This window comes from Gymnodraco acuticeps, unplaced genomic scaffold, assembly GCF_902827175.1.
Source record: "Gymnodraco acuticeps unplaced genomic scaffold, fGymAcu1.1, whole genome shotgun sequence".
NCBI classification, from domain to species: domain Eukaryota; kingdom Metazoa; phylum Chordata; class Actinopteri; order Perciformes; family Bathydraconidae; genus Gymnodraco; species Gymnodraco acuticeps.
Genome location: NW_022990886.1, coordinates 1412 through 145590, shown reverse-complemented (window position 1 = coordinate 145590; position 144179 = coordinate 1412). Strand labels below are relative to the sequence as shown.

The window sequence follows — 144179 nt, the reverse complement described above, 5'->3', positions numbered from 1 at the left end:
TTCTGTGGAGTGACCTGCCTTGAAACCAGACTGGTGCAGATCCAGAAGGTTGTGCTGATGGAGATAACAGGAGAGTTGTTTAAAGACAGCGCGTTCAAGTGATTTAGACAGGAACGGGAGTAGAGAGACAGGCCTGTAGTTTATAACATCAGACGGGTTGAGAGTGGGTTTCTTTAGGAGAGGGTTTACTCTTGCCTCCTTGAGACTGTTTGGAAAGTGACCAGAAGTTAGAGAAGTGTTGATGAAATGGGTGAGAAACGGTAGAATATCAGGAGTGATAGTCTGAAGGAGGTTTGAAGGGATAGGGTCCAGAGGACAGGTGGTAGGGCGAGCAGAGGTAATGAGGGTAAGAACCTCACTTGGAGAGAGAGGGGAAAAGGAGGTTAGTGTGTGGGTGGAAGGAGGGTCTGGTGACCCAGTGGTGAGTAAAGGTGAGTCAGAAAAAGAAGAGCGAATATCATCAACCTTTTTTTCAAAGTGGTTAACAAAGTTGCTTGACAGAAGGGAGGAGGGGGAAGGGGCTTTGGGGGGGGTCCAGGAGGGAGGAAAATATGGGAAATAGTTTTTGGGGATTGGAATAGGAAGATTGGATCTTATCTTGAAAGAAAGTGATTTTTGCCTCAGAGATCGAAGCAGAGAAAGAGGAGAGGAGAGCCTGATAGGTTAGGAGGTCGTCATGGTGTTTGGATTTCCACCGTTTCCGCTCTGCTGCCCGAAGGACGGTTCTATTAGCACGCAGTGCGTCATTTAGCCAGGGAGCAGGAGGGGACTGACGAGCCTGCCGAGATGTGAGAGGACAGAGAGAGTCCAGAGAGGATGAGAGAGTAGAGAGGACAGAGGGGAGTTTCTGCAGCAGAGTTTGGAGGTAGGAGTTGGAACGAGTCAGAGGAAGGGAGGGCTGAGAGCACCGATGAGGCAAAGGTAGAGGGGGAGAGGGAACGAAGGTTACGGCGGACACGTGCAGGATGAGAAGAGATTAGTTCGTTATGTTTGGAAAGGGGTAGAGAGAATTAAATGAAGAAGTGATCGGATGTGTGGAGCGGGTTTACAGAGAGGTTAGAAGTAGTGCAGTGTCCAAGGACATTGCCAGCTTTATGAGTTGGTGGGGATGGAGACAGTGAGAAAGCAAAGGCGGTTAACAGAGATGTTAGTTCGTCTATCTTCCCTGTCTGGAGGTTGAAGTACAGTGGGAGGGCCAGTTTCAGGGATGTGTGAGAGGAGATTATCTAATTCCTCCAAGAAGTCCCCCAAGGCGCCTGGTGGACGGTAGAGAACAACAATGGTTAATTGTATAGGATGGGTTACTGTGACGGCATGGAATTCAAAGGTGGAAGGAGTGAAGTTAGGTAGCTTGAAGAGGGAAAAGCTCCATTTGGGAGAGAGCAGGAGACCAGTGCCACCTCCTCTGCCAGTGGGTCTGGGTGTATGGGAGAAGGAATATGCTGAGGAGAGAGCTGCTGGGGTGGATGTGTTGGATGGAGTAATCCACGTCTCAGTGAGAGCAAGGAAATCCAGAGACTGCAGGGAAGCTAGCCAGAGATTAAGTCAGCCTTAGGAAAAGCTGACTGGCAGTTCCACAGGCCGCCTGAAACTAGATGTTGGATGTCAGTGGAGCATGTGGGATAGACGAGAGCAGGCCGGTTATATCGATTATGAGATACACGGGGCCAGTGATAATTGCGAGAAGACACATAAACAGGAATGGAGAAAATACACATGATTATAGCATGAGGGGCTAAACAACCAAATAAAATCAGTTGACAAAGACAGTCCAACCTTGCAAATGTTTGATAGCTTAAATATACACTTGCATTGGGGCAACTTAGTGTGAAATAAAAAAAGTTAAAACACCAGCGATACTTAGCTCAATCAAAGTAGGATTTGCCTCCTCTTTGCCTCCCGCAGGACTGCTAATGTGTTCCACTCTCCCCCCCCCCCCGTAGTTATTCCCAGATCCGGATTATTAATGCCACATCAGTATTGTTTGAATTTTGAGTTGGAAATTAAATTATTTTTGCTTCCATACTCACGTCTCCTCCCTTCCGTGTTTGTATTGAGGGTTCAGCCTGTAAGCGCTCTTTGAGTTTAACAGTACGAACTGGTCACTATGAACCCCTCAAACACTGGATCGGATCCCTCCGCTGTTCAGCACGCTCTGACTCGTCAGGGAAATCTTCTTGGCCAACATGAACGGTTAATCCAAGTTTTGGTGGAAAGCAATCTTTCCATGACTCAAAGCATCACAAACCTTTCTGCCCAGATCTCAACCCTGACATCTTCCGCTGCAATCCCTGCCACCTCAAATCCTCCTCCTGTATCCACTCCATGCCGGGATTTCCACATCACCGACCCAGAGCCTTTTCATGGAGAGGTGGAGAAATGCAGGGGATTCATTTTTCAATGCAATAAGGTATTTCGTCAGCGTCCCTTGACCTTTCCTTCGGATGTAACGAAGATTAATTATGTTTTGAATTTGCTTCGTGGCAAAGCATTAAACTGGGCTGAAGCACTGAGTTCATCTGTGGATTATGACACCCTTTCCTTTAGAGTTTTTTCTGAACAGTTGTCCATTGTTTTTGATCACCCTGACTACTCCGCCTCTGCTGCTAATCGTCTCCTAACACTACAACAAGGGAATCGAACCGTGGCGGATTACTCTATCGAGTTCCGCACACTGGCGGCAGAGGCCCGTTGGGACGAGGTGGCTCTAAGGGCAGTTTTTGTTAAAGGGTTGAAGGATCAACTAAAGGATGAGCTGGCTGCACGAGACGAGCCTGCAGACCTCCAAGCCTTAATTACCTTGGTGTCTCGCCTCGACAGCCGGTTGCGGGAGCGCCGTGCGGAGAAGGCGCAACGTTCTCCTTTTGCTTTTCCAAGTAAACCGAGCTACTCACCCAGATTAGCTCCTTCTGTTTCCACACCCTCTGGATTCACCTCTTCACCTCGCGTGCCTCCTTTGGCTAAGGAGGAACCGATGCAGTTGGGACGTACCGGACTATCTCCTGAGGAACGCCTTCGACGTATGAGGTTGGGTGAGTGCCTGTATTGTGGCAAGCTGGTTGTCCTGTTCGCCCAAACGCAGAAGCTCGTCAGTAAGTTTGGGAGTCCTGACGAGCTCACTTTCCCCATCTATTGTTGCCCCAACCCTGCGCCGATTTCTCATTCCTGCCAGACTCTGTACAAACTCTCAGACCTTGCCCCTCTCTGCCCTCATTGACTCAGGCGCTGAAGATAGTTTTGTAGACCTAGAACTTGCCAACCAGCTGGGACTTAAGTTGGAATCCTTACAGGATCCTATGACTGCTTATGCCTTAAACGGTCAACGCATCTCTAGAGTAACTCAGCAGTCACAACCTGTTACTCTGATTATTTCAGGAAATCACAGAGAACAAATCCAATTTAAGGTTATTTCCTCTCCAACTACTCCTTTGGTACTTGGTTACCCTTGGCTTCGCACCCACAATCCTCATATTGATTGGGCTGGAGGAAGGATCATTGAATGGAATCAGAAGTGTCACCTTAACTGTCTACAGTCAGCTGTGCCTCCAGTTCCTGTTAACCCGTTACCTGCTCCATGTGTCTCTCCAGATGTAGATTTATCCGGCGTTCCTAACGTTTGCCACAACCTGGGTGAGGTCTTCTGCAAGGATAAGGCTCTCTCTCTCCCTCCTCACCGTCCATATGATTGTCCCATTGTTTTGCTTCCTGGGGCTCCGTTACCCACCAGCAAGCTCTATAATCTGTCCCGGCCTGAGAGAGAGGCCATGGAGAAATATATCAGTGATTCCCTGGCTTCTGGAATAAGTCGTCCTTCTTCCTACCCTCTGGATGCGGGGTTTTTCTTCGTGGACAAGAAGGATAAATCTCTTCGACCCTGTATTGACTTCCGTGGGTTAAATATAGTGGTGCACGATAATTATCGGCCCGATAATTATCGGTCCGATATTAGGAATTATGACGTCATCCCGATAAACCCGATAAAAGTATTAATAGCCCCGATAATATAAAATATATTTTTTGGGTAAAATAAAAGAAAAAAATACTGCAGTGTGGGTGGATTTGGATGAGGGGCGCTTGTTTTTCACTCGGCTCCTCCCGTTTTGCCAGTACTGTGGTATTAGTGGTTTAGTAGGGGAGTTTTTCACAAATCCAGCGCTCCCTAACTATTTCAGAGTTACGGTGTGTCCACACAGCAGCTTTGACCAAATCTTGAAAATCCTGGAGCTGGGCGTGTCTGACAGCTTGGGGATTTCGCGACCAACAACCAATCACATGAATATCACATGAATATCCCGCCCCCGACATACAAAGCAAAAAAACCCGGTTCTTCTACACTATTGTCAAATAGGAAGGGCTATGATGAACATTTATTTTTTTAACATTTTGAACATTTATGAGATTAATGTTTATGGTGCTATTTTATGCTACATTCCATGCTGGCTAATGATACTGTCTATGCTTGCTAGCAACGAAGTAAACTAGCAACGAAGTAAACTGGATATAAATTACCCAAACAAGCGAAAACCTACCAGTTTCACCCACTGCCTCTGCCACCTCCCCCCATGCCTGGTTCCTCCGGTTTGTATCCCGGTAAGTAAATAGGGACTGGTCATAAAGAACCGGGTGATTTGCTACCGCAATAACTAAGTTCTCCTCCATTTTTGTGGAATATAGAAATGAACTGCGGGTCTCGTTCTCCCAGCTTGCACGCGGTTTGATTGGCTAGCGCTTGAACTGTCAGATTTGCATAAACGGATCTGATTGGCTGTCGCTTCCAGCTCAGCCTCAAAAGTTGAACATTGTTCAACTTTGGAATCCTGAACATCCTGGAAATCCTGGAAATCTTCGCCTCGCCCCCCCACAATGCAATTCGGCGACAAGCGAGGGAAAGTGACGTCATCCCCATTCAAAGTCAATGGGCGGAGACGCGCTGGAAGCGGTGGACAAATCGCCAAAAGCTGCTGTGTGGACGGGCCGTTAGATAGTTCGCTTGCTATTTGTATTAACAAATGCAATGCAGAAGTTCCACGAGGAGGGAAAAAGGCAACGAGCTATAATACTTCCAACCTGATTAGTCACCTGAAACATCGCCATCGCTACGATGGTGTGTTAAAACCGTATGAAGACGCCTGCGCTGCTAAACTAGCGGCGAATCCAAAGCCAGCTGCAAAGGCACCGGGGCTTTTACCTATCTACGAGGCTTTTGAAAAGGCAAGAACTTTATTTGGAAAATAAATATGGTCAATTTGAAATCAAAACTGTTCTTGGCTTTGTTTTGTTCATAGTAGTAATGCTCATGTCATTTGCTTACTACTAGTCTTTTTTTTTACCACCAGGTGTGCAAAAATTACAGGTACATTTAATATATATTATATTATTATCGGTATCGGTTTCAAAAACCCAATATCGTGCATCCCTAGTTAAATAACATCACAGTTAAGAATAAGTACCCACTTCCCCTGATCAACTCTGCTTTTGAGCCACTCCAAGGTGCCACCATCTTCTCAAAACTCGATCTCAGAAATGCCTATCACTTGGTTCATATCTGCCAAGGTGATGAGTGGAAGACTGCCTTTAACACCCCCCTTGGCCACTTTGAGTATCTTGTCATGCCCTTTGGACTCTCAAATGCCCCAGCAGTTTTTCAGTCCCTGGTAAATTATGTCTTGCATGATTATCTCAACCAGTTTGTCTTTGTGTACATCGACGATATTCTGATCTTCTCCAAGAGCCTGGAGGAACACCAAAGACACGTCAGTCTGGTTCTTCAGAGGCTGCTTGAGAACAAGCTCTACGTCAAGGCAGAAAAGTGTGAGTTTCACCAGGAACGGGTCAATTTCCTTGGATACATCATCCGGCAAGGCAGGTTGGAGGCGGATCCAGGGAAGATTCTCGCAGTCTCAGAGTGGCCAGTCCCCACTTCTCGGAAGGAGTTGCAAAGGTTCCTGGGGTTTGCCAATTTCTATCGCCGGTTCATCAAGGATTATAGCAAGGTTGCTGCTCCACTCTCCAGTCTCACCTCTATCAAGATCAAGTTCTCCTGGACCCCTGAAGCTAACAATGCTTTTCTTAGACTTAAGTCTCTGTTCACTTCAGCCCCCATTCTCATCCAGCCTGACTCAAGCAGACAATTTGTGGTCGAAGTTGACGCCTCTGACATCGGAGTTGGCGCTGTTCTGTCTCAGACTTCCGGGCCAAACAACAAGCTTCATCCTTGTGCTTTCTTCTCTCGCCGTCTCTCCCCAGCTGAGAGAAACTATGATGTGGGCAACAGGGAGCTGCTGGCAGTTAAGATGGCATTGGATGAGTGGCGGCACTGGCTCGAGGGCAGCGAGCAGCCATTCCTGGTGTGGACCGACCATAAGAACCTTGAGTACATTCAATCAGCCAAACGGCTAAATTCTCGACAAGCCAGGTGGGCTCTCTTCTTTGGACGTTTCAACTTCACTCTCACCTATCGCCCAGGTTCCAGGAATACCAAGCCCGAGGCCCTGTCCAGATCATTCACGTCTGAGGGTCCAGTCTCTACATCGGACTCTATTCTTCCCCAGAGATGTGTTGTGGGAGTCGTCACCTGGGAGATCAGTAACGCTATCCAGGATGCACTGTTGGAACAACCAGACCCTGGTAGCGGTCCGCCTAACCGTCTATTTGTCCCAAACTCAGTCCGTTCCCAAGTCCTTCAGTGGGTTCACAGCTCCCGTTTCTCCAACCATCCCGGTGCCAACCGCACACTCTCCCTTCTCCAAAGACATTTCTGGTGGCCAACAGTCGACAAGGATACAAGGGAATTCGCCTCAGCCTGTACAGTATGTGCCAGGAGTAAGGCCTCTCATCAGAAACCTGCAGGTTTGCTCCAGCCCCTTCCAATCCCTAGTCGACCCTGGTCACATATCGCTCTGGACTTTGTCACCGGTCTGCCCCCCTCTCATGGTAATACGACAATCCTAACTGTTGTAGACCGCTTCTCTAAGTGTGCTCATTTTGTTTCTCTACCCAAGCTCCCCTCAGCCCTGGAAACCTCCCAACTTCTCACCCAGCATGTCGTCCGCCTACATGGAATCCTGGCTGACATCGTCTCCGACCGTGGACCTCAGTTCACCTCCCAAGTTTGGAAGACCTTTTGTCGTTCACTTGGTGCGTTGGTCAGTTTAACTTCCGGGTACCACCCCCAGTCTAATGGTCAAACCGAAAGGGCCAATCAGGACCTGGAATCTGCCCTCCGCTGTGTTGCAAACCGGAATCAGAAGATCTGGAGCTCCCATCTGCCTTGGGTAGAATATTCTCACAATTCCCTCACTTCATCAGCTACAGGACTCTCTCCTTTCGAAGCCTCTATAGGGTCCCAGCCAACCTTGTTTCCCGAAGAGGAGATTGAGTTGGCTGTTCCATCTGTCCAGCAACATGTTCGTCGGTGCCGTAAGATCTGGAGAGACACTCGATCTGCCCTCCTCCGGACTTCCGCCAAGAACCAGCAATCAGCCAACCGCCGCAGGCTTGTTGCTCCCCTTTACGCCCCTGGACAATCGGTTTGGTTGTCCTCCAAGAACATCCCCCTCCTTACCGAGTCAAGAAGCTGTCTCCCCGGTTTATTGGCCCCTTCCCCATTGAGCGCATAATCAACCCCTCTGCTGTCCACCTGAAGCTCCCCAGGATCATCAAAATCCATCCCACTTTTCATGTTTCACAAATCAAGCCAGTTCACACCAGTGACTTGTGCCCTCCGGCCGTTCCCCCTCCTCTCCCCTGAGTCATTGATGATCATGCTGCCTATACCGTGCATCGACTCTTGGATGTTAGACGCCGGGGCAGGGGCTTACAGTACTTGGTGGATAGGGAGGGTTACAACCTGGAGGAGCGTTGCTGAGTTCCTCGATCTCGGATAATGGACCCCGTTATGGTGAGGGATTTCCACAGGGCTCATCCCGAAAAGCCTGGTGGTCGCCAGGAGGCTCCCGTTGAGGGGGGGGGGGGGGGGGTACTGTAAGGATGTGCAGTTTTCCCTCCTTCTGCTTCTCTTTTTGTTTCATGTTTGTTTGTATCTGTCTGTCTTCCTGGCTGGGCGTGGCTGACCTACTTTCAGTTCCCGTCAATTCACCTCCGCAGCTGCTACTCATCTTCCTGATTCATCTACTCACCCACACCTGCTTATATACCCGGCTTCCTCATCCAGTATTCACCAGTTTGTCGTCAAAGATACACTGGTAACACGTATTGATTGCTAGAAAGCTAACCTAGTTTCCAAGTCAAGTTATATTCTTAAACCTGTATTTCTCTGCCCAGAATCCGTCTACTACTCTGCATGCCACGTCCAGCCAACACCACCTCGTTAGCGAACCTCGGATTATTTTCACTACCAGCTCCAGCCTGCTCACTCAATTCAACTCTGATTCCCCGGCTCATCTCACCCGTGTTCCGCTGCGAATCTCCGAACCCCGGCTTCAGCCTGCTCTCTCCGACATCCTCCGGATCTTCAACTACGGACCTCCACTCTCCCCCCCCCCCCCCCCCATAGTTATTCCCAGATCCGGATTATTAATTCCACATCAGTATTGTTTGAATTTTGAGTTGGAAATTAAATTATTTTTGCTTCCATACTCACGTCTCCTCCCTTCCATGTTTGTATTGAGGGTTCAGCCTGTAAGCGCTCTTTGAGCTTAACATTTTCAGTGGCCCAATGGTTTTAGAATTACATTAAACCCTAAATTATAAAGTTATGAGTTTAACCCTTAATACAGTTACACCTACTCAATAAAGCTCTTAGTATTCTACAAATGTTTAAATCAAAGTTAACCCTAGCAGTCAGTTAGTTCAGTTTTAAGGTTTCAGTCAAATTACTTGTCCCAAGTTTCTGCCTGACAGATACTGTAGCGGTTTTGAGATTTAAAATCACAATTTCAGTCAGATCAACTACAGAGCATTTATACAGAGTACACACACTGAAACAGAGAAGTCTAAAAACAGAATGTTACTCACACAATTCTAGAAGTCACCAGTTGTTATCCTGTCAAAATCGAGTTGCATAGATCTACATATATAATATATATTAAATAATGTATTATATTACATTATTGGCTCTGCATTGGATTATTATTAGTTATGGTTATAACTTTATAAATAATTACGTCTGAAAGCAGAAGTAGGGCAAATAATTAGAAGCAAATATTCAACAGTTAAGCCAATTGTTTTGTATACTACATTGTTTGCAAGCTCTTGTGGGCCACATAAAATGAGGTCACAGGCCGGATTTGGCCCGCAGACCTTGAGTTTGACACCCCTGATTTACATTATACTCTTTTTTTATACTTCCACCCTAGATTTGTTTAATAGCTATTTTTAGTATTATTTTGGCCATTTATAATATTAAAAAGTAAATCAAATCATAAACCCATTATATAGCATTGAGTATTTAGCCCTACCTTTGCAGCTGCAACATTAAAGAGATGAACCATTAATGCATGAATGATTATTATTATTATTACACAGTCATTCAATATAAAGTTCTGAAACTTGTGTATTACGGTTGTGAGATTTGAATGCCATACTACTGAGCTACAGATGACTTGCATGTTTGTTAGACATTCACCAGTTAAAGAAAATAAACCAGAAAACGTTCATTTATTTAGACTGCTAAGGGTTTACATTTGTGAAAAATGACTAAACTACAATGTAACGATTTGGGGTTTGAATTGAGTCATTATCACATCATCCTTTCTTTAAATACACCATGTATAAAGTTGGGGAATTATATATCAAATACATTTTAAATCAACACAAGCTAAATGTGTTTCATCGTCTGAAAGTTGGTCGATGTAAAACCTTTGTCCTTGTGTTGCCACTTCCTTGGAGCATGAAGGATACTTTTTAAATTCCTCCTGACTGTACAATCCCATGATCCCTGTGATCCCTTCTTCTAGTGGTAATGGCCCTGTCTCCAGGCAGCCCAGCCTCCATTAGTGACACTGATTAACCCCGGGGTGTCTGGCTGTTCTCCGCCTGATGGGGCCGGACAGGCGATGGTTTGAGAACAGTGCCAGTTGAGGAGAGAGGCAGCCTGAGTGGACTTGTTGAAATGTATGAGTTGTATCACATCTCATTGAGGCTACTTATTTGCTGATTGAAACAGAGATGTAGTATTGGATTTTCACAGAGAAGTTGACCGGCCTGCCAATTAGGTGTAATTTGAATGATGCAACTTGTTCCCTTTTCAGATGAAAACAGATCATCTGAAAGATGAGAGTCCTTGTGATATCTAGTTGATATTACTTCAACGAAATTGCTTCTTTAATTAACAACTGTATCAATCTTGATCATATCTGACTGCAATCATCAGATTGGGGCTTCAATTTTTCTCTAGCTCGTTAAGAATACACCAAACAATACACAGAGTGTAAAGCAATGCTAAGGTGGACACGCTTATATTGCAATGCTAATATGCTGTTTTAATGTTGTTTACCACCTTAGTTTGGCATGTTTGTATGTTAAATAACACTAAAGGCAAAGTACTTTGAGGTGATGGAAAAGTGAAATTGAACTTTTAAGCTGATGAATGCATAATTAATGATAGATTAACATTTTCAGATCCTTCTAACAAGTTCATGCTAGTTTCAAATTGCATCGCAATCCATACAACAGTTGTGAAAGCAGTTCAGTACCTCACAGTGGCGCCTAAATTCAATCCGCCATGTCTTTACGTTTCCTTTCCATGCTTTTATGATAATCCATCCAATAGTTGGTGAAATATTTCAGAGTGGATTAAAGTGAGGTATTGAAAGACTGACAGGCGTGCTACTTTCAAAAAAGTAATTACACCGAAAACATCATCTTTTAAACGCTTTCCTTGCACAAAAGGTAAAGAGATGAGAAGAGTATTTAAGTTGTTGTCCCATATCCCCAACCCAACACTGCATAAATAAAAGCAGCCACTTTACCAGCAAAGGCCTGCAGAGGAGCTGTAAATAGACAGAAAAAAACAACAGATTTGTAGCTACTCTGTATAGTGATGTAAGGAAAACAAACCACTGAAGAAATACCGTTACCATGTAACTTAAAGCGCATTCGAAAGGTAATTTCGCGAAAAAGTCTCAAATAATGAGACCATGCGAAGAATGAGTATTTTATTTGGATAGGAAATTAAACGGAAAGGAGAGCAGTATAAAGGAAAAGTTTCCCTTTATTTGACAGTTATACCTACGAGTTGAACCTGTTTTCTTTTGTTAAATGATGACGCTTGCTTCTTGTTAAATATATTTATGAAATTTTTTTTTCTTTTAAACAATATGCAATCGTTTCTTTAAAGAAATGTTGTATAATGGTTTCTCTCCAGTTTCGTTTTCGTAAGATGGTTTTAAGATAAGATAAGGTTTGCATTATTCAAAAAGGGTCACAGATGTTATGTTCATCTAGGTTTGCTCTAATGCATTTGGTCCTTTGCTGCAGTATTTTCTGAGACCACTAACAGAAATCACATGGTGGGGAATTGAGTGGTGGAAGGTGCTAGCGCTCCTTAATGCCCGGAGAGCTGGCCTGACTTCTTTTATCTCAAATAAGCAGATCAGAGAACTGCTGGTGGTGGATTGCTGACTTTTCAGCTCTGCTGGGTGTTCGCCCATGTTGGGGATTTGCACTTGCATACAAATAGGCCTGGATTTGTTTATACCAAGTTGTGAGCTTGAAAGTGTCAGAACTGAGCCTTTCAGATACACCAAGGGAATACTTTAAGAGCATTAAGTAGACATATATATTTTAATGTTGCATTCAGAATTCAATTACTGTGCCTGTCCACATTTCTCTTTTGTCAGCAACCTTGAAGTGTCTGCTTTGCCACAAAAAAAGATAACCGTTACCTATTCCTGCTAATCACTACTTTTACGAGTTTGACTGACTTCTTGTAGATGCTATGTGGAAAGTAAATCATTGCACCAATCATTTATGCTAATTTATTAATTATCTGCCAAACAGCATTTATTTCCCTTCACATAATTTTCCATAATTATTTCATGGGATGACATGACATTGGTAAATGTTTTGGTGATAGGCACTGCTCTCTGCAGCAGTGTTTATTCTAACACTGCAGCAGAAAACCTCCGAGGGGGATGAATAATTGAATACCAAGACAAAATAACAATAAATATCTAGTTGGCAGAAGCTGATTATAACTCAGATAACAGCTCCAGATAATTAGAAGTTGGAAAAAGTGACAATATTTTCAGATGAGAATTATTAACTCATAGTATTTCTTTTGAAAATATATTTTTGATTAAAGTTACTACAGATAGCATTTCACCTTCTCCCCCTCTAGCGTTTCCAAGTGGTATATTAGTTGATGCTGCTCTCTTTTACTGTGAATGGAAAATATGACCTATAAGCAGATGGAATGACACAAAGTCAAACTGAGGCTAATAGGACACAGATGGTTGCGGAACATTCGACAGACATTATATGGTGCAATAAACATTTACTACATAATGATAAGTTGAAGCAAATGTTATCGTGGGAATAAAATCCGGTATTACTCACATTTCAGTCCTTGAATGGCATCATCCCTTCCTGTTGGCAGCTCTTGTTAACACACACACTCTGATAACAACAGCTGCCACAACGACTAAGGGTCAACCTGTGATTGAAGTCTTTATGTGAGAGAAATCATCGGAGCCCGGGACGCAGTATTATCTGTTTGGTATGCAGTCGCACTGTATTCCAATTGAGGCATCACACTGTGATCCTGAGCCCCTAATCCGTGTTGTTTATGGTCACGACTGTGCAGGAATGTGCTCCTAATAGCAAGCAAGTGATTAGTTTTTTCTTCAAACGTCTCAGAATTGTATTCTGTGTCACGGACAGACAAACTCTCCATTATAATTACATTCTGACTCATTCCTTTTCTCCCACTTCAAGAATTCTTGGTATGCTATCGCTACGTTGACACAGCCACTATTGTAGTGACCATGTGTCCATTTCATTTACTGCTCATCTATCCATGTATTTCCTGCTAAATTGCTTTTCAGGCGTTTTTTTCTCTGATGACAGAAAAGCAAAATTGTGCTAGTCCATTTTGTAAAGGGATCACAGACAGATGCTCTGTGTCCCCACAGGAGACTGTGTGTATCCTCCATAAACCGTGTGTCTATTGTCTGGATACAGAGGAAAATAAACTGTTTACAACGAGACACAGTAAGTAAGCCATATTTTAGCCTTGGGATTGTCAAATGTGAGTAATTCAACAACAATGCATTATAAATAACATTGCAAATGAGATATTGTCATTTAGAGGAATGAACTAAATGATTAAGATACACTAATGATGTGTTTAAATTACGAAGCACTGTGGAAGACAAATACAGTCTTAAGGTCAGTCATATCTTAAAAGTGCTTGCGTTATATATTTGAACTATAATAATATTAACTCAATTGTGGTGAGAGAAAAAAAAAACAGGAAAACATCCTTTATTATGAGCAGCCACATAAACTACCATTTGACTACATACATAATAACTTTGAAAGCTGTAAAATATCGTTGTGAGGCTGAGGCACATCAGTCTTGTTATAGAGAGGAAATGTGGAGCCTTTCCAGTTTTATGAGCAAACCTGTGAAGTGTCACAGTGGCTGAAGGCTGGCGAAGCTCAACCTTGCCTGACCTCGCTGCGGTGTCACACCTCCGAGATTTATCAAACCTTATATTCTGTTCACAGACACAGAGCGGATCTGGGCTCTGCCTCATATACGCTCTGTATTGTGTTATTGTTTCCAGTGCTCACGCAACAATACAGCAAATACAGGATGTTTTGGGGGTTAGTTAAGGTAGTCTTGTGGTTTAGTTACACCTGTGTTCTTTCTACTGTGCCCAAGTAAAAACAATGACAAATATCAGTTTGAACCACATTTGTTGAATTGTTTTATGATTGAGTTAATGACTAAATAATTTGCAACAATGTGAGTACATTGTGTAGCTTTGATAAAAGAGAAAAACTAAACAAATTGTAATCAGAGCATCTTGGGCAGGAAATAAATTGATATAATACAACTTTAGTCTATGGATACTTTCTTATTACTCACAGTTATCAAACACAAAAAACATAGTGACACAAGTGCTTCACTTTACCTTATCTGATTATGCAGTCATCTTATACGCATTTTTATTTTGGAGTGTTGTAAGAGTCGGGAGGGCTGATAATTTATTCCGGCAAATTACTCAGACCTACTAATTAACCTAACAGAAGTTATTGAGTCTATGTAAGTTTACTGCTTGGCTCAGATCCACCAACGTCAGCAAGATCTCACCTCTATCAACTCCTGAAGAACCAGGTTCAATTAACTGCTGTTTCAATTCAGACGACCCTCTAAATCTGTTTAAGCTATCCCGAAGGATTTTGATATCAGTGGCCCTGTACTAAGTGTGAGTGTGGCAGTGTGCAATCTTACCTTTGAAGCAGGAGAGGAGAGCGCAGATGTCTTTTAAGTTGTCCCAATCCAAAAGGTGGGATCAGTTTATTTGAAGAAAAATAGGTCCAAACGTATACAAGGTTTTTACCTTCTCTCGTTACAACATTATAATCATACTAAACATATCATGCTGGGGTTATTTTCTAATCTAAAACCTTAATTCATAGTTTATACATTTAAAGTCTTCCGACAAAATCCAAAAGGAATTTCCTCACAGATCGACGGGGTTAACATCCACACTCTATGGCCCGACACATGTAAGAGGTCAGTTCCTCAAAATGTTCAGATTGAATTCCGACAGAACCCAGAGGGATTTCCTCATGGATCGAAGATTCTAACATTCACAGCCTATAGCCCGACACATTTAAGAGGTCAGCTCCTCAGAATGATCGGTTAGAAATCCTAGTTTGACAAAACTTTCATCCAACTATTCACTCAGCATTCAATCCACAGAGATTTAAGCAATAGTTACCAAGTTTGAGAGAACCTTACCGAGGAGAAAACCCAGCAGGGAGAGAGCTTTACCAGGAGAGAGTATACCAGGGGAATCTCTCTCTCTCTCTCTCTCTCTCTCTCTCTCTCTCTCTCTCTCTCTCTCTCTCTCTCTCTCTCTCTCTCTGCCAGTGTCTTTATGCTTAAATACAGGATAGAAAAACCTAAAGACACCTCCTCCATACCCATATTTGTGGAAACTGGGCATGGCCTCTGATGTACAGGACTGGACATGACCAGACATATTCTATGGATACGGCATAAGACACACCTTCCCATGTTTGTGTAAAAAGGACATGACCCCTATTCTGCAGGACTTGCAAAATATATTCTATATGCTATGACATAACTACCTTTTTGGGGCCTCAATGTATTTCTCCTTAAGTCAGGAGCCCCCATCCCTGTGTACTGCTGTGAGGGGAGAGGGAAGCAACTGCCTCCTCTCTTATCAGTGACACCCATAAACCATAATAGGCCTTACACACTCAATTTAACAAACCACTTGTGTTTTGTTTATACTGAAAATATAGAAAATCATAAAATATGAAGCATTTTCATTGTGGGTTATACAACAATATAATTGTCTACATTTGATTATAACTAACTTTCTTTTTAATTAGTCAACCTAATATGAAGATCTCAACAGTGTATAGCAAAGTTCTTTAAAAAATAAATAAAAAATGGCTAATATCCAACTCATCCATAATAAATGCCTATGTTACACTTGATTTGCATCTAAAGGTAACATTATTGTAAATAAATATTAAAGTAATAATTGTCCTTAACACATTTTTGATCATTTCAGAAGTTGTAATTGTAAGGAATAATGCAGCAACCACATGTTTTTGTTACATCTGCTTCACATGTCTCATTCTTTTCATGCTCCATCAATAATTGGACTGTCGATGAGTTGTTCACCTTTGTGGAGTCGGGCTCCATTTACATTCTCCCAGCATCTCACCGTATACCAGAGACTGCAGCTTATACGCTTCAAGCGAACACTTTCCTCAGTTGGGGATCCTACAATGAGCCTCCCAGTTTGATCAATTCCCTCTCTATTCTGTGCGTTTGTCAATGTTTTCCCTCCTGCACCATTTGTTACCATTGTCTCTGCATCTGCACTCCTCTCTCAACCTTCCTCTCCCCCCTCCAGCACCTCATCAATCTCTATTCTGCAGCACTATCTCTAAATCGGCTACAGTGCTTCCCCGCTCTTCCTCTGGTCTATCTCCTCACTCTCACCTCAGTTTTCTGGTGTTTCCCTTGAGGAAACCACTTAATGTGATGTTTTATTACAACATTTACCAGGCCCTAGCTTTCCCACAACAGCCTCACACCATCTTTCACAACAACATTCACCCAGGTAATGGCCCAAGCTTTATGTTTGTGTGGTGCCACCGTATTAGAATGATCATAATCATTTCATATAATGGCAACAGCTGTTTTGCTTCTGGTCTAGAAAGCTTTTATAATTTAGCCGGTACAGATAAGCTACAAAGTATAAAAACATTACTGTCTAGATCTATTGTTCGCTCATCTCCTTCCCTAGTTGTGCTCTCATGGCCCCCTAAATTCATCATACAAGCTTTTTTAACCACCAGGTTAGAAATCAATGATAGATACTTCAGCATTTACTGTTCATGGCACCTACTAATACCAGTATATGAAAAAGGTACCAATGTACAATAAAAGTAACACTTTTATTTCAAAAGGTCTGCAAATTCCCTTAACGTTTCTTCTTAACGTTAGGATGTTTCTTTTAAAGAATGTAATTTGTTCTTTGGTAATGTAGAGCCTATGTCTGACTGTCGGACTCACAACATTTACATATTCACAGCAGGTCAGCATGACAAATGTTCTGTTGGTTTGCATGTACAAATCAGCATTTCTGAAGAATATGGTGTCAAATAACATAAATTATTAATAAATATTCTCTTGTGTTCAATAGTTAAGCACCTCTTTTTAAAGGAGTAAAGGATAAAACAAACCTGACATTTTTTTTATTTTAATGAAAGGAATACCGAAGTCAAACATAAAAAGATTGTTTTTGGCCCCTTAATAGTTATTTAGCCTTTTACTATTAACAGTAACATCAATATGTTCCACGTGCTACTTGAACGAGACATTACCCTACAGTAGGTTTGTGTAGGTCTTCTCTGTGTCAGGGGGGGGTGTGCCCTGCCCCTACTTTGCAATGGATTAGGAGCGTTGGCAGGTCATTACGTACCTGGAAGCTGAGGCTAATCAGAATGTCAGCAGAGCAGCAGGCGCTCTGAAATGATCGCCTCTTTTTTACCTTTCAACGCTCATCTGTACTAATGGTGTTGTCACAGCGCTGGCATTTTCATCGCCACCTATAGCACATTTGCAACGCAAATACTGCGAGAGGGTGACTATAATTCAGGGGTTAGAAGATGTTTGCATAAAAAGTGCATATATTAGGCCCATGAGGACAGGACAAGCCGGAGAAAATCTTTCAAGCGAAAAGGATTGTTGCTCCAGCAGGAAAGCTGGATGTATATTGCTGAGCAGTAGCTTTATGATGGGATTATAATGTGAAGAATGTAATGCTTCTTTGCACCTCGTAAAACTGTTTACATGTGTAGACACATACAGCATTTTATGAACATGTCAACATCAATATAAAAACATATTAGCTGTATATCCTATGGATGCTACAGTATAAATGCAAATTATAACATTAATTCATTTAACAATGTTATATTATACAATTAAACCTATAGGGTTAGTCTCAGGTTTAGATCCTGCACGAGTTAATCCACACATATTTTCCTTAAAACAAAGTTTACATTATATAAAGCCTTGATGCATTAATTCTCATTTGGGGTTACTCTGTGGAAACAAATTATTTACCTGCAAATGAAAACAAAGAGAGACTGCTCTTTGTTTTCAAGTTAAGACAAATCCCAACAAAACCTTTTCCTGTATGCATAATGAGTTTCACAGCCTGCTCTCTGTTCTCCTTCTGTCTATTCCCAGCGGTTCCACTTAGCACATATTGCACCATTTATTTTCATTATATTCTGACACTGTGACTACAGCCTAAAACCAGCATCTAATCATCTCAGTGGTTTCTTAGTGTGAGCACTCTGTGGTCCACAAAACGTTGGTTATTTTATTTCATTATCCACATATTGCACCATAATATTGTACATTTTCATATTCGAAACATGGCATTTCCTTTCATTTTAAAGCTTATATAATAAACATCTTCAGAATGTCAAAGGAATAATAACAGAGTGAAAGCTTTACTTAGAGACAGCTTTATTTGTTTTAAGCTGGAGTTTTGCTGCAGGCTGCCGCAAAGGTAAACAATGGACAAGGTTTTCTTTCTTAAAGGAATTGTTGTTTTGCTAAATATCAGTTTAGAGTTTATACATCTTTTTTTATGATCAGCATCTGCATGAAATAGGCTGAATGTCCAACAAATTGTGCATCTCACAATGAATAATTCATATCTCCCCAAGGCATGTGCATGATTTCTCGCTCAGTATGAATGAAGCTTAAGCCTTTCCATCAATGCACTCTGCAGCCTGCTGCTTTCATCCTGGAGAGCACAGCCAAATCCCAAAGAACCTCTGAAGGAGCAATTACAGGATCACAGAAATGCCAACTGTCATGCTCCTCTCAGGGATGATGGCCAGATTACATTTAATTTAGTTTACGCTTTTATCCAAAGCGACTTACAATAAGTGCATTTGACCAAGAAGATACAAACTTGAAGAAAACAGAATCATCAAGTACATTAGGTTTCATAGAGCCAAACTATTTTAAGTGCTACTCAACTGGCAGATGTGGAAGAACTGCCCCATGTGTGCTAACTGTCTGCCAGCCTGACAAGATGAAACAACTGTGAGCTGGGTTTCAAGAATAGGAGAGCACATGAACATCAACACACACATACAAAAAAATCCTCATTGTGGTGAGATATAACTGAAATCAGCTCTGCTGCCCAGATGTGAAGCCAACAATTTCCATGCCCCATCACCAAAACAGTGATTGTACAAATATGTTTTAGTTTAGTTCTTTGTTTACTAAAATTAAAAGTATATGGGAAAAACAGTAAGAAATGGATTTAAGAGCGTGTTTGTCTGCTCTTATGCAATGTTAGCATGCTCGGCTAATTAGGTTACCAACTAAGACAAACATCCAAGTAGCATATCGTAAGCCAACAATGTTGGTTTTTAGAGTGATAGGTTACGCAAAAAAACTACAACCCTGATCTCTACAAGCTCAACCACTGTGTGTTTCCTTGCTGTGTGGAAACAGGTTTCAGATTTACTATTGAAACATGAACGTTGTAAGCAAGTGTGTCTCCAAGACTCCTTTAATGATATTGGCATTGGTTAAAGTTGATGGACAAAAAGAGAAGCCTTCTTATGTCTGCCTCTGTCTGAAATCAAACCCATGTTTTAAAAATGACTACGAATTGTAATGGTACATATCCCACAGTTGAAGGCATAGCACCAATAACTAAGAGGGATGAAGATTAGCAAATGGTTAATTGGTAAAACTGTGTTTGTTATTTACAGTAAATGAAGGTGAAGGTAAAGGGAACAGACACACTTAATTCCAGTCTATGAGACAGATGGGTAACATTAGGAACAGTTCAGACACTGAAGTTCTGAGTGGAAATCCATAACCATCAACATTCAGACCTGGAACAAAACAGCCTGGCTGTCAACATCCCCTGTTCTGCATTTTATCATCACTATAAAGTTGGAATTGTACTGTTTTTTTTACAACGTGACACACTACACCAGAGCCCTTGTTGTTCATTCATTCGCCGGAGGGGCTGTTTTGAGCACATGCCAGTTTTTTGGGGGAGAGATTGGCACTGCTGCACATTAAAGTGTTACAAAAACCCATCTGTTAGAAGACTGAGGCTGCAGCCTGTCCACTATGGGACTGTCCTCTAAATGAGTGTGTGTGTGTGTGTGTGTGTGTGTGTGTGTGTGTGTGTGTGTGTGTGTGTGTGTGTGTGTGTGTGTGTGTGTGTGTGTGTGTGTGTGTGTGTGTGTGTGTGTGTGTGTGTGTGTGTGTGTGTGTGCACAAATGCGTACTGTGGCTGACAATTTCAAAGAGTCCTTCTCCCTTTTTTAGGCTTTGAATGTGAATGTTATGTGTTTTAGTTGATACACATCGATACGATATACATTTCACCTGATGCCAAAAATACAGGAGAATGTTTTCATAAAGATGTTGCAATGTTTTCATGTCAGACCGAAAATGCAAGCTCCTGAACACAACGACATGTTTCACATCGTCCTCACACACTGTCAATCTTGTGTCCCCGATGCATTTCAGCAACTGTGATCGCTCAGTGTTGAACCTCTCATTTCCTTTTGAAGGCAATAGCTATGTATAATATAGTGTTGTCATGACAACAGGGTATGGTGATGGAATTAAGTAGCTGCACACACAAGCAAATGCAAAATTGATTGACTCTGCATAATGTGCCCTGAATCACGCGCTCTCTCTTTGGGAATGCTGATGAACACAGGATGAAACTCATCAGAGAACAAACATGCTGCAGGATCCCTCACTCTCTGGAAATCCTATCATCTACTGTATGTTTTCTTTTGGGATCTAGGATAGGGGTCTTAAGAGATTTGATACCTTTACTCGACAAAAGATGTTGCTACGTTACTCAAACTGATTGCTCTCAGTATTCTGACTGTATGGTCTGTCGGGGGTATACATGTAAGTGGGAGGGAGATTATATGTGGCTGATCTGCAAAAGGATACCTTCACATGATTAACACCATACTCTGAGATGTGGAGTGGGTTTCACCTCACTTTATATACAGAAAATGCATGGAGGTAGGAAGGCAGTTCGACATGTCAGTGTGGTATCGAATGTTATTAAAATTCTCACACTCAGCAGCAGGGTTTGCTTTACACCGCTTTAAGAATCATCATCCCCGAGGAAATGTTCATGTACAAGCATAATATTTGAAATCTATCGTTTATTTTTTCTTGAAATATGAAGGTACATGGTAAGTTCAAGAGACAACAGAGCTTCAAGAGTTGTTTCAAATAGGCATTCACTCCATCAAATATGTACAATGACAAAAAAGTCTTAAACTTCAAGCCCACCGGAGCGAATACTAATAATCTCTCATAAGAAATGTCCTCTTGATAACTTCCTTTATTATGTTTTATCCAAAGAAACAGACCTAAAGAACATGCTAGTCTTGCAGGTTCCTATTTTGTTAGCTATTCTCTTTACTTCCATGGTTAGAACAGACTGCAGTTATAAAGACACTACACTGGCTTTGTGCGATTCAAATTCTCAGTTCAGTTTACGTGAAGTGTGAACTACTCTCTCTTGCTTTAACATCCCAAACAATAATAACTAAGCCATTTAAAAAACATTTTTATTGATACAGAATTCATAAAGACTGTCAATAAAGTAATAAAGCAATGTGTCACACATTGCAATTCCCACAACCATTTATACTTGTTTTGATAGATTAAACACACAATGTGATATAACATAAGTATTGAGGTTTTGAGTTCCCGTTAGGACAGTTCTCTTATAATTGGGCAGAGCCAGGAGCCAGGTTGGACACATTTTGGCATATTTTTGAGCAACATTATTATCCTTATTAAATGATCTGCTAATCAATACTTTTTTTATTTTTTGTAGCCAGAGGTTGTTTCGAGGTTATTCTGTTCAGATGATGACAATTTATCTTCACGAGCCCAAATATGAGGATATTGTATGTTTTTCAGTAATTATGACATGGGCTTTGGGCTATAAGCATTTTCAGGTTTGTTTTGTAAAATGTTGAGAAAATACACTCCTAAGATCTGCTTAAAAGCTTGGTCAATTTGCCGGCCTGGAAGTGGAAGTTGAAAAAACCTGAGTCTGCCGTACTGATGACAATTGGGAGAAGATTAAAAAGCACTTGACTGCAATCTGCGCCTACTGTGGTGAAATGCCAAAGGCTGCTGTGAGTAAGAGCACAGACGATTGCATCACCTCCTGTGCAGAGAGCTCACTGTAATGAGGCCGTATTAACACTGCACTGTTTAATGGTCAGAATGGATCTTCCTTGTCCAGCTCAAAAAGACTAGCAGGCACTGTGAGGCCACAGTTGAGGCTTGTTTAGTAAGTGACCACAAAGCTATTGACTGCTGAGTCTTTCGCTCAGGGGTGTCCAAACTATGGCCCTGGGGCCAAATGCGGCCTGCGGACCATTTTGAATCGGCCCTCAGCAAATTCTAAAAGGATAATGACTTAATTATAATAAACTTCTGCTCGTCTTATATTGTACTTCTTAAATATATATGTTAAAATATGTAACACAGTATTCATGTGTTAATAAGCCCAATTTTCAGATAAATTCAGTTAATTAAAGTTGAAAACATGTTCTAACAAATATAAGTTTATAAGAAAAAAAAACAATAACAAATTCACATAACCTTGAAATATACCCTTCATATTTCCTCTTATTAAGCAATCTGAAGCTTCTGTTTTAAGGAATGAGTTGCTAACAAAATAAATGAAACCATATGGAGAGCTGTGATACTGTAGATGCTGTTTTTTCTTATAGCATTTTCAAGTATCAAGAATAATTTACCTACATTGGATTGATTTTGCTAACTTATAACTGAACTTATGAGGCAAAATACCTCTAGTGAGTGGCCCAGCACTTCGTATATTTTTCTGTATCAATCAATCAATGTTTATTTATATAGCCCAATATCACAAATGTTACATTTGTCTCAGTGGACTTTACAGTTTGTACAGAATATCAATATGACAATACGACACCCTCTGTCCTTAGACCCTCACATCGTACAAGGAAAAACTTCCGAAGAAAACCCACAGTTTAAAGGGAAAAATGGGAGAAACCTCAGGGAGAGCAACAGAGGAGGGATCCCTCTCCCAGGACGGACAGACGTGCAATAGATGCCGTGTGTAAATTGAAAAGATAATACATTTACAACATAGGTAGTCCAAATGTTTGGAAATGCATGTGTCTATAATAATAAGATGAATCCACGAGGATGTCAACAATCCTGTGGGAGCCATCAGGGAAGTAGTATGATGAGTCGGGCAGGACCACAGAGACAGGTTCAGCCACGACTCGAAGTCCAGAACTCAGATCCAGGACTCAGGATAGAGGATCCAGGACACACGACCACAGCAACAGGATTAGCCTCGACTCAGGATCCCGGCGTATATATGGACACAAAAAAGAGATTTGGGGGAAACTGGGTTAATCGGAACATGAGAGTACACAGGTAAACAGCCAGAAAGACGGAGTAAGGTTCCCCCCCAACAGTCCAAGCCTATAGCAGCTAAACTAACGTGTATACATACATGCACTCCCTTAGGATAGGTTGAGGGTAAAGGGTAGCAAGTAAGAAGTAGGAAACAGAGGTGGAGAGGCACACAGGGAGAAAGGTCCCCACTGGAACCTGAATTGGTTAGAGGTAAGGAGTAGGTCTGTGGCTACGTTCCACACTCCCGGGCCGGGCTAGGCCTTCTCTGCAACCTGTTACCCTCTAATAGAACCTCGAGAGGTCATAGAGGGGAAAGGTTTGGATAAAGTTTTAAATATAAAACGTGGCCCTCTGTGAAAAAAGTTTGGACTGCTTTAGCTTATAAAGAACATTAATCAAGTAGAAGTTGGTTCAACATTATGTTAGTATTTGACAAAAATTCTAGTTTACAAATACAAATGTCCCCTTCACATTTAGCACCATTGTATATCTATGTGAACACAACACACTCACCTTGCCCGATGTTTCTTTATGCATGTTCCTGTCAGGCTACATTAGCCTCTGGAAGAAGGCGGAAAGCAGAAAGGTGGTTAATGTGCCGCACCTGCTGCAGCCGGGATGCTGGTTGACATCTTCACCTCTCAGCGGCAGCCAGTTAAAGTTGTACCAGAAATTAACAGGAAAGATTTGCTGGAGCAAGAACCTGTATCCAGTGAACCAGGAAATGATGGCGAGGTTTTTGCCATCATGCAATTTTTCCTGAACGGTCAGTGAGATGACAGGAAGAGACAGAGGAGAGAGGCTGGCCAACGATCTGCTTGACAGGAAAGTGATGAATTCTGTGGTGTGTGAAAATACTTTTCTCCTGTTGAGAACAAGTGTCATGGTGTAATGTTCATGAAGGGTATTGCGTAGGTAAATGATATTGAATCAGTCGGTGCTACAAAAGATGAGTTTGACAGTTTCCAGTCTAGTGGTTTTGCAGCTGTAAATGAGGTATCATTTTTCAACCACACACCAAGTTCTGTGTTGCATTAAAAAAAATCATCATAAAAATGTTTTTCACTGCTGCACATCCTGCAGTTTTAGAGCCCATGCTGTTATTGTTGCATTTTAAGTGCTGTACCACATGAGAGGGATTACAAGAATGCTTTATTTATATGTCATAAAAGATGAAAGCACATCTTTTTCAAGTTGTGATGCTGTGACATACTTTCGATGCACAACAATACTAAGGCTCTGACTTGTGAGTATTTCAAGTGTATTCCCTCTGCTAAAGTCAGCTTTCTCCTCCACATGACCCCAAGAGGGTCACTTTTCTTAGAATGTAAGCCCTGCATGTCTTCACTAGGGTATGGCAACATTTTCCAGCATTTGACTCACAAAATAGCCTTTGGAGGTGATACCTACATCACTTACATGCTAAAAAGCTTGGCCATTTCAAGTAGAGTTATATGGAGAAGACGCCTTAAGGATTTTGTAAAGAATTCAAAACAGCCCGAAAAAGCAGAAATGATAGAGCCTGCAAGCAACGGCAGTCACATTTTAAGCCCTCACCTTGTGCTTTAAAGCTGTGGTTATATGGTATCCAGGGCTAGGAGCTTCTTTAAATATTTATAAATCACAGCCAGAGATCTCTGTGAACTTAAGACCCAAAATATATATTGTTATTATTTGATTTGACAAACAGAGCATTGGAAGACAACGATTTTCCACACATACTGCAATGTTCTCAACCTTGTTGAAATATATGTTTTAAAGTTAAATGTAATCTAAAGGTTGATAGGCAGAAGTCAATTTCGTTAGTAGTCGTGAGTATTGTTTCAGGCCCAACAACATCAATTGTATCTACACATTGAAGCTGCTGCAACAAATAACATTTCAAATTCCTCAAATAAATGTTCACCTGTTATTTCTGTACATCCTGTTATAACTTGAACAGCTGTGTCAATCTCATCAATCTCACCTGGTCTCACTTCTTTTCTGATGCTATTTTGAATACAACAAAATCTATTCACTTAGTTAGCCTAAAATGAACGGCCCTTTGCAAGCTACACTCTATAGCAACCAATACAAATAAACAGTTTGGTAACCAAGTTGAGCTTTATAGCAATACATTGAAAGTTTAAATGATTAAAATTGATCTTTTGGTTTGGCTTTACTCGATCAGTGTCAAGGTCATGATGAAAATGTGCCTGATGGCTATAAGGCTTAAACTGATCACAATTCAAATTCATATGAATCTTATCTAAAGTCCCAACAGCATATTACTATTTCATTTATCGTTATGTTAAGAGAAACTATTGTTTGCAACCTTCTCTGCTGATTGTATCAATTTGCTCAGAGAGAAGAGCGTGCTCCTCTGTTCTGCTATCTTGAAGCAGCAGGTAAAAGAGGAGGCTGAATATGTCAAAGAGACCTCAATAAATAGTGGATGTCATGAAGCGTCTGTGGAAGCTGTCGGCTTTGAAATCCACTCCCTGGTTGAGTCACACTCCTCATTCGCTCTTTTCATTTTACATTAAACTGACCCTGTGCTGTATAACCATCATCTCCAACTCACACATATTCATATACACCTCATCTCTGGCTGGGCCTGTCTGAGGCAGTTAGTGCTCAGAGCAACCAGGCAGGTGCTGTGTCCGTCTTAGGGGCTCACGTCTGCATACATCAACTTCAATTTAACCCTCAGTTCTCCAGGCTGGAGAGCCCGGTTGACACCCACAGGAAGGGAGCAGACAGGCACACCAGCAGAGAACAAAAATAAAAAGACTATTTTGGACCAGGCACGCAGTGAAAATGGTAGCGTTTCTCAAAGACCTCTAAGGTTAACTGGTTTTCTTTTGAAGCTGCGAATTGATTTCTGAGCTCTTCAAATGGTGCTATCTGTTCACGCTTATATGTGGAGGGAGCAGGCTTTTAGCTGTGGATGTCCCAAATATCTAAAACGCAAACTAATCATGTTCCAGTATTGCTAACACTGACAGAAGACAGCAGGTGCCGCTGAATTATATACCTCGTTAAAGTCAGAGCAAGCAAATGGATTTTATGGCCCCACATTATTCTAATCAAACTCATATAAACCTAGCTAAATTTTTTTTAAATTGTGCTCAAACTTTAATTAAATATTGTTTCCCATGAAGTCTGAAATGCATGCTGTGAGCTCCAGATGTCAAGCTCTTGCACAGATGGATTAAAGTCAGCAGGATAACTGTCTCTTTTCCCTTTGATAATAATTAATTACTCAAGCAAAAAACAAATGCCTAAGCAGGTGTGCATAGTAAATGTGAGGGGATTATACGCAGGGGCGGTTCTGGGGGGGGATACAGGGGCCAGTGCCCCCGTAACACTGACCAGGGACCCCCCTGTGGCTCCCCTCCAAAAAAAAGGTTACAATATTACGATTTATTGGAACTAAATCAAATCAGAGACCCGGATGTACAGTGGAGATTAAACCGTTCATTACCTATAAAAGCAAATACTGTTTATGTTGTTTAATTACATTATCACTTAAAGTGGACCTATTATGCTATATTGGAAAAATATATTGTAGGGCCATACCTATACAAAACATGCCCTGTTAGAGAAACGCGGATTTTGGGTCCTTAGCTTGAAAAAAAAAAAAAGAGGAGGCGGCGCTAATGCCTGATCAGAATTATACCGGAGATAAAGTAAAATGTTGCTGTGATAAAACGCCATCCTGTTTTAAACCACATCAAGGATTATGTCTGAAACAGTATGGAGCTCAAATGCTTTTTCTCTTGCGGGTTTATCACAAGGTTTTTTTATTTCCTGCTTTTTAAACACATGTGCTCTACCAACACGTTCTCACTCCCAACCCGTCACACGTTGACGGACGGTCAGTGCCCCTCCCCGTCACGGAATTACGGACAGAGTACCCCTTGAGAGTCAGTTTTCAACAGGCAGGGCGTCCCATAGACCTTCATAGACCTCCCATAGCGTTGATAATAGACGCCATGAGAACGCTCCCCGACGGTCGGTTGTTATTGTCAATATTAATATAATATTTTTTAATAGTCACACTCAATTTCACCGATTTTCTTGTTGCCCCAGCTGGTCAACACCTCTTTTAGCAGAAACAAAGGCTACATTAATGTATTAAATCGATGTTAATCCATGTGTGTGGTTGTGGAATTAATGGACGTGCCGTTGTTCGTTACAAACTCTTCAACTACAACCCTAATTATATTTAAAAACATTTTAGAAGGCCTCACGAAATACTTTAATGTAAATTTAAATTTAAATTTAAATGTGAAGGGAAGTGTGTAATATGGTGATTGACATTATTCACCCACGGATCTATGGGTGCTATATTTTTTTATTATTAGATATTAATAGGAGACACAGACAGACAAACTAATAAGGCTTTATTTAAACATTAAAGAATACTTTAGGTTAAGGTCTTATTTTGAATAAGAAAAAAGCTTTGGGGGTATAAATATTAAGCCTGACAAAGTACTAATATATTGCTTTCCTGCAATGTTAACTACTGTATGTTTAAGCACTTATGTTTAAGCACTTATTTTGTCATTACGTCATGTTTGTGCCCCTTCAAATAAAGTGGTGACCCGGTCTGTCGGTCCAAAGTATTGGTGAAATAAGGGGAAGAATAAAGATTCGAAGAACTATAGCGGAATGCTGTAGCACATTCGCACTAATTAAGATGAACAGAATAGAAAAAGGACACAAATCCCCCCCTTTGACACCGAAGCAGGTGGTTTGTCCCAATCTGTCCCAATTGGCTGCTTGCAGTATTTAGGAGTCCTCAGTGCTTAGCCAAACCTTTTGCTGAACCAGGAAGTAACCTCCCCAAACGGCCACGGTAAATCAAAGACGAAGAAAGTAAAATGTTTGAAAATAAGCTATACTGTGACCGATTACAAGCAAATGAAGAGTTAACCATTTAAATCTAATGTGTGGTGTTAAAAAATTGCATGTTGTCCTGCACCTGAACTGAAGCATACTGTAACTACTGAAGGTGACGGTGCAGTGGAATTGTTTTACCCTGTGTGGCTGTGGCCATCACAGATGTCTAACTATGGAGATGCAATTTTTCCCCACTGTGCAAAATGTATGGGTTTCTCAGGTTACCAAGGGGTAGCATGGAAATGTCTCCCTTTCACTGTGTCTAAAATATGAGATTGTTGTCTTATGTTTTCAACTATGTGAGTCCCGTGGCTGCCAAACAGCTACAGCCAACTTGTCTTTCCATGAACCCAGGCCACATTTCCATTGCCAGCAATACAGTTAAACATAGACCCATATCTATCCCCCTCTGTATCATGTGAAAGGAAATCTGAAAATACCAACACACACATACAGTTGCAAGAAACCCTTTGGATTCTCCACACATAGCGTTGTGTGTTCCTTCCAAACAACTCAACTTTGGTTTCATCTGTCCACAATATTTTGCCAGTAGTGCTGTGGAACATCCAGGTGCTCTTTTGCAAACTTCAAATGTGCAGCAATGTTTTTTCTGGACAGCAGTGGCTTCCTCCGTGGTGTCCTCCCATGAACTCCATTCTTGTTCAGTGTTTTACGTATCGTAGATTCGTCAACAGAGATGTTAACATGTGCCAGAGATTTCTTTAAGTCTCTAGCTGACACTCTAGGATTCTTCTTCACCTCATTGAGCATTCTGCGCTGTGCTCTTGCAGTCATCTTTACAGGACGGCCACTCCTAGGGAGAGTAGCAACAGTGCTGAACTTTCTCCATTTATAGACAATTTGTCTTACCGTGGACTGATGAACATCAAGGCTTTTAGAGATACTTTTGTAACCCTTTCCATCTTTATGCAAGTCAACAATTCTTAATCGTAGGTCTTCTGAGAGCTCTTTTGTGCGAGGTATGGTTCACATCTGGCAATGCTTCTTAAGAATAGCAAATTCAAAACTGGTGTGTATTTGTTATAGGGCAGGGCAGCTTTAACCAACACCTCCAATCTCGTCTCATTGATTGGACTCCAGGTTGGCTGACTCCTGACTCCAATTAGCTCTTGAAGAAGTCTTTAGCCTAGAGGTTCACATACTTTTTCCACCCTACACTGTGAATATTTACATGGTGTGTTCAATAAAAACATGAAAACATATAATTGTTTGTGTGGTATTACAGTAGTTTAAGCAGACTGTGTTTGTCTATTGTTGTGACTTAGATGAAGATCAGAACACATTTTATGACCAACTTATGCAGAAATCCAGGTAATTCCAAAGGGTTCACATACTTTTTCTTGCAACTGTATGTCATATGATTGGGAGTAAATGTTGATGACGTCACAGTTCATTCATTCTCAGCGCTCAACAAGTCCACTGTCCCACTGTGCTCCCTAAATTCAAAGTTGTGAGCTAAGTGAGGTTCTGAAGTCACAAGCTATGCTCACTTGTTTGCTTGTGAGATAAAGTATTTAAGTAAAAGTCAAATGTAAAAAATTACTGAAAAGAAAATTCAAGGAGCCAACATAAAAAAACTTCTTTTTTTTTGCCATAACGCTTTGCAGATTAAAAGAGTACACATGTGCATTTTAACATGACATCCAAGCTAGCTGTTTCCAACATCTTTCATTCTGCAAAAGCTAACCCCAATCAGGCCTATTCCTTTAGCATTCAACCTTATATAGCCAAGTGGAAATGTGTCTTGCAGGTTAGTGAAACACAGAACACACATAGCCTACTTCAATTTAAAACATAATAAAGTAAACGTATAAAGTACATTCGGTGTTTAAAACATGTGAAACCCATCAGACAAGCTGTCATAAAATAATAGTAATAAGCTGAAGAATCATCATAAAAAAAAATCTCCTGAGCCTTTTCTTAATAGCATTGAGGACATCTACAACACGGGAATTAGTAAACAAAGATTGAAATGTAGTACAGAAAATAAACAGTACCAACAGTCCCCCTGTGAGATCCCTCCGCCTAATTGACTCTCAGTGTGAGCCGCAGCACCTGTCTGCACGCTGCTTCTCCCTCCGCTGGCCGCATCATCTCCTCCCGCAGAGCTAACAGGAGCAGCAGCGTCTCTCCTCCAGCTCCAAGCTTTATGTCTGTGAGGGCTGCTCGTCGCCGGAGGGGAGATTTTGCGGATGCTCTTCACCTAATGTGACACATTTCACATTTCAAGTGGTCGAATCACCGGTTGAAGCAATGAGAGTCTTTGGAGTGATAATAGGGATTTTACAGTACGTGGGACTTTATATTCAACTTAACGCAGCTCTTAATGTCGGACACGGAGAGGTGGATAATCACATCTCTGGAAATGGTAAGTTTGTTCATGCCTCTGTTTGTGTAGCTTGACTGCAAAATAAGCTTGTATTATTATAATCATGTTTTGAGCAGAAGCGAATGGGTGTGGTTCAGTGGAGGAGATAATTAAGTGTATTTAAGTTTAATGCCGTTTTATTTTTTGTCAAGATAGATGTCTATTATTATTTCAGTTGTGCTCATGTCTGTGAGAATCTTAAAAAGGGAATCGCTATAGGTTTTAATTTAACTTATAAATATCCCACTTGTATCGTCTTTAAATGTGTCCACTTGAACATTGTTTATTGGGTTAGTTATTTGAAGTGCATTCATCTAACTGAATATGACATAACTGCAGTAACTTATGGAGAGCCATATTCATTACTTTACATTTATGAATAATTAGTTTCAACCTTTGTTGGAGAAGATCAGGTATTAGCTATAGAGTTTGTATTAAAACTGTGTGCAAGATGTTGTTTTGGAATACAATCTCAAAAGTTGCAGACCTAAATGTCTTTTTGATTTTTCTTTATATATTTCTCGGAAAATCTGATTGCAATAAAGTTAGATAACTAATGTCTGAATGTCAACAAGATATACTGGTCTCTTTGAAGTAGTGATTAAATATCAGAGGAAACAAATAACAGATCCATATTGTAACATCTGTATACCATTTGCAGCACCCACACATACTATATTGATGTTTTTCATATGGCTCATGGTTTTACAGCAATGTACATTACAATAAAAGTAAATATTTTGTCTAATACTAAATTATACAAAACTGTGTTCCAAGGCCCAGCAGTCTCTATACCAACAACACAGTTGACATGGTGAAGCCTTTGAATTGTTCCACTAATTCATTTCAAGAATATTTTTTAAGTCAACCACTTGGAGTTTGATGCCCCATCCTTCCATCTCTGAAAAAGGAGCATCGAGGGGTTGAATGCAACATAAGTCCTGGTCAAAAGCAGATTGTGAATATTGCGAATGCATTAGCTTAGACCAAAAGACTAAGCAATTAGAACAACTATAATCTATTACTTCTATTTATTTTGGCCACTCTATGTGGAATACTACATCATATATTATATGAGTTAAAGAGGGTGTTTGTCATGCAGTATACACCTCCACCAGCCACATAGTCACTTATGTTTGTCTCCTGTCCAAATCACCAGTGTTATTAGATAATATTTATCGTTCGAAACAAGGTTAAGATTGGTGGACATAAAAAGGAAATGCAAGGCTAAGGTTTTGAGCTTTCAATGTTCTTAAGACAAATTACCCGTAAGGTAGCCAAAGCAGAGAGAGGGTGTTTCTCAATGTCGAGTACGCTTGCTTGGTAGCACATGTCTTCCCAGTTACTTGCTTCAGAAGCGAGGCAAGAATACTTCCTGGCATTCGGAAAACGAAGAGTGGAACAGGCGAGCAAGTGTGCAGGTGTGCGTCATATGAGAGGCCCCGCCTTACATTTCCCGCCACAGATTTGGGGAAATTGGTCTGTGCGCAAAGCATTGTGGGGATTTTAAGACCGCGGAGTCTACACATGTGCAGCCTCGAAATTTCTCGCTACAAAGTACGCCGGGCTCGGTAGAATTCCAAGTATGCTAGACATTGGAACAGTCCTTCGGCGGCACTCGATGACGTAGTATGCTTGAAATAGTGGCTCTGGAGCAGCTTTACTCGACATTGAGGGTGTTTCTCAATGTCGAGTACGCTTGCTTGGTAGCACATGTCTCCCGATTCACTTGCTTCAGAAGTGAGGCAAGAATACTTCCTGGCATTCGGAAAACAAAGAGTGGAACAGGTTAGCAAGTGTGCAGGTGTACGTCATATGAGAGGCCCCGCCTTACATTTCCTGCCACAGATTTGGGGAAATTGGTCCGTGCGCAAAGCATTGTGGGGATTTGAAGGACTGGAAGTCTACACATGTGCAGCCTCGAAATTTCTCCAAACGAAGTACGCCGGGCTCGGTAGAATTCCAAGTATGCTGGAGATTGGAACAGTACTTTGGCGGCACTCGATGACGTAGTATGCTTGAAATAGTGGCTCTGGAGCAGCTTTACTCGAGATTGAGAAACACCCTGAGACACACAGGAACTGTGCTGCACTCTGTACTTTTTGGAGGTGCGTGAAGGCTTGACATGCTTGGCATTGTCCTGTGGCACCTTATGTTATATTCACAACTTCTTTTACTCATGGACTTGATTTCTACTGAGTGCTGACCCTGATTGGTTTGCTATGTTTATGCAGATCTTGATTTCTGATCCGTCATGTCAAATTGCTTTTTATTTTGAGTCACCACTGTAAATAAAAATAGTCTGTCAAACCAGCTGTAAGATAGTATTATAATATGCAATTATGAGTGCATAGTTTTATGTTGTAGGTGAAAGCATGTGTGTATGTCTGGTAAGATATAGCATTCAGAAAGCTGCTAAAATAACATCTTTGCTTTTATTTTCAGACAGTGCTATTTTTGTTCAAGTGCTACCTTTTCTCAGAGTCAGCTCTTTTGAACACAATTGGCATTTTTACCTCCTAGCAATCCTACCTTTCTCCAGCAGCTCCAGACATAGATTTACTGTTCTCTAATTAAATTGCGTGATAACCAATTCATCACAGTGTCTTCCTCTGAGCCCTCGCTGCTTAGCAAGTTAGCTTTAGCTCGATCGCTAAGAGTGAAAGCAGCTGGCTCCAAATGGATTGAGTGTCTAGGACAGGTCGGAAAATCAATTAATAGCATTTCTCTCAAAGGGACTTGATTACAATTTGCCAAGTCGTGTTATTTCCCACTCTGTGTCAGACTGTCTGGCCATAAAGAAGAAAATTCCTCAGGGTGTGATGCTTTAACAAAAACTAAAATGTACTCTGAAAAACAACCGTTCAGGTTTTTTAAACTTGTTCCAGAAACTAAATAAAAGCCTTCTATTTTCACTTTTCACCAAAAGTAGCTCTAGCTCTAGCAGTAGTGTTAAGTAATCCTCAGGAGATTACTCTTTTTTTTTCTTTTTTCTTTCAGTCTGGCTTTTTGATAAATTGCCCAAGCAGAGGGGAGCCGAGCCGTCATGTAGAGCAGAGAGGCTGGATATACCGTTCTGGAGAGTGCTTGTTAGATTCAACCCTGAATCATTTGTTTCAGATAAGTGCATCTGGCTGGGGCTCGGTCAGCCCCTGCACCACAGATTCCACTTCAGCTCAAGTGTAGATTGAATCACCTGCTACGCAAAATAATAGGTTATGTGTGAATTCAAATGACAGGCTTACTTGAATCTGTGTTTTTACGTCAATGAGGGCCATGCGTGTCAGAATATGACTCACCTACCTGAGGGTCGTGTCTCACCAGTGAGGACATGGGAGGCAGATAAGAATGAGCATTGTTTGTGTGAGTTATTGGTCATGTTGATGCCGTACAATACAAAGTGATAATGATCCTACACGTAGTTTCATCCTCATTCTGAACCCAGTGCGAGACAGCGTCGGTGCTATTTGGCAGCGTTCATCCTGTTAACCATCGTGAGCGGACCACTTTCACAGTATGGGGGCGTGTACCAATTCATTAGGCTTCCAAAGTGTCTGATTCTCTGCCAGACCTCTGCTTGGTGTCCTCTTAATGAGGATAGCCAGCCCAGGCAGTTTGCATTGGCTTCCAATTTAATGGATCCCTGACTTTGCGGGGGGGCAACAGATTGTACAGTCACGCTGTCATGGCGGAGGGTGCTGGCGGAGGCTCGAGCAGGAGAGGGAAAAGATGGCTGCAAGAACACTCATCTCGAGAGGATACTGGAGGTGTTTTACATTTTAACCTGTCACACTTTAAAGGGAAAGCTAAAAATGTGCCTTCTGCTTCTAGCTATTGCAACACACATATTATAATATAATTGTAAATTATGGTAATTTTCTATTTTACACTGATTTATCGTAATAAGTAGTCCGGACCAGTTCTCAAAGACGTCCTCATCGGTCATCACAGAAGAAAGCCGTGGCCCTGAGAAATGTAGTTTTGTGCGAGCTGTGTCAAGGAGGGACTCTGAGGCATGAACTCAATTGCACGACACAGATAGTGTTCTCAAAAAATAAAGACTTTACTGGAATTTAACACAGTAATCAAAACAAGGAAAACAAATATACTCTTTCGAGGAAAACTAGCAAGTGATCAATGAGGTAGATCCGTGGGAAGTCCGTGAGGTAATCAGGAACGTGGGTCACAGTAAGACAACGAACTGACAATGAACAGGAGGAAGCTACCACAATATATACACAGGTAAAGGGGACACAGGTGGAAACAATCAGGGCGGGGAAAACAATCAAGGATGCAGGAGACAGAAGGGGGCGGGGAGCGTGGAGGCCTGAAATGAGAGGGATGATTAATTAAGGGAATAAACATAAAGCACAGGGCAAAGGGACATGACAAAACTAACATAAAGAATACACTTTTACTATTAGTTTCCTAGACATGACAAGCTGTTCTTTGGCTTAGATGTCAAGCTCTGCCTCAACTCCAATTAAACTTCATGAAGACCCTATTCAATTTGTGCCATGCAAAGTTCTTAAGCACTTGTTTCACTACTGTACAGCACTGCCGCGTCTCCTGAAAGTATATACGCCATCATTTTGGCCACATACTCAAATCAAATAAATGGTTGTCTTTCATCTCCGGAGAGTCCAGATGGAGTACAGTGTGCTCCGAGCCCCGGTGTTGTCAACAACACGTGCTGCTACCACACTCTGGGAGGAAATGGGAAAATAGCCTTTGAGTCTTGTGTCCCAGGGGCTATGAAAAATTCCCTCTAGAGCACTGGCTGCAACAGGCAGACAGCTGCTTGCTTGATTACCGGCTCCATTCTTATTTAATTATTTTACCTTCCACCTTGAAGAGAGGCTGAAGGTCACGCAGCAAGCGATTATTTCCCCAAGGAGGCTCCTGTCTGTTTGCATCGCCACTTATTCTGAACCAAATACAGCATTATTGACTTTATGGTATATTCCCAGACTGCTTATTTTTGTTTGTCAGTGCTATCATATTTATTTTTCTACATTATTAGTTATCGGTTGTCAATTGAACAATTCCTGAGTTAATTACTGCAGGTAATTACAGACATATCTTTGAACAGTGAGTCAGGCTGTATTAACAATTTCCGGTATAACATTTAAGCCACCTTTGCTGTGAATGATTATTGATTTAACAAACATAAAATACCTTAATATAATTGACTTAATCTGCCTGTTCAAAAATATAGTTTTAATAAAGATATTCTCACAACCAGTAGGCTACAAATGCTGAGATCCCTGAATAATTTGCCATAATCACAAACCTAACATCATTTCTTCTTCTAGTTGGTTACCTTCATGATTAAAGCTTTTTAATATAGAGCTCTGCAGCAGGTCTCTTTATTACAGGAGCTTCTTGTTGTTTCATCCCCAGTTCTCTTAGGGCTCCCTTGATTATTAAAGCCATGCATCAAGTCAGCGAAATACCTTTTCCTACAAGGATTCTGTTCAAGGGCTATTTACATTTATCTTAGTGGAATATTTTTCTTATATGTTGGTTTTTATTCTGTTACTAATTTTTTCTGAATTAATTATTACTCATCTTCAATGCCCTACGGATGTGACTCACATAGAGGTATTGAGTTAATGACCATGATTTTAGTTGCCGTTTTTATAAACTTGCAACTTCTCAGGGGACATTTTTTTGCTCTTAACCTAGAGAAAGATATTCTGCAGTTCTTCAAACTACCAGGTTTCTTTGATTCAATTCCTCTATTTGTCTTCTCTACAGTACTTTTACATGAATGTGTGTCGCCATTTACAGATTCTCTGATTTCATGCATGGTGATACAGGCATAACTCACGTTGCCTCTATAGACTGCCTCAGCATTCAAATATACTTTGCCCTGTGGAATCTATTCTGATTGTGTTTCATTCCCTTTCAGTGCCTCCACTGTCTTACTTGACCAACAGACTCAAATTACTGTATCGCAGCAAACAGATGGATAGGGCATTTTATCAAGACCCCTGCTTGAGTACAAGGAGGAGTTTGAAATTCAGAGGATTTCATGTCAAATATTTCTTTTTAGTTTTCCAGCTTGAACTTTTGATTAAAAAGGGACAACCCTAGGATCCAAATCTATATCCTTTCCCTCTGTGCCAACAATAACTACTAAAAACACATCAATGAGCCACATTTTTGCACTCGGTATCATTTCAGTACCAAGTATTGTAGTTAATTCACTCCCAAAGCACGATGTACTGTTGCTATAGGCCCAGATACTAAACTAGCACATGTGTAGACTACGTAGCTCCTCAAGTAGTGCTCAGTAAATGCACTTTTTGCTATTATAACATTTGCTAAATTCTACCGTGCCTAGCTATAATAGGAAATTATTTTGCCCTTTTAAGAATTGACCAATCTTCCTTTGGTGTTTTCATTTTCAAAAAAGAGAAAATACCGAACAACATAAGCCTTGTCCTTTTAATGATTTGTCAAAGAAAAACAGAAGCTCACTGGTGAAAGGCTTATCCCGTAAGCTTCTCTCTCTGACTCTCTGGCTCACACACAAGCACAAACACATGGACCAGCAGAGATATGGGTGTCACACTTGCTTCTCGTCCATGCTAATAAGCCCTCTGTAATTTAGTCATCCTCAAACAGCTCAAGCTCCCTCCAAAGCAGAGAGTGAGACTGAAAGGGAGAGCGAGGATCGATGGATTGACCTCACACTGGCACTGGATTTATCCATCTCATTTCGCCTTGGACTTGAAGTGAGAAAATATTTAAGCATGGTGTTCTTCGACTGAGGCAGTGTATATGTATTTATTTATATATTTATGTCCTCCACCGCATTGCTTTCTTTCATTATTTCTCCCCTTTTAATTTTTAATGAGTCTTTGGTGAACAGCAAGCAGCCGCCTCTGTGTTCTTAAGACCGAACTTCTATTCACTATATTGCTCTCTGAGCAATATAGTGAGAAATGCCATGGAGAAACATTTTAAAAATGCATGTACTGTACTTGCATCTTCAAACAAAGCTCCCCAGCCTCTAGTAGAACTCAGTTCTGACCGCCCTCATATACTTAGAAAAGGCCAAGCCAAGCAAACTCTTTCTGTTCTGCTATGGCATTATAAATAAGACATCCCAGAGTGCTTCAGATTTGCCTGGAAGTCGTTATTCACATCCAAAGTACACATTTTCATCTTTCTTCTCTGTGAAACAGACCATCAGCTTTTGTGTTGATTTAGCGTTCTACCAAGGTTATGTGATTGATTTCTGGTGATGCATGTGATTCAAGTCAGGAAATAGTTGGATGTCTGCAGAGTATGCTTGTCAGGGCCGACGCAGCATTGCACTCACAGAGACAGTCTGTTTGTCAACAAGTTGTGTTTCACTGGCAGGATGAAGAGGGCGCCTGCATAGCAAACTGAAAGGCAATTTGAAAACTGTTAGATCAATAAAACCAGGAGGAGGAGGAGGAGGAGGAGGAGGAGGAGGAGGAGGAGGAGGAGGAGGAGGAGGAGGAGGAGGAGGAGGAGGAGGAGGAGGAGGAGGGGACAAAGGAGGCATGGTGAGGAATTAGTTTGGGCACAGCATCATTTACTGGTGCTAATGATTTCGGATGTATGCATAGAACCCTAGGAGTCTAATGGTCATAAGATGTTGGGATTTGTACATTTGAGTTATTAGGGAGCCCCCAATCAGTAGGTTAGTGGGGCAACAGTTCATGATTATAACCTTGTTGTGTTCCAAAAGCAGATTGATTTACAGAATTATCCCTCGTTTTTGTCAGTAACTGTCCCTCAGTCCCTCCTCTCCTGCAACCTTGCGTCCTCTGTCTGTTCACCCATCACCTCACTGCCCCAGCCCCCCCATCTGCCCACCTGTTTACACTGTCTCATCAGATCTGCAGTGCTTTTCCCAAGTCATCTGCCAGATTCACACTTTCATTTTTATCAATTTGTTATTTTTTATACATCTCTATACATTGTGAGACAAATGTAAAACGTATTTATAGTCATTTTGTGATACATACTATGCAACACCACTTTGCATCATATTTAAAGGGGACCTATCCTGCAAAATGCACTTTTTAACGTCTTTTATACATGAATATGTGTCCCCGGTGTTCCAGGGAACTCACCAAGTGTCAGGAAACACAACCCTCTCTCTTTTCCTCCATACCCAAATCTCTAAAAAAGGGGCTGCAACGGATCGGATACAGACTGATCCAGATTTGAACACTTTACTGACGTCAGTAAAGTGGCGCTACGGCTATTGGTCAATTGGTGCACATTATCCCGCTTATGACATGGCCACATTCTCAACAAAGTAACGACATGACTCCCAATATTAATTGAAATGCTTTTATGGATTTAGAAAATGATTTTATTGATTTAAAAAATAGTTGTATGTATTGATTTAAATTGACATGCATCCGCTAAGAAAAATTGTCCGTTGTTACTGTTTGAACTAACGTAGCAACGGCAGGAACTGTTCGATAGTGTTTTTGAGGAGCTTTTTGATTGAATGTGTCGCCGTTTGATGTCTATGTCTGGACCGCTGCGTAAAAAGGAGGGTTTCTGCCCCATTACTTCTCTTCTTACTTCTATAAGAATAAAACACGGAGGACGGAGATCTCTTTTTGTCCCCCTCTTCTCCCCGCTGCAGCCTAGCAGCTGATCTCAGAGCACGCTCCCCTCTCCTGCAGGGGGGCGTGGTCAGCTGCAGCTCACAGAATCAGCCCCCTGCAAAAACAGCGCTGGAAAGAGCAAATAGAGCAAAATGAGGCATGGCTAAAATGCAGAATCTGTTTGGTATTTTGAAAAAAAAACTATATTTATATACTTTATATAGGTAGGCCCTACAATATATTGTTCAAATATAGCATGATAGGTGTCCTTTAAGGTGAATATCAAAGGTGAACAACATTTGAGATTGAGTTTAAAACAAGTTCAATTTCACAATTCATTAAACTTGTTTGCCTTTAACTGGTAAGACATTTCCGAAAAGAAAATATCTTCATGATAAATTCAAAGCAGAGGTTGCTGAACTATTTTGTATATGCTTCAAAATACATGCAGTACACATACTGTTTTTCTGTCCTCCTACATTTAACGAAATAATTCCGAGTTTCAATCTATTTTTTGAATTGCTGTGCTTAGGATTTGTGGTTGGGAGACATTAATGTAAGTGTGTGTGTGCACGCCTGCTCTAAAGTAAGTGTGTTTTATAAATAGATTTTGATGATAATTGGAGAGGCTCCATTTCGCCTCACATCCATTACTTTCTTCTAGAGACACCCTTTTGCATTATGTCTTGCATAAAACATGCAACAGAAGCAACACCACTGGTTAATTCGTGACATTCCTTTCAAATCTGCACAGCTCGATTCATACACACACATATACACTGTATAACTACAAGCCACAGGGCATCACTCACAGTGAGAGACACACACACACACACACACACACACCCACACACACACACACACACACACACACCCACACACACACACACACACACACACACACACACACACACGCACACACACACACACAACCCTACAAATAGTTAACTTGTATGCCCTTGTAAAGACATTTAAAACTCCTCAAACACCTTTAAAGGTTGAAATACAGCATTGCAGGCAACATGTGTAGTATATGCCAAACATGTCTGAGGAGTAGTTTCACATTGTATGGAGACATACACACACACACACACACACACACACACACACACACACACACACACACACACACACACACACATACACACACACACACACACACACACACACACACACACACACACACACACACACACACACACACACACACACACACACACACACACACACACACACACACACACACACACACACACACACACACAGGGTATGTCTCCCAGGATGCTGAACACCTGCCAGAGCCAGTGGACAAAGCTCCAGGACATGTAGTGAGAGTCGGAAGCATCTCTTTATGCCACACACCAGAGAGCCAACAGACACAGATTGCCCATTCAGCAGGAGAGCCACAGAGAGGAGGAGAAAGTGAGGAGGGGAACTGAATTAAAGGAGGAAGGAAGGTGAGAGTACAGAAGAGGCCTGAGTGGTAGAAGGGACCTCTAATGGGTAGAAAGTAAGAATGAACGGCCAATAAAAAAAGGAGAAAGCAGAGCACTGTCAACAACAAAAGGGGGCGATTTGTGGTAGATGTTATAGAGCTGGAGAGAGAGAGAGCTAAGAAAGGATTTAAACAAGAGAAAGAAATAAGGGACATTGAGAAAAATCTTTCGTTTGCAGAATTGGGGTCTTATTAGTTGGCTGGGTAAATAGGAAAGTGCAGGAATCACCTTGCAGCTCTGAGCCGGTCCGGCTGTAGGTCTGCACTCTCAAGTGTATTTGAGGACACTCCCTGTGCTCCTCTCTCCTTGATTTCACTTTGACTTCACACATTGTGGTTTCAAATGGCTGTGGAGATAGCTTCACCACACTGATATATTCTACTTCGGTTGTAAGGAAAGGACTGTTTAATATTTTTAAAAGGTTGGCATGGGTAGATTTTAGAAGAATACGTTTTATAAATATTGTGAAATCACTATAAAATACTATTTAAGTCAGTTTTCAAGTAAAATAGTGTTAGACAAAGAGATAATACTGTAAGTATCAAGTCTTACACGAGTGTCGCAATCTTGTAGTTAAACTGTAACAATCAAAGGTCACAAGCTAACATGGAGTTTGCATAGATATAGCGGTGGCAGATGTTCCACCAAAGATGTTTGTCAATTGTTCAAACAATAGGTAATTCATTTCAGACACAAGTAGACAAAGACAGGCCTCTCATCTTTAGCACAGGAAACATTTTAAAATGAAATTACAATTTTAACCAGCAGATTTTATAATCTTCTGCTAGCTAAGTAGCCTTAGCTGTTTCATCATTTGGTTAAAGTCAGCTGTCTTTAGCTCATTTTATTTTCAAAGAGGATTTTGAATAAGGTATAGCTTCACTGTCAAATTCCCTTCTTATGTTATATCTTGGTCCCAATTCATCACAAAGATAATTCTAAGGGAGCCATTCAACCTGTGTTGTATCTGTTAATATATTTTTTAAGTATTGGCAAATATATCAGAATGTCTGAACTCTCAATATATCAATAGCAGTATCCGCATAACAACATCCAGTATTGGTTGCACCTCATGTTAGAGTAGATACACATTCTTTATTCAACTTATTTGCTCTTGTATTTCTTTTGGTTCAGTATCACTTTTACTACATCCACATACACACCGCTTGCTGTGAAGAAATCCAAAGCACAGTTGCTATGATATTTAACTATATTTGACAGTCACTGTTTTAATCGAGGGGTTGACGCAATGATACATTTATAATGGAATTATAATTCATTCTATTAAGTATTAAGATCTAATTTCAGCAGTAACTACCTAACAATGATTTATGAGGGAGGTATTGCTTTTGATACAGTATCGTTCTCTGTCTTTTCTCTGTGTGTCCCACACAGATATTTTACTCTGTGGGAACACAGCCTGTTCAAAGTGACAGATGCTGCCGCCTGCTCTGCCTCTGGCTGTTGATACCGTATCTTCAGGGCCAAAGAAAGTGCCAGCCACTGCTTCGAATACTAAGAAAACTCAGATGATTGAACGCCACCCTCTGTTGTTCTGCTCATACATTTTATGCACAGTGAAGTTTTCAGCTTTTCCAGGCTTCAGGTTGTTGAGTGCAAAAGTAGGAGGAATAAAATATTCAGTGAAATATAAAAACATAGCACCTCTTATTGAGTAACATGCGGAGTTGTATTCTCTGTTTATGTGTTTCTTCAAATGCCAGTAAGTATCATGTTATAGACAGAAGAGTCATTCGTGAAAATGTCGAGATTATATGGAAATATATATATATATTCAGACACAAATCCAATCTGCTTTTTACCTCTTTCAGGATCCTTTTTGTGTGTAGCTGTTTCTGAAATAGCTACTGTGATCTTCTTCCTTTTTTAAAGATTACACTAGAGTTTGATTTCTGGATTCGTTAGATATCTGGAAGTCATTGGAGCTTTTTCTCAGAGGCTTTCTAAATGTCTTGGACATGTTCTGTTGAGATTGTGTTGCTTTGTATTCTGAAAGACTTTTCTGCCATCAGGAGAGACACGCATCATCAGATTAAAGTGAATCATTATGCAAACTGTGATTACGGTCTACAATTGCATGTATTGAATAGTTAGTGCTCCAGGAAATTGTCCCGGAGATTGTGTCCCACTGTTTAGTAGAATCACGCTTTCCATAGAGCTGAGAAAATGAGAAGAAATTGATATATTTGTTTTACTCATTAACAATAAGAAATGTATGTATTTAAATGCAGCTCAAACAATTACGGATTGTTTTACCTGTCAGACTAAATATTAATGTATACCAATATATTGTAAATATTCTACTATAGGTCAAAACAAAATGTTTCAGCCCATAATCTCATACTATTACACAAATAAAATGTAACAGATTTTTTCAAAAATAAACTATGCTCTGAAAATATATTTATTGTTTCTGTATAGCTTTCACTTTGATAGCAGCATCAAGTTTTCTCTTAACATAACTTAATTTGTATAGTCCTTTTAAAAAGAACTCATAAAGAGATTGAACATAACTCGAGAGGTAGACTGAGTTTGATTGAAATGTTTACTTTATCACCTGATACTTTTGTCTCTCAGGAGTATTTGCATAAGAGGGGAGAGCTGGAGAGGAAAGCAAAAAGTGTATAGAGTGCTCTGTTTTTACACCCTTAAGTGCTGTGTGCTCATACGTAATGGCCCTTTCTGTTGCCATGACAAAAGAAAGGAGTGAGGGAAACATTTCACAGATTTAAATCCTAACTAAAAATACATTTAGTTTTTTAGGGCTATCATTTAGCCAGCTTGTTTATCTCTCTGCTGAAGAATAAAACATGTACACAAAATAGCATTGCACAGGCTATTGTAACTTTCTAAAGATAACTAAGTGTCTTGTCAAGTGGGTAGAGTATGTCCTTACTTATGTCGCTGCAGGTGAGCAGCAGAGCCAACAGTTGGAGAGCTTTCACTGATGCTCTCTGCAGGACTTTTATATGCTTCTCTTCGTATCTTTCCATATGTCACTCCTACACTGACAGTCCGTCCTAAAGGTCCCATTCACTTCTCATCACTGCCTGTGTGTATGATATCACCACTCTGGTTCACAGCTGCATTTATTATCACTTTCTTTAAACGTTTTTCCCAGATCCTTTTCATGTCTTTATTCTGGACACTCGTCTCAGTTCACCGACGCCATTGTCCTTCTTTTCTTCCTTTCCTCTACCCTTCTTGGCCCCTGTACGGCTCCATCCCTGCAGTACGTCTCTTCCTCACAAATGAGGCCACTGCCTGGCCAAAAGCAGCGGTGCATCAAAGGCACACATTCTGAGGGCCCGGACACCAAATCCCTCTCCACCCATACTCTATTCTTCACCTTTCTCCTCAAAATGTCCCCTTTGTCCTGAGCAGAAAGAATGTCAATTTCAGATCCATCACTGACTTCTCCCTTTGCTAACCTGGTCTAAATATTTTCTTTCTCTCTGAAAGAGAATTATTCTGTGGATGAGAGGTAGATTATTACCTATACATAGATCAGATTCTAATGACACTTTATTTACGATGTTTATTTAAAATGTGTGAGCTTTTTATTCCTGTTGAACTGTTCCTACAATACAATCACTAGAGGAATATATTTGTTCTCTTCAACCAAAAATGATGTGGATATTTAATGTGGAGCACGTGCATATTGTATATTGTATCTTTATCTGTGGTTTCGTTTGTCACACTGAGATATATTGTTTTACGTTGTTGCAGCTACAGTTTTTCTTGAAAACTGATTGAGTACATTGAAACATACAAAAGCTACAAGGGCTTCTACTAAATAGACCAAAAAGGACAGCAAGAAAAAGGACAGAAGGTTTACATTTCCTACAAAATAGCTACTTCTCTTTTTCTTTATAGACAGAAATGCCCTCTCATTCCTGTAATATATTTTAAATATGCTCATATAAAATCAATTCAATCAGTGAGCCTGAAAGAGAGGAATGATTGAGATGAAGGGAGTGGATTAGGCGGCTGTGAGAATGCCGTGTGATATTGTACATTTACATTAAATCAATGAACATCTATGGTTTATGTGCATAATATTTCCCACTACTTTATTAACTTTAATATAATTAGAATGGTTATCACTGTATAAATAAACTGACTAAGGTTACACTTCATGGTGATATAACTTTAACGTCATGTTTGAATTGATTCTTTGTGAAGCTCTTTTTTATTTCTTTTTTGTATTCTTACTATAGTCTAATGTTGATTTCATTTTTAATTTAAGGACAATAATATTTGCTTATTATTGTATCTTTTGAACATTTTGACTTGTGTAATGCTTCACACGGCAGCTGGAACCAAATCATTTCCTGATTTTGGGATAAATAAAGTATACATTATATCTATCTATCTATCTAGTACAAGTTCATTTGACAAAAGAGCAAAGCTAAAATAGAGATATAAAATATTTGTATTTGTATATTTAATGCCTGTATCTAGCTTTATATAGAGTATTGTAAATATATAATTGTGTATGGATTTATAACTTGTAATAATTTGAAGCTCTTAAAATCCTTTTCTATAGTTCTCAGGTTGAATTTTAAAGTAGCGCTGTACATTAAGGAAACAAAAGGTTTCTGAAGAAGAACACACGCCATCCATTTTGAATTTAGTCATAGTTTAATCCATTTAATAACTTGATTAATTTTTCCATTCGTAATTTTTTTTCTTGGTGTATTTAACTATGAATCTTTACCAGCTTATAGAGAAAGATGCATTTAGGAGCATCACTAAACGTATCCATTTAGCTTGAGCATCCAACGTGTTCCCTCACACACATCCTGCATGCTGAGTCGGATAATAAGTGATGGAAAATGTAGAGCTTTTGACCGTTACTGGAAGCCAAACCAAAGAAAATTATGTTCTCTGTGTCGGTGGTATTACAGTATGTGTGTGGGATTGAGGTGCTTTGACAGTTCCTAATTGCTACAGGCACACTTGTTCAGCTCGCTGTCGATGTTACAGCTTTATGTAACATTCTTGACAGTTGAGCTCCAGAGAAAAAAGGGAAAGAAAGCTACACAACTGCAGAAGCATAATGGATCACACCCAAAAACGGCCCATTGAAGTGAGCAAAAGCTTTCATCTCACAATTACCAACGGTTTGTTGAGTCAATACCATCGCTCAGAATTTCTCATTTCTGTATTTATTTGGCCACCAACACTTTGTACCAGCATGTCACAGTTTTTCTCTCGCTTTAGTGTGATGAAGCGGTGAAATGTTGACGCTGAGCTCCCCGAGAAATATAATTCTTGAGGATGAGTCTCTGTCATTCTAGGGGTGTCTTAAGCCAATCCTTTCCCCTAAACATATGTCCTTTTATTCTCTCTTGCAGCTCTATTTACAGAGGTGCCACATGACATCACCACGCAGAGCGGGGAGGATGTAGAGATGGCTTGTTCCTTCCGTGGGACGGGCTCTCCCTCCTACTCCCTGGAGATCCAGTGGTGGTACATCAAGGACCGGAGAGACTGGAAACAGAAGCCTGCGAAGATCACAAATGATGTAAGCTGCGAGGGGAAACAGATACATACATATTTAAGTCAAGGTTTAAAAAACTGTGATCTTTAATACTCTTAAAAAACAGCAATTACCCTAGTTTTTAACGCATTAAAACAATGTGTTTCAATTAATAATGCATTAAAACGATTGGCAACCATACAGAATAGTAAGATAAAATAAATGAAAAAAATGTATGAAAATTGTTAGCTAAATTTAATAAATAAACATATAACATATTTTAGCTTCTGTCATTTGGATTACAGTACACTGTTGAATATACATCACAAAGATGGCAAGAATTCTAGTAAAACAAAAATAACATCTTTAATTTTGTCTACACATTATTATGACATATTAAATGTACATTTTATGTATTATGCTGTTGTACTTTACTCATCCCATTATTTGGTTATCCAAATGGGAACCTTTTAGTGTAAAAATGTAGTTTTGGTTTTCCAATTTCATAGTTCACTTTTTCGGACCTAAACTTAGACAGACGCACACTAAGCTTACTGTATATCAGGCAGAGAGAAATGCAATAATAGCCATAGCGGTGGAAGAAACCCTCTTGCACGAAAACGAAGGTATAATTACTGATTAGCATTTGCCAGCACCAGGGGGACAGGTTGACTCTCGCACCATGGGGAAACTCAGGCTTCCCTGTTGTGCCTCAAGACACTATAATTGGCACAGAGAAATAAATATATTTTCCAAATCTCAGTCTGCTGCATGCATTATTCATACCTATGCCCAGAAGAATACCTCTGTGCCTCTGCATACACATTCACACACACTCTCCTGCTCAGAGGCTTACGTGCTCAGTGTTGTCTGTTCACACACACACACAAACACACACACACACACACACACACACACAACACACACACACACACACACACACACACACACACACACACACACACACACACACACACACACACACACACACACACACACACACACACACACACACACACACACACACACAAGCACTTATAAGCATGCGTACCCACACACACAAATACATACATCTCAACTAGCAGGAAAATAATGGTAACTACAAGGAAGCTTTAAGGAAAGGCTGTTGAAAACATCAAAACATGTTTTCCTCTGCGATGTTTTGCTGTTGTAAGTCGATGAAATTAGTCATTTTTAGCATGAAAGGTTTTTAGAGATGTGCGGCCCTCTGTTGCTAACGCTTCGTCCATACTTCTGTGCAGGTTGTACCGCTGGAAGAAACTTCCAAAGATGCCACCAAAATAAGTGTAAGTCTGCATAAACTGTCAACACGCATACAGCACAAATATTATTACTGTTCAAATAATGAATAAAAACAACAATATCTTGTAAGATATCTTTATATTATAAATGTATAGGTGACTCTGTAAAGCTTAAATTAATACTTCATCCCCAAAATGATATATCAGCTCGCCCCAAAAAGCTTGTCACCCCGCATTGTGAACATAGAATCAAAAACATGTTTGTTCAATAATACATCAAAAAGTCTATTGTGAACTCTCACACAACTTGTGCAGTATAATGATTCTTATTTGTGTTATTTTACATCCAAAACCCTGCATTTTTGCTCCAACCGTACTTTCATCAACAGTTTCACACTCAGTCTACTTATTTATGCAAGCACTGTTTTAGTAGTGTTATAAAAAGTAAGGTTTTAGTTAAAATCCATGTGTTTTGTCACTACTGAATGACTGGATAAATTACATTTGGATTACACTGCACAAGTTTTGTGGGTGTTTTGATATGCTAGTCCACATTACATTCAGTTCATCAAGACTTTTCTCAGATTCTGGATTCTGTGGATTCTTCAAGAAATCAAGGTAACACTGTGAAAGTAATTAGTAAACGTAATTTTGGGGGTGAAGTATTATTGTTACCATAATTAAAGTGTTTAGAATAACATGATATACTGTGTGTTTACCATATGGCTTCAAATAAGAATACATCATATTGTGTCCCCATTAGGTGGTAAAAGTGGCCGGCAGCAACATCTCCCACAAGCTCCGTCTCTCCAGTGTCAAGCCGTCAGACGAAGGCACGTACGAGTGTCGAGTCATCGACTTCAGCGGCCCTGTGGCGCAGCAACACCGTGTTCGCGCCTTCCTCCGTGTGGAGCCTGGGAGCAGTCGGGGGTCTGAAAAGGTCAAGAGGCAGGAGAAAGGGCAGAGGTCACAGGGGAACCAGCCACACCCCCACCACCAGACAGAGGGCAGGGAACTGAAGAGGAGATCAGCTGACAGCCCCACTGACTGCAGTGAGAGCTGTGGGCTGTAGAGGGTCTGCATGTTCATGACTTATCTCTACAGAGGGACTGTCACCAAAACACCCGTCATCACAGACTGGTTTGTGTTATAGTGAAAGTAAGGCTGTAATTACAGAACATTTGTTTTTGTTATTTTGTATTTTTTTTCGACTCACTCAACTGTAGTTTTCCTCACAACCCAAAACTGCAGTGGAGAGTCAGAATTATCATCAATGTCATAAAAATGAAAAGGGGATACAGACACAAAACAGATCATTTCCCCATTCTGCTGTCTTTTACCAAAACATATGCCAAAGGTTGCAGTATTTTAATGTTAATGCTTTTGAAGAAATAAATAATATATCAAGCTTTCTTTCATTTATCTGAGAACATTTCAAAGTGCTTTGTTTTATTCATGTAATCTTTGTTAAAGCAGTATCTGTATTAAGCTTTCTAAACCTATATATGTAACTATAATGTTTGTCAAAATAAAAATGTATGCCTTCATCACATCAAATAATGTATTCATTCTTATGTATATTCAAATCTTAGCACTGTAGACTTTTAATGTATTCGTAAAATAAAGTTTATCCAACTGTGAGTAAACGAGTTAGAGCTGTCTTTTTAAGGCTTTTAGTTTGGATATTTGATATTTAATAAACATTCACTCAAGTCGACTTACTGAGTTTCACAAACTGAGCGCTGAAACTCAGTAATACTCAATAAAACTTACTTTACCAGGATCCTTCTTGCTGATATTCAGTCTCTTACTTTGTTACTATTTTACTGCACTGCACATCATAGATGTTTCTAAGAGAGTGGGTAAGCCTTGTTCTCTGTAGAGGAAATATGTGTTTCGGCGGCACAAACTAACCAGTCGGTTGACCCTTATGTGTCCTGAATTTTAACGGCAGTACCTGCCAAAGATCAAAGAGGTAATTACTTGTATTCACTGGAGAAGGTTAAAACGATGGTTATTTGGTGTTTTATATTGTACTTTTTACTTCACTACACATCCTGTTAAAATAGTATTTTTCTTTTGGTACCCAGCAGCATGCCGCACAAAAAGAAGCTCTCTGGCCTTTTTTTAACCATTGCAATTACTGTTTGTGACCAGGAGAGAGCAGCACTTTCTCTAACATTAGGAAAATGAATAACACATGCATACTTGCATGCCCACACACATGCCCATATGAATGGTAGAAGTAAATGTCTTGTAAAAGTTGGTGTGTTGTTATAGTCTAAAGGAAGAGCAGTGGAAATTGTTATATTACTGCAGCTTACCATGCAGAAGACAGATCACCTAAAGCATCCACGGGTCTACATTTTATAGACAGACATTTATTTTGAATTACTATAGGATGTCAGTACTCTACCCATATGGTGAAAGGTGAAGCTGAAAAAACGATAAACACATTGCTTTGATGCAAGGGTGCAACAACTCTTTTAATTGTAGCAATGAAAAGGTATAAAAAGAAAACATAGTACTAAAGTGACTGATTAATTCAGATCACAGTATATATTCTGTCAACATTTTAGCATGCACAGATTTAATAAGCCTTAATCAGCATAAAGTGTTGTCACTAAAATATCTGGCTCAGAAAAATATACATTAAGCATTTTGGACTAAACAGTGAGATTATAAAGTATTTGAGTAGAAAAGCTTTTGTTTTCAAACTGTGCAAAAAAGGGTTAATTTGCATATCTTTAGATGGCTAAAGGCTTGCAGTAACTGTTGACAAAAGAGTGCCGGCCCGGCCATCTCATGGACTGTAAAGGCTTTATTTTTTCCCGATAATGACATTCTTGTAGCCCTTGACATGACACAGTTTGTTGCTGTCGAAGTCGACCACCAGCTTTCTCAGCCCAGAGTGAGTGGGAGTGAAGTATATTTTCACCTTGGCATCCTCCCCAGGTCCCACTGAAGAGCCAAGACTGTAGGGTAAATATTTAGACAGTAAGATTGTGACACGTACACTAGAGAGAGACATTTTTCTTAGTCTTCTGATTGAATAAATGTTTAGACGATCAATTACCACTAATAACTCATGACAGTTTACACTATGTATGGAGATGATGGGAAGGGAGCTGTAGTTTATGAACTTAGCATACAGTAAATCACTAAAGATCATTCAAAAACTTGAACAATAAGGCCTCCTCACTAGTATATTATTGCATTCTTAAACTGGTCTCGGCCCCACTAAGCCTCTGCTTCTTTCTTTAGCAGTGGGCTCCTATCCTGACTAAACAGAGGCACATCCAGCCACACATCTGGAGGCTGCACCAAGAGCAGGGGAACAAGTCATAAAACAAAATAACACATATCTCAGAGTTTGGAAGTCGAATGGGAAAAACAAATGTCCACGACAGACAAATATGATTTGAAAAGGTCAAAAGTTGCCCATGTGTTGTCATAGCAAAAGAGGCAGAATGAGTCTGGTTGCTCTGCGTCCTGTCACTGAATTTAGATTTCTATCAGATGTCATTCTTGGAGAACCTTTTTTTTTTAAATAATTGACTGTGTGCATGTTTGTGTCTGCAGAGTGGAAGGTCAGTTACTGCTCATTTATGACAGGTCAGTGGTTAGTTTTAATGAGTAAAGAAAATGATTTCAATCTGTGTAAGAAGGAACTCATACAACCTCTCAGAGACGACTTGTCCCGAAGTCAGGTTGGACCCTTCGATGCTGAAGCAGCAGTTCTCCAGCGCCTCTGGAAGAGGGTTTTTGAGGGTGATCTCTGCAGCCAGCTTCCTTCCTTCCTTCGGTTCACCCAGGATCTGCAGAGCACAAGAACTTAGTGAGTGAAAGGCTCACTATATGTTGAAAACTATTTTACTTTACTTGGGTAAAGCGTGGTTTATACATACTTGGGAACATGTGTTGTTGATACAATACTCTAATCCTATATCTACGTCCTAGTGATTAACTGGCCTGCTTTTGTTTCACTTTTCTAATACATTTTCAGGGCTTGTTTTGACTTTGGACATTACTGTGTATATATATATATATATACTTTTTTGGCATTGTTATTTAAAAGTTGTCCATAATGTATAGCTCCAGTTGCAGGTCATATACTCACTCTGACTTTGATTTCAGGATTCTCCAGCACAATGTTCCTCACAGCCAGCATTGCATGACTGTTGGAGAAGTCTATCAACAGAACTGCCAGGCGGATCAAGTTGTCCTCAGTGAGTTGCTCACTGTACTTAGAGTAGTTCAGTCTTAGTGGGACGCGCCTCTCTAGAAGAAAACACACAATCTATTGAATACTCACAGTGCAAAGTCAAGTGTATAGAGCATTCACATGAAAAACACTACCTCACCTGCTCCTGGGGAGAGCTCAACATTGAGCAGATCTTTAAAACCACAATTATTTCCCATATGTCCGCTGTAGGACACAGCACAGGATCCAAACACCAGTCGGCACTTCTTGTCGCTTTGCGTGTTGTTTGTGACCACGGCGAACACGTCAAAGTCGCAGCCCTTTCTCATGTCTGACGTGACTTTGATGGCGATGTGTAGGCCTTCATTTTGCTGCTGTTGGAGCAGCTTGTTCTGGTGGTTAGCCTTCTTGAAAGCCTCCCGCTCTTCATCAGAACCTGGAAATATGGAAGTCATATTTATTTAATGTCAAATTGTCCCTTTTTATAAATAGGAGCTTAAATCTGACCTTCTTGAACACTTTATGTACATTAAGAATAACACAAATACTGATAGGGAATGTAAGAATGTAAACAGCAAGTGAACTCTTTGTGACCTGCTGATATGCGAAAACGGCCTGTATAAAGTCATGTTTACTGTGTCTTGTGATAATATAGAAATGATAAGGACCACCCCTATTGAATTTTCTCTTTATACCTTCAGGGTACTTGTAGAGATGAGTGACGTCCTCTCTGGCGTCATTGCCCACTCTCTTTGTGCTGATTTTCTGGCCCACAAATGTAGTGTATGTGGTGACTTTTGATGTGCTGCCGTCTTTTTTCTTCATGATGTTGACGACATCAGCATTGACCTCAGCAAAGACAAATGGGGCGTCGTACTTGAAAGTGAGCTCACCCTCCTTAATGGCTCTGACAGGGGTTGGGCCGCAGCAGAACACTCCTAAGTTAAAAAGGTCAACTTTGGTGAGGATTTGTCTTGATCAAAAGTAGGCTCATGTATTCATTGATTGAAGTGTGTTCAGTACCTTCACTTTTCTCCTGAGGTGTAGGGTCACTGGCCTGCCAGCCGTGAAAATCAGATTTAAATTCAGGCCGGGTCATCCAGTTCTCAACCCAGCAATGATAATTCCTACAGATACAAACACACCATCAGCCTCCTACACTTTCTGTTATCAGTATTTACTGCAAACTGGACGGTCAAGTCGTAGTTAATAATCAAATCAGGGTGATGTGCCTAACTACAGAAATGTAAGTTAATATTAGAGCTGCAACAATTATTGACAAATAAATAAGTGGATCAACCAAACAAAGTATTTGGCAACTATTTGAATCGTTTAATCGGAAGTGTAGAATATGCTATTTTAAGATATTTTGCTTTATCTGCTATATCCTATTTAAGTTTATCTTTCGGTTAACATTGACAAAACAAGACATTCAAAGACTTCAACATGGTCTTTGAGAAACTGGGATGGATGTTTAACACCATTTCCTGACAATCTACACATTAAATGATAATGCAAATAATCTTTAGTTACATCCCTACATATTAGATCATAATTTAAAGTATGTAAATATTACGCAACTCTGCCTCCTCCTGTACATACATTAGATATGTTCTTACCATATCATTTCTCTAGACTTAAGGAGGTCACCGTTTTCATTGATGTAGCGTTCGATCACCAGGTCGCCGTTGTTGTCGTGGGCTGACAGGTAGTTGGTGACGACTCGGCAGGGGATGCCAAGCGCTCTGGAAACTAATAGGGTATAAAAGCAACTTACATGAGTATTGGAATGCTAAAAGGAAGAGACAAATGTATATATTTACTGTGTTTACACATTTCTTGTGTCTGTTTGAGACAAATCGAATGTGTTTTTCAGTGATAGGCCACAAAGCTCCACTGCGTCCTATCTTACCTGTGCAGGCCACAGCTGCAAACACCCAGCACTGTCCGTAGCGAACAGGCTGACAGGCCTGTTTGTCCCAGTTGCGCAGAATCTCCACACTGCCCTTCCAGAACAGGGGGCTGACACCTCCTTCATAGCCATTTGTCCATTTTCCCAGCAACACCCCTTTGTCGTCATTACAATTCACCTAACAGGCAAAGGAATAATACACTTACATTCTGAAATCCAAGCGTTTTAAATGTTTCGTTTAAAATGACATCATCTGTGCAGATGAACAAAGGATAAGTGAAAGGAAATGAGTACCATGGCACTGAGCACCCTGGAAACATAGATGGGATTTCTCCTCCCTGAGCAGTCTTTGCCAGGATTTCGCAGACATTTAGGATTCATATCCAAAATCTGCAGACAGGTGTCCAGGATTCCACTTTCAAACTGTACAGAAAAAAACGCTGATTAGTTTCTTATTACTGACACAAGGTTAGAGATGGTGAAATCACCAAGGAGAGATTAGACAAGTCCGTTTAGAAACAACTAAAACCGGTGCAAACGCATAGCGTGGAACTCTGGCATGCTGTAAAGCCCAATAGCTGCACAAGTAATGCAATGCTTATGCCAGGCTTATCACACTTTGTGTCAGATATCAAAGAAAAGGCAGGAAAAGATAACACTCCCCCTCATGCTATCAGACTGAGATATAAATGTCTCAACCAATTCAAGCGCCAAATATTTTTTATAAATCCACATATCTTCCTGTTATCAAAATAAGGAGGATTCAAACTCCTTTGAAGACTTTTCTTTTTGTCGCTGCTTTTAATTGAACTATTCATATCTTAGACTGCACTGTAACTTTTATCCATGTATTTTTTCTTTTAATGTTTATTTGATTAGCTTTTCTTTTAATGACTGATTTTAAATGCCATTTTCTTAATGTCTTTCATTTTTTGTAAAGCACTTTGAAAGCCTTGTGTTGAAAAGTGCTATATAAATAAACGTGCCTTGCCTTGCCACTTAGACACAATGTTGGCTCTCAGTGTGTAAGATGAAGTGAGGCTGACAGCAACAGTGTTGGTGTTGGTACCTGGCCAAAGTTCCAGGGTGTAGATATGGGAAGTTTGTAGCTCCCTCGAAAGATGATTCCATCCTGAGATAAGACGTATTCTTCCAAACTCTGCTCATTTTCCATGTACACTGCATCTCCTGTTGCGAAGAAACATTAAGAATAATATCATGAATGTCCTAATACATGTCTGAAGTGGAACGTCAGTTGACTTCAATTTCTTCGGAAGCAACATTTTTTCACCCTGCAATCTGGTGGAGTTCATTCATAGCTTTATAAGTAGGATTTACAGATGCTTTGTGCATTACCAGGCCAGCTGTTTCCCTCTGTTTCCATTATGCTAAGTTTAACTGACTGCTTGCCCATATTTACCAGAACAGGGTAGATCAGCAAAAAAAACATCAATAATTATATTTCCCAAAATGTTTAACTATTTCTTTAAAGTCAAACAATAATTATTCAACAAAACTATTCAGCTAATCATTCTCCTATACCCTCTGTGCTGCAGTGCTCTTAAATAACTTCTGTCTTAAGCCCACTTTGGTATACCACATGAACTTCAAAGCACTTTGTAGCTTAAGATCGCAATACAAGATCCACCACATGACAGCTTGACATATGATCTGTTTACCCACCTGGACACCAGGGGTTAAAGAGCAGGATGAACTCAATCCGCTCAGATGGCCCCAGGGTCAGGGTGTAGCGGCCGATAGGTGCGTCAGGGGCGGCGCAGAGGGACAAGGCCACCATGTCTCCGGGGGGGCTGGTGACAGCAGCACTCCAGCGGGAAGTGTCAATGCTGGCAGACAGACCAAAGGAGGCCCTGGTGCCATACTGCTCATTGGGCTGAGGACCTGCATGCGACAAATAACTTTAGAGATACCATCTGGGAAATATTTTGAGTCTGGGCAATGGAAACTTGCAGGGTGCATTTGCCTGTTTTCCCAACCCTGACTATATTTAGTTCAAACATCTCTGGAATCTGTTCTCATGCATGGACAGCTTAACTGTGTAATGGCATCTCATTATAACTCTCTCAAGACCCCCCTAAGTGATCTCAGTTCAGCTTTGGATTGTGATAAATAATGTAATCTTAAAATTCTTAAAATTCTTAAAAGTTCATTTCAGTCCAAAATTGTCTTCACATCTTCCACCGGGTTCATCCAACTAAAACAAGAGCAGGCCGCTTCCTTCTCATTGGGTGGGATTAGGGTTCCTACTCTGATCCATTAAAACATACATGACTTTTATAGCTTGATAATGTTATCTATGATTATACACATGCTTTCCTGTCTGCAAGCAACATTTCCTGTTTTGGATATGATGGCAAGTAGCAGCTGACTTATCATACTCTGCATGAGAGTTTATCCAAATATGAACTGAGGAGAGTAGTCAGATGTCTCTGTGTTTACTTAGTGTTCAAACAGCAGAAAATGATGAGTAAACTGTAACTGTGGCTCCTAACAATAACAGCTTTGTCCTCTAACACCCACAGAACATTAAGTGACAAAACAACAGAACATATTAAAGCTACTGTAAGTGTGCTCTTTGTAAAAGCCAGTAGCGGTGTCACTGAAAAATGAACCATGGGAAATTGCTTTATGTTCCTCTCCAGCTGCTTCCCCCGATCATATCTACAATCACAATAGGTTGCTTAAGAAAAAACACACAGTGAGTTCCAATGTGCACTAAGGTCCTGCATTAGAGGGAAGTGATCACAGGGATACTTACAGAAACGTTTATAACATTTAAAACCTTTACTTAAACTTGTATGTGTACAGAAAGATGTAAAGAGGTAAAGTAGTAGTAGCACCTGTCTCTGCGACAAACTCAAGGGAGCTGACTCCCGGTTGGAAGGTTCCGGAGCGAAGGTAGAGGCTGATTGTGAACACCTGGCCTCTCCTCAGGATCAGACGGTCCACACCGTTGAGATCGGTGCGATGGTCGGTGTTGTTGAACTCGCACTCCAGGTTCCAGCGTTCAATGTCCAGAGCTGAAAAGACGTGAGGGCATTTAAAAAGCACTGAAAAAATTAGCAAAAAGCATAACCCTAAAAAAGTGGTGTTGATCATTATATATCTCTACCATTATCAACCTTATAAACCTTTATGTGTTGCTATTCAATACGGTGTGAATTATTTTAAGTATTCTCTTAAGCTGTTGTCGTTTTCGTCAACAAATAATTTATAACGTGTTACATAGCAAGTAGCTCTCTTTATATTCATTACAATGAGTAGAACATATAGTTCTATATTCATCTATTTTGAGCACTCTCTAAGCACGGTTCTTGGATCTTAATTGAATTTCATAGGAGGATATAGTATATGTTTATTGAATAATTTAAATGCCACAACAACTCCTGATTACGTTTTATAATGTAAAACTGTGAATAACTTATTTTTTTCCGATGGCAGACTTGTGGTAAATTAACCAGAGATCTGTAGTGTACGGAGAGTCTGAATCTTGTTGTTGCAATTAACATGTTTTTATGTATTTTTTACTTTCCTGGCTACAAGTTGACTTATATAACAAAACAAAAAAGGTCAAATGTTTATTATTTATCCTCAAAGCCAAATTGTGTGGACTTTGGGATAAAAATACTTGAATGGTAAGATCGTTTCGTTTCAAAGGGACTTATCAAGAAGTAAACACAGCCTGCTTGTGAAGTGTGCAAAGACATAACCACTCCTTCTCCCCAGGCACCCTGTGACTAAAGAGAATCACACCCTTTGATTTCCTGTTTTTAGACAAATTAAAGGTCTCCCTATATAAGTTATTCATTACCTACTGCTCCATGACATGTCAGGAGGTTAACTTCTGACCATATGCTAACATATGCTGTGTTAATAAAAGCCCTGGAGACCCTCATGTGGATATACTGTAGGAGTGTCAGGTCTCTGAAGAACCAGCACCTTACCGTGGTAGAGAGGTTTGTGTGCCCTGATGAACCTGGGGGCTGTGTTGTCTGGAACCTTGTGTCCTGGTAGGGTCTCCCATGGCAAATTGGTCTCAGGCAAGGGGCCAGACTAAGATTGGTTCAAAAGACCTCATGAAAGACGACACAAGAAGTGAGGATACCCGGCCCGGAGGAAGCCCGGGGTCCCCTTCTGGAGCCAGGCCCAGAAGGAGGACTCGTCGGCGAGCGTCTGATGGCCGGGCTTGCCACGGAGCTCGGCCGGGCCCAGCCCGAAAAGGCAACGTGGGCAACACCTCCGCTTCTCCGTCCCGCGGGCCCACCACCTACGGGAAACAGCGATGGGGTCGGGTGCGCTGCCAGAAGGGTGGCAGTGAAAGAGGAGGGTCTCGACGGACCAGACCCGGGCGACAAAAGCTGGCTTTGGGGACGTGGAACGTCACCTCTCTGGGGGGGAAGGAGCCGGAGCTTGTGCGGGAGGTGGAGCGTTACCAGTTGGATCTGGTTGGGCTCACCTCTACGCACAGCGTCGGCTCTGGAACCTTACTTCTGGATAGGGGTTGGACTCTATTCTTCTCCGGAGTTGCTCAAGGTGTGAGGCGCCGGGTGGGTGTGGGGATACTCACAAGTCCCCGGTTGGGTGCTTCGTTGTTGGAGTTTACCCCAGTGGACGAGAGGGTCGCCTCCCTACGCCTGCGGGTTGTGGGGGGGAAAACTCTGACTGTTGTGTGTGCTTATGCACCCAACAGCAGTTCAGAGTATACGGCCTTCTTGGAGACCCTGGAAAGAGTCCTGTATGGGGCTCCTGAAGGGCACTCTTTAATCTTGCTGGGAGACTTCAACGCACATGTGGGCAATGATGGAGACACTTGGAGGGGCGTGATTGGGAGGAACGGCCCCCCTGATCTGAACCGGAGTGGTGGTTTGTTACTGGACTTCTGTGCTAGTCATGGATTGGCCATAACAAACACCATGTTCGAACATAAGGATGCTCATAAGTGTACGTGGTACCAGAGCACCCTAGGCAGAAGGTCCATGATCGATTTCGTTATCGTATCATCGGACCTGAGGCCGTATGTTTTGGACACTCGGGTAAAGAGAGGGGCGGAGTTGTCAACTGATCACCATCTGGTGGTGAGTTGGGTCGAGTAGCGGGGGAAGCCTCTGGATAGACCTGGTAAGCCCAAACGTGTAGTTCGGGTGAACTGGGAACGTCTGGAGGAGGCCCAAGTTCAGGAGGCCTTCAACTCACACCTCCGGCGGAGCTTTTCGGGCATTCCTGTGGAGGTTGGGGACATTGAACCAGAGTGGTCGGTGTTCAAAGCCTCTATTGCCGAAGCTGCGGCGGGTAGCTGTGGTCTCAAGGTCCTAGGTGCCTCAAGGGGCGGTAACCCTCGAACCTCCTGGTGGACACCGGTGGTCAAGGAAGCCGTCCGACTGAAGAAGGAGGCCTTCAGGGATTTGTTATCCCGGGGGACTCCCGAGGCAGTTGCAAGGTACCGACAGGCCCGAAGGGCAGCAGCCTCATCCGTGGCCGAGGCAAAGCAGCGGGTGTGGGAGAAGTTCGGAGAAGACATGGAGAAGGACTTTCGGGCGGCACCAAAGTTGTTCTGGAAAACTGTCCGACACCTCAGGAGGGGGAAGCAGGGAACCTTCCAAGCTGTGTACAGTAAGGATGGGACGTTGTTGACCTCAACTGATGGAGTGTTAGGGCGTTGGAAGGAACACTTTGAGGAACTCCTGAACCCGACAACTCCGCCCTCTATGTTAGAGGCAGAGCTGGAGTATGACGGGGGATCAACACCAATCTCCCGGGGGGAGGTCACTGAGGTCGTCAAACAACTCCACAGTGGCAAAGCCCCGGGGGTGGATGAGATCCGCCCGGAAATGCTGAAGGCTCTGGGTGTTGAGGGAATGTCATGGTTGACACGTCTCATCAACGTTGCGTGGAAGTCGGAAACAGTACCGAAGGAGTGGCAGACCGGGGTGGTGGTTCCCCTTTTTAAAAAGGGGGATCAGAGGGTGTGTGCCAATTACAGAGGCATCACACTACTCAGCCTCCCCGGGAAAGTTTACTCTAAGGTACTCGAAAGGAGGGTCAGGCCGATTGTCGAACCTCAGATTGAGGAAGAACAATGCGGATTCCGTCCTGGTCGTGGAACGACGGATCAGCTTTTTACTCTCGCAAGGATCCTGGAGGGGGCCTGGGAGTACGCTTATCCGGTCTACATGTGTTTTGTAGACTTGGAGAAGGCGTATGACCGAGTTCCCAGGGAGTTACTGTGGGAGGTGCTGCGGGAGTATGGGGTGAGGGGGTCTCTACTTAGGGCCATCCAATCTCTGTACTCCTAAAGCGAGAGCTGTGTCTGGGTCCTCGGCAGTAAGTCGGACCCATTTCCGATGAGGGTTGGCCTCCGCCAGGGCTGCGCTTTGTCACCAATCCTGTTTGTAATATACATGGATCGGATTTCGAGGCGTAGTCATGGGGGGGGGGGTCTGCAGTTCGGTGGACTAAGGATTGCACCACTGCTTTTTGCAGATGATGTGGTTCTAATGGCTTGATCGGTCTGCGACCTTCAGCACTCACTGGATCGGTTCGCAACCGAGTGTGAAGCGGCTGGGATGAGGATCAGCACCTCCAAATCTGAGGCCATGGTTCTCAGCAAGAAACCGATGGACTGTCCACTCCAAGTAGGGAATGAGTCCTTACCCCAAGTGAAGGAGTTCAAGTATCTCAGGGTCTTGTTCTCGAGTGAGGGAGCAATGGAGCGTGAGATGGGTCGGAGAATCGGAGCAGCGGGAGCACCGTTGTGACGAAAAGGGAGCTGAGCCAGAAGGCAAAGCTCTCTGTCTACCGGGCCATTTTCGTTCCTACCCTCACCTATGGTTATGAAGGATGGGTCATGACCGAAAGAACGAGATCACGGATACAAGCGGCCGAGATGGGTTTTCTCCGCAGGGTGGCTGGTGTCTCCCTTAGGGATAAGGTGAGAAGTTCGGTCATCAGGGAGGGACTCGGAGTTGAGCCGCTCCTCCTTCGCGTCGAAAGGAGCCAGTTGAGGTGGTTCGGGCACCTAGTTAGGATGCCACCTGGGCGCCTCCCTAGGGAGGTGTTCCAGGCACGTCCAGCTGGGAAGAGACCAAGGGGTAGACCTAGGACCAGGTGGAGGGATTATATCTCTTCGCTGGCCTGGGAGCGCCTTGGGATCCCCCAGTCAGAGCTGGTTGATGTCGCCAGGGAAAAGAAAGTTTGGGGCTCTCTGCTGGAACTGCTACCCCCGCGACCCGACCACGGATAAGCGGGAGAAGATGGATGGATGGGTGTCAGGTCTAGACTTGGGTAAACAAACACTAAGCTGCATAGTTTTCCTGCTGTTTTACACCAAGTCCATTATTCCTCAGTGTTTCCTCAACTTTCCTGTAGCTCTGATGTTTTACTGATCTTGAACTTAGTTCAGTTTCTAATTGAAGACACGTTTGTGTCACTAATTGGGGTAAATGCCTTATAGATGACAACGCTACCTATTCTGGGACAGCTGTATATTGTAGTCAGGGGATAAGGAGGGCTTTGCAGTTCCGCCTGTGAATACTCTCCAGCCATTCGATATGGGCAAATATCATATAAAAAATCAGCATGGAAGCATGAAGCATTATGCTATTTAATCGTGTTTGAGAAAAAACATCTGGAGAAAGAAATATCTCACTTGGGTTCAATAAATTTAGATTTCCTTTTACTGTTTTATTTTGAAGACAGAAGAGTATTACTGTTAAGTACATCAATAGCCATCATGCCAAGAGTTCAATAAAACTAAAATTAAAAAGATTAATATCATATAAATGTCCATGAATCTGAAACGTTCACAGCAGACAAATGGTGCACTGGGAAACTGACGTAATGCTTTCTGTAAAGATTTGTGGGGTGTTTTTTTTGGCCACAAGAGAACATCTCTTTTGATTTAAAACCACAGTGCAACACCATGTGGTGAAGCAGATGGTATTCATGTGGGTATTCAAAGCCAAACTGCACGGTGAATGTATTACAACCTGCAGTTTGATATGTAGGGTTAAATAACTGCAGCACAAGGCTTTAATATGAAACGGATGGGCAGAGATTCCACAGCAATGACCCTGTCCTCCTCACTGACCTCTACATGTTGTGCACGCCCACAATTCAGTCCAACTTTACCACCCATGACCCGCAGAACCACACACAGAGGCACTGTCTCAGCAGGCAGCACAAGCCTAATAAGGAAATTACAACAAATCTAGCTAGTGTCAACTGTGTAGCCACTGGTACACTAAACAGTGTTTTAACCCTGGAAAAATAAATATGTTCCCGTCAGAAGTGAATGGAGTTTTCAGTCTTGTAGTTAACACCCATGCTGACTTCAGCGCTCCATCACTGACACTTTCAATTTCAACTAAATGCTTTGTAAGCTTCTAACAGATGGAAAACAGGTGCCATTTCTTCATCAATGTGCTGTTTATTCTAACTCTAATTCTGTAGTCAGTGGTGTTATATTTGCTCATTTCTATTTGTGTGTAGTTGCTGCAAAAAATACATATTAGTAACATCCTGTGACGATTGAATAAAGAAAATAGAAAAAGCATTTATTTATGACTTCAGACTTACTGTTCTGTTCACAAGCCACCTAAAAGTGAAAATCGTATGCCTATTCTACCTTTTCTTCCATGTGAAACTACTCCTCAGACATGTTTGGCATATACACATGTTGCCTGCACACAGGTCAATGCTGTATTTCAACCTTTAAAGGTGTTTGAGGAGTTTTAAATGTCTTTACAAGGGCATACAAGTTAACTATTTGTAGGGTTGTGTGTGTGTGAGAGAGTGTGTGTGTGTGTGTGTGTGTGTGTGTGTGTGTGTGTGTGTGTGTGTGTGTGTGTGTGTGTGTGTGTGTGTGTGTGTGAGTGTGTGTGTGTGTGTGTGTGTGTGTATGTCTCTGTGTCTCTGTATGTTTGTCTGTGTGCCTTGCTATAAAGCAGTTGACTCCTGCTTTCAGCTGCTATTAAAAGGGTCCCAGGACAACAATCATCGGCTCAAACATGCGGTTCAAACATTTTTTAGATGCATCGGTCTTCAGATGTCAGATGGTTGTGTGCTTGACAGAATGATATGCAGGATGTGACAACTTAACATTTGTCAGGTTCTTTCGGACACATCATGACTACAGTATATTCTGACAACATTGTTTGACCTTCCTTCTCATTTACTATTCTGTCAGTGACTAGAATAAATGAGCACTGCATTAAATAAACTGAAAGTGAGTTGCCTTAACACAAACACCTGTATCGAAAACGGAGGAGATAAAACTGCAAAGCAAAATCCTTGACTTGTAGAATACATACATATCGTTACGCATAGCCGAGTTTCTGTTCAATAACTTACCTACAGTAGTTGTGAACTAGGCTACTACACGACTTTTTTGTATGCAATTACATCGCAAATGGTTGTTGCTGTTGTTTAAATAGCACCGGCAGTGTATGACAACAAATACAAGTAATGAGAGTACAACTTACCTTCAGACATGACTGCAGGTGTGTTCTTCTTTGACCAAACTGTGTTTCCAGCGAATCTGCAGCGCGGCTCAAAGGGGAATATGTGTGTGAACCCTCACCGTTATCTCGCTCTTATTTGTAGTCGTCCTCCTCCTGGTGGTGGGCGTGACGCGACCCTTTCGCGCGAGCGCCCACACGTTGAGTTGTAGCCTCTTGCAAAAATGTTCCGGTGATTAATTACTGAAGGATAATTTATGTGTGCTGGGTTAGCCAAGAATAAGTAGAGATCCACTTTGACGTAACAGAAGAATAGTGGAAAGGTACAGAGTGCAGTAACATTCACTTAGAATTACAACAATATGGCAATATGCTACTACTATTAAAAACAAGAAGGCAATTAAAACCAGGTGTATTTGATAAGTATTTTTACTTTAAAATATTACCTTTTGTTTGTTTCACTATTTTATATATATTTCTTTCTTTCTTCTTTTTCACTCCGGTATTACACTTGGTGACATGTTGCCTTATGAGTCTAGTTTATTTCGAGTAAAACCCATACATATTACCTACAGTAAGAGTCAGTCATATGGTTTGCAGCTCTAAAGGCAGACTATTATAAACCACATATAAGAGTAGGGGAGAGTGGGGTAAGTTGAGCCATTTTTTAGTTATGCTGTCCTCTAAGCAAGGAGAAATTACACATACTGTAGTAAAAATGAAAACACACACCTATAATTTAGGATGTCTCCTATCAATGGCAATGATAATAATTAATATTTGATCAAGGGCAGTGAAAATATTACTTCTTAAAAAAAAAAGTGTTGTGGCTCAACCTTTATACAGTCTATGGGCTCAACTTGCCCCAGTGTAGGGGTAAGTTGATCCAGGTCAGGGGGTAAATTGAACCACGGTTCAAACCTGGGCATACCTACAACAAATCTTAAACGTAACTATAAACAATATATAACAAACCAAATACAAGCTTAGTTTTTCAAATATTTTTAATATAAATTTCGATTGAATTGATTGATTTTTTTTTAACATGTTAAAAGGAAAAAGTAATCATACAAATGGTGATACAATTTCATACATCTTACCAATCAAACACAGAATAAATTCAACTTTAAATGTAGCTCTTATTATCAACTTGGCCTACTTTCATTCATTTTTCCATTGAAAAACTGGCTCATCTTACCCCAAGGCCCATGGTTCACTTTACCCCATAGCCACCATTTTAGAAAAAATAGCCTAGCATTAAAATTCAGAGTCATCTTTAGCTTAATGATTCACATGGTTTAATACGCTGCCAACACATCAACATATACAATATATGTGTTTAAACCTGGATACTTTTTTTTTTACATGACAGCCGAGATAGCTGACATCTAGAAAATGTACTTTGACAAGCAAAACACGTTTTGTTGTAAAAATGTTTACTTACCAGACCACAATGAGTATCTCTCTTTCACAGGCAATGAGAAATGGGTGGAGCTTGCATAATTTCTGGTCACTTGATTATAACTATAAGGCGTTGCCTGGTTACAGGGGGTGGTTCAATTTACCCACTGGCTCAACCTACCCCCTTCTCCCCTATTGGCTCCAGAGCTGTGCATTGCATGCACAGACTGGAAATGACTAAGTACGCTTGCCAAGGCAGGCTTGGCTAGATAAAAGACTGTGACATCTCAGTTCCCGATGTAATAGTAATCCAAGAAAAATAGGAAATATTTTGAAACCTTTACTTCTAAAGAAGTCGGAAAAGCAGAAGGTTTCGGGGAAGTATGTGGGTGGGGTTCCTGTTGAGCGTAATGAAGCATCACATTTCCTGTTTGAACTGTTAGTAGGCTAGTTACAGTAATCTAACTATCTGTCATACCGTTTAATGCGACATGTTGGCTACAATGTTTCATTTTCTTCTTCACTTTTAAAAAGTAAAGTATTGTGAACAAATCAATCAATTCTCTTCAAATTATGTTAACTCTTTAATGTGGGTTTGGATATTCTGGTGTTGCATATTTGCTTTTCATTAATCAAGGAAATGCATTTGGATAACTTACTCGACTATATTAATTCCCCATCTTAAATTTGTGCCAGAAATTGACTAACTATTTGACTAATTAAAAATATTAGACTTTATTAGATGTTAGCCACACATTTTTTTGTTTCAAGATCTTGCATCTTGGTTTGGATACAAAAAAAAAGTTATTGTGCAAATAAATACACAAAGGACACCTATCATCACTGTAAATCCGCTACATTTCAAATACAAAAGCAAGTTACTAACCTTCACTTCAGTAAAATACTAGTTTGTACGAATGATCAAAAGAAAGGAAAGAGTGAATGTGTTTTATTTTTGAGGAAAAAAGTAGGACATGTTTTAACAAGTTTGATAAATATGTACAAAAGGAAATACATATGGGACAAAAAGGCATAATGGTGTTTGCTGCCTTTGTGATACAATTCTTCACGGACCTCCACATTTTACAAAACTCCTCTAAAATCCGTAAGTTGCTTGTTAATAACATTCTGCTCATTTAATTTCACCACGATTATTAGCACTGTGTTACAAATAGCAGGTAAGCACTGAAAGACTGCAGACACTCTATGATCCTTTGCAAGAGATATGAGACTGGTTTACAGGGACAGCCATGTCAGTTAAGCATTTTGAAATGTTTGAGTACAGTACATTTACAGACTTTTTTAAAAACAAATATTAGGACAACTATTTACAGAGTGGTTATGGATTACAGTTGGTGTATGAAAGGATGTCTGTTTGAATGGTTTCATCTTCAACGCTGTCGTCAACAGATGGCATTTCTTGGATGAAATCCAAATCTGTAGAAGAAAAAAAAGTTTAAATACATTTTCTTTCCACAGCAGAACAGTTTATAATACACATAATTACCAACTGTTCAAAAGGAGTTATAGTAAATAAAAGTTTAAGAACAATGGATAAAGTATAAATTACTCACACTCACCTTGTACTGCATCACAGGTCAAACTTCAGTGGATTTTCCAACACTGGTGTTCTGAACCTGAGGGATTGCATACAACATATAATGAAATATGAATCACAACAGAAGATGAATAATTGACATTGGGAAATGCAATCTGCATGCAGAAAAATCACTTTTCTGTATAAAGACTAGAGCTGCATAAATTGAGGAAAACATGCCATATGCAATAACATTGTTGAATACCACAATAATACAAAAATGAATAAAAAAGGGATTATTTCCAACATTCTTTTATTGAACAGACAGTATTTATGGTGCAGGCATGGTATTTGCAAAACACTAATTGTGCAGTCCGGATAAACAGGGCAGAGATCGTTTATTGATGAATTAATCACTAGGTATTTTAAGTTTCCATATTGTGAACAGTTAATCACTGGTAAGGAGCTTTGTACTGCACCTTGCCGCAGGGCAGGTCCTTGGTCTGATTTTGTAGTTTAATCTTGGGCTTTGGTGCAACTGGTGGTTGGGTTTTTACTGGGGATCCTGCCAGAGCATTTGGTTTTTGGAAGACTGCAGAGGCTTCAGTCCTATGAGCAACCAATGCCTCTTTAACAGTGTTCATGGAGGAACAAAGGGAAGAGGATTCCTCCACCTCTCCTCCAACGGCCGATTGGTAGCTATGACCGGAGCAGCTGAAGCCACTCACACTCTCTCCAGACGACTCGGAGCTGTCCACTGGAACAAAGAGGAGGCTGGATTATACACATGTTCAATGGATAAATGGTCAATTCCATCAACTTCCCTTTAGAAATGTCCTTGGTTGCCCTTGACCCAAACCTGTGACTTTGTTTGAGAGAAATATAACTGTTAAAGTATCTCCAGGTTCATAACATTTTGGTTATGTATGAGTTAAGAACATATTAACTAAACTCACGCAATAAGCTGTGACTCCCACTCTCATGGTCCAGGTCGTCCTCCTCTATAACTCCAGAAGGCAATGCGTATCCTCCAAGGACCCCTGTAACCCCCCTCCTCTCTGGCCCACACAGGTATCCCCCGGGAGACAGGGAACCTCTTCCAGATGAAGAGGAAGAGGACGAGCTGCTTCCTGAACCACCAGATTTGGGTCGAACCCCAAGAAACCCATCCAATGGCCCAAGTGAGGACAGAACCCTGTTTCCTGCAGTGAGAGAAAGTGGGTGATACGATCAAAAAAGCCTAAAGTTATATAAAGCCTATTGTCACCTTCATCAATGACCATTTGGTAAAATAGCTAATAGTTGAATTGGTGGGTTTACAGGTCAGAATCCATGCATCAGGCACAACGTCAATATTGCATCATCACTAAAGAAGAGCTGAAGCCTCCACCTCTCCAGACTGGCCATCAGGCCACATGGAAATGTCCGCCACTGGGTGGATTCAGTGAGTACACATGTAGTTGTTTTTTAGTTACGTTAGCAGGATTGCAAGGAAATGGTAGTTATTAATAGTATGAATTCCACTCAAGGTCATGGAAAGTTTTGGATATCTGAAAAGGTGTCTGTAGCCTATATTGTACTACGGTAAGACGTGGGATGTTTACTTGTTGCTCATTCCCAAATGCTTGTATGTCTTTCTGCCCAGATAAACAGAGTGGCAAAGTGTATCACTACACTGGTAGTTGTTAGGCAGCATCAACAAATAAGGTTAGCCTACACAATTAGCATTTTGTTGGTTTTCATTGGCGAACAGGCTGGCCTGAGTCAATCTGCTGGCCTGGCCACTGCTGCTGAATAAAATGAAAGCCATGAATCAGTGAGTAAACCTATTTGCTTACCTCTTCCCATCTGTACATAGTTGACAGCTCTGTCATTGATTGCTGCATCACTGGGCTGGATGTCCATAAACGGCTTGTTTCCAATACCCATGAACACTCTCTCCTGCATACGGACCTCTAAAAACACATGTGAAATAATCAGTTCAAAATGTTTTCAAATTCAGGAATGGAAATTAAAGCAAACGCAAGCAGAGGTGGAAGAAGTTCTTAGATCTATTACTTTGGTATAGAAAGCAATATCACGTTGTAGAAATTGTGGAAATGCTCACTTGTTTTGAAATATCAAGAAAGATAGGTACACAGGAAGGGCAAATGTCATTATAATGAAAAGGCTCTATCAATAGAATAGAATAGACTAGAATAGACTATATCTTTATTGTCATCATACAAAGTACAACTACATTTATTTGGCAACTCTCACTGCAGTAGAGAGAGCCATCAACAACTCTCTATTACATTAACCTCACACATGTTATAATATTTGTAATGGACAGTACAGTATATTGGCATGAAGCCATTTCATGGGCATGTCATGCCACACCAGTGCGTGTTTATGTATTTGTGTCCATTTGTCGGTACCTCTGTTGTGTACTGCCTGCTCCCACAGGATACGCTCCAGGTCCTTGGTCCAGGCGTCCTTCGCCTCCCGACTGGCTGATTGAAGTATGTATGTGTCCTGGGTTTTCCTCTTCCTGAACCAGATCTCAAAGCACAGGCCGCTGTCACCACTGTTTTGGGTCATGCCTACATCTGATGTCTAAATGGAAGCAAAGACAAACTAGTCATGTAACATGTTAGTTTGAAATATGAAAAGCATGAAAAGTACAGACAATTCTCAACAACTTGTTTTATTTGACTTGTGGTGTGTTATGCAGTGTTTCAGAGGATTTACTAAACTTCTGGTGAGGACAAAATCTAATAAATGTTATGTTAGTGGTGGACAAAGTGTGAATCTCATAGGAAGACAGCCCCTAAAGTAAAGTGTAGTGTATGGGGCCAAAGCTACAGTGTTGTTAACCTGGAGGTCGAGGTTGGCTCCTGAATATTTGCTTATGGTTGCAGTTGAAAGCTTCTCCAAGGTGTTAATGGGGTTTATGCTGATTTAGGTGTTAGTCTAATGTTTGCTCTCTTGTTAAAGTACTTAAATATTAGGTGAAATATATACAATTTAAATCCATGAATTTCAATTATATTTAATGTACTGCAATGTTTTCTTTTCTCTAATTAACATTCTAGTGCAGTATCCAAATGTTCTTTGAGATATTATTTCTAACGCGATGCTCTAAATGGGACAACGTTCAATGCCAATTTTCATGTCCAGGCCTCTCCTTGAACTTAGGTCATTGGTAATTGTTCTCGAAGAATGACGTCTGCAAATAATGAGTAGGTGTAATTGTCATTCAGAATGCACACGCATTTAGGGAGTTATCCTGTTACAACAAAAGAGGAAGTAATAGTAGATCTGAAACTGTTATTGCTTAATTTACTGCTACTTCTGGTTCACGTAACACATGTAGACCTTTCATCAAGTTGTGTGTGTTCAGCAAAAAGTGTACCTTGAATGACTGTTTGTAGATATATGTATCATTTCCTACATCCGTCTTCCTGGTTTTGCTAAAAAGAATGAGTTCTTGAAAGAGAAAAATGTGGCGTAAACATTTTTTCTTCCTGAATGTGACCAATAACTCATCCTGCCGTATCAGTTGCCCCTGCTCCTTCAGATTAACCTGCAGTACACACAAAAAGAGATTATGGGGGATTATGTATGGTATTCAGCAAAAAGAAATAGAAAATACCAACTTCAACTGTACAAATTATTTATCAATATGATGTACAATCAGCCTTTTCTCCCAAAAATGATTATTTTGTTTTTAAATTCAGCTGATGAGGACATAAACATTTCATATAAATGCCTTAGGCAATTTCAGTTAAAATCACTACAAAATATTTTCTGACAATGTACAGAGACAATAACCTTTATAAGCTAACCAACACAATTCCTATGAATCTGCTCTTTTGGTAATGGAGCACATCCCAAGCACACAGCATCTCCCTTCACATTCCATGGACAAATTATGAAACTATAATTCTTTCTCTATTATTAACCCATTTTATTTCTTCCACCCACATCAATCCCTGTTGATCTAAGGTATTGCACAAATCCACAATGATGAATGTTCTGGAAAACTACTCCTTCCCCTCACTTACAAATAACTGTAATGGATGAATGCTGTCATCTTGCCTTGTCTGTACCTGTCTGCCAACTATGCTTTCCCCATCAAAGTAGAGATTTCAATGAACACTGCTCACTGCTGGAGGGTGATAAGTCATTCTTATCACAGTATACTATATATCTATAGAGCATAACTGTATAGGTATGTAATGTGTACAGGACATGAAGACCTCCCCCTCTTATGGTCTTTCTTAATATTTCGGTTTACAATATAACACAACATTTTAAAGGAACAAGCTGCCTATCTTCATTAAAAACTCACATGTTCACCATGGCCTTTGAACCCTAACCCATCACAGTCCCCCTGCTTCCACTTCCATTGCTATTTATTTAATTTGTACTTTATTATTTGCCCCTTTTGTTTGTTTGTTTGTTTGTTTGTTCACCATGTAAAGCAGCCTTGGGTCCCTTGAAAAGCGCTATACAAATGTAATATATTATTATTATTGTTACTATTATTATTATTATTATTATTATCTTACGTCGCAGTGGTGGATGGCGTCCATTGCCAGCAGGTTGTTGCCATGGCGAAGTTGGAAGTGGACGACCTCCAGGGCGGCTTTGACCTCAGCCATCTCTCTGGTTTGTCCCGGACCGCACTCCCTCATCATGTCCTGCAGCAACAGGCTGTACTTACTGATCCGCTGCACGGGCTTCAGCAGGTACGACCACAGGTCCATCTTATCCCCCAGCTTCAGCTGCTTTTGCTGCCGTACGAGGAGAGGAGACAACGCTTCATTATTGTCCAGCAGTGCTAGAAATGTACTTCTAGTAAGGTATTAGAATAATGGTGAAGTCTATTTGGAGAACACTTTAATGATAAGTGGAGAGACAGACATCCATCAAATTGCAGGTCACCCTTGAAAAAGAGATCTTTTGATCTCAAGGGGCTTTCACCTGGTTAAATAAAGGCTACAAACAATGACTTAGTGTAAAGAGACGTGCCCCCATTCTTAGAAGGTCACTTATTTTTATTAGCAATGCTATCAGCTTGGCTCAGAAGTGGTATAAGTACTAATATTTTTGTCACAAGTAAAAGTAGCAATACCACGGTGTAGAAGTTCTCAGTGTCAAGTAAAAGTCCTTAAGTGTACATCTATCTTAAGAATCAAAAAGTAAATCATTATACCAACTGGGCAATTTCAGAATACTTTATAAAGTACTTTGTTTTAGTTAAAAGACTGTGTACTGGGGTGTATTCTAATCCATGACAAAACATTGTAATATATTAGTTGATTTATATTTGTTTGCATTATAAATCTCAACATTAAAAGTAACTCAAAGAACTGCTTGGTCTAAGTACAAGCTCACATAGCAGCTAGTCGATTCTTAACACATAATTATCTCCAGTTTTCTTAAAGAAAAGTGAGGATGTGGTTTTGAGAAGAGAAATGGGAATAGTAATGAAGAGCAAAGAGAGGATGGCAGTGCTTCTCACCTTGAAGAAGCCCTGTCCATGATTAATGAGAAGACAATCAGACTGTGGTTTGTTCTTGCTGTAAAGGGCATACAAAGCAAAGCTGTCCCTCTAAAAAACAGATGAAAAAGAAAGAACGTTAGTCATCTTCATCATCTGCAACAAAAGAATACGCACACGTCAAACTGAAGTGCAAACTAAACAGTGTATAAGAGCAGTTCACATGTGTGTCGATTGTACTTCTCAATTCCAATAAATGGGTTAAATACAGTTGTTAAATTGGAAATAAAGGCATTGCATTGGTTTACAGTCAGGACACATCTGGCAGGGCTTTTGTTGGCAAACGATTATGCTTAATTATTATGGTTTTGGCTCAAAACAGGAAACCATGGACGACTTCTCAACATTAACGTCTCACATCTGCCTTGACATAGTTTCGTGATGAAAACAACAATAACCCAGGTCCTACCGAACTTGCAGGCTATAATTGATTTGTAATACTTCTTTGCACTGTTAATATTACACATACATGTCGTAAGAAGCAGCGTCCCACTCTGAATGGTTCATCCACGCAGCTCTCCAACTCTTTCAGGAAGTGATGCCGGTGGAAGTCGTGGAGTTTTTCTAAGTTGCCGAAGATGCTCCCCCTCTGGCCTCGGAGGTCCTGAGGGACGTCGGGCCTCTCCAGCTCGGGGAAGTAGTGATCTCGAACATAACACAGGGCCTTGACGTACTCCCTCTCTGTGGACAGCAGCTCCTCCATGATCCTCCGCAGTCTCCTGTTCCGCATACAAGAAATGGAAAGTGTGAATGTGAAGCTCATAATGTAACCCAGGTGAGCTTGGGATCAGTTTGATGTATTTGTGCGGGTATGACAGTGTTGCAACTACAGAACAACTGGGCCATTCATGAATATAACCTATGTAATGTCATGTACAGCATCTCACTGAGATTTAAATTACAGCTGAGGCAGGGGGCTTACTTACAAAACATTGCTGCCATTGTTTTCTGTTGGTGTGAGTAATGTCTCTGGGGTCTTTAAATCCTTAGGGCTCTGTGTAGAGGCCGAGCATCCTCCACCCTCCTCTTCATTACTGTCTGTTTTTGACTCGCAGCTCAGGTTTCCTGACCGTAAACTCTCGTTATGGGAAACGGGCAGATTTTGGACGGTCTGCAGATTTGGTTCCAGTGGCTGACAGTGTTTGTGTCTCACATTTAAAGGTGAAAGGCCAAAGATGCTTGTCAGATGAGAGCTCGCACATGAGCCCTCGCTCAGGGACCGACCCAAAGGTTGGTGCAATGGGAGATCATCGCCCTCATTAATTGAGTCTGTTCTCCTCAGATCTTCCTCACTGTGATGTGTTCTGGACATTTGTTTGGTTTCTGGAGGAAATTGGCCGTTTTGTGGAAAAACTGGAGAATTGTTTTTGTTTTGAACTTCTTCTCCGTGTAATTTATGTGCTTGGGATTCTCCTCCCTCCCCATCTTTCAAGTCCTGTTTTAAATCGTGGTTGAGGCATGCAGCAGTGGTGCTATCTCCTTCACTTTTTGAGATATTGACGACCTCTTTCTGAGAGGTTGGCTGCTGTCTCAGGGAGCATTCGTCCTCCCCCAACTCGCTCCTTTTCTCCTCCTTCTCTACTCCTCCATATACCTCTTGAGGGTTTGCAGCTGTGGTCTGCGGGATTTGGTTCTTATCTACGCCATTCTCCTTCTTTTGCCTCTCCTCAAGACGCTGCCTAAGTTCTTGGCACTGAACCAAGGCAGCATTCCACACTTTCATCAGCCCCGAGGCCCCTGATCCCACAGCACAGGCCTTAGCTTTCACAGCCTGGAAATGCAGGGTGGAGAATTCGCTACCTAATCTCTCTACATACATTTGGAGTGTTCTCAGGGTCTGAGCTGAGTAACACCCTGGCTCTACCTGCTCCAGAAAATGACTGCATTCCTTGGCCAAAGCAGACGCCTAGAATGAAACAAAAAAAAAGGGAATTTTAAAGTTAACAAAAATCATATGTTGGCAAACGGCAAGTGAAGAAAAAGGACAATTTAATTTGAAATGTCAGATGGATGAAAGATGACAAAACACATACCTGGTCACAGAAGCGGTGCACATGCACCAGTGTGTTCAGTTCTTTGTGCCTCTGTTCTGTCCGCACCATAAAATCATCCACATTGGATTTGAAAGTGCTGAGCAAAGTCCGAAAAACATCTGATGCAGGACTGGACTCACTCGCCCCAACGAGTCCCTCTGCCTCCGTCACCAGGGTCAAGGCGTACTGTTGTTTCTCCTGTAACAAATAATAAGATGTCAAGTGGAAGATTGATTTCCCCTTTCCCACATCTACAGTATGGGAGTCCCTTAATGTTAACAGTGAAGTAATTACAATTTTTGGAAAGAAAAAAAGAAAGAAAAACCTTTGGTATGTAAAAACTAACAGACAGCCAAATAAAGGCAATTTTTTAAAATGTTGTTATATTGCTGTAATACCTTAGACTCCGCGTGAAACACATAAAAGTGCTGCAAGGCCTCTTCAGTGCACATCAGGGACTCATTTGTTGTGTAAGAATTCTTCAGCCTCTGCTCGCCTTCTGCATTGAACCATATCCCAGCCTGCAAGACGTAATGTAGGATTACACAATGTTACAGTTAACTTGGCACTGTGAGTGTAGCCTTACACTTGTTATTACAGAGAAACAGTTAAATCAATGAGAGCAAAAGGAGACAACCTTGAATCTCTCTTCATAGAAACACTTCATTAGTAAAGGTTTCCTCACATATTGTAGATTTTAATTGTTGTGAACCTGGTGAAAGAACTTGTGTTACCGTGCTAATGTTGGCCTCCATCTCTCTGAGCCTGAAGAGGTGCTCCAGCTGCTGCAGTGACTCGTTCGATCTCATCACCAGGGTGTGGAGCTTCTCCTCCACCTGGTTATACAGACTAGTCACAGACTCCAGAGCATCTCTGCAAGGACAGTGAATAAACAATAAAAAAACGATGAGACAAATCACACGCAACTGGGTTATTTAGTATCATTTGTTATTTCAAGTGTATTAATGGGCTAAAGCAACAATTGATGAGTTACAGTAAGACTCTTACTGTACTCTTACTGTAACTCAGTGGTTCTCAAACTTTTTCTGTCAGGCCCCCCCTTTGGAGAAAAAATAAAAAGTCGGGCCCCCTAAAGGTGTTCACAGTTTCCAGCTATAGTGTTATATTAAAAAGTTTAATTCAGCGTATTTCTATATTAATTTAGAGATCACATGAGATTCCATAAATGATGTGTGCTCATTGCAGTGGCTATATGCTGTATGATTGTTGCTACTGTTTGGCTGCTGGGGTAGTGGGTGATGTAACTTCTCATTATTGTTTGATTGTTGTTCAACGAAATAATAATTGATCAACTATACCTGTTATGTGCAACATATAGTGAAACATCTGTTATGGAAATGGTGAGATCAAATGTATTAACATTGCTGACTGTAAGCTGTATTCTGAAAATGTCATGTCATGTCATGTGGTTTGACTGATTAGGTCAAATCCCTGGAGTGACCTTTGAATGTGTGTGAGTGATCAACGGATGTTTTTGCAAGGGGGTTTGACGACACAACAGGAAGTTAGGATAAGGTGTTATCTGTTTCCCTGCTGCTCTGTGTAGGGTGTGAGTTTTGCATACGGTGCAAGGGGGTCTCAGCTGACCTAATCAAATGTTGTAATGTAACTAAGCTTTGATAAGAGAGACTGTTTCACTCAGAACAGGACATGCTCTTTGGAAGAGACGTCATACTTGCACACACACACTGTAAAGAGAGGGGACGGACCAGACGAAATCAACACCAGCTGACTCACTGCTTGGGGGTCGCCCAGGAGTGAACAACGAATTAGAAGATATGAAGGGAGGAGCACCCGCCACAACTCCTCCGCTTATGTGTGTAAATACTGTAACATTTCAATACTGGACACTCTTGTTCTGACTGGCTGTAGTGATACGTATATCGCACGGTGGTAGAACTTGAGTCCGGGGTACTCTGTATTTCTGTACTGTTGCCTTTTACCAGTAAACTCAGCTTATTGCTTATCTCATATCTCGGTGTCTGAGTCCTTCTTCTTATAGCAGACCACTCATCAACGGACGGCGCGGAGCAGAGGTGAACCTTCCACCACCGCCATTGGGTGGTGCTCCAACACCCCCCCAACACAAATAGTCACGCTCAGTGGCGGCGCCATAGATGTATTTTGGGGGTGCTGTGGGGTAGCTTGACGTTTCATAGAAGGTGCTCAAACTTTTAGGGTTTCCCATTTAATGTACCGGGCGCTACAGTGGAATTTTCTACTGCAACACTCCCCACGCAAACACACAGTGTACCCGTGACTGTTACAATGAAGGCTCGATAATCAGCTCACGGCATATAGGTGTAAGCAGGGGTAAAGTCATAGGCGGAGTTTGACATTTGCGCTTGGGGGGGGCAAACCTTTTTTACTGACGTCAGTACACAGTCCCAACTATTGCGTGGGGTGCTACGGATACAGTAGCAATAAAGCCAGCGTTCACCGCACTGAGTATGACTTTTCCACATACGAACACAACTCGTCCCATCATGCACGCCTCATGCCCGCCGTACACACACACTCATATGGAAGGGGCGGTCTCTCCCCAAAACTTATAACTGTGCACATCTTATACTTATTTGATAACTACTATATCCCTTGGTTACTTGAACACGCTACAATATTATGAACCAGTGTCCTACTTAGTGCAGAAGTAGACGCCTTAAACGTTTTAAAAATCGCCGCATAACCATTACTGCTAATTATTGTAATATAATAGCTGAATCACTTGTATGCACAAAAAAGCGAGGGAACTTGTGTCCTTAACCTCATACGTCACACACGCACACGTCACAACATGCGACTGCTCAAAAATGAAATTATTTCAAACAAAACATGATATTATTCCGATTTGTATTGCAACAATCATTATATTACATCTATTAAAATATTGACATACGAAATATTTGCTTTAGACGTAGTAATGCTGTAATATATTTCAGCCACTAGGGGGGGCATTGGTAAAGTGCTGTTTTTATAGGTGGTGTGTGGACCTCACATAGGGGGGTCTGGGGGCATGCTCCCCCGGGAAGATTTATTTTTAAATATTGAAGTTAAAAGCATCAATCTGGTGCACTTTGAGAGCAAAATGAAGAGAGCTATGGATACATCTCTCAACACCCATTTGAAACAGAACTGTAAACAGATTTACTTTTTCTTTATGGATATTTTACAAATCACCCTTTTAAACTTTATTCTTTTTTTACTGTCATATAGTATTTCATAACTGTTTTTCATTTATTCTCTTATTTTTTTATAACTAAAAAAACTGTGCCTCGGAAATATTGTTTACATTAATCGTAACCAAAATGTTTGAGACCCACTGAGAAAACTGAGACTAAAGTTAACTATCTAAACACTAAGAGAACCACTGCTGTAACTTGTTGAGCAACAACTCAAATCATAACAACTATCCTTTTCTGAAGTGCTCTTACTGTATGAGCACTTCAGAAAAGGATAGTTGTTATGATTTGAGTTGTTGCGCATATTATGTGAGTCATAAGTTAATTCATTGAAAAAACAAGCCCTTCACTTGCTTATAGCCTGTATAAATGAAAGGGGAATACTGCTGTTATTACAAAAAAGCCTAATATAAATAATATATCTGTAAATCTGTAGCTGATGCTTTAATTGGTAAATAGTCATTATAGCACTACATTTGAAAGTTAACTATTTCTTAAGTGTTAAAGTACAACTGCTGGTTCAGTGGATTATTATTATGATGATGTATGTTGTTGTTCCTAATATTAGTATGTGTACCTTTCTTTACATTGTTGTCTCTAATTTATCTCACTTTCTGTAAGATTGCAGGGGGTTAGGGATTCATTTCAAATGTTCAGAGTGGAATTTATAATGTGATTTAATCCTTTAATCCTTTTGTAAAATCCCAATAATCATATTATTAAAAAAAAACAACAAAAAAAAGAGCAAGGCCATTTATCTCTGTGTTCTGCCTGGCACAAACATCTGAAAATAAATAAATGTAAATATGATCTGATACCTGTAGTCCTCAGACTGGGGAAACCTGAACTCCTCCCTCTTCATTCTGGCTAGAACGGCCCCCCCCTTCTCTTTGCAGGGTCAACATTCGAGTGTCTTCCAGCACCTCTTTCATTGAGGCCCTCTGTTCCTGAATGCATTGCTGCACTTCCTGTAGCAGCCACACCAAAAGCAAAGTCAACACCTATGAGCTATTTGGAAATGTGTGGTGCACTAATAACATTACTTCACACTGTGACCTTGTATATCCTACCTGCGCTGTGTCTAAGTTCTTACTGCCATCCACTTTCTTTATGGCCTTCTGCAACAAGCTGTCGGCTCCTCGCAGGTCAGTCATGAAAGAAACCAGTCTCTGAAATGAATTAAATGTAAAACTTAGTAGAAGTGGAAAAGATTGTACATTGTTAGAGCTCTGAGGTGATGAGTTATCTGCCCTGTTCTGCTGACAGCATCACAGGCAGTGCCATCCAGAGGCCAAGAGCTGACGCAGTGAGGTGCACGTATAATCTAAAAACAGGAGACTGCCTTCTGTGTGCTAGCAGGGAAAGACGCCAGACAAACAGAGACACAGGAGAATAGTGTCTCAGACCTGACTGCTACTGTTAATTAGACATCCTTAACAACACTCTGAGTAGCTACTACATGAAGCCATTCCTCAGGACCTTCCATCTGGAACATTAGTGCTCTTGATTCACAACCTATTGGACTGTGACCCCGAAGCTTCACCTACCACTTACATATTTGTGAATGGTACTCTGTTAGATTAAATCACATGTTTTCCTTCCTTCTTATAATGTGTTTAGGGACCAGAAAATGTAAAATGATCCAGAAATTCACAAACAAAACGCAAAAGATGAAAGAAAGGAAACAAATATACAATATACAGTGTTGTAGATAAGAAACTTTAGCTGCTTCCATCTGACCTGCAGTTTACAAATGATATTCATTTTACTCAAATAGCACATTTCATGCAAAGATGCTTTCCAAAGTGCTTAACAAGCCAGGATCAGATGAAAAGAATGAAAAGTAACGATATAAACTAAACAATGCCCAAATGTACAAAAACCTAGTAGTTTGGTTTTGAATACTTTAATCATGCAACCTGAATAACATCAACATTTTACTTGCAAACAATTTGCCCTTTCACATTCAATTAAACTGAAATAGTGTATATTTGAAGAGCCAGTGAGGGTTGTACTGATCAGTTTCGACAAAAAATATATATATTTTGGAAGTCAGTAGTTTACAGCCTTCTTCCACTCAAATACCCAAGTTAAATGTTGCATTAAAGAATGATAGAGGTGATGGATGTTTAGTGAGGGCGTGCACATTACGAGTCATTCCTCAGTGGGATAACTGCGGTCGAACAACATCCTCCTCTGAAATAACGGGAAACTCCACAGTTTATCAACGTGATTGTGGTTTGTGAGTGAATATGCAGTACCTGATGAAACTGCAGCCAGTCGGTGTGACTGTACGTAAAGGTCCCTCCCAGGTCAGAGGTCAGCTGGGAAGTTTCAACTATCTTGTTGAGGGCTTTCATTGAAGTCACAATTTCCATCTTATAGAAACAAAAACAAAAAGGCGAGGTTAGGAATGTAGGTAAGGGTCATAGCTAGTGTCAAATCAAGAGAACAATGGAGAACAAGGAAGAAGTTTGAATTCCTGACCTGTAACCCTGGCTGTTTTTCAGGTCGCGGACAAGTGTCCTTATCCACCAGTAGCACGATACTATGGACAGCATGGAGAGCTTGCTCCTGCAGCAGATCAGTAAGTCAGGTCAGGTACAGACAAAGAACCATAGACTATCATGTGTTATAATTCAACATAATGTAAACTGGTTACTCTGATAATTTAGATATAAGATGATTTATTTGTCATATCAAAATACAATGTGTACTCTTATTGACCTTCCCTCTGAATTGAAAAAGAAAATGTCCAAGTACAATAGTCCAACAGTGTGTTACACTGGAGTAAAAGTATATCTGAAAAAATGGAGACTGCGCCCTCTAGTGCATTTTCTTTACTGCAGTGCTAACAAACCCCATGTACGTATTTACTCATTGTTCTACTAAGCAAAACCCAACATCTTCCTTATCTGTGAATCAAGGAACATGATAGTTTACTCTGTCATCATCTGATGATGTGTGAGTGTTTTGGGGTGAGTGCAGGTCTTGTTGAGTTGGACAAGTGCATGCAGGCTTCTTTTTAATTACCTGGGCCATCAACAGAGCTTTGTAAAAATGAAGTGAAGGAGGTTTTTTCCTGGCATTGATGACCAAAGTCATTCCTAGCTCTCGAACTTCTTTCCTAGCAAAACATTGAATCATGTTAGTACACATTCAAACATTATGACTTCATAACAGTGGTCTTCATTTAATAAAAAAAAAGGCTTTTAGGCTTATTAATTCCACTTCTCAAATCGGTATTTATCTTCTTATGTCTCTCTGACATCCCCATAAACACACTTTTCTTCACACATTCTTTTAAACACTTTGACGCCTCCACACTCCCCTCTTAATGTCCCCTTCTTGGGTTACTGTTGTGAGAGCCTACCTCAGAAATGGCTGTTAATTCTAGCAAGGCGCTGCATACCAGACAGTTGGCAGCCAGCCTGGCCAGGGACTGTTATGGTATGGCTCTTTAGTGGGGACAGAGGAAGGCCAAGCTATCTGGTAGAATGGTTTTATTAACTTCAAAGACTCCATTACACCCAGTGTAAACAAACAACACTTTAAAAAGAGTGCGATAGTAGAGTAGAGGGGGAGAAGTGACACTCCTTAGGGTCAGAACAGGTCATAGAACTATGACCTGCTTTACTGCCGGCTGATCTCAAAGTAGCTTCTGAAGGAGGCAGAATTATTAAAAGTTGTGGTTCTGAATAAAATATGTTGTTGTATTAGTTGTAAAGCCATCAGGATGACCTATACATGATGACTTATTCAGGCTGGATGTAAGAACGTGTATCACTTTATTCAAAACCTGAACTGGAGAGATTTTTAAATGGTGTCTGCTGCTCTCTTGTGGTCAGACCTATTCTTGCATACAGCATACATTTGAGCAGCTACTCTTTGTGGGTCTATATTCCAATTTGGTCTACTTTGCTAGAAAAAGATATCCAGTTAATATGTTTCCAGTACCTTGGTATGGCGTGTAAGTAGAGCAGTAATTCACAGACATTCTTGGCTGTTGAAAGAGGGGATGTCCACTCCACGTTGCCATCATGGACCTCCAGCACTGCTCTTCCTGTTCGGTCCCTACTGCCTGAGAGTGTACAAGACAAATAAAAAAGTAAGTGACATATAACTGAGACTGATAAAAGGACCTGAGTCATTGTTTAATGACAAATGCTGCGATCATACAGAGAATATTATTTGGGTGATAGAAATCAAGTACCTGGCAAACAAATAAGGCCGAGTCCAAACAGACCACCGATGCGTCTGAAACACGAGTCCTCAGTCTTTGGAGGCTGAGGAGCGTCAGAACTTGCAGACGGAAGTTGAACTTGTTGAGGAGATGGCCTTTCTATCTTTGAGAAATTGAGTTTTGAGTCTGGTCCATCTGCAGTGAAGGGAGTTTCACTCTTACTTGATTGGCAGTCTGCATTACAGTAAACACAAACATAGTTGTCTTCTCACAGGAAATGCATGGAAAACCAAACAAACCAAAATATAATTGGATCATTGCCAGAAGAAGTCAGTGTGTGTATTTTTTTTTCTCACAACATCATTTTGTTTAATTGATCAGACTTTGTCTCTAGAGGATGTTCTTCAAAGACAACGCGAACATTTCTTATAAACTATCAACTCCCTATTTTGCCCAGAAACGTTGTCCTTTTATAGCAACAGTAGTTATTAAATTATTTATCCGGAAATCTTAATCGTCATCAATCAACATGTTCACAACTGCACAGCTGCAGACAGCATTTAACATTGGACATGGTTTCTGTAACAAAACTCTAAAGTGGCCTTGCGACTAAGCCTGGCTTTGATTTCAGACACCCTAATTGGCCTCCCTTTAGGGCCAACAAAGACGTGCCTGTGTTCTCTCCTTGCTGCTTTAACAGTCCATGACAAACATGTCTCAAGTCAAGATCTCTACATGCCCCTCTGAGGGCATAAAGGTGCATGCCAGCGGGTGCAGAGACCTCCTTCTTGCACGTTATGCTGTCTCTCTGCATTAGAGGAATGCTCTGCTCTTTCTTTTTACCCAAGGTGTTCAGGCCCTCCCCTTCATGGGAGTGCAGCATGCTATTTCTGTTCTATAGCTGTACTGCTGAAGAACCAAGACAGCATTGGGAGAATATCATACTCAAGTCTGATCTTTGACCCCTTCTCTCTAGAGCCTTTATGATCTCAGTGAAGCACATTCCTCCAAGCACGCGAGGTCACGGTCGAGTTTCAATCAGTCAGTTTGGCGTGAATGTTCAGTTGCCCTTCAAGCATTTAGCAACAGATCATAACGAATGGCTGTGTGTGCAGTAATAACAATGTACAAAATGTGTGTGTGGGTGGGGAGAAAAAAGGAAACAGAAAAAGAAAGTAGTTTGGATTATTGGCCTTAACTTGTCTAGTCTGCTTACCTTTTTTAGAGGACTTCAGTCTTTCCAGCTTCAAAGTCACTTGATCCAACAATTCACCTTTCTTACACTGCATGATGCTTGTGATTGTGTCAGGGCAGATATCACTGTGGCTCCTGTTGTTGACTTTATAGAGAAGTGGACTCCCTTTGGAAGTCTCTGACACCGTGGATAGAGACCTAACCTTAACTTTTTGTTTTCCTGATGGTGTCACAACCTCCACTTTCTGAAGAGCTTTATTATCAGCGCCTGACCCAGGGTGCGCACTGGCATTATGTGCTGTCTGTTGGGAAATAAGTTTCATCTGAATTTTGTGACTATGGCTCAAACCAGGTGTTGATTTCAAGATCTTGGGGGATTCCTTCATGAGGTCTTCCGATTCAGAACTGGTAGGAAGATCTTTGAGTTGAGATGCAAAGGTCTCTGGTGTTGGTTCACAGCAGTGTCTGTATTGGCAGCGCTTGTTACTCATCACAGGTTTATTACAGTGGTTACAAAAGTTTCCAAGTTTGTCTCTTTGAGCTTCAAATGCTCCTTTGGATCCTAACTCTGTCTCTTCACAAAGGCTGACCTCCTCCAAGGCAGCCAGGAGCTCCACACTCCCCCTCTCAAAAGCGACTGGGTTTCTCAGTGCTGCCACGTAAGATTCTCTGTACCTACACTTCAAGTCTTGGTCAGCTGACTCAGGCTCAAGCCTTTCCTGGCTGCACGGTGTACAAGGCTCCTCTGCATACTGAAGGGTGCCTTCACAGGGAACATTATTCCTAAGTGGTACAGGTGGTGGTGGTCTGACAGGTTTAAACAATACTGAATTGGGTGGATGTGGATGGCTCTGTTTATCCACAAACCTCTTCCCTTTGGCAATATCCACCAGATCCACATAATCACCCTCAATCTCTCGATAATTATGACTGTCCCAAGTATTAGGAGAAACCCAACCCACAGGTTTGATTAAAGGTCTGGAGCAGGATTTTGGGGTTCGTCTTTCATGATCCATTTTGACGAGTTTGGAAGAGCAGTCCACAGTTTTGAAAGAAGCTGTCATCCTGTCTTTGGCAGGACAAAACATGGCTTCCATCGGGAGGGTGGAGGAGTTGAAATGGGAAGGAACAGAGATCTGTTTTGGCTCAGGAGGAGTTTCTCGATACGTGGGCAAGATCTTAGGCTTGTCTAAAAACTCTGGGTTGGCGATTTCAGCCCAGGGCAACTTGATCACTCCTTGATCCGTGCAAAGTAAGCAACGGGAAAGAGGAGTTCCTTGGCGTCCTTCATTGATTTCCTGCAGCCATTCCTCAGTGAAGATGCAGGGGTAGGAAGTCTCAGGAACAGGGGTCTCCTCCACTTCTCGACAGCCCTCCTCCAGAAGACTTTTGAGGACAACACGAGCAGCTTGTTCCCCGAAAGGCTCCACCTGCAGATAGAAGTCTCCAGGACGCAGCAGCAGAGGGTTCACAGGTGCTAACTGGATGACGGTTTTGTCATGGAGACACAGAGGCCAGCCCTCACAGCGAAAAACCACATCAGAGTATCCAGCCTAAAAACATAATAATAATAAGTTGTCAGTGTCATTTTGGTTTTATTTACTCTACCTAATACATTTGTATCATATTTTCATTTATGTGTAAGTTCTTGTCTTCTCCTATTTTAAAATATTAGTCATATTTAGTAGATTGTTAGAATACACTGTAAATATTTGTTATTTTGATGACTTTTAATGCATAGAGCATACAAAGAGCTGAGTTATCTGTTACCAAGTAAACACAAGATAAGCTGCAACTTGAAAATGTATCATTGTTTATAAATGTTAGGTATGGTATGCAACTGGATCTGCACTGTAACACACCCAAATGTGTTTATACATGGATAGAGGCGCGTACTCCAGGTATGCAAGAGCGAGTAAAAAAAAGGGAGATATTCATAATATTTATATGAAAAAAGTTTATGTTATTGTATTGTATCTCACTCTTTTTTGTATTCCTCGTCTTCTCATATGGGGATTAATCATGCTTTGATTTTTGGAACTACAGTTCCCATGGGGACTTTGCAATTGTAAACAGGAAGTGTAATGTCGGTATGGACCGGACGCTATGGGCTACAATTTCAACCTGCTTCAGCCCCCTCCATTTCTTTTTGGCAGCATTTAAAGGGGACCTATCATGCAAAATGCACTTGTGTACGTCTTTTATACATGAATATGTGTCCCCGGTGTTCCAGGGAACTCACCAAGTGTCAGAAAACACAACCCTCTCTATTTTCCTCCATACCCAAATCTCTAAAAAAGGGGCTGCAACGGATCTGATCAAAACTGGTCCAGATTTGAACACTGTCCTGACGTCAGGACGGTGGCGCTACGGCTATTGGGCCAACTCTCCACCTATCAGGGGAATGTGGGGTTGGGCCACCGCCGGCCATTGCCGCTCGAAAGCGCTGGAGACGCTGTAGTACATATGCCAGGCCTGTAAGTGGCGCTGCAGTCTGCCACAAAAGCAGCGAAGAAGACTTCCCGCGCATGGTTTTCCATGGTTGCCCTTCTGTTTATTCTCCGCTGTGGCTCTTTTTCTCCCTCCCCGAGGCAAGCGTTTGCTCCCGCTGCTGTAATTCAATGCAATCCCTCCCCGTCGAGGCAAGCATGTAATTCTCTCCGGTTAGTCCACCAGCAGATGACAAACACCCACCTCTCCGCCTCTTCCAAGGAACGAGGGGACCGTGCGGCAGAGTTTCAGTTTTCAGAAACGTATAAATATACCTTATAGGTATGGCCCTACAATATATCATTTAAATATAGCATGGTATGTGTCCTTTAAAGTATGCCGAATTAGATATTAGCGGTTATTTGTGCATTGTACCCAAGGTTGTATACAATTCATAGTGGAATACTTTGATACTCAATACAACTAAAAACGCAATGCTTTTTCAGGGAAGTTTTGCACTTATTGAGAGCGTCTTTTTGCTGTGATTTCCTAAGCACATGTGGACGTGTATTCGCTATGGACAGTAGGGATATACAATATTTGGAAGGGTAAGTCAAAGTGAATGTAAAACACCCTTATTGGGAGCTTTATTAAGCACACTTGTCGATCTATTGCATTCCAAAAAACCGAATCCTGTAGTTCCATGAAGTCTACCTTAGTATTTTTGTAGGCCTATACTTAAAGGTGGGGTAGGTATAACTTCAGTTATATTATAGCATTGAGGAGTGTGATTTGAAATGTATTGGGAGGTCTTTACATGTTTCTGTCATTTCCATGTATGTAAAAATAGAGGACAAAGACACTAGAAACACATCTTAATCACCCACTTTGATCTCGATAATAAAAGTCTAATTGAATTTCCACATTTCAGACAATATCCACACAACCCTTTCTGTAAAAGCCTGGAATACATGGGTGAATACTCACACATGCTGCCTGTTGAACACTCTCCAGCAGGTGTTTGGAGGGAATGAGGAAGTCCAGCAGACACTGTAAAGCATCACCGTAGTAACGTTCCTCTATGGTGCGAAACAGCTGGCAGAGGACGATGGGAGCTGTGGCCTCGAAAGGAGGGAAGAGGGCCGAGAGGGCGCTCTGGATGGACGAGTCGAGAGATTCAGGGTTCTGGAGGTCAATAAGAGGTGCTGGTCAGTGAGATAAGGTTTGTGTGTATGATTATTATTTAAACAGACTGTTAGACTCTGGCTAAACCCATGAAGAATACCAGCAACAACAAATCAATAAATCAAAGGCTACGAATAAAAATGATACAGTTAAACTTAATAAACACCTGTTCTTGGATGAGAAAGCAATCAATTCCATTTAATTATTTGTGTGACTTTTGTATTTAATGTCTACTTTGATTTAAAGTATTAATGAGTCAAAGCCACAGGAACTATATCAAACCCTAGAACTGATATTGCAGGAAAATAAAAACCCTCTTCACTTCAAATTAATGCAATAAAACTGATGTGCACATAATGAAGGCTTATTCAGAACATCAATGTCAGGGAATAAGTTAAGGAGTGGTGTGATGTGCACATTCTTTTCAAATGAGTAATGAGTTTTTAATCAAGGCACATAAATTGTAAAACATTAATTGTAATAGATCATATATTACAGACTATCTTGTGTCATTGAAATAGCTGCCCTCAAACTGAAATCCTATCATTGCAGTTATTAAATAATGTGGCATATCATCTGAATTTATTGGCCTTCTCCATCCAATGACATGTTGTGTGTGAGTTCTGGTTCAAATGTGTGTGAACATATAGCAACCTGAGTGTGTAGTGTGGACTACACATTTCAAAGTTAATGTCTTTTCTAACACTGATTTCTTTGAAGAAGCTTCACGTGGTCAAGGGAGAACAAATACCCTGTAAATGCAAAACGACAGGACAGATATTTTTCTTGGCCTTTCACCCCTCGCTGTGCGCGTTTTGAATACATCAAAGAGTTGTTTTTTTTGGTTTAAAAGCGATAAACCTTTGTGCATGAGTGCACTTTTTGGACTATGATCTGGGCATCAGTAAATACATTATCATCTTTTACAAACTGAAACGTCCACCAAAAGATCAAATTCACCAAAAATGTAAACAAAATAATCTATTCACTTATCAAAAGGCTTTGAGGTGAATTAATACTGTCATCTTTAGGAGATCAAGAGGGGTATTTTGGTTGAGCCTAATCAAAAGAGTATCTGGAGAAGATTAAGTCTGTCCTGCATGAGTATGTGCAACTTGTTTCATGTCTGGCCAGGATATGCTTCATTTAAACTCCTATATTTGTAGCAGACCAGAGCCAGCGTCTGATCTTATTCAAAGTGACAAGAAGAAGCAAAGCAGAGAAAAGAAATGCCCAGTCCTGTTAAAAATTACCATAAAAAAGCAAGTGCGTGAAACGACACAATTCTCTGTCATAGGAACACTTAGTGCTCATCTTTACTGCATGTAGAAATGTCCTTAGTAGATAAGCTGCCAACACCAGCTGTGCCACGGGTGACATCCAGCTAAACTCACAACCTATTTTCAGAGGCCGTCTTCAAAGCATTTTTGGTCAACCACCTGATGGCATGACAGCCAGGCTTTTAATGCAATTGAATAAGCATTGCAAATACAGGACTTTTGATTTGATTGTGTAATACTGGAGATACTGTAAAACAAACTCAGAGTGTTACCTGTAGGTTGATTGTAAATTATCATGTGAATCAAACAATTACTTTACTGTATTATGCTGAGGCGCGGCTCTGAGAGGCTTTGTGTGATTACATTGTTGCTTATGCAGGCATGTTTGGAGGTGAATACTAACCACAACAGCATGCTTCACAAACACAGTTGGGTATATTAGGTTTTACTGTACAAGCTACTACCAGCAAAAAAAAGTACAACTAAGTCTGGTTGATGTCATTAATATCAAAAGCATTTAGTCAAAAGCCAGACTCTTTAACACAATTGATGATAGGGGCTTACTTAAAAGGAAACTATCAACAAAGTTATTTATTTGATATCTTTTAAAATCCTATAAAAGTGTATTTTTCTATAACGCCTTGTGTTTCTTTAAATAATGTCTTAATGGCTTTATGTTTTGAAAGATGCTAAATTGAGCCTGGGGGGAAATCTGTTCAAAAGACATGTTTAAAATACCTTTCACATACTTGTCTGATGTTGGATAGGTGCACAGTACTTTTGAATATGCGTTCTAATAGCACCTATGGCGCGTGGTAGTTCAGTACAAGGAATGACACCTTGTTATGAAATTAAATGAATAATATTCATGTTGAGTTTAAGGACTTGACGCTTCCTCTGAATCAAGACAGGTCTTAGCAGCTAACCACAGCAGGCGTGCTATTCATACAATCAGTTCACAGTACCCTGCTGTGTCAATCTCCCAGCTCCACAAAGGAGTCTGTTTTTAGCCCCCCTCCTCATTTAGCTTGATGGCCTAACCAAGACCAGAGACCAGCCCAGGATAAACAGAAGGACCGCAGCTTCAAAGAGCTCACACTGGTTAGCACTGGGACTACTGCGCTCACTGCTTAGCTACGGATGCTTTTGGGAGCACCTTGGACAGCCATGAAACATTGGGAACAAAGGTCATAAAGTAGTTATATGAGTCACCAAATAATTCCACCACTCGTACAACTTAGTTTAGTGTTTACATTCTCTGTTAGCTACACCTTTCAAACATTGTTTACATTTGAAATACAGGCAGTTGTGTACACATTTAGAACACAATTAATGTAAGATGTTGGATCTTAATCAATATCAATATTTGACCACTCTTGCAAAGTTTTCTTAGTTCTTCCAGACATTGCATGTGCTCAGTAGAAAAAAATGCTTCTTTTTTGTGATTGTGCACATCTGTCACAATAGATTAGTCAATGGAGAACAGAATACCTTCGAGGTTGGCTGTTGAACGGTAATTCAGCACAGCTGTCTTAGTCTGAATGCAGCATTGAACTTTGGGTTGTACTGTATGCTTTAAGGCTTACACTAAACCAGAGACATATCTTTTTCTTAAGTCACAGTTAAGAGATGGGGCATTTTGTTTTGACTCTGGAATTCACAACATATTCCAATCTCTCTTCTTTAGCCTGACTTTAAATCAGTCATTGAAATTCAGTCTTTGAAAAAATATGACTTGTTATCATAACATTACCTCAAAATCATTTGAGATGCAGACCTATTTTTGTTAACACTAGCTAAAATGACAAAACTCCTTAGCTTGGCTTAACTTCTTCTCAAAACAAAGATGGTTGAAAACACGACACGGGCTCCTCTCTGTGGGTGGTTGGCTGGTGATACTCATATAAGTGAGAACCACTTGAGATGTTACAAAGCGTTGCTCTGCTGGACCAAGCTCAGAAAGGCTAGCCAGCCAAATGAACTGAGAGTAAGGAGAGTGGGCTGCCAGCGTTGGGCTCTCCTCTGCATCTCATTATATCGCACAAAGTGCCAGACAACATGTAAAACAGGTTCAAGGTTCAAGGTTGTTTATTTGTCGAACGAGGTCTGAACTGATCTGTGAAAAGTTCAGCAGGAATTCCTCTAAGACAAAGCTGTCTTTTAACTCCCATAAGCTGGCGTTTTATAATGTGCAGTACAATTGAAATGTCTCATCACACTTTTAGTCTTTTTGCCTGCATTCCTTTTGTGTGTTTAACCGTTCGTCCCATTACAAAAACTCCTGGTTAGCAGAAATTTGTTCAGTCTTGTGTGAGCACCCAGACACAATCACTGCCCTACATCCTACAATAACACAATTTGTCACTGCATGTCAGTGTGCAGTGTCTAGCTGAAGTTTCCTCATGTTGACAGAGTTGCTACTTCTTTTCCAGGGTATTTTCACTCCCACAATCAGCCAGAGAGAAGCGTTCTATCAAGCTTAAATCATGGACCTTTATCTTGGGCTGCAGATACGTTGGGACTTGATCAATGTCCAGCTGGCCGCACCCTCTAGTCTATACATTTAACTCAAGGGAATTCCCTCTAATGCACCTTTTGCCCCTCATTATCCAGTGCAGCCGGTGATTTAAACCTAGAAATAGCTTCAGCTCCCAACAAAGATCTGTGTTTGACCTGAATTGGCATGCTAGCATGGACAACAGGCATCTGTCTTTGTCTTGTCCACCCTTCAGGCCCCCTGGGAGTTTTCTCCTTATTAAGCAGATAATTACAGGTTTCCTCCATATTGCCTTGGGCCTTGGCCAAAGAAAGTCTGGACCCAGATTTGAGCCACAGTATAAACAAACTGTCAAGGTGTGTAATAATGCACAATGTGTATCTGTGTCATCAGCCGCAAAGCTCATAAGATTAGAGCAGGTAAGCTGACCAGAATGTGACTTTAAAGAAGATTAACTTCAACTAAATGGACACAGTTCCTGATGCGACATTCTGTAAGGATTTGTTGATGTCTGTGTCTTGACTGGTCAACACATTTCTTTGAAATCCTCATAAGAAATGGACTGTCACGGCACCTCCGGGCTGAACCCAAACATAAGAAGAAGTGACAGTTGTGTCAAGACCTGCCAGTAAATCCTGAAGACCGAGTGAATTCTGCAAGTACAGACATGAAGATATGTCCAAGAGTCTAAGATGACACACCACCAACTCAGCCATAACATCAGCCAACAACAGCCGGTGGCAAAGAGGAATGATGGGAAATGACACCTAACCTCAAGTAATATTGAGAAATATTACCATGGTAAGAAGAAAGTGAAAATGTGCAGTTTATACAGACTGGTTTGACACAAAACCTAAAAGAAGAAAGCTGACAAGAGCAATCAAAACCAAGATCACAGTCTAAGTCATATCATACAACAAGTTATCAGTATCTGTCAGTTATTTCCTATCCTCCCTTTTTCTTCCTTAAACGTTTGGTATCTCCTATTTGACGGTGAGACAGTGCTTTCTTTGTGTGTGATCCACTCTTGTTAAACTCAGCAGAGGGGCACTCTATTCAGCTAAGCCATCTTAAATCCAGGCACCTCCAAAACAAAACCCCTACATCGTTTTTATTAGAGTCACCGCTGCCAGCAGTAAAGATGGTATGTGCTTCCTATCGGACCTTCAATCTGGCACGGTTCCTATTATACTTTTGTTTTTATTTGTGAGAACTTTAGCTATGTTTGTAAAGTGAAGAGGCCAAACTAATAGTGAGTTAGGTTTCCGATTCAGGCTTTCTTCTTATGCTGCATGAGATTCAAGATGAGATTTTATTTCACAATGACTCATTAATCCACCCTGATTTTTTTATCAATGAGCAATGACGACTGGCTTGTAATATTTGATCTTATAGGACAATCAACCTAGTGTATCTGGATCCGACATTAATCACGGCAGTCATCTCTTTTGTCATAAAGAACTGACTCACAGCAGCCCTTCATGACAACCACACGTTGTGAAATGTAACAATTAAAAAACAGTTTTGTTTAATAATGTCTACCGCTGTTTTGGATACACTCCTTCTCAGTCATGCCAGGTCAGCATATTTTGAAATCTTACCCTAGGCTCAGACTGCTGTGTAGTTAAAAAAGTTGCCAAATGCCTGATGAGGCGATAGGATAGGAAGAGCAGCTGGGTGTAACTATAAGGCTTCCTCCACAGACTTATCATTCCCAACGTACATTTAAAAACTGAAACTAAACGACAACATTGTTGAGTTTTTTCTGGAATGTCTTCACGACTGACTCATAATGCACCGCTCCCATTTTACTGACAACACAACTCCTGGGTTTTAGCTCATATCCCAAAGGTTGCATTCTGGCAAACTACAAGATATGAAACATAAAAATGGTTTGTTTTTAAAGAATGCAACACACCTAACTACCATTGTTCATCTCACAATGTTAAAATGTCCAAGACATTGAAAATGTCCTAACACGGGAGATTTGATAGTCAGCATGTGAATGTGTTTACAAGAAGTGTACTAAACACTGACATCTGCTGCTCTTCATTCCTGAGCTCCTCAAACAAGTGCATAACACCAACAAGAGCCAAACAGAGCACAGCAGTCTACATGGAATTCAAACTGAATGTCTTATCCTTCAGTAAATGTTGTCTCATCTCACAGTATGTCACCTCAGATTTTCCGATTAAAGTTGTGAGACTGGTTTTGAATGAAGCAACAAAACCTGAATCCTATGACTTGAGACTGGTGCATCATGATCACTGAACCAGCTATAATACAGGTGTTATCTTCCTTAGAAAAAGCCCTGAGAGGATAAACAACAGCAGTTCAAACATAGTCTGGGTATAAAAGGACAAAGTGACTGGGTTTCTACAGACAAAGCAGGCTGACAGCCTATACTATAGCAGAACATATTTTTCCCCAAACACTTGGCAATGGCTCTGTTATCAAAATACACCACACAGCATCTATTGAGTTTGACCCGCTTTTGTGCTACAGAGATAATAAACACACAGAAAATATGTTTCACAGCTCCATGACAACCCTCAGAAACTCGACTCCCTGATTGAAGAAAGTTGGAAATGGTTTGGCCCAAACAGCTCCACGAGGCAGATGTCTGCAATTAGACATATTTTCTCTATACATCACATCAGTTCATTGTTACGATTCTCCCCGTCTGGCTTTGTAGACATTTGGCGAAATCACAGAAAATGAAGCAGTGGGCAGGAAGTATTATTTGTTGGCCAAAGGGAGAACAGTGTGATGACTTAATACAGGCAGGGAGAAGAAGCTACTGATACCCTGGATGTTACAGAGAGAGAGAGACAGCTGTGACCCTTAAAGCTTGGCCTGAATGTATACTGTCAGCAAGTCAAAACCTGGATGCTCTCACACTGCTTGTTTACATCACATAATAGATTAAGGTATGCATGCATACTCTAAGCTGAGTGGTTGAAAAACGAACTGTTACGAATGACTGAGCATATCTGACTGATGATATGGAGCAGGCATGTGCAAGTGTATCTCAGTTATCAAGAGACTTAAAGCTGCTACAATACAAATTTGTTATGTGTGGGAAAGCTGTTAGCTTTTTACCACAAACTCACATATAATTATTATCTGACTTTGCAGTTTCCCTGAGCTTTTTGGCATCTTTAGGCTCATTGTTTTTGGTTTTATGACCGCAACATGATAGTAAAAAATGTTTTCTCAGCTAGCATGTTGTTTTATAACAAAATAAACTTCAAGCCTGATATTTTTACAAAGGAGTCAGTGAACAGCTGAACAGAGCTAAAAGCAGAGTAAATATTTGACAGTACATTTGTTAGGTTGAGATGGTAATGTTGCCCCAAATCCACTTCATGAATAAGCAAAAGACATACTGTAATCAAATGTTTTGCTAAGTGATTTGTAAATCTGCCATTGTAAGTTGTTCCCTGTTGTTAAATCAGAGAACATTTTAAACTAAACCTGTTTTGGTAAGACAGGAGTACAACCAAAACCCTGGAGCAAATCTCATGGAAGGATTTGCATTGACTTTGAATACAGTTTGAATTCTGCAACGGACATGGACACTGCAAATTCTACCATGTTAACCATGTTCAATGTACAATGAATGAAACCCATGCTTCTCTGAGGCCTTAAGAAGAAAAGGTGTTTAACCTTGCTGGTGAATGAATGACTCTCTTGGCTGTCCTTGTCACACAGTAACTCCTGCCAAGGCAAATACAATTCACACCTGTAGCCCGGGACTTCGTATTTGTCATTGCTGAGTGTTTATCTAAGATTGAAACTCCTGGTCATGCACGTTTTCGTAATCTAATAATTTTGACTCTGCTGGCTCATGACTGGAAGTTGGAGGGTGGTCACGGAAGACGACATTGGTCATGCAATAAGTAAAACAAACAGTTGGGGCTGTTAAAGCTGGTCAAACAAGTGCTGCGGTGCACGTGAAGGAAGGACAAAGTACAGTGGTGGCCACAATGAGAAGCCAAGTCTGCACTCCTTTAAACATCCTTCCTTCCTGCTCTCCTTAAAGCTATCAATTATTTGGCTCCCTTGGACAGATGTTAGGGGTCTGACTGGTTTCCAGATAAAGAAGAATGTTATAAATAGAAAGCTAAAGACAAGTAAGGAGAAGCTTATTATGCCTCATTATGGTCTTTATCATAACATTATAATTTATCTGCTCATTTATTTGACTATTTCGCGGCAGCAACAATCAGTTATTAAAACTTCAAAGATGCTGCGTCTTACCACAAACCCATCATCAAACATGTTCCCATTTTAGGGCTCACTCTTTGTCATTTATTAGTTTCTTGTTGTGCCTGGGATTAGAGCGGCCCTGCGGTTTGAACTTTTTAAAGTGCTGAACACTGAGCTGGAGAATTCCATTATGTGCCAATGCAAAGCAGTCAAATAATGTATCCCCCAAACACTCACCACTCACTCAAGTATGTGTGCCATCCGCATCTATTAGGTCCAAATCAAAGGATGCAAAACAAAAGACAATGTGCCTCTTTCTGTCACTCAGTCTTTGTGCACATGCTTTAAAAGCTAGAGACGCCGTGGGCTGGTGATGTGAAACAGTCACACAAACTGTGCTAAGGATAACACAAATGTTTAAAGAGTGCAGTTACATTAGCTTTGTGCTGCCTTTGTATGTCACACAGATTAGGTTTCATTGAGAGAGAAAATGTGGATTGGTAATGTGCATGGTAACACACAAACTGAAAAAAGACAGCTAAAAGCATACAAAATGCATTAGTTACAATATTAGTATTCTTAGGGTTCATTCACACATGACCTGCAAAGCCACAGAGAGAAGTCACTTGTCCAAATCTCTGTTACTAAGTCAGTGGAGAACTCTTAAAGCAACACAAGTCAAGCTCTAGCAGTAAAACCAAAAACGTTACCATCTTTGCAGGTGATTTCTTCTCTATACGGCAGAAAGTCTATTTAGTGCTTGTTCCTGATAATCCTCTCCAGAGAGTCTCCCTTGGCTCCGTGCTGAGAGACTTGCCATGTTTAGAGCATCAACAACAGAAGTCTGCTGAAGTATATCCACATGACAGTGAGTTGTCTTGATCGAAAAGTAACCAAAGTTATTCCCATTCTTTGTACACTTTTCACAAGTCTTGAGTTTGTAGCACAGAGAGCTACAACTTGCCAGGCTGCCTGTTGATCCTCTTGCTTCACTTCTTTCGCTTCTCTGGCGACTCTGAGTGTTTAGGGGACGGAAGAGAGAGAGGGAAGGAGGGAGCAAGAGAGTGCCTGAGAGGGGGAGGAGAAAAGCTTTCTCTTTCAAGGGAAATCCCCCTCGAGGCTTTTCAGAGTTTCTCCCCTCTCTCTGAAACACACGCAGGCTTTATCACATACCCTAACACACTCACAATATGCCACAAATGGACACACAAAAGCATGCCAGTCTGCACATACACACCCACTCAATGTGTAGGAATTGAAACATTTCCACATCCTACTTTGTCATGCATGTGTGAACACACCGATGTGCTCCTCTGGCCCAGCATCAGAGAGCTGCAGAAATCCAGCCCCTTGTCTGTGGCCCCTTTTTTTCCTTTCTATTTCAATCACTGGAAGCGTTTTAAAGCCTAAGTCAGTCTTTCTCCTCTCCCCTGTCACTCCTAGACTTCCACTGTCTGCTCCGGGCTTTCTCATTTCCTTTCTCCAGCAATTGTCTTCCGGCAGACTGCCCAGTCTTTGACCGTTATCAAAGGGAGTGAGACCAGAGGGGACTTCCCTGCCGTTGTCCGAGCCAAGCAGCAGGCATTGAATAGTGCTCCTTTACATCCGCAGTTGGCCAGAGGAATTTAGGGTTACACCCTCTGCACTACCTTTTACATCTGGATTTGGAACATGTATCGAGTATGAAACACAAAACCCCCTGCTGTAAGAAGCGAGGTTCATCCCTGAGACAATCTTTGAGAAAAAAGATTGACAGGAGATGGTTTATTTCTGTCTGAGAATAGTGTTATTGAGGAGGATTAGAAAACTAGCTCACACATTGCCTCAACCCATGTCTGTTTGTTGGTTCAAATTCCAGAAATTACTAGAGTCCATACATATTTTCATTACAAGGATAACAGGCAGAATATATTTACTTTAATTCAACTTTCCTCTTCATTATGCAGGTGAAGGGGCAGCTAGAAATATGAAACGTAAGCCTCTGTAATTCTCTCGGTATCTGATGGTTTCCGCTCTGCAGAAACAGCAGTCTTTTAAGCATTCCTCACATGTTTTTGTTTTACAGAAAGAGAGCCATGCTGATTTGTCTCTCACCCTAAATTACAGAAATATGTAGGTGACATTCTTGAAATGTTGAACACTGTTCCACTCCCCATTTCTCCCCCTTTGTTTTATCCTTGAAAACTTGTGTATTGAACATCCCATTATAATATCTCCCCAACATTCAGCATTGTATTATGACAGAGAAACTGAACAGTCAGGAGACAGAGTGAATATGAAGGATGTTAATTAACCAAAAGTGCTTGCTCATACTAATCCAACAATCATTTGTCTGCTTAACAGTAATAATACTAAGGCCAATATTAATATAAAAACGTGTTTACTGACTTTCACCAATTGAAATAGACACATTCAATATATTAAGAAAGTATTACTTATCCTTTTAGCTCTGTATTTGGTCTTCATCACTCACTCTCATCAAACATATACAGCCCTTTTGTTACTAAATGCTTAACTGTTCTTGTACTAGTTGCTAACTGTGTCTGTTTGCTGTCCCGTGCTTGGCAGGTTAGGGTTAGGGTTAGGTATTTGTTTTGTTCTTTAAAAAACTGCTGACTTTTGTAAAGAAACTATGCACGAAGGTGTTGAACAATGCATGACAAGCGACACCTGTTGCAGTATTTGATAAATAACAAAATAATGATTTTAGCAGCTTTAATAGTTTCAATAAAGTCTATCAACCAATATGTGAGGGATATTTAAGACATAACTCACATAAACATGTAATGCCTACTTTTAATTTGTATGACCAAGGTATGTCTACATTTAACTAGAGATCAAACAATGATGTCATTGTTTCAAAGTTACTTATCTTTGTCCGTTTATTTCTATTTACCCCCCAAAATGTTCAGCAATACTTTGTATTTGTCATAGGCTTAGATCTTCTGGGATCTTTCTGTGATTCCAGCTAATTCTCAGGAAAGGGCAATGTTCTTTTGACTCATTGTCTAGTCTCAGACTAGTCCAGACTGTTGCTCTAGCAAAAAACATGACAGTGAAGTTGAGGGCTGGGAGGATGAAAGCGGGTCACAGCGAGCTGACACTCGATTTTGATCCCTCCTTCATGAAAACCAGATGGGCTGTCCATCTAAGCCAACAGAGAGATGTTGGAGGGGGCTGCTCTATGCTCTGTGAGTCAGTGAATGGTGAGATTTGATAGACGTTTTAAAAATTGCAGACATAAACAAACATGGATACACACCGAGAGAACCAGACAAAACTAAACTAAAAATGTACACAGAGATAGAGAGCGAGAGTTCCGGAGATACCGGAGGAAGTTTTGAGCTCACACCCACATGGGTTCATTAAGTACACGTATAAACATGCACATGTACTGCAATTTCTTAAGTACAGACATAAACCTTGCACGCAAACACAGCAGGACGAGACCCTGAACGCTCCCTCCCTCCCCCTGTGTTTAATTCCATTCTACTGAGTGGGAGCCCCCTAAGGCGAGTAAGCAGGACCCCTTCAGTGATTTACTTCAAACCAACACTCGCCCCCATGACCTCCCCTGTACACTTAGAATCAGCAGCCCTTCGCCTTGACGGTTTATAACGCATGACTCACAGTGAGCGTACACACTATAATCGTCGTTAAAGAATGGGAGAACACAAACTCTCCTCTTGGCAGTTTACCCCCTGCATCACTTCTTGGATCAATTAACTGACTCCATTTACACCCCAAGTCTATAATCATGTTCTTTATGCGACGCAGGTTGTCTTGATTTAAAACAAGGGGAGAAGAGCAGTCTCAGCATTCATAATTCATATGTGACACTATTAGGAAGGGCCCTGTCTAAGTGACGAATGTCTGAATAGCTTTTGGCTGTAATCACTCGTGTCTTGATGGGACAAGATGAAAGGAGGAAAGGGAAGACAAAGAGGTTATCTGTCTCTCCCTTGTTTCACGTTCCCAGGAAGAGCGACCTTATCAGCGTCTGGAGATCTGCTGCTGTGACTGTGACATCATTTCCTGCCCGACCCCGGCCTGTCAAGATTAGGGGGCCCGGGTCTTGTGATTTAGACATTTGGTTGTTCTTTCAACAAACAGAAGGGATACAAGTCCCTGCTTCTTTTCCCAGTCGATATCTGTCTACACCACAGATGTGTTTTTGTGTGTGGTATTTCTGGGTTTTTTAAGCGAGGATTTAAGGCATGTTTTGAGCAGCATGTCACTCCTGCTGTGCTGCTCAAGAGAAAATGAGAGTCTTGTAGATAAAAGATGTGCATTCATGGACATTCCAGCAGGGTCAGTCGGGCTCTGTACATGCATGTGTACGCACTCGTCTGTCTTTGTTCATTCAGGTGCCGACGAGTGATGCATCGTGACATTAAGTGTTCCCAAATGTTTGTTTCCCTTGTAATTGTAAATCCATCGAGTTCTATTGCTCCATTTTTAAGGCTAATACGAGACAGGACAGCTCTGCTTGAAACACTTTAAATGGCTTTCCATCTGCCCCACTTTAACAGCTTTGTTCCCACTGAAGCTTTTACAATGAGACATTGTAATACAACGATAATGTCTCTCTGGACTACAAATCCTTTTCTCAGTGTCGTCACATTTTTCTTGTCTCCTTATAAAATATGCAAAAACGCAACCAACTCCCAAACACACACTTACATCTTAATAGATAACATATAAAATAGGATAACATTTCTAAAAATAACTTCAATGTACTTAATTTTGTCAAAAAGAGCAAACTGTCCTACCAACAGGATTAAATATATATCATTGTAATCCTCAGTTGATGCCTGTTTTGCAGCAGCTTACATCCAGATGATACTGTGGTCATGTCATTATATCACACAATCCTGTTTATAGCAAATCCTCAATATGAACTTCAATCCCTTTTGGAAAAAACAATTCGCTTTGCCAAGGAATCCCACTCAGCAGCATAGCCTGAATCTAACTGTGTGAGGGCTTAGTCAAACAAATGCTGGGAATAAAGGACCATGCATGCTCTGCAGGAGAGGAATGATGCATAAAAGACTCCTCCAAAATGGAAACATCTTTGCCATAGCTAGAAAGAACAAAGCCCATTTGTTCTTTATTCTTTCTGTCGGCTTGAGTTGATATCCAAGTGGGAAAATGAAGTGTTTGTGGTTCAGTGATATCACGTCAATTTGCAGTATTTCAATCGAGGGCTTAGCAATGAGCTGCTATAGAGTAATTGTTTCTCAAGAGACAGTTTTGTAAGAATCAAAGACTCTGCTATCTCTGTAAGCTTTTGCTTAACAAAAGAAGGATGTTGATGCTGTATTGATTATTATCACATGTGAAGGTCATGGTGGACCCACTGAGCAGTTCCACATGTTTTGGTCGGTCTCTTACTGTCCTGCTGTGTTGTCCTGAGAGGTAGAGCGCTGTGAGGCTTTAACCTCAGCTGGCCACTGCTGGGTGCTGGTCCAGAGTAGGAAGCAGGTGTTAAATTCACAACAGCAGACAAGTCAGAGTAAGAAGAAAATAAAATGCCTGCAAGTTGAGACACAGGAATGTGGGAAGTTTGGGATTCTGGCTCGAAAAATTCCCTCTCCCCTAACAAGTTACTCAAAAATAAAACAAGAATGACAGTCTGGAGCAACGCTAGCGGCCTCGTGAGGATATTATGCTCATTACGCACAAGTAAACCGAAGTGATTAAATAGATAGAGGGACAATTGTCTTCACTCGACTTAGATTTTTCCCACCAGTGGGGCAACAACAATGTCAATTTCACCTGAGGGTGTTACCAAAAGAAATCTCAGAGTCATTGTGTCAGGCCCAGCTCTTCATTACCATCCCTACCTGAAATTCACCAGACTATTGCTGCATTCACACAATATCTGCAAAGATAGTGTTCCCAACGTTCACAAGATGGTTATGAACAGTAAAAGCTATATCATCAAAACATTTAGAGATGTTTAAGCGGATACAGAATTCCTCATATCTCCAACTACAACCAGGAAGCTGTGGTCTTAACGACATGAATATACATTATGAAGGCTCCACATATTGGTGGGCTGCACCAAAGTAATTGAGAATCATCTCCTAGAAAACATTACATTCTTATAACAAATGCCTGGTTATCAATCGGTCCTTATATTTCATATCAATGGTAGTTTTGCATCTTGTCGTTGCTGTTAATGCTGTTTGTATCCCTTAGTTGTTATTCATATGTTAGTGGTTTTGCGTTGATCTAGGGGTCATTTCATGTATCCTCTTTTGTGTGTTTCTTTTCTAATCATTGTAGTCCTTTTTGGGTCTTGTTTCCCTTTTTGTTAGTTTGTTTGTGTCTCTTTGTAATCAGTTGGTTCCTTTTTGGTCGTTTCGTGTCCCTGTGGTTGTTTTTCCCCTCTATGTTTATGTTTCTTTGTGGTTGTTTTAAATGTCCTGTGACATTTTGCAGGTATACGCTTTTACCAGGAACAGTAATGTTTTGTCACCTCCATAAAATTGAAACAGTCATTAGGACACGGTGAAGACTGCAGCAAGACAGTATTTAATGGTTAACTTTTCTCTCTGCTCGTTTGTGTAAGCAAAGCTGTCGACACAATGGTGTTTTGGGAAAGTGTTATATGAAAACAATGCCCGCTGCCAGGCCATGGGAAACAGGGAGACCAAAACATGCCGCTGAGTTGGAGATAGGCTGCGGCAGCACACACAGACAATGTTGTTTCAGGTTAAACTGAGGACAACAGGTGTGCGTGTGTGTGTGTGTGTGAGAGAGAAAGAAAAGCAGCTTGCTTGAGATGCCTTCATCCTTCCTTTCCATGCACTTGACTATTAAAAAGCAGACTTAACGTTTATTGTAATGGTTCTCACTTGGTTCACTAATAAACAGTAAACAACTGACTAGCATAAGCTTTACTTGAAAGGCCTCTTCAGACGAGTGGAATGCAGAGACCCTAATATCACACACAGATTTATGGTGTTATTGACAGAGCTTGACATGCGGGTAAACAGGAGGGTTAATTTTGTTGGGAAAGCCCGAGACAATAACACAGTAATATATGAGCTTTATTAAAATACCACTGAGTAAATCTGATCTGTCGACTATCCCCACCCCATCTGTCTCATCTTCTGTCTCCTCAGCGTCTCCTGGGATCATTTCCCTCTGACCGCCTCTAACTGCTTTACCTTCCCTGACACAGATCTCTCAGCACTCTTCTGTGTCAGCTATTTCCTTCTTCCCCTAAACATGTCTTGTCTTCTTGCGTTAATTCCTCCTGTCACTCTTTTTCCTCACACTTCACACTCCCAGTTTAACTCACTATTCTCCTTCCTCTTGCATTTTTTTTACTTTTACAGTAAGTAGTTCAGATGCAGCTGTTGGGAGGTTGTGGCCCTCTGAGAGGAGCAAACCTGTCAGATGTATTACTTTGTAACTGGCCCCTTTTTTGTCATTTCTGCTGTCTTTGTATTCAAAACCACCCCAAATCATTGTGTTTTCCTTGGGTCAGACAATCACATTCCTTCTATTTTTCCCTCCTCTTATCTTCTTTGGTACTATTTTGTTCAGGCGTGTCTGCCTACGTTAACTGTGTTTACAGTTGTTGTTTTCGGTTTCTCTAAGTGCCAGCTGTGCCTGGGTCCATTCCTTTTTTTGGGGGGGTTGTGGTGATAAATGCAGCAGATGTGTTGGCTAACTGGAAAGCCATGCCACACAGTGGTTGGTTTACAGAGCATAGGTCCAACCCAGTAAGCCACAGGAGCAAGAGTTACTCTTCCTAAAGATCAGAGGGAAATACTGTAAGGGATTGTAGACAAACTAGTAGGAGGAGGGTCAGAATTAGGGGCATGCTTTGATTATTTTTTCCTTTTGGCAGAAGGCATAGTCTATCTTTTACGAGATTTTTTCATTTTTTCATTTATTTAATATCATACTTACTTTGCAGTAAAGCTGATGGTGCCATAATCTGTGCCACAACTATGAAATTCATTACAAATATATATAAATGAAGGTGTACCCAGGGTTATATTAATAACTACATTGGTGGCACACATTAGCATTCATTAAGATGTCACACTTTAAATTGGGGTATATGATTTTGAAAGGTTTTGGCGAGTGTGTTGCCGTTTGTTTTGATTCAGATAAGAGTTTTAAGAAAAGATGAATATCCCGGGTCATTTTTTGTACAAAGGGAAACATTAAGTTCTGGTCCACTAATACATTTTTTAGATGAAGTGAGAGGGATAACTGATGCAGCAATTTGACAAATACACATTAAAACTGCATATTCAATAACATTTTCTGAAAACATATCCCTACATCCTAATCAGACAGTCACACCCGACATCATTTGGCGTCGCTGCCTTACATGGGTTTCCTTTACTGAACTTGCAGTGTAAATGTTAGACCACTAGGTGTCATGTTTCCTCAGCTGGCACAACTGTGATGTGATTGTAATTTGAGAAGATGTCAAGACCACAGAATAAAGAAAAAGCTGTATATGATATCAGCACTCTGTTCAACATCTGCATATCATCTCTTGACTTCAAAGCATCTTATACATAAAAAAACCCGCTAACATTAAGTTCATGTGCCGAAGCAGAGCTTTCCTTAAAAGGACAAGATTATCCACTGAAAATAGACTGAACTAAAGTCATCTCCACTGGCAGAATAAATTGAATCAGATGGCATGTGGACTGGTGAGCATTGTGACCCTATCTTCACCTGCTTCCTTGTAAGGTATTATTATCCCTGGACCAGAAAACATCTGGCCGGCAGAGCTGTGTGATGCAGGGTTGACATACGCACGCACGCACGCACGCACACATACACACACGCACGCGCACACACACACACACACACACACATTCTTCAAGGTTTACGCATCTGCAAAATGAGATTCTCCTTGTTTGATAACACGGTGTCTGGTTTTAAATCTGGATTTGCTCCACATTAACGTGGTGTAACAAAAGTGACATATTGATACCATTGTTGCAAAGATAAATGATAAACAAGTTTTCCAACAAAAGGTATGTCTAAAGCATTTTGTGCAAAAACCAACCGAGCACATGTCTGTTTGTGTGTGTGTCTGAGGCAGACAGACAGACAGACAGACAGACAGACAGAGAGAGAGAGAACGCTTGTGTTTGTACGGGGACTCAAGTGTGCAGCTGTTTAAGCAATCAACCTGACAGGGACATTAGTAGCAAAAAGCCTAGACTTTAAACACATGTTTATACACACACACACACACACACACACACACACACACACACACACACACACACACACACACACACACACACACACACACACACACACACACACACACACACACACACACACACACAGGATGTGCTCTTAATGTGGCACACAGATTGACGCAAAACGATTATGAAATCAATAAGCACATTATACCGACATTATTTCTAACCTTTTAACATAATAATTGAAAGTATAATTCTCAAAATGTCAACAGACCAAGAACAAAATAGGAGTGGGATGAATAAAATGTTTCTAACAAGCAAGCTTTTTATATCACTACTGTAAGTACGTTTGGAAAACTTGTCACCAAGTTTTTAATATTTGTTCAAGTCGGAAATGTTTAAAGAAGAACAAAGAACATACAACTCTTTGTGCGTGTGTGTTCTTTTGGGAAGGGTTAAAGAACACACCTGGCTGTCTGTGCCTGTGTTTGCTGTGGATTGTACGGCTTTCCGTTGTAGGAAACATTGAAAGCTTTTATGTGGGAATAGTGACGGTGCATCAAAAAAAAGAAAAAAAAGCTAGGATTAATTTAGCCACTGCCTCAAAAACACACTGAAGCTGATCATATTCTCCCAAGGAACTGAACAGGCACTAGGATTTGTATATCAGGATGTTTGGTTAGAATAAGAATTTTGCGTCAAGAAGTTTAATGTGTCAGAAATATACGGTTCTGATTTTACCCATAAATAACTTTTCGTCATAAAATGTCACTTTTCCGTACAAAAAAGGAGAACTATATTATCTACAATCTTTGTCAAGTCTAAAAATAATAATTCAGGGGCCTACAGGAGGGAAAGCTTAATAAAAGAGTGGTGATAAGGTTCATAGTTTATGAACACTCAATAGCTGTGTATAGCTCAAGTTGTAAAAGCCTAATAACAGCTCAGCTCATTAAAAAAACACTAAAATAAAGAACCAGGGACCTTTATGTCCGAGAGAGGCAGCTGAACCTGTGACAGGCCATGGGACACTATTAAAAGGTTGTGACCTTTGATCTCCATGACTCAACATATCCCACAAGTCTAGAAAGAAAACAACACACACTCACACACATCAATGTCTGTGGCTAACAGGTGGGATTTCTTGACGGAAGATAGACTTCCTGAAACGAAAAATCTGTAAAAAACGTCTTTGTGTAGGTTGACAGGCCTGCAGGTAAGAAACGTGACCTCCAGGATCAAATGAACGACTTTTACCACCTCAAGGAATACGTCGACCTACTTTATCCAGTTGCCTTTTGTCTAAACGTCAAACAGAAACAGCCTTGTGTTGTATTTTATAGCCAGTCCTCTAAAAGCCTCCTATCACCTTTCCACACAATATTTTGAAGCTTTAAATAACATATTTGTTATGAACTTGGTTACACAAGGAAAAGGACTCAAATGCACGACCCGGAAGCCAAAGGTAAAGTACAATTAAGATACTTTATTTGCACAAAAAAGGTAACAAAAGAAGATCACTCTTAAGAGATGACAAAAAAGGTTTGAGCAAGGCAAAACAGAAAATCACTCACAACGTGAGTAACTAAACTTATAATAAGTTTCAGGAGCCAACATAGGCTTTGAATCAAAGCGAGCTGAAGAGCATAGCTCTGTCATGGGGACAGGACAAGACAAACTGACACTGAACGCTGGGAGACTGGGGAATTTAAACACTCAACAACAAGACACAGGTGAACACAATCAGGGGCGGGGCTGATACTGATGAGGGCGGGAGAACACATGAGGAAAGGGAGTCAAGGGGCCTGAAATGAGACGTGACAAAAACAAAACAGGAAGTGAAAAACAATACAAAATAAACATGAAACATGATTGACTAGCACTTTTGACGGTGCACAACAGTACCCCCCCCCCCCTCTAGGGCCGACTCCTGACGGCCCAGGCCGATCATAAAAATCCTGAATCAGGGTTTTATCCACAATAAACCACGCAGGGACCCAGCATCTTGCCTCGAGACCATAACCCACCCAATCCACCAGGAATTGTTTTCCTCGACCCCTATTGCGGACCTCCAGCAACTTGCGGACCTTGTACGTTAGGCCACCTTCGAAGAACTGGGGTGGTGGAGGGGGCTTGGAGGCGGGAATAAGCGTGCTCTCATGAACTGGCTTTATCTTGCTGACGTGGAATGTAGGATGTACCCCCATGGGTCTGGGAAGTCTTAGGCGCACAGACACCGGATTGATGACTCTTGACACCGGAAAAGGCCCCACAAACCTTGGAGTCAACTTCTTGGAAGCCACCTGAAGTGGTAGGTCCTTGGTGGAAAGCCAAACCTTTTGACCCGGTTTGTAGATGGGAGCGGCCCTGCGGTGGACGTCTGCTACAGCCTTCATCCGAGTCGAACTTCGAAGCAGAGATTGGCGAGCTCCAGCCCAAACTCGGCGACAGCGTCTAATCAAGGCGTGAGCTGATGGTACCGTAACTTCCCCTTCGTCGGTTGAGAACAGCGGCGGTTGATAACCATTGGCACAATGGAAAGGCGAGAGACCTGTGGCCGCCGTGGGAAGAGTATTGTGGGCAAACTCCACCCAAGTGAGATGGTCGCTCCAGTTGGTCTGGTTCTGGTGTAGTCTCCAGTTCCTGATTCAGGCGCTCCGACTGTCCATTTGATTGAGGGTGGTAACCTGAAGACATGCAAAACTCCTTCCAGAAGGCTGAAATGAATTGTGGACCCCTGTCGGAAACAATGTCATTTGGGAATCCGTGGATCCTGAATATCTGGTTCATCATGACCTCTGCGGTACTCTTGGCAGAGGGGATCTTGGTTAGCGGAATGAAATGAACCATCTTGGAGAACCGGTCCACCACTGTCAGAACCGTAATTTTGCCTCTGGACAAGGGGAGACCTGTCACAAAGTCCATAGATATATGTGACCAGGGACGTTGAGGAATCGGCAGTGGTTGGAGCAAACCCATCTTGATCTGGGACGAGGTTTTATTGCAGGCACACACCGGACAAGCCGCTACGTACTCCTGCACATCCTTCTTCATGGCCGGCCACCAGAAACGCTGCTTAATCCTGTACATCAGTGCTTCTCAAAGTGTGGTCCGCGGACCACTGGTGGTCCGTGAGCGCCCCCTAGTGGTCCGTGACTATATTGATAAAATTTCACATTTGAAATAAAAAAATGTATTTAAGTTTTTTGCACTCTCGCAGGAATATCTCCACAATGGAACGAGTTTAAGTTTCTTTCGATTGCATGATATAGCCCAGATAAGCACCTTCATCACACATGTTGCCACTTGTTTGTACAATTTTCAGGCGATTTGTAAAAAACGATGTGTTTTTGGATATTTGTGGAGTTAGGTGGTCCGCGAGTGTTTTTTTATTGGTTAACTGGTCCTTGGTATGAAAAAGTTTGAGAAACACTGCTGTACATAGTCCTTTTAACTCCAGGGTGGCACGAGATCACCGACGTGTGGGCCCAGTGGATGACCTTGGAGTGGAGAGACACAGGAACAAAGAGCAGGTGGTTTGGACACTTGCTAGGTACTGGGTTTAATGTGTTAGCCTGTTTAACGTCCAACTCTAGTTGCCAGGAAAAAGCTCCGACCATACGGTTTAATGGAAGGATGGTCTTGGGCTCTACAGAAAAGGGTTCTGGTTCGAAAAGGCGAGACAAGGCATCAGGCTTCTGATTCTGAGATCCGGGGCGGAAAGAGAGAGTGAAGTTGAACCTACTGAAAAATAGAGTCCACCTGGCCTGCCGAGAGTTGAGGCGTTTAGCCTTTCTGATATACTCCAGGTTCTTATGGTCTGTCCAAACTAAGAACGGCTGTTCTGCCCCCTCCAACCAGTGTCTCCATTCCTCAAGAGCAGCTTTTACAGCTAACAGTTCCTTATTTCCCACATCGTAGTTCTTCTCTGCCGTCGTCAGCTTCCGCGACAGGAAGGCACATGGGTGTATCCTGTTGTCCTTCAAGGATTTTTGGGACAAAATGCCTCCAATTCCCTCATTGGAAGCATCGACCTCGACCACAAACTGGCGCTGGAGATCCGGAATGGTGAGAATCGGAGCTGTGGTGAACCTCTCCCTGAGGAGCTAGAAAGCGCAGTCAGCCTGGGGAGTCCACTTGAAGGGAACTTTGGAAGAAGTCAGAACATGCAGAGGAGCAGCTACAGAACTGAAGTTTCTTATAAACTTTCTGTAGAAGTTTGCAAACCCTAAGAACTGCTGAACCTTCTTCCTGGAGTCTGGTGTTGGCCACTTGGAAACTGCACTGACTTTAGCAGGTTCCATCTGCATCTGGTTTGGTGAGATTATAAATCCTAGAAAGGCCACCTTTTCTACGTGAAACTCACACTTCTCTGCCTTGACATATAATTGATTTTCGAGTAGTTTCTGCAGAACCTGACGGACATGGTGAACATGGGATTTAGAGTCTGGTGAGAAAATCAAAATGTCATCAAGGTACACAAACACAGAAACATTCAAAAATTCCCGCAAAACCTCATTCACAAAACCCTGAAACACAGCCGGTGCATTACACAGTCCAAAAGGCATCACCAGGTATTCATAGTGACCGCTCTGAGTGTTAAACCCTGTTTTCCACTCATCCCCTTCCCTTATTCTAACCAAGTGATATGCATTTCTTAAGTCCAGCTTTGTAAAAATCTCGGCAGTCTGAAGTAGCTCGAAAGCAGAGGACATGAGTGGCAGAGGATAGCGGTTTTTCACCGTAATGTCATTAAGAGGGCTGTAGTCTATGCAAGGTCTCAGAGAACCGTCCTTTTTTCCTACGAAGAAAAACCCCGCTCGAGCTGGGGAAGATGAAGGACGGATAATCCCTGATTTAAGAGAAGAGGAAATGTAGTCGTCCATTGCCGCTCTCTCTGGCCTTGAGATCGAATACAGTTTTCCCTTGGGAATGGGAGCCCCCGGTAAGAGATTAAATGGGGCAATCAAAAGATCGGTGAGGAGGTAACAACATGGCTTTTGATTTGTTAAAGGCTTCCTTTAGATCATGATAACATGACGGTACTTTCTGTAGGTCAGGATAGTCTGGGTGATCTATGACGATCCTACTAGGGTCTGTTGGTGCTTTAACAGAGCGTGAATGTTTACACCTGTTAATGCAATCCTCTCCCCACTCCTTAACCTTTCCTGAGCGCCAGTCAATGTGTGGGTTGTGGATTTTTAACCACGGAAAACCCAAAATAATCGGATGCTGAGCCGATTCAAAAATGTGAAACTGCATAACTTCAGTGTGGTCATTATTTACAGTGATCTGGATAGGTTCTGTGCAGTGGGTGACTGTAAACAACAAACGTCCGTCTAAAGCACTGGCGTTAATGGGGGAAGATAGAGGAACAGTCTTTATACCAAGCTGTTTGACTATGCCCTAATTCATAAGACTTTCGTCCACTCCTGAGTCTATTAGTACTCCTTGGGTAATGACCTGATCATTAATAAAAATGTTTACCTTGGTAACTGGACGAGGAGGAAAGTCTGTGGGAAACTTGCTCACCAGCGCCCTCCTCTTGGCTGGTAAGCTTGCTCTTTTCCCGGACATGACGCGAGTTGGTGACCCGGCTGGCCACAGTAGAAACAACACCCTTCTCGTAGCCGGCGCTGTCTCTCCTCCATGGAAAGCCTGGTCCTTCCCAACTGCATGGGTTTATCTGCATCAGGCGGAGGTGCTGTCCTCCAACGGACCGAATCCGCTGGCTGGAAAACCTCCTCTGGTGGAAAGGCTCGTGGAGAAAAGCCCTGGAAACTGGGATGTCCGTCACGGCTGCGTCGACGTTCTCTCTCTCTTTCCCGAAGACGGTTGTCGATCCGGATGGAAACGGCGATGAGAGATTCCAGGTCCCGGGGTACCTCCAGGGGAGCCAGCTGGTCCTTGATTGGATCTGATAATCCAGTCAGAAAAGCGTCGCGAAGAGCCGGAATATTCCACCCGCTGTCCGCTGCTGCCGTGCGAAACTCGATAGCATAATCCACCACCTGGCGCTTATGCTGCCGCATCAGGAGTAGTCTTCGGCTGGCTTCTGTTGCAGGTGATGAATGGTCAAAAATACGACTCATAGTGTCTGTGAAGTCGGGTAATGAGTAACATAGTTCCGTGTCTCTGGACCATTCTGCAGTAGCCCAGGCTGCAGCTCTTCCCGTTAAATGGGACACAATGAACGCCACTTTACCATGGTCCAGGGCTGGACTGGCCATCTGGCATTTTCCCGGTGGGCCGACGTGCCTTTTGGGCCGACACGTCATTTTTTTTTCTTCTGAAGTCCCGGCCCATAAGACGGGTAGATTGGCCTTCTGTTTAAATGTTTTTAATAATTTAATAATTGACTTTCTAATCAAAGAAAGTATCTTCAGTGATGTCCAGAAGGCCGGAATGTTTTCTGTTCAGCTGGACACAACACAAGACATAACTTCTCAGGATCAGTGTTCAGTAATCTTAAAATATGTCAATGAGACTGTGCAAGAGAGGCTTGTGGCTTTAGTGAAGTGCCATGCATCCACCGGACAATACTTTGTGAACTTGCTCTCAGAGGTCTTAGAGTATCTGAAACTGGACAAGGGCATGTGTATAGGTAATGCAACAGATTGAGCATCCAATATGCAAGGCCGGTACAAAGGATTTTCTGCACTGATGACCTCCCAGTCACCCACTCATGTCCATGTGTGGTGCTATGCTCATGTTCTTAATCTTGTCCTGGCTGAAACTACCCAAACTGTCATCGAATGTGGAACACTTTTCAACCTAATCAATAACATAGCAGTGTTTATCAGGGAGTCATATCAGAGGGTCAATCTGTGGGAGAAACAAGCCCAAGAAAAGATGCCGTCGACTCATCCTGTAGAGTAGACTCATCTGGTCCTATCTCTATTGTGTTGTCATAGAAAGGGGAGGCAGGGCACTATAGGGTCCCCCCCCCCCTAAATTCACTAGAAGTCATCATTTAAGGGGTTATTTTTAAAACTTTTCTTCTGGGAAGGGCATACCCCCCCAGACATTACATTACATTGCATTTAGCTGAGGCTTTTATCCAAAGCGACTTACAATAAGTCCGTTCCACCAGGAAGACACAACCTTGAAGAAAACAGAATCATATAAGTACATCAGGTTTCATAGAGCCAAACATTTCAAGTGCTACTCAACTGGCTTTAGATAAGCCAGTCCTTTATTAGTATATAAGTGCTTTGTTAGTAATGCTATCGCTCGAAGTGGAGTCGAAAGAGATGAGTTTTCAGTCTGGAAGATGTGTAGGCTTTCTGCTGTCCTGATTTCAATGGGGAGCTCACTCCACCATTTTGGAGCCAGGATAGCAAACCCATGTGTTTTTGCTGATGGGAACTTGGGTTGGCCTACCTGCCTGTCAGCCTTCCATCTGTGCACAAACTTATCTCGTGCCCTCATTGGTCATGTGCGCGTTCGTGTGTGTTGGAGGAGTGGCTCTGTAAGGAAGTCTGAAGTTGGTGCATCATGGCATGTGGCTCATTAAAAAATAAGCAGCTATTATCTCCCTCTTGTATAACTGGTCGGCCCCACCTGCAGCACTTAAACCAGGGTTGCCGACTCTCACGCATCTAGCGTGTGACACACGCTTTCACTCTCAATCTCACGCTGACCAAACTATTCTCACTCCAAAAACAAGATGAACCGGTGATCGTTTTTGGTTGGTTATTTACAATGTTGATTTGACAGCTGCTCAAGCTGTTGATCCGCTCCCTCCCCGCCTCCACCACCATCAGACCCCCCTGCTCGGTCACTGTTCGCTTTGTGAGAGGGTTTGAAGGTCTAATTTCTAATGATTGATAGTTACACATACTTGTTGTATGTATTAGTTTAGTTTACCCCTGGTACGTAAAAAGGATAATAATAGCGTTTTTTTAAATTATACTGAGTTATTCTTCTTGTCAGGAACCGCTACTATTCGTTTGTTTTATGGATTTGGGCCGGTCTGGGTCTAAATGCCAGGGCCGATTTGCTGTCCCAGTCCAGCCCTGCCATGGTCTGATGCGCCTGGGTTGTGTTGGAAATGCAGGTCGCACTGCACCAGGAAAGCTCTGCAATTGATGGAATCACCAGAAAACCTCTCCGGGAGAGCCAGCCGTAGTGAGGAAGACACAGCCTGGCTTGGATTGACAGCATCAACAGGATCCGCGACATGCAGGCGGTCAGCTGTGACTGACGTCATCGGCGGAGCAGTCTGAAGGTGAGTGATGAACTGTTGCATCTGATTCGTCAGCTGTTGTATCTGTGCAGAGACGGAAACTTGATGTTCGGCCTGGTTTCCTACCAGTGTCTGCACTCCTTGGCTGATTAATCCCAGCTGTTCCTCGTGATAAAAAATGCTCGCGCCTTGGGCTGACAGGGCGGCGTGAAGAGTTTTTGGGTCGGCTGAGTCCATTGTGGTCAGTTCGTTCTGTTAAGAACTTGGTTACACAAGGATAAGGACTCAAATGCACGACCCGGAAGCCAAAGGTAAAGTACAATTAAGATACTTTATTTGCACAAAAAAGGTAACAAAAGAAGATCACTCTTAAGAGATGACAAAAAAGGTTTGAGCAAGGCAAAACAGAAAATCACTCACAACGTGAGGAACTAAACTTATAATAAGTTTCAGGAGCCAACATAGGCTTTGAATCAAAGCGAACTGAAGAGCATAGCTCTGTCATGGGGACAGGACAAGACGAACTGACACTGAACGCTGGGAGACTGGGGAATTTAAACACTCAACAACAAGACACAGGTGAACACAATCAGGGGCGGGGCTGATACTGATGAGGGCGGGAGAACACATGAGGAAAGGGAGTCAAGGGGCCTGAAATGAGACGTGACAAAAACAAAACAGGAAGTGAAAAACAATACAAAATAAACATGAAACATGATTGACTAGCACTTTTGACAGTGCACAACAATATTCACATCTGTCTGTTTTTCTTAGGATGTGAAACTTGTTCTGGACTATCCAACATCAAAGATGAGTAAAATCAAAAACCTGCATGACGTGATTCCTCTACAGGATGCTGAAAAAGATCTGAAACCTGCACATAGACAACTGCCTCCAAGCAAAGCCTTGGAAAGAGTGTTTCTGTCACAGTTCGTGCTTTAACTGGAGCCAGAAATATTGCTGTAATTAGCCTCCCTACTGGAAAAAGACACCGCATTGTATTAGTTGCAAATTGGCAACAGCTTTTCAATTAGAATTTGTGTTTATCCCATTAATTTCAGCAGCCAAATCATCATAATACCAATTGTGAAGCTTTAGTTTTACATTATGTAAACAGCAATGATGTAATAATGTTGCAGTCACGCAGAAATGAACTACATTTACTGAAATTCACTGACTAATTGAAACCTCAAAAGACCAGATAATCACATTCAATATTTAAAAAACAACATCTTGCTTTCAAGGGAACATTTTCACAGTGTTGGACGAAAGTTCTATAACCTATAATGACTGATGCGCATATTAATATTCCCTGCCAGTGTTTTACCATTACAGTATGTAAGATGTTTTTGGAGTAATATTACTACATGCGTTAATGTTTCGGTAACATTTTAATGCTGTAGATTTTAAGATGATTATTACGTTACCATTGACTGTTAGCAGGCTCAATGTCGAGTCAAGGCAACATAATAAAGGAGACGGTAATCAAAAAAAGAATTTAATTAATAATTACCACCATGGTTGAACAAAGGAAATATAAAATAATGACAGACAAGAACACATACTGCACAGACAGGATCAGCCCCAGACAAAGGGGAAGGCAGAATACTTATACATGAGGTAATGACGAGACATGACACACCTGGTTAATTACAAATGGGTACACCTGGAGGGGAAACGATAAGGACTACAAAACCATAACAGGAAACTACAGCTAGACATGACACATCACACTAGGAGCGCCTGATCAGGGCACAAACACATAACACCCAACTTTATGTCCATAACCCCAAGGCGAAATGGGGGAATGAACATCAACAGAAGAAGGAAACAAGAAACAATAATACTGTCAGCACAATAAAAAATACGAATTGTACTAACAGCACTGGTATGGACGGCCATAACCCCCACACCACCCCATGGATAAATAGCACCCCCCCCCCCCTGACTACAGCCGTGATAGTGCGTCAGCCAACACATTGTCCTTGCCCTTGACGTGAACCACGTCAACATCAAAGGCCTGCAGGAAAAGGCTCCAGCGCATTAGCCGCTGGTTCGAATTCCGCATCCTGCCTTCACGAGGACCCGACCCTGCCAGATCATTCCCGAGGATTAATGACACGCCCTCGACAGGAAAACAATTTTCCACCCCAATTACCACTGGCCCCGACACCAACTCAGATGTAAGATGGATAGTGTGAAGCGGAACTTCCATGACATGCATCCCAAAAGACCTGACAGTTATCCCAGCATCCACCTCTGAACCACTGTCAAAAGGCAGCACATCTCTCCGAATAAATGACTGGGACGCAGCCGTATCCGTCCCTTAATATGGTCACAGGAACCTTCACCCCTTCGCCGGACAAGGATACAAACCCCTCACTGATGAACGGTAAGTAAGCTTTCATATCCTCACCCCTTTGGGCATCCCTACTCAGAGATGTGTGTGTGGGTGTGGGTGTCATTACCAACGATATTTGTTTACTGGGACGGGTAAGGGCAAAACAGTTCTCCTTTATGTGGCCTTTTTTACCACAGTGGAAACACTCACGCATTTCTCCCCTCATTCCCCGCTCAGCAACCTCGCCCACACTGCCACCGCCAGAGGCCACAGGCCTGTCACCCAAGCCCCACCTCGGTCTACTCTCCACACTGCGCACGGGGATAATTAGGTCTGTCAAAGAGCACTTTGTGCGTCAACACGAACTCATCCGCAAGGCTCGCAGCCACCGAGCACTCAGTCACCTTATGTTCATTAATGTACATCGCCACATTATCGGGCAAACAATAGGACTTAAAGTCCTCAAGAAGCACGAGTTCCCGCATCTTAACCAAAGTGTCCACCTTCTCCGACGCGCACCAACGATCAAACGACAGCTCCTTCTCGTAAGCAAACTCCACGTAGGTCTGCACATTGTTCTTTCTAAGAGCGCGAAACCTCTGCATATACGCCTCCGGCACAAGCTCGTAAGCCCTAAGGATAGCAGCCTTCACCACAGCGTAATCCTGGGTGTTTGGGCAAAGTGACGCGTAAACGTGTTGTGCTTTCCCGGTGAGTGCGCTCTGGAGAAGTAATGTCCACTGGTCATTAGGCCATTTCAGAGTTGTGGCTATATTTTCGAACATAGAAAAATATTTGTCAACATCCTTCTCTGAAAATTGCGGGACCAGACGTAGGTGCCTAGTAGCATCGAACCTAGCTTCAAGATGCACTGCCCGCGCCTCTACCCCAAGCCTTCCAAGCTCAAGCTCATGCACGTGCCCACGTTCTGCCTCCTCCGCTTCCCGAGCGCATAACCGCTCTGCATGTCTCAGCTGCTCGAATTTAAACTCTAGTTCCATCTTCCTCAGCAAAACCTGGTTCTCTGAAACCGGGTCACATGTGACTACCTCCTCCTCCTCAGGTTTGCCCACAGAGCACTCCATAACCTCCTTGGCGGTCAAAGCCTCCACCAGCGCTAACCGCTGCTGCTGCTTTTTCATGCTCAGGGCAAGCCTGACACCGTAATGCTCTGCTATCCCCGATAATTCCTCCTTAGTGCACAAGCCCAACAAGTTGACCGTTGGCCTAGCCACAAAATCACATACCTTCACAGGCATACCTGCCCTAGTACCGTCGCACCGGGGGAGGAAGAAACTAAAGAACCAACCCCGCTTCCACCAGCATATACGACCAACCAATTAACATATACACAACAAAAAAAAACCCGGCTTCACCCTACACGTCTGTACAGTCTGTTCTTAATAACTCTGGCCACCGAGCAGCTCCCCTACCGCTATACACTAAATAGAGAAGAGCACCAGTATGACCTTCTGAAGCATCCACACTCAAAATTATTCGCAAGAGATTAACAACTGTCGTGTGTTAAAAAAAAAAATAAAAAAAAAAACTAAAGCCCATCCCTTAAACGTTTCCATCCCTCACTATCAGACCCCCTATATAACTAACTAGCTGACATACGCCGGCCTAGGAGGAGCCAGACAGGGTCTTCCTACTACCCCGACCAGCATAGACGGTATGTCTACCAGGCGAAGGAAGGAACCATAGAAAATGGTCCAGCTGCCCTAGCTGGATGAAAACGCTCCTTATTGGAGAATTATTTACCAAGAGGGTATAAAACATGGGCCACACACACGACACTGTCAACCATAATTCAAAGTGTTGACTAAGCTCAGCGGCCACCACCAAATTCCTGCTCAAATCAGTTTGGCACGAGCCCCCATATTACGTTACCATTGACTGTTAGCAGGCTCAATGTCGAGTCAAGGCAACATAATAAAGGAGACGGTAGCCGAAGTAATCAAAAAAAGAATTTAATTAATAATTACCACCATGGTTGAACAAAGGAAATATAAAGTAATGACAGACAAGAACACATACTGCACAGACAGGATCAGCCCCAGACAAAGGGGAAGGCAGAATACTTATACATGAGGTAATGACGAGACAAGACACACCTGGGTTAATTACAAATGGGTACACCTGGAGGGGAAACGATAAGGACTACAAAACCATAACAGGAAACTACAGCTAGACATGACACATCACACTAGGAGCGCCTGATCAGGGCACAGACACATAACAATGATGCTAACTGTACCTTCTTTATGTTCTGCTGGGTAGTTACATCTTTAACAAAGCATTGTATTATTTAAAGTCATCATATGTTTGTAATGCCGCTGTCCTGGAAGCCTAGAAACAGCCCTGTTTTCAGCTTTGTGACGATGCATTTTCCAGCTGATCCAAGAGGGTTAACATTTAGAAGAATTTTCTCGACCCATAGAGAAAAGTCTAATCCTTCAGGCATCATGGAAGTAACCGGTAACTATAGCTGTCAGACAAATGTGGCAGAGCAAAAAGTATCATACTAAATATAACGTTATAGAGTAGTCGTATACGCTCCATCAAAAGGGAAAAATACAGTACAGGACAAGTTCCTAACAAAACTAGATGAGTGTAGTTCATGTTAAAGCAATTTTATGTCTAGCTGTTGCCTTTTATTGCATTGATATGCCACTAATAAGGCTTCCAGCTCATAGAAACTGCGACGTTTCCTGAATGCAAGATGATTAATTGTGACTCCTCACTGCTAAGATGTGTTTAAAATATTAAACACCCCTCAGAACCAAAAGCACATACTCACAATCTCCCACACTGATGCCTTCACACACCTGGAGGCCCATTTAAAAATCTCCCAGTTGATCTTAACTACTGAGAAAACTAATGTTACAATGTCCTAAAAGCTTTATTAGAATTTTCAAAACAAAGAGCAGCAGCAAAAAGAAAAAGATGAAGAAGAATTGTTAACATACCTTGTTATGCCACAGTTTTCCGCCTTAATCTTATTACCATCAAAGGAGAATCTTCCTTGTTCTGTGTGCAATCAGCTCATCTTTGGGAGCGAACATTACAGGGCAAGCTGTGACAACATGCCATATCCAACACAACAGGTGTAGCCTTGGAGGAAGGGTGGAGGCAAGAGAAAGGAGGAGGGCTGCAGTGTATTCGGGGCGGAGGCTACACACTTGTGTTCATGCTTCAGGAAGTTTTCAAGACCCATTTATTCATAGGCTCTCAATCTGTGTATCTATCTGTGAACTGCGGAAGGTAGCTTAAAGGCCATGCTCCCAAAATAATTGAAATCCACAATGTAATAATGAAACAGACTTTAAAAGGACCCTCTGGGATGATAAAATAAAGAAAAATGTGAACAATTACTTTAATCTGTGTGTTACGTTTGAAGAAATGAACTCTGCCCTTGTTGAAGACTCCGCCGAGAACACTCCTACACAGCAGATCAGCTGGTGATAGAGGTTGCTGGAGGTAACCTCTTATGAATACATATAGCTGTTCTCGCTGTGCCCAGTGAGCCTGCTTCCACCCTGTCGTCACACAAATGGAGCTCCAGATTTGGGTCAAGCAGCCCCCCAGGAGTTGTTCAGACCGCAGCATCCCTGGATGGATTATAGTGTGTGCTCTGCAACCTTATCATAATTACAGGCTTTCTTTTTAACCCATATATGCTGACGTGATTTGATAACCATTACTAAAAACCCCACAGTGGAACGGGAAGTTAGTACATGTAATTGAAGTGCTTTTTTTTCAAACAAAGCTGTTATATAGTTTGGTTCAACTTGGATTGTTCGTCTAATTGTTTTTCAATGTTAAAACATGTCTCACTGATACCAAGGTGAAGCCATTCAAAGCTGTTTTTGATTTACTGAAGACTTACAAAGAACTTAGTCAACTCTGAAATTAAAACAAATATAAGCCTTCACATATATATGCTGTCTTTAACCTTAACTTAATATTATTTACATTTTATAGAACAATTATTTGATGATAAATATTTGTATTTATTTGTTACCAAGTGACTCAAAATCAATGCAGTGTAGTAATACTAAGCTTGACAAGTGGACACACCTCTTGCATTTCCGTTTTTCCCATGTTATCACATTTTTCTTTCAGCATTTCTGAATTGAAAAGTCTTGTTTTTCTTCGATAGCTTCCATATCATGCTAAATGTTAAGACTGCATGAAATGTGGAGGTCACATGTCTTAATTTGGACCTAACTGTTTTTTGGTGGAACATTCTGCATGTTTTAAATTGAAAATTTGATGTGACTTCCAAACATTGCAGCACTGGACAAGCTTGACACACCTCCTTTAATTAGATTTGATGGTTTTTACCATTACTATCTTTCTATTTCTTCTCTCTTTTAATTGAGAATTCCCTCTTTTGCAATAGTTTCCATTTCATGCTTCTCCAATGTAATGCAGCTGGATGAGATTGACATGACATCTACTTACTGAATCAAAATACAAGATAACCAATACAATCCTAAAATGTAGATTAGCTAAATCACAATGTGTGATTATGGATTAATATCCCGGACCCATATACATATAACTTATTACTTTTCTTGATTTCTTTCACATATCATGATTTTTACAAAGTAAGTTCTGATAATGAAAATGTGCTACCATACAGTATAGGATTCATCCAGTGAAAACAGTGTTGTTGTTTAAACGCTGTGAGGAATGTATATGTATTGACTGCTGCTTCATGTATTCCACTGTACAGATCACTGCACACACTGTGTACAGCATGCAGAGCCTTTCCCTTCCAAGACTGTCACAGCATGACTCCGCCTCTTCCTATAGAGACGATGTTATCCCCGCTCCCTGCTGTGCTCTTCATGCACAGATGAAGGCCAGTTAAAGTCTGATCTAATGGGACTTTCATGATTGACAGTGGTTCAGTGACGGGCCACAAACCTGATCATCAACACAGAGCTTCCACAAGAGACAATAGTTTGTAACTTATGTAAACGGTTATATTCTAGTTGCATTCAGACCAAGAGCTTACTTGCTTGTTATAGTATGGGAACTCAATGTTGCCACGAGCCCTTATATACTGTAAGTTAAATGCAAATCATCAATAGAACAACAATAGGATTAGAACAAATCTTCATCCTATATATTTCTTTTTTTCAAATGTAGCATTGTTTAATAATAGTAGGTTTCACAGAGTAAAATATAGTGGCATGCAGTCTGTTGTTTTCACAGTTAATCTGACAATTCTGTAGTCACAGCTACATTAACCCGTGTTACCTTTTTCTCCAGGCATTCACTTGTTTCCAGCAAAACTACTAATGAAAGCACTTGATATGCAGTGCTGAAAGTAACCGTGTCGATTATTTAAACAGTGTGCAACACAAACAGACACTTTAATGAGTCTGTTTTGATCTGCTGTAGGAGCTGCAGGTCTGAGACCAAAGCGAAATATTAGGAATTCAGCATTTGTTTGTGTTGCCTTTTCAGATCTTATTGATGAGATATGCAGTGTGCGCTACCCCACACATGACTACACTTCTTTGCAGGAATACTACTTGTCCTTAGGCTAACTGACTTCAAAGATGGGTATTTTGGCAAATATGACTATTTCCTCCTGTCAGCGTTGAGGCATACATTCGAACCAGTGTGTTGTTTGAGGAAGAAAAGTATGTGCTGTATGAATGAAAAATGAATATCACTTTACAGAAGAATTGACTTATAATTCTTGTTTCGTACCGTATAACCATGATTGTTAAATTATGTTTTACACTATGCTACAAGATACTCCATGATAGTATCTGCTTATGTTTAAAAAAGAAACGAGCCTCAGGATGTTTAAACGTGTCTGCAAACCCTCGGCATAACCTTTGGAAATGTCTCAAGAGAGATGTTTGTGCTTGCGAGGAGTTCAACTTCACCTCCGTATTGGATGTTATTAAAAGCCTCGCCACAGGCTCAATCAATCGAGACACTCCTGCTGTGCTTTGTGCTACTGTTGAGAATAATATCTGCTGTGTATGGAGAGCTGGGTAATGATTCAGTTGAGTACAGTCGGATGTAGGGCTGCACAATATTGAAAAAAACTGACATTGCGATATATTTTTTTCCCCTGCGATATATATTGCGTTTTTTTTAACTATATTTAACCGGATGAAGGATTTTAGTCACGGACGTCTGGATCTTAACTGGTTGACTCATCATACCTTAAGTCATGATCTAACACAGTGGTTCCCAACCTTTTTTCCCAAGAGCCCCCCCCAAATAACTCCTGTTGGAAGTTGCGCCCCCCCATTTTTGAGACTTTTAAACTTGAATTACCGCTATTGCACCCCCCCCCCCCACACACACACACACACACTTAGGGGGGCGCAACAGCGGTAATTCAAGTTTAAAAGTCTCAAAAATGCTACAACTACTGTCACAAACTAGATTAATGTGAAGAATTTTGTTAAAGGAGGATGAAAGCGTAATTAAGGAGCACTATTGGAGTGACTTTGATGGTTATTGGACTCAGGATTAATTCATTTGGATTCCCGCTGTATAAAGAAATGAAAGGGCGGCGCGGAAGTGGAAACAATTCACAAAGGGATTCAACTGTTTAAAACACATGCTCAAAGTAAGCCGGATTTTGCCGATGTGTTTATGTGGATTCAAAAGTCGTAAATAATCTACAAAATGGAGGAGACCGATCTGATCGGAGCAACTGTGACAAATAATCCAACTGAAACCGGCATGAGCAATGACTATGTTTTAAAAATGCACTTATCCAGAAAAGCCTGGTTTGGACACTTTACGGGCAGAAGAAACATTTATATTAAAGGAAAAATGATAAATTTCTGTCTTTTTACTTGAATTTCTATTCAAATTAATTAATCAATTATTTTTTATATTTTATTGTAATGTAGAGACAAGGCTTTTAGTGACAATCATGTATTGCTTTAAAAAAATTAAAAATAATTAAAAGAAAAAAATCTAAATATGATATTTGGCCTCGAATCATCTGAGGCCTGGCCCTCAAAAAAAAATTAATACATTTTTTTAATAAAATCGCACGTCCCTGCGATGTGAATATCGCGCATGCGCATATCGCGGTTATCGCCATGACACGATATATCGTTCAGCCCTAGTCGGATGTTCTGAACACGTACAAATACAAGCTTATCGGGAATAACATGCTTTAATTGATACCGTTTACAATGTACTATTAAATTATTTGGATAAAGCCCTCATACAACAGATCAAATCAGAACAAAATGTATTTGTATGTCTCAGGATGACAGAAAATAAATATTCTAATAGTGAAGAAAACATTTGTATTCAGCACTCATCTTCCACTGCACTGAAAAACAACCAGCAGTACTTGCAGCAGCATTGAAACAACTTTCATTCAATTCAAATTATCAGAGTTCATGAAGGTCTAAATGAAAATATCACAGTGTTTTATACATAAATATGTGTCCCCGGTGTGTCAGGGAACTCACGCAGCATCAGAAAATAAAACCCTCTCTCTTTTCTTCCGTACCCAGATCTCTAATATCGGGGCTGCAACGGAGCTGATCCAGATTTGCGTCCGATATGACGTAATATCGGAAATGTAGGCTGGCTATCAGAAACGTTGCTATCAGAAACAATGCCCGACTGTTTTGGACGTAATATGGTCGGTGCATGTTTACATTAGCATCGCTAACACTCAGAGCTAACCTGTACTGGAGAGCATGTGTGTGAAGAAGCAGGAAATAAAAAGGAACTCACCTTGTGGTATAACCCGCAAGAGAGAAAGCCTTTGAGCTCCATACTGTTTCAGAAATAATCCTTGATAATCCATGATATGGCGTTTCATCACGGCAGTATTTAGTTAGACAGTAGCTGCCGGGTCGCGCATGAGCTCAGCCCCCCCCCCCCACCTCCCCTTATTTTTTTTAAAGCTTTATCCCCAAATCAGCACTTTTGAAACAGGAAGTGAAATAGAGGGATATGAGGCATGGCTAGAATGGGTGATCTGTTTGGTATTTTTGAGCAAAACACTTCATAGACGTGTTTTTTATATATTTTTATCTGAGACCTATGCTATTGCCTACACATAGCATGATGGTCCACTTTAATTAATCCAAACTCACAATGATAGTTTTGCTTTAAAATATATAAAACATATGACATCCTTTAACTTTGAAATCTGAATTTGGATAAGGAACTGCTTACCAAAAATGGCTGAAATTGATGATGAAAAAGTAATTGAACCCCCTTAAAAAGAGTTGCTCATTTGTCAAGTAATTAATTATTTATCATTCTCCAAGTTATGAGAGATCTTAGGATGAAATCATGTTATTTATATCTCGTTTTCAAACCCTGCTATTTAAATTCTTCATGCTTGCTAGTGTTACATCAGTTGGATGATTAAAAATACTGATTTGCCTTTTGCTTTTTGAATCGAGCATCAAAACTCAATTGCACATAAGCCCTCTCATTGCAAATTAAAACAGTTGATTGATCCCAAACTTCTAAAATGACAACAAACACACACATTCACACTCTTACATAACACACACAATACTGTCTTCCCACACACACTTTGATGCAACCCTGAAAGACCTTTCCTGTCTGTATTTTTGTCACTCCAAAACCATGACCCGAAACAAAAACAGGACTTTTGAAATGGAATCCTGTTGAAAATATCAAGTCATTCGTAAGGAAGGAGGCAACCATTGAAACCACAGTAATATCAGGTGCTAAGTGAATGTCAGGGAGGATGCTACTACAGTAAAGTCAAGTGGAATTCCTGCAAAGAGGTATACAATACATGCGCAATAGCAACCTCTAGTGGGTAGTAGTCACAGGTGGGCTGTTGCTGAGATTTGTGGGTTTATCCCTCCTTTTTATAGGATTTCATTAATATAATAATTATTGGGTGGATTAAAGGATATGTCATTATGGTATCAGTGATTGATTTTCTTCAAATGCACTTTTATACTGGATATGGTAATAAAAACAATCCACAGAAGAACAGAACAATTTAAAAAATGACGAGAATATTAATTAGGCTGATGTACTGTATATCCGTGAATAATATGACTTTGTGTGTCCTTTGGATCCACAGCACAAACCACCATTAAGGACTGTGATTTATGATGAATCAAACCATCATAATTGAATGTGTAAGTGTATTTCACACACTTCAATGTGTCTTTATGGGGCATGATGTCCTCATTTATCACAAATATGTCTGTGTTATACTAAAACTCAAGCAAACTAAACATTTTAGGACTTAGATTCACAGTGGCGAACAGCAGCAGTTTCTATATGGCTGTAGCGCTCGGGGTATGTCTATTGATTTCGGGGTCAAGTGAACAAGGAGGGACATTTAGATGTGAGTCAGTGAGTTAGTGAGACAAGCTGGGTATGAGGGAGTTTGTGCATCACTTTTATTGTGAAGTCTGCAGATACTGTAAAAGTGTGGGTGTGTGGCTGCAGAACTCGGATAGTTGTTCAACACAAAAATATGTCTGGAAGCAAAAGTGTGTATGTGTATGAGTGGGCTCGAGATGGGGGTGTTGAGCTCGTCTTGTTTTGTGTCTGAATAACATTTGCATGTATTTGATTTCCATTAGCACTAATCAAAATGAGGATGTTATTGCATCAGTGTAGAAAACCCCAGTACTGTAGTTGCTCAGTACAGTAGAAGCCATACTGTCGACGCCCACCAGACATCATCACTACCAACTTTCATACTGTGTGTGGGAGCCAGGATAAAACTTTCATTGAGCCTTCTCAGCAGATGCAGTGCTAATTGCTGTCCATGCATTTACATATGCACATGTCGGTGGAACTTTCAATATGTTAATATCCTGTGAAGTATAAAGATGTTAATGTAGTGTTTCCAAAGCACTGTGTATATTTGATCATATGTCCTCTGCAGCAGCACACACAGCGGAGCGTTGAAATGATCTCATCTACAGAAACTGATATTGTATCAGGGGGAAATGAAGCCCAAAGATTCTACTTCCATCAAGTTGCTGCTCTACTTTTCACGTTTTATTTATTTATATATTTTGTAGTCGACTTCCAAGTCAACTGGCACAGCATGGAGGATTAGCCAAGCTCTATGCCATCAAATAACCCAGATAAATTATGCATTTTTCCAAATAAGTACTTCTTAAAATAATACTAAAAAAAGTCGACCCAAAGGAGAAAGGTAACCACTAAAGAAAATCTTCAAATGAAAACGAGGCATGAATTGAGAGACAGATCTTGCTCAAGTGAAGAACGTTTTTTTTTTTATCTGAAAGCACATTTAAACATGGAGCTGAGGACAACAATTAAGTCACTCCAGGATGAATTGAAAATACATTTGAGCGATTGAAAGAGAAAGTGAGGTAACTGAATTAAAACTCAACCACAGATTAAAAGAAGCTGAATCTAGGATAAGCACTTTAGAGGCCCGGAGCACAATCGCAGAGAGACTTTTATCATTCGTTCTCCAAAGTAATCAGTATTGAAAAGATGAATACCAAGACCTGAAATCCAAGAGAGATGCAACAATCTGAGGATTCATGGAGTCATTAAGGATGCAGAACCTGGAGACACACTTTCATTGACCCTTTTATTTAGCTTAATGGAGTATTTTTAAAGGATGTTTGAGGTTTTGTAAGAGGTCAAACCAGTTGTGGGGACTTCATGTTGATTTTACTGTCTTGAAATGCTGTAGTGATGTCATCCAAAGGAATCCATTGGTTGGTTGTTTAAATGATTGGCTAGTTTTCACGAAAGTGTGTGTTATACATGTTGTTGGTATTTACTATCTTAACACCTTAAGGATGAAAAGTAATTGGAATGTTTTTCAATGTATATCAGCATCCCAGTTCCCCCTACACATTTGTATGTGCGAGAATCCGTTCATTGCTGTTTGCAGCTTTAATTTATGTCATCTTTAACTACATGTTATGTGCAGAAACACATTTTAAAGTGGACCTATCATGCTATATTTGAAACATATATTGTAGGGCCATACCTATATAAAACATGTCTGTGAAAATATATAAAATACCAAACCGATCATGCATTTTAGCCATGCCTCATTTCGCTCTATTTGCTCTTTTCCAGCCCTGTTTTTGCAAGGGCTGATTCTGCTTGTGTGGCAGACTACAGCGCCACTTACAGGCCTGGCATATGTACTACAGCGTCTCCAGCGCTTTCGAGCGGTCTCTCATTCCCCTGATAGGTGGAGAGTTGCCCATATAGGCGGAGCACCCCTTTTCTGACGTCAGAAAAATTCAAATAATAATCAGCTCCGTTGCAGCCCCGTTTTTAGAGATTTGGGTATGGAAGAAAAGAGAGAGGGTTGTGATTTCGGACACTTGGTGAGTTCCCTGACACACCGGGGACACATATTCAAAAATACTTACATTCAACAGATTTGCTGCTTTACCAGTGTGCAATGTAGCATTTCCAAAAAGGCATAGAACACTTTGCATGAATGCACCAAGTGTTTCCAGGGCCTTGTAGTCCTGAATAATGTATGAATGCACTAGTGCAGAAGTGATGCATAGTAGCCTATGTATTTATTATACATAGCAACCCGCTAAGAGAATAACGTTGCAGCTGCTGAGGGATTTCCCAACAGTATCATGACTTGCAATCAAACATTATTGTGGTTTTTCTCCACTTTTGTCACGGTTTGTGCAGGAAGCAGGACCCAAATGCAGACTTAAGTGACAAAATAATTCCTTTATTTCAAGGCTACAAATATCTAGACACAGAACAGAACACTCACCGCAGAATAACTCAAAACACAAGACGAACCGACAAAGACAGACGGAAAAACCAGAACTTAAATACACCCAGGACTAATCAAACAAACACGAGACAGGTGAGGAGGTAGGAGAAAACACAGAGGCACCAGGTGAACACAATCGGGTAATCAGGGAGGGGAAACAGACAGAAAGCAACAGGCAGGAAACGGGGGTGAAGAATTTACAAAATAAAACAGGAAACCCAAAGATAGAAAAAGACAAGACAAAACAACAACACAGACAGATCGTGACAACTTTGGACCCAAAGACTTTTGAAATGTGTATTACATGTTGTGTTTAGTACCACATCTGGGGGGTATACTACGAAGCAGGATTTTCGCTTAGCCAGCTAAATTCAGGGAAAACTCCGGCTTTCCGGTCCTACGAAGCTGGTTCTCTTTTTAGCAGGCTAGATCTCCATGGTAACTTATGCTTAGCGGCTAACCTGGTCGGGAGCAGGTTAGGTTGCAGGCTAAGAGCTCAACTCAGTGAAAGCACTGCCTGTTGACCAATCAGAGCTCAGTGTGCGGAGTTTAAAGCGATCAAGTCATATTACAGGAGAAAGGAAATACAGAAAAGCTGCCGTCGCAGGAAAGACGGCCGGCAAAAATCACCGACTGTGTGAACGTGAACATTAATAGAATATCACCTCCATCTTCAGAGCAATCTGACTATTATAACATTAGCGTTAAGAACACTTACCACATATCTACCACAACATAAGTAACCGGATCAGAGTAACATTAAGTACAGTCCGCGGCATATCACTTAATGTAGCCTATCATATATTTTCTTATCTGAGTCAGCTGAGCCGTATCTGGCCGTGCAACACTCACAGTGTCACATAGGCCTACTGTATGCAGAAGTATTATTTTAAGCAACACATTAAGTTGACGAAACACTCGAGACAAATTTAATTAAAGTCAAATCGTGTTTTAGACGGGGCAGTGATATCATAAACCTGTTAATGTACGCATTCAAACACTTTTTCTTTTGCCAGCTGTATTCACCTTGCAGGTGCAACTATGTGGCTTTTATCCTGGATAAAGTGTTTAAGTCATGGATGTTTAAAGTTTAACTTCTTAATTTTTGACTAGTATTACAGTTCACTTTTCATTCAGGAAGTATGACACTGCGCTGTCAGTACGCTTCTCCATGTTTGTGATTGGTCGAATGCTCCAAATACCACCCCTTTCATGTGAACGCGCACCTAACTAGATAGGACACGGCTGGCTTGAGCGATCCACTTCATAACCAGCGTCGTAGTACAGTTTAGCGAGAGCGCGTATGTTTTGGATTAGGCCAACCGGCTAACTCAAACATATCCAGGTTAGGTTGAACCAGCTTCGTAGTACAGGCCCCAGGTGTGAGGCACTCTCAATAGTTTAGTGTTGTGATGTTTTTTTTTCTTAATCTTGACGAATTACAGACTGCAAGTATTTGTTGTCAGATCTTCTAGAAGAGTGTACTGTTTGACCTGAATATTTAACACAAGACTTTGGAGTCCCTACTTTGATAATGGATACATAAGAGCTTTCCGTATAATCTTAAATGTAACATGTTGCCATAGTTAGTTAATGGCCACGATGCTTGATAAGATTGTCCTCATCTGTTCAAATATATTTTAAGTAATTCCTTTAATTCTACAGTGTAGAGAAAGAGAAATGCGTTGCCCCTGTCCTTTAAAATGGTTTTAAAAAAGCAATTTGTCATTGCACTTAGTCAGTAATCACTCAGTTCTCTACTTTGGATACAAAGCTGCTTCTGCTCCTATTTGGCTGATTTTGTGCGTGTGTTTAAAGCATGACTGTTGTGGAGTGTATTATAAATATTGTCAGATGGATATAAACTGAGAAAACATAGTGGATCACCCTCGATGAGTACAGTATGTGATATACAAATCCTCTACTCTAGACAGAATAACAGGGTCATCCTGCATAAACCAGGCTAAACATTTGCTGAAGTGCTTCTTCATCCAGTACAGATAGGCATTGTCAATGAGATGCATGCAAGAGCACATTCAAAAATAGATGCCGCATGACAGCTTTGTAGACATTTTAAATTTGGTCTCTAAACATTGTAAACCTTTTTGAAGTGTTTTGGCATCTTATAAGCTTTTAAATACAATAATCTGTCAACGCAACTGAACTTTCTGGATGCGTTTCATTGTCTAATCTACTGTATACCTTAAACAACACACCCCACCAATGCAGCCCCCTGTTGTTGTTGTTGTTGTTGTTGTTGTTGTTGTTGTTTCTTCTGCATTAGAGAATGTTCCTTAGGACAGAGGGATGTCTTCACTGATGGTTATGAAAAGCTTTCACTACCTGAGAAAAGAGTGGTGAAAGTGTAAAGGAGTTGGAGACATACAGCCCATGATGGATGCTGTGGTTGAGAAAGAAGTCAAGGACAGAGAGGAGAGAGAAATAAATTGAGGTCAAAACTAGGGCCGGGACTTTAACGCGTTAATTAAGATTAATTAATTACACAAAAATTAACGCGTTAAAAAAATTAACGCATTTTAATCGCACTTATTTTTGCACCGCGGAACGTTTCTCACTGGATGAGTTTCAGGCGTACCGATTATACTGGAGCACCAACTAACGTTCATGACTTCAGACAACAACAACCACAGTGAACAACAGTGGGAAATGTTGTTTTAAAAAACGGACGGATGGAAGCGTCGATAAGAGCACGGTTGTGTGCAAATTATGCAAAAAGGAATTTGCATATCACCGCAGCACATCAAGCCTCAAGTATCACCTCAATGCAAAACATATAGCAGCTAGCGTGGAAGCTAGCGTGGACGTTAGCCTCTTTTATCGCGTTCACACCAAAAAGAGCCGGTACTAAAATTAGTTCATGAGAACCTTTTTACCCCCACGAAAGTCACTGCTAGAGAGCAGAGAGCTGCTAGAGAGCAGGGACTTTCGTACGGCTCTCTTGTGAGAAAAGAGCTATATTTCTGATTGGCTGGGCGGATTGCAAACCACGCCCCGTAAAACTCCCAAAAAGTTTTGTGAAGCCGCCATTTTATTATCCTCGCATTAGCATTATTAGCATTAGCCCAGCGCAGAAACGCAGAGAGACTAACTTATGGCAACACAAAATAAAACATGGGAGCGGTGGAGATGAGGAGGTGTCGGCGTTCTGGCGATTTACTCAGAAGGCTTCAGTAGAAGCTGCTGGGAGTCCCAGCAGCTTCTACTGAAGCCAGTCCCCAACTCCGGGGACTTTGGGTGGCAGTATACGCCGTGAAGTGGTTTGCGGCCTGCCAGTAAACCCAAAGCAGAAGAAGAAGAAGTGACGTCAGCGGCTTCATTTGCCTAATCCTCCCCCAGGTTCAAAGAGTTCTCATGAACTAAATTCTCATGAACCTTTGTGGGAAAAGTACTGCGGTGTGAATGCGCCTAATGGTATACTAAAATCCATGTGAAAAAAAATTGCTTCTCACTGTTCTTAGGTCAAATATGTATATGCGATTAAAAATGCGATTAATTTCGATTAATTAATTACAAAGCCTCTAATTAATTAGATTAATTTTTTTAATCGAGTCCCGGCCCTAGTCAAAACTAAACAACATCAAATAACATAACTCATTATGAAATGACATGCCCTTAACCTAACTCGTGGTGTTCTCTATCTAAACATAAGCTTTAGAGGGTCTTGTAAACCTCTATGAAGAACTTTTTCTTGAGTGCATGTGTAGGCATGTGGCACTGTGAGTTTATGAATGGTTGTTTGCCTACAGTGAATGTGTGTAAAGTGATTGTGTGTGTCACTCTCTGTGCTTGAGTCACAAATCATGTGACTGGGCAGCTGTTGACGTTTGAGATCTGTTAAAAATAAATACACGGGTTTGGTGGCTGAGTGAAAGGCGCCACATCTTTTCTTGAATTTATTCTGGTGACATTTCGAGTCTGAATCAGAAAAAATAGAATACAGGGAGAAAGTAATTTACGAAACAATACAAAGCAGCTTTGCTCCTCGTCCCATGATGGACTCAGTAGTTGGTCTTCTTTTTCGTAGCTTTCACAGAGGGAGTAATTGGAATGACCTCTGGGAGCCTACCACAGATCAATTATCTGGGTTTTTCTGTCAGAGCCGTCTTGTTACAGCCTGACTGAAGCAAAGGTCAGAGAGGCAGCAGGTTGAGCAGGTAGAGCCCACTTGATGGTGTTTGCACGGGCTAGGTGGTATGTCTGAGCAGAAGGTGGAAGTAAAAAGGGTTTACGATTTAATGAGATGTGACCAGAATTTGATTGTAACATGGTCTTTGTAAGAGCAACACGTCTTTAGTTTCCTTTCAAAAGGACTAGGAAATCTGCTGGTTGTCGTAGCATGGAAAGTAATTTACAGATGTACAGATACTGCTGGAAGATGAATTGTGCAATATGTTGCTGTAAAAAATTGAGCAGGGAGGTAGAAGTGACATCTCAGCACAAGCAAAATGAGTTACATTAAAGATGGTGTGGATTTTTCATTAATATGTTGGCTGATATAAAATTGGTTTAGTGCTCGGTTGAATAAAAACAATGTTTATCTAATGATCTGCTATTGGTTTCCAAAAGGAACCGTGGTTGCGCTACAGAGCCAGAGAGATTAATCCATGTCATTCCTAATCATTATGGGATACAAAATACAATTCTCAATTTATTATAGTGATATACTGTATCACCGTTATTTTTAAAGCAAATCCAACACAGTTTCTTAGAGGGTAATATGATGATTCCCAGAGCACATTAACCTGATTACACAAAGATAAAATGCCTGCACTGTAATGCGGTTCTGATTGCTCAGAGCCCAGGCATGGTTTTGTCTGAGGCAGTAACCTCCACTGGGCCTCATCAGCCGTGGGCTTGTCCCAGTGGCACACAGACTCCCCTGTGTTCCTCTCACTGGCTTCAAGTCTCATTAGTCGGCTTCTACCCGAGGGGCCAGGGTCACATAAGGAAGCCTGGCTTACACCAAAATCAAGCTCTGCACAGTCCTGATCTAACCCCCTTTTAGAGCTCAGTGATGGATCAGCTCTGGGCTTTGTAAAACAAGTTCTATCATACATTTTGCATGCATTATTGTATTTCATGTGTTTTTCTGTCAAGATTGCCCTACATGTGACTGGCTGGATTTGAACAGACAATATGAACAGTGCAGTTTGCACAGTGCCTCTGATTATTACCACAGAAGGTCATACAGCTACACAGACACATCACTCATCACCTGAATGAACATGAAAAAAAAGATTTGAAATGCTCTCAATGCTGGTTTCACATGTCCTTGTTTAGTTAATCACAGTCATTTGTTGCTATGTGGTCAGAAAATGTAATGGATCTGTTTTTTTAGGATGCCAAGAAGAAACTTGTGTTGATTAAAAGGATGTTTTTAGCTTCACTCGCAGCATGGCTGCGTGGGAAGCTGCAGGATGTCGGTCTGACTGTCATTCTGCAATTGCATTACATGTCACTTGTTAGACGCTTTTATCCAAAGCGACTTACATACTCAATACTGTGGGCAATCGCCACAGGAGCATTTTGGGGTGAAGTGTCTTGGACACAACGACATGCTGACTGCAGTGGGGTTTGAACCTGTGCTCCCCTGATCCAAACACCAACGCACTAGTCCACTGCGCCACAGGCCTCCACGCAATTGCAATGAAATTCCTGCAGACTTTTCCCAATCAGGATTAACTGTTATCCCTTTTGTGATCCGTTAAGATTTCTTTAGCCCCATAATCAGGACAATTACAATTTCTACAATAATTTGGTTTTTGACCAAATAACTGCAAAGCTAATTACATTTTAGTCAGCCTCAGCCGTTTATTAGTTATATGCTAAATGTAAAACGTTGCTTACACAAAAACTAAGACTCAAGTGGAGGTAAACATTGAAAACACCAGAATTTTAACATGAATTCAAAGCACTGTACAGCCACGGAACTGCTGGCATGGGTACAGGGCCGCCCCTCCCTACACGCAGATCACGCAGACTGCGTGAGGGGGCCTCACCTCGCGGAGGGGGCCTCACCTCGCGGTGGAGGACTCATCTCGTGGAAGGGGCCTCATCTTGCGGTGGGAGCCTCATCTTGCGGTGGGAGCCTCAACCTATGCGCTTATGCGGCGCAATTAGTGTAGGCGCGGCACAGTTTCGCCGCTGCGAGGCTCCACTAGCACCCCCAATCCCCCCCCCCTCGACGCTCGCAACACAGAGGGTCTCATCATATAACTTTGCGTGGGGCCACAAGTTGGCCTGCATGGGTACATATATTAAGCATTATGAAATATCATTGGTTACATTCTTTAAAACTTTGGTAATAATTTACATAAATAAAGTCCAATATTGGTTGGTCATCTACTTCCAAAAAGCTGCATAAATCAACTGTTAGTATTTACTGTGACGAGAACCCTTTATTGTGTGGCTTGGCCTCGAATGGTTTGAATCAGGATTTAGTCTTGAGATCCTTTACATGTGAGTTAGCAGATACTGAGGCAACTGGATTTAGAGGAACAGAGAGTTTATTATTTTAGGTTTAATGGTAAATGTTATATAAGTCGATGTGTACAGTAGCAATAAGGAAAATGTCCTACTTTTTGTGGGGAATTCTAAGTTAGCACAAGACACAATCTGAGGCCCACTGTCTGTGACCACACTCTGGATTTAATTATCTCAAAGGGTCTGAATATCTCTGAGGTTGTGGTGACTGATGTTGCATTCTGATCATTCCTGTGTTTTCTTTGAGAGCTCTATTTCTGTTCACAAAAATGTTCAAAAAGAGGTAACCACAAAGCGATATTTAACTGAAAATACTAGGGAAATGTTTACTCAGAATTTTTGTTCCACACTTGCCCCTGCTAACATCTCAGTAAATGAGCTAGTAGATCATTTTAATTCAAAAATTAAAAAGATTATAGATGCCATTGCTCCTACTAAGGTAAAGGAAGTGTCTGGCAAGAAAATATCTCTATGGAGAAAGGCCATGACCGTGAGAACAGAAAAAAGAGAGTGTCGAAAAACAAATCTCCAGGTTCACTTTGAAATCTATAAAGAGAGACTTGGCTTTTATAATTTAGAATTGAAAATTGCACGACAGTCTTTCTTCTCTGATATCATTGCCAAAAACAAAAACAACGCACGTGCCTTGTTCGCTACCGTCGACAGACTAACTAACCCCCCAGTGTCAGTAGCCTCTGAATTTCTATCCACCAGGGCATGCAATGATTTTGCCTCCTTCTTCACTGACAAAATGCAGACAATTAGACAAGCAGTCAGTGCCTCTGCATCAGGAACAGCAAATGTTTTGTCCCTGTGTCCACTTCAAATCAATTCAAACACCATGACACAATTCCATCAGATTAATGATAAAAACCTAAAGGACATTATTCAACTCAGATAATGAAAAACAATAAAATAAGTTACCATAGCTATGCGGATGACACACACATTTACGTAACAATTTCACCAGGAGACTATTCTCCAATTCTAACACTGAGTAAGTGCATTGAACAAATTAATGACTGGATGTGTCAGAACTTTCTCCAATTAAACAAAGATAAAACTGAGGTAATGGTTTTTGGAGCCAAGTCAGAATGTATAAAAGTTAGCGCTGAGCTTCAGTCTGCAATGTTCAAAACAACAGATAAAGCCAGAAAATCTAGGTGTAGTCATGGACTCTGACCTGAGTTTCAACAGTCACATTAAAACAGTTATTAAATCAGCCTACTATCACCTAAAGAACATATCTAGGATTAAAAGACTAATGTCACAGCAGGATTTGGAAAGACTTGTCCATGCTTTTATCTTCAGTAGACTCGACTACTGCAATGGTGTCTTCACAGGTCTCACTAAAAAATCTATCAGAAAGCTGCAGCTGATTCAGAACGCCGCTGCTCGAGTCCTCACTAACACTAAGAAAGTGGATCACATCACTCCTGTTCTGAAGTCTTTACACTGGCTTCCTGTGTGTCCAAGAATAGATTTCAAAATACTGCTGCTGGTTTATAAAGCACTGAATGGTTTAGTCCCAAAATACATTTCTGACCTCCTGCTAAATTATGAACCATCCAGATCTCTCAGGTCTTCAGGGACTGGTCAGCTTTCTGTCCCCAGAGTCAGAACTAAACATGGAGAAGCAGCGTTCAGTTATTATGCTCCAAATATCTGGAACAAACTACCAGAAACATGCAGGTCCGCTGCAACTCTGAATACTTTTAAATCCAGGCTGAAGACTTCTCTTTTTGCCGCTGCTTTTAATTGATATATTCAAATCTTAGACTGCACTGTAACTTTTATTATCTTTGCTTTTCAATGCCATTTTCTTAATGTCTTTCATTTTTGTGAAGCACTTTGAATTGCCTTATCCCCCCAAAGGTAGTTAAAGTCATTATTGGGGTTAAAGTCCCCTCGTAGGTGGTTAGAGTCCCCTACTGTACGTGTGCCCATTTTGGTTTCAAGACCCTGGTTCGCGGAGGACACCAAAAAGTCCTAGAAAAGACAACTTAAACTTAACTAATGTGCATTTAAAGTTTCGGACAGTTTCTACACGGACCACTATTGCGGTAAGCATGTTGTAACTTCCGGTTGTTGTCATCTCCGGGGCTGCTTCTCAGGTCGATTAAATGAAATCCTTGCTTCCCTCAATTGCGTCGTTTCCCTGCGTTTAGTCCCTCCCACCAGGGAAGCATGGAGGGACGCAAGGAAACCACGAGAAGCAGGGAAATGAGTTTTAAGAGCAATGGGACGTCCTTTCCTCCGGAGCGTCACGTGAAGCGACGTCCGTTTGTGATGACGCTGCACAGCTGATCGTCTGACAGCAGCTCTGTCCCCGTTATTTCCACACACCCCCCGCCTCTGTTAGTACACATTTACTGACACAAACATTTGTATCATCTGTTGTAGACCCAAATAAATAAAATAAAATAAGAACTAATTCTCAAAAAAGATAAACGCCATTCTTAAAATGTATAAACGAACAATAGTTTGATTAATATTGATTAGAGTGCACAATAGAAATAAAATAATTGAGAGAAGAAAAAGAGATATGTTATCTATCAATACCCAGTTAGATTAACATTCATTGGATTGCACACTTTGTTTGTTTGTTTGGATATGTAGTAAATTAACATTTCAATAGCACTTAATGACTGACTGAATGAAAATGACAATAAATGAAAATGTAAAACGAAAAAAGCGATCATGAAAATGTTTCCAAAAAATGAATTAAATGATTTTTGACCACTTTGTTGTTCAGATATATCACATATTTGTAACTAAATGATACATGCATTGAAACAAAACACGGTATAAACTGAGGAGTGACTCCCGTGAGGTTCATGTATTTTCTTCACTCTGCTTTCATGTCAAGAAGCATCAGATCAGTGCATGCACTGCCTCGTCCAATCAGTGAGCGATACACAGTAAGGGGGGCGGGGTGAGTATCTGAGGATTTCATCGGAGGATGGTCTGGTGGTTCCTCGGTTATTGCTCCTCCATGATCGCTCCTCGCTCCTCGCTCCTCGCTACTCGATCCTCGGTCCTCCGGCAGAAATAAGAGCCATGGGACGGTACTCAAGATGGCGCAGGCAAATCAACTTCCGGTGAGACCGAGGAGCGAGGAAATGAAAATAGTCGACCTGAGAAGCAGCCCGGGTATCCCGTGTGCCTGTTCTGTTGCTGATAGCTTATTATCTTAACTTAATCGATCGTTTTAAAACTCTTGATCACGGCAACTGCCTGACGTTGTAATCACACGTTACTATAGCTTAAGCACTCACAACTCTCCTTCTCTTAGCGACTGTAACTCCACAGTTGCCTACACTCTTTCGGGTTTGCTAACGGTAGCTACTTTAGCTTGATAGCTAGCCATGGCTCTTTCCCCACCCTCGGGTGCTATTTCCTGCTCTAACTGTCTCATGTTTGGTTACTTCCCTACCTCCTTTACTGGTACCGGTACATGTGTTAAATGTAGTATAGTTGTTAGGTTGGAGGCGGGAATCATAGCCATAGAAGCCCGGCTCCGCATCTTAGAAAGTAACTCAGCTACAGTAAAGCCCATGTTAGCCGGTGCGGACCGGCAAAAGGTAGCTCCTATTAGCCGTCCCCCGGCAACTCCCGAGCAGCTAGGGTTGCCAACTTCCAGAAATGGAAAAACGGGACACATGCATGTGTCCCCCGCGCGCGCGCGAATATTTTCGGGTTTCTGGCGGATTTAGTTACTTTTTTTTGTTACTTTATTTCGGGGTTAGGTTAGGGTTATGTTATTTAATAATTTTGGGGGAGCCAGCACCCTAGGCAGGGTTCTTACACCTTTTCCAAAGTCAAATTCAAGCACTTTTCAAGCATTTTCAAGGTGCATTTTCCAGCTTTTCAAGCATCTTACAGCTGTTGTAAATTACATATTTATATACACATACTCAAATGATTATTTCCCTACCTCACATTAAATCAGATGTTCTTTATGCGATAAACAACCAAATGTGTGTTTCGTGATAGCATTCTACACGAGGATGAAAAATTAAAGAAAATAAAACTAAGTTTAATATTTCAAAATGAGTGATCTGTATGTAGACTAGGCCTCCCATATAACCTGGCTGAGCCAATAAAAAACAATCAGCCAAATAACTTTTCAATACATTATTGATTACTATTTTTGAGGTACTTTTAGGTTGGAAGTGAACATAAGTCAGAGGTACATGGTGTACTTCTACTCCACTACAGTTCAGAGGTACATGGTGTACTTTTCCTCCACTATATGTATTTAATCCCTTTAGTAACTTCACAGATGTGGATGAATGATGTGAAATCTAATCAAGTGTTAAATCAGACTTTAGTTCCACCTGGAGTAAATTCACAAGCTCCCTGCAGTATACAAAGTCATTCAAACTAGCTGCAACTTTACCAGCTTTGAGAACACTTTCATGATCAATCATTATAAAACATATCATATATATTATTCTGAAATGGACTAATCTGCACAATGAATACTTTTACTGTCTTTAACTATATTTTGATGAGAATACTTTTCTACTTTTACTTGAGGAACATTTTGAATGCAGGACTTTTACTGTAACAGAGTATTCCTACACTCTGGTACTTCTACTTTTACTCAAGTACAAGATCTGAGTACTTCTACTTTCACTACAAGATCTGAGTACTTGTACTTTTACTCAAGTACAATATCTGAGTACTTATTCCACCTCTGGTAGCGTATTAGCCTGAATTGTAGCCACAAAATCACGCAGAGCTGCATAGAAATAGACTCACAATGGTAACAAGTGGAAAATAATATGTACAAATGTGTACAATGATTTGTAGGTAATTGTGACTACTCAAGACACCTGATTTATACATCTGCAAAGGAAGACTGTGTTCATTCTACAATTACATGGGATTAAAGCAAAATGTAGTTTTACTTGTATAATACTTCAATTTTATATAAAAGACAGTTTGTTTTCATGTTTTCAAATAAACAAAGTATTGGCTTTCAGAATATTAAACTTGTTTCGGCAAATGTAGATGATAAATACAACTTTGAAGCTTCGGCATAATTACAAGCAGAGAACGGACTAATGTAACATCACAGCAAGCAACAGCCGGTGTTTCTTGTGAGTGTTTCCCCGGTACACAAACGCAAAAATACACAAACACACTCGCGAGATTCCCCCAGACCAGTAATACAAACGAAAATGTGTCTTCGGGTCAATGTGACTGATTTCGATAGAGCAAGTCACATTTGGTTTAGGCACGAAACAAACTACCAGTAGAAATACATTGCTTTCAAAATCGCTCTGTGTCGAATCAATAGATTATATTTCGTGACTATAACACAAAATGCCGTGAGTGCTTCATCCTCTGAACACCACAGGATGGCGACTGTAACGCACATAACATAGGTACGCTCTTCTGAAATGATTGTCCCCTGCAATTATTATTATCCCTCAATCGAGTTAGCTATTCAGCTCGCTAACGTTAGCTTAAACAAACATAACATGCAACGTTAGCCTAATCTAAAATGCTCAACTACGGCGTACCTTTCATGTGGCTCGTCAGCGCAGACTCTCCCATCGTTATGTTGCAAACTTTGCAGGAGGCTACTCGTGGGCTTGACCCTCGTCTTAGCCATGGCTTGTATTTGTCTTCTGCTAGCCAACGCTCGTTGAAACGGCAACCTCCTGGCACACAGTCATCTATCACTCTCATCAGAATGCCCAGGTCACAAGTACACAAACACTTGCAGGTCGCGCGCATAGCGCGGGAAGGCCGCAGCGGAGCTGTTTTATGTAGAAGCGAAGCAATTATTTTCTTTTAATATAAAAAGCGAACTATTCAGTCATACAGCAATTTATTGTACAAGTAAAGCATTTACATTTTCAAGCACTTTATCTCCATTTCAAGCACCATTCCCATAATTCAAGCACTTTCCCAACCTTGAAAACACCACGTCAAATTTCAAGCATTTTCAAGGATTTCAAGCACCCGTACGAACCCTGCTAGGGTTCGAGGGGTCAAACCCCCCAAAACCCTCAAAATGCAGAAAACTATGCATACCTATAACCAGTGTTGTGCTAGTTACTGAAAACCAGTAACTAGTTACCATTACTAGTTACTTCATGTCAAAAGTAACTCAGTTACTTTACTAGTTACTTACACACAAAAGTAATGCGTTACTGTGCAAAGTAACGTTTTGGTTAGTTTACTAAAGGGCTCCCATTAATGCCCTTATAGCCTTCATTTCAGCACTGTTATTGCATTGGAGAATAATACAATCTGTTGATCAACTTGACATGCATTATATGCAATCTGGATTGCATCGATATTAGCTGGCTTTCCATATTTGTATATTCTTTCTCCAGGTAGTTGGAAAAAGTGTTCCGTCCCATATACCGTGTGCCGCCCGGACATGCTATCATGCTAACTAGCTCCCTGAAAGCGGGTGACTACACTGTAGCAATAGCCTGTATGTGTTCTACAACATACCGTGCAATGGCTTTATCGACTTTTCCCTGGCCAGCAGTCCCTTGGTTAAAATCCAGCCGCTGTTGCTTAGGTGGAGGTGGAGTGGCGTCGGCTGAGTCTCTGTGGTCTTAGCTACTAGCTTCGTCCCAGCATGTTGTTTTGCAGATGTTTTAAGATATTTGAATGACTGGTTTGGGCAGTAGATAGGATCTTTGACCCGCCAAGACACAACTTACATTTAACTAAAACGTTCTTTTCTTTGTGCTCGACAAAAGTGAAATAGTGAGAATATCTCCAGGTGGAGAAACTAGACTTGAGCTCCGCCGCCGCCATGATAGTCTTGTTAGTAAACAACACAAAACACGCCCACAGCGCGTCTCCGCATGTGACACAGGAAGTATCTAAGTACATTTACTCAAGTACTGTACTTAAGTACAGTTCTCATCTCTGTTCGCCTGGCTGTTGACTATATACAAAAAGTTAACGAGTAACGCACCGTGTAGTAACGGTAACTGAGTTACTGAATTTAAAAAGTAATGCGTTAGAGTACTAGTTACTGCCTATAACACAATACAAACACAATGGTCTTACACCTGCATTAGGCTACTACATCACATTGTACATCAGCATGTTCAAGTCGGATAGGTGGGCACTAGGGACATCTGGGCACCTCAATGAACAATTGGCTATTTTGTCCAAAATGTTAAAAAATAAAATATTTGAAAAATGGTATTAAGTAATGCAAAGTATACATGATGTGAACATGCACGGTACATCCTTATTAGACTTAATTGTATCCTTCAACCAACCATTTTCCCAGCATTTTCCCATCAATCAACTGGCTCTCTCTCACACACACACACACACACACACACACACACACACACACACCACAGAAGACCCGAGACAGATCTCCACTCACAGGCTTTACCCAACTGTGTTTTTCTTCCACTGTTTGTTGTAAGACACAAGTCTTTTCTTTTTAGAAGTGCCAGGGCCCAGAACCACATCCTCTCTCTCTTCTCCTCTTTCATTATCACCTCCTCCACCGGCAGCGCTCATTTTCCCACACGACTGAACAGGCTGACATGCCACACAAACAATGATGCCGCACCCGCGGCCCACCGGAGAAAATCTCACACACACACACGTGCCAGCATTGTGCCTGCCCTGTCAACTGAGCGGTCCTAGTGCCCTTCTCATACAGCACACAGGCACGCAGCCAGACACACTACATTGCGCGCAAACAGAAACATATTTTTTATTTTTCCCTTTACACGGGAGTCCGGGACAAACAATGTCCCGTACGGGACACGCCCCTTTTGGCTCAAATACGGGACGTCCCGGCTAATACGGGACGGTTGGCAACCCTACGAGCAGCAGGGAGACTGGGTGACTGTTCAGAAGGGGCATAACGCGAAACCCGCAGGTCCCCACCAACCCGTTCACGTATCTAACAGATATTCCCCACTCAGCGAGACACCCGCTGAGAAGCCAACTCTGGTTATTGGTAGCTCTATTATGAGACACGTGAAATTAGAGACCAAAGCCTCCACAGTGCATGCATTCCGGGGGCCAGAGCGGGTGACGTTGAGGCGCATCTTAAACTGCTGGCTACAAATAAACGTAAATACAGTAGGATTGTTATTCACGTCGGTGGTAATGATGTTCGTATACGCCGATCAGAATGCACCAAACTTAATGTGGAGTCGGTGTGTAGTTATGCTAAAACAATGTCGGACACCGTAATCTTCTCTGGTCCCCTCCCCAATCTGATCAATGATGACATGTATAGCCGCATGTCATCATTTCAGCGCTGGTTGTCTTGGTGGTGCCCAGCAAACAATGTGGGCTTCGTAAATAATTGGACAGCCTTCTGGGGAAAACCTGGTCTGATTAAGAGAGACGGCATTCATCCTACTTTGGAAGGTGCAAATCTCATTCGGCAAACATTTCAGGGCTTTGTGGACTTAATCCATGACAAACTGGAGTTGAGACCAGGAGGCGGAGTCGCAGTCTTACACGCTTCTCTGCGCTCTCTCCTAGGCAGTCATCCATAGGAATCCCGAACCCAATAAAATACCCAATATTAGCGGTGTGTGTGTCTGCCCAAGGACAAGTTAAGGTAAAACCTAATAGAGGTGTCATACATAATAACCTAATAAAAGTAAATGTAACAACTACTACAGTGCAACAAACAGGAATATTAAATGTGGTCTCTTAAAACATAAGATCTCTAGCATCTAAAGCAATATTGGTAAATGATTTAATATCAGATTATAATATTGATATATGCTGTCTCACTGAAACTTGGTTGAGACATGAAGAATATATCAGCATAAATGAGCCACTCCACCCAGCCCATATCAATACTCATATTGCCCGAGGCACGGGCCGAGGAGGTGGAGTTGCAGCAATCTTTGACTCAAGTTTGCTTATCAATACTAAACCAAAATTAAATTATACCTCCTTTGAAAGTCTCGTTTTAGTCTTACGCATCCGACCTGGAAAACTTTGCATCCAATCTTATGTGTTACAGTGTACCGTGCACCAGGTCCTTATTCAGAATTCCTATCTGAATTCTCTGAGTTTTTATCAACTTTGGTTCTTAAAACAGATAAAGTAATTATCGTAGGTGACTTTAATATTCATGTTGACGATGATAAAAATAGCCTTACTGTTGCATTTAACTCTATATTAGATTCTGTTGGTTTTTGTCAGAGTGTAAATAAACCAACCCACTGCTATAATCACACTCTCGACCTTGTTCTGACTTATGGTATTGAAATTGAGTAACTATTAGTCGAACCGCATAATCCTGCTTTATTCGACCATTTCTTAGTAACTTTTGAAGTACTGTTACGAGACTACAAAGCATTAGTCAGAAGCTCCTGCAGCAGAAACCTATCTGTTAGTGCTATAGCCAAATTTAAGGAAGAGATTCCACCAATACTTAACTCGATAGCATGTCTGCATGTAAGGGAGGAAACTTATACAAAATGTACACCACCCCAATTGATCATGTTGTTGATAGTGCTACAGATGCGCTGCGAATAAAATTAGACTCTGTTGCTCCTTTGAAAAAGAAGAAAATAAAACAACATAGATTAGCTCCATGGCATAATGCCGAAACCCGCAAAATAAAGCAAAAGTTGAGACAACTTGAAAGGATATGGCGTTCCACTAAACTTGAAGAATCTCGTTTAATTTGGCATATTACTCTCAATGAATATAAGAAAGCACTGCGTAAAGCGAGAGCAGCCTACTGCTCTTCATTAATAGATGAGAATAAGAATAATGCAAGATTTCTTTTCAGCACTGTAGCCAGGCTGACAGAAAGCCACAGCTCGATTGAGCCTTCTATTCCCATAGCACTCAGTAGTAATGATTTTATGTGCTTTTTTAACGATAAAATTGTTACTCTTAGAAACAAAATTAATGACCTCTTGCCTTTGACCAGTATAGTGTTATCAACAGCTCCGGGAAACGTAAGTTCTAATATTACACTAGATAGTAAACTAGAATGCTTTTCAGCCATAAACCTTGAACAATTAAATTCAATGATTCTCTCTTCTAAACCATCAACGTGTATGTTAGACCCAATTCCAACTAAGCTGTTGAAGGAAGTTTTTCCATTAATTACACTTCTTTATTAAATATTATGAATATGTCTTTATTATCAGGCTATGTTCCACAATCATTCAAAGTAGCAGTGATAAAACCACTTCTTAAAAGCACAACCTCGATCCAGAGGTTTTAGCCAATTATAGACCTATTTCCAATCTTCCGTTCCTCTCAAAAATTCTTGAGAAAGCGGTCGCAAAACAGTTGTGTAATTACTTAAAAAACAATGATTTATTTGAAGATTTTCAGTCTGGCTTTAGAACACATCATAGCACAGAGACAGCTCTGGTTAAAGTCACAAATGACATTCTAATAGCCTCTGACAAGGGACATGTCTCTATTCTTGTTTTGCTCGATTTCAGTGCTGCATTTGATACTATCGACCATGATATCTTATTGCAAAGACTAGAGCACTTAGTTGGCATACAGGGAACTGCTTTAGGCTGGTTTAGGTCCTATCTATCTGAACGCTCTCAGTTTGTACGTGTCAATGATGAATCTTCCACGCAAACCAAAGTTAGCCATGGAGTGCCACAGGGCTCAGTGCTCAGACCTATTTTGTTCACATTATATATGCTTCCGTTAGGCAATATTATAAGGAATCATTCTGTAAACTTTCATTGTTATGCGGATGATACTCAACTATATTTATCAATCAAACCTGATGAAATTAATCATCTAAATAAAATTCAAGACTGGCCTTAAGGACTTAAAAAACGTGGATGACCTTAAACTTTTTGATGTTAAACACGACCAAAACTGAAGTTATTGTACTTGGCCCGAAGAATCTACGAAACAAATTATCTAAGGATATACTAACTATGGATGGCATTAATTTGGCCTCCAGTGGAAAACTGTAAGGAATCTTGGTGTTATATTTGATCAGGATTTATCCTTATAACGCCCACATAAAATCAATTTCAAGGACCCCGCCTACTTCCATCTACGTAACATTGCAAAAATCAGGCATATCTTGCCTCAAAACGATGCAGAGAAACTAGTCCATGCATTTGTTACTTCAAGGGCTGGATTATTGTAACTCTTATTATCAGGGTGTACCAAGAAGATTCAAAATGCTGCAGCTCGTGTACTAACCAGAGTTAGGAAAAGGGACCACATTACTCCTGTTCTGGCTGCCCTTACACTGGCTCCCTATAGAACAACAGGATATAATTTAAAAATTCTTCTTCTCGCCTACAAAGCCCTTAATGGGCAGGCACCATCTTACCTTAAAGAACTCATTATACCCTACTGTCCTACTAGGGCATTGCCGTTCCAAGAATGCAGGGTTGTTGGTTGTTCTAGAGTCTCTAAAAGTACAATGGGAGCCAGAGCCTTTCTTATCAAGCTCCACATTTGTGGAATCAGCTTCCAGTTTGTGTTCGGAGCGGCAGACACCCTATCCGTTTTTAAGAGTGCACTTAAGGACCTTCCTTTTTGATAAAGCTTATAGTTAGGGCTGATTCTAGCCCTAGTTTTTCTGATATAGGCTTAGTTGTCGGGGGACATCTTACTTCTCTTCTCCTTCTCTCTGTCTATACCTGTGTACTCTCATGTTCCGATTAACCCAGCTTCCCCAAATGTCTTCTTTTTGGTGTCTATATACGCCGGGATCCGGAGTCATGGATGATCCTGCGCTCCTCTGTCCTGGATCGCGATCCCTGGATCTTGAGTCGTGGCTGTGGTCCTGGATCATAGGTCCTGGATGGATATCCTCGTGGATTCATCTTCCTATTATACACACATGCATTTCCAAACATTTGGACTACCTATGTTGCAAATGTATTATCTTTTCAATTTACACACGGGCATCTATTGCAACGTCTGTCCGTCCTGGGAGAGGGATCCCTCCTCTGTTGCTCTCCCTGATGTTTCTCCCATTTTTCCCTTTAAACTGTGGGTTTCTCTGGAAGTTTTTCCTTGTACGATGTGAGGGTCTAAGGACAGAGGGTGTCGTATTGTCATACTGATATTTTGTACAAACTGTAAAGTCCACTGAGACAATGTAACATTTGTGATATTGGGCTATATAAATAAACATTGATTGATTGATTGATTGATTGAGGAAAGAAAAGAGGAATAGTTTTGGCGAAAACTAAAAAGGTACCTTGGGGTACAGGAATTAGTTTTGGTTTCAAGACCCTGGTTCACGGAGGATACCAAAAAAGTCCTAGAAAAGACAGGTAAACTTAACTATGTGCATTTAAAAATAAAAAGAGGAATAGTTTTGGCGAAAACTAAAAGGTAACATTGGGTCAGATGTATAATTTTCCAAAGGGGGGTTTCGTTCAGATGTGTGAATCTCACACTGCACTGTAACTGTGGATTCAATGTATCTTGCTTTTAAATGAGTGTTTTTAAATGCCATTTTATATCATTGATTTAAATGAGTGTTTTAGATATCACTTCTAATATGTTTCTTAAATGCTATCAATGTCTTGCATTTTGTAAAGCACTTTGAATTGCC

General features: G+C 41.2%; 3 protein-coding genes across 3 annotated transcripts; 1 reads left to right on the top strand and 2 right to left on the bottom strand.

Annotated features, from left to right (window-relative positions):
* The first annotated feature begins 30213 nt into the window (after positions 1–30213).
* Positions 30214–49123, top strand: vstm2l (V-set and transmembrane domain containing 2 like). Its single transcript, XM_034233502.1, has 4 exons — positions 30214–30470; positions 45954–46123; positions 47341–47385; positions 48104–49123. The coding sequence occupies exons 1-4, from the start codon at positions 30356–30358 to the stop codon at positions 48410–48412; spliced, it is 639 nt and encodes a 212-aa protein (XP_034089393.1). The 5' UTR covers positions 30214–30355; the 3' UTR covers positions 48413–49123.
* Positions 49124–49796: 673 nt separating this feature from the next.
* tgm2b (transglutaminase 2b) lies at positions 49797–63180 on the bottom strand. The gene is made up of 13 exons (XM_034233501.1): positions 62957–63180; positions 56318–56497; positions 55140–55358; positions 54526–54644; positions 53751–53879; positions 53457–53634; positions 53164–53296; positions 52568–52671; positions 52240–52482; positions 51705–51980; positions 51461–51621; positions 51022–51158; positions 49797–50315 (listed from the first exon to the last, which is right to left on the bottom strand). The coding sequence occupies exons 1-13, from the start codon at positions 62964–62966 to the stop codon at positions 50162–50164; spliced, it is 2043 nt and encodes a 680-aa protein (XP_034089392.1). The 5' UTR covers positions 62967–63180; the 3' UTR covers positions 49797–50161.
* A 2087-nt stretch (positions 63181–65267) lies between these two features.
* On the bottom strand, positions 65268–94677 carry LOC117557597 (uncharacterized protein KIAA1755-like). The gene is given in 25 exon segments (XM_034233488.1): positions 65268–65770; positions 65908–65970; positions 66350–66627; positions 66827–67072; positions 67709–67825; positions 68288–68465; positions 69265–69435; positions 70424–70648; positions 71380–71469; positions 71888–72137; positions 72345–73324; positions 73452–73649; positions 73850–73972; positions 74186–74324; positions 77470–77534; positions 77536–77619; positions 77722–77820; positions 78913–79029; positions 79139–79225; positions 79685–79778; positions 80609–80732; positions 80865–81068; positions 82051–83581; positions 85446–85643; positions 94343–94677. Coding segments are annotated over 24 exon segments (5640 nt in total). The 5' UTR covers positions 94346–94677; the 3' UTR covers positions 65268–65770; positions 65908–65931.
* Between the last annotated feature and the right edge of the window lie 49502 nt (positions 94678–144179).

What these genes read in the sequence shown, in the direction of transcription:
- vstm2l (XM_034233502.1), top strand. Translation starts at nt 30,356, where the DNA reads ATGAGAGTCTTTGGAGTGATAATAGGGATTTTACAGTACGTGGGACTT. An exon ending in TAATCACATCTCTGGAAATG is followed by an intron (nt 30,471 to 45,953) that starts GTAAGTTTGTTC and finishes TCTCTCTTGCAG; the next exon opens with CTCTATTTACAGAGGTGCCA. An exon ending in AAGATGCCACCAAAATAAGT is followed by an intron (nt 47,386 to 48,103) that starts GTAAGTCTGCAT and finishes TGTCCCCATTAG; the next exon opens with GTGGTAAAAGTGGCCGGCAG.
- tgm2b (XM_034233501.1), bottom strand. An exon ending in ACCTCAGGAGAAAAGTGAAG is followed by an intron (nt 52,483 to 52,567) that starts GTACTGAACACA and finishes TTTTTAACTTAG; the next exon opens with GAGTGTTCTGCTGCGGCCCA. An exon ending in ATCCTGAAATCAAAGTCAGA is followed by an intron (nt 51,159 to 51,460) that starts GTGAGTATATGA and finishes TGTGCTCTGCAG; the next exon opens with ATCCTGGGTGAACCGAAGGA.